Raw genomic sequence first — 136,961 nt, forward strand, 5'->3', positions numbered from 1 at the left:
AGTAGAGATCATTGTCCTCTGTGCCTGGCGTCGTTCTCAGCCAAGCGCACCCAGTTGACAAGGTGTATAAAAGGGGATTAACCCCATGATAAAATAAAGATTAAGCGTTTTCGGACATATATTCGTGGAATGACAATTGACACCGCAAGTGGAACTTGCCGTTATTGTAATCGTGTTTCTGTGTATTTATATTTCGCGTTCCTCATATCCCTGACTCCATTAATTTTCTGAGTTCTGTTTATTTGTATTCTACTGCATATCAACCCTATTCTTCTGAACCCTTTCTATCTTGCCCCCTTTTTTTATACTACCTTTTATCCTTTTCCAAACACCACACATGTCAGTTTTGACACATTGTGTGTGCGGTTTTCAGGCCTTTCCCCTTGACAGACACACTAGAGTTAAAACCTGATTTCAGAGTGCTTTCAGTGTGCTTTTAGTGAGAATTTTCTTTCAGAGCGCTTTCAGTGTACTTTCAGAGCTGTGATGCAGTAAATAGATAAAATTGGCTCCCCTACTTAAATCCTTCGGTTACTGCCTGATATAGGAACCCGGGGGTTTTCTAGTGTTCAAGTGACGTTACACAGATGCAATTTAGCACCATAGTAGCCAAGACGTTAGGCTATTTAGCGGTGAAATGTTTGTGGCTTAGTGGTAATTATTCGAGGAGCAATTGAAGTTTGAAGTAGGGTAAATGATTTTCTATACTTTTTACTGCTTATATGTCAATAGCTAATACAAAGAAAGAATCTATGCAGGCTATTCAATATTTTATTAATTTTCTTATTTTTAATTTATTTTATATATTTAGTTATTAAGTTTTATTTTTAAATAATAGATAATGATCAATATAATTAGGGGTGGTCAGAGAAAATCTTTGATTTTCGATGACGTGGGTAGCTGGTCATCGAGACAGTAGTCGAGACCCTAGAATAATGGTAGTTATTCCAAACATTTGTCTACAAATGCCTCATAAACAGTGTTCTTCTATGAAAGAAAACACAGCATGCACTATATATAGTATATAAGTAGTATATATATATATAAGGAAATCTGTGTAACGTGAAAATACCTGATATAGTAAAATTGATGTCACTGAATCCCATAAAAGGTACGTCGGAGTTTCAAACATATACTAAAAAAGGAGAAATGGGCTGAAAAACAACTTGAGCATAGAGAGTAACTGTTATTATTTGATGAAATTAAATGCTTTTATTTTTCGCATATAGAGTATTATTTTGGCTATCTACTGACTTTAGTTGCAAATCACAGTACCCAATAAGTGGCTTAAAATGATTTTTACAAACATTTTGCTCAATAGCTTTTTAAATTGGTAGTCTTACATAAGCTAATAAATTTATATTTAAGAATAGAAAATTCAGCATGTTATTTTCAAAACAAAGGTACAATGATACAGTAACATTGTTTTGGTTTAATTGGGCCATTTTTTATGAATTTCAAAGCAAACCAAACATGCTGGTAGCTCAAGGTGCAGAGCTTTGGACTGGTGCTGGGTATGGTAAGGGTTCAAATCCTGTAGTATACTGTTTTTGCTTGTTCAGCTTGACTTTTTTTTGAATGTTCAAAATCTCAAAAGGTCAAGGGTTCAATTCCAGCAGCAACTAACTTTTCTTTATATTAAAATTTTATAATATACTGAATGCAACTTTTTTTCATCAAAAATGAGAATATTTTATTTTTAAAAATCATTATTCTATTCCGATGGGATATTCTTTTTCCCTTCCTTTATGACTCATAGTCATTCCGTTCTGATGAATATCCTTTTTCCCTTCCTTTATGACTCATAATCATTCTGTTCTGATGGAATATTATTTTCCCTTCCTTTATGACTCATAATCATTCTGTTCCGATGGGATATCTTTTTTCCCTTCTAAATGCTTCCTGTTAAAAAAGTATATAAAGGGGAAACTTTTGGCAAACCTCTCTTTATTAGGGGTCGTCATTAATGGATTCGAAACGGATCGAGCAATTCCGAATCCGTTTCATATAAAACGGATCAGCTCTTTTGCAATCCAGAATGGATCCAGATTGTAAATATGGGATCCAAATCCGTTTCGTATAAATCTGGATCAAATCCGAAATCCGAGTATAGAGTTAAGTTTCGAATACAAATTACTGAAAAGTAAGCTTTAGATGGTACAAGGTGGCATTTATTAAATTTAGCAGTAGTGAACATCAGAAAAAAAGAAGAGGATAGGGAAGAAGAAAAAGCAACCAGGGCATGGCTACTGGAAGAAAGTAATAAAGAAGTTGAACGATCAATGGGGCAATGACACTAGCTGGGCTTTGAAATAATGAAAAAAAGGGAGGGAAGGGAAGTGGAATCATTTTTGTAGGTGACCATAGGTCAAGGGAAAGGGAAGTAAAAAAGGGAGGGTTAGTGCGAAGAATTGTAGAACTGCTGTTTGTTTTCTCTAACACAACGTAGAAACGGCGAACAGTAACTCCTTCTTAACTTTCACCAAAATACTTGGACCATGAGTCGAGCAGCACACTTGCTTCCAGTTTGCTATACCCAAGCTAATTCCGTTCACTTGGGATGTATTGCTTGGCACGGGAGAGAAGCCATTCAGATCCTGTTGATGAGGCTGGAATCGCCAAATATTGGCATGCCATTTGCCTCAACTCTTGGCCACTGTTGACGTCCCTCCGCCAAAACTCCAAAACGATCGAAGTATACTCACCGTCGGACTCGTCGATTACTGTATCTGTGGAAACATATCTTTCCAGCTGGTCTGTGTTCGATCTCCTCTTCTTGATCAACGCATCTGGGTTTGATGGGGAAGGTTCTTGCGTTCTTGATGGCTTGTATGTTTGCCATGTCTTCTGCACCATCTCAATAGCCTCCTCGCGATACTCTCCCCAGTTCTCGTCTTCCCACCACTCGTATTTTAATTGAGGGTCCATGGCAGTAGCAACAGCAAAAGAGTGGCCTTGAGCCTTGCAGTTGTACCCTTTGAGCTTTTCCTAACCGCATTGTGTTGCGTGCACCAGCCCAGGCCACGTCTAACATATAAAGAAGTAGTTGTGTAAGTATGTGATAAATAGTGTTCGATGGAAATACGCATAATAGAGTTATAACCTACATCCTCCCATTTATCTATGTATAGTTCGAGCTTTTCAAGCAAATGGTTGTAAGCAAGAATGACCAGATTCATAGTTGCGTAGCTAGCGCCAGACAGCAATAGGGTCATTCAGGCGAACTCATGGAGTAAATCGGCCACCTTCTCCAGACATGTCCATTCGTCATCTGTCAAGAAGTATCCTTGAAGGGCCTCGAGATTCCGGCACGTCGTATTGTATGCACGCTTGACTGTAAGAGCTCTTTGGAGCATGGCATATATGGAATTCCAACGAGTGCGAACGTCCAATATTAGCTCACGGCGATCTTCAATCTCGTCCTGATCTATGGCTTCGTCGTTATCGTCGGTAGTTGGATGCTGGTGGGCAACGACCTTGAACGAGCTATGATAATGATCCAGTCTTTGTGGAGACGCTCTGATGGCAACAATCCCTTTGCGAAGCTTACGCAACGTTTTGCCTAAGGTAAATTAAGCTTAATTATTATACACATGTTGATGGGTGGATATTGCTTTTTTTTGCTTATTTACCTGCATTGATGGTTGTAGTTATTTCTTGGTTGTCACTGTCCAAGGCTTGCTCTGCATTGTCGTACGCTTCCACTTCTAAACCTTTGTGGAGGATCGCTTGCACCGCCAAATTGATTATATGCGTGATGCAGGGGATACGATTCTCTTCGGCATCAAAGACATCGCGTCCAACAGCAAGTTCAATCTCTGTGGCCATTGTCGTTATATTGGATGTATTGTCGGTAGTCAGAAAGAGCGGCTTGGACACGAGGTTCCAATCGTTCAAAACTTTCAGGAACGCCCCCGCCATGTTGGCACCAGTGTGAGGGCCGGAGAGAAGCTGGAGACCTAAGGCAATGGATTGTTGGTTCCAGTTGTCATCGATCCAGTGGGCAGTGATACCAAGAAACAGAACCTTCCATTCACTTGTCCAAGCATCGACAGTGTATGAGAGGCACAGCTGAGCTTGCAGGATGACATCAATACGGCTTCGCTGAACCTGGTACATGGTAAGCAAATCACGGGAGGCAGTACTGTCGCTTGGAAGTTTGACGTGGGTGAGACTTGGGGCTGATTGCACGAGGTTCAACAATCGCTGGAAGTAGGGATTTTTGACAATCATAAATGGCAATGCAGCAGACACAATGAACAAACACAGCACCCTGTGGAAGACCTCTGGATCAAACTGTTGGAAACGCGGTGTGGTGCTGCCTCCCAAGTAAGTGTAGAGTGTATTATCTTTTGGTGGTGCATCGACAGGCGTGTCCTTAGTGATACCGTGCTTCAACAAATGTTTTATAAGGCCGGTGGTTGTTCCTTGTGGATCCTTGTACTTTTTATTGCAGAACTTGTCTCCCATGGGATAGCAGCAGTAGTAGTAGGTGATATTCTGGGCGTCGTTTACGCCTCGAACCATTTGTACAGCCAGCTCTTGCGTGCTTTAACCCCTTTTCCTTTCGGCTGGTGTTGCACGGAGGCTAATACACCGGTTTCGCTGTCACTGGTGTTGTCAATCGCCTCATTGTCATAGTCGGTGGACATCGCAGAAAACTGGCGGGCTGTGGAAGGCGAGCTACCCATACGGTCAGGCATTGACGAATCCTATTAAAAGTCAAATAATTGTGTTGGATCAGGTAAGTGAGGATATACTGATATTCTTATAGAATAAAGGGTCAACTTACTTCATCAGACCAGTCATTATCGAGAGCAGAGGAGTTTCGTTTACCAGGGATGGAAAAAGAAGACGGATTCATGGTGGAAGGTTAGAGTAGCTATTCCAAGGTATGTATAGTGAATAAACAGGTATGTGGTTATCGGTATGAAATAGAGAGCTAGCTATATGTGAGGAATATTGGGAATGCCTACCGTTATCTGGAACAATAATAAATAGAATTGTATGTCTTCAAACAACTTTTTTTTTGCCCCTTTTATATCTTTAATGTCTTGCTCTTTTTTTGCTTCTATTAAAAACTACATCATTCACGGATATCCATGTGTTTTCAAATCTTAGTGGCAATCATGACCCAGTTCGCAAAGGCAGATATCATCCTTCGGGAAATGTCGCCATGAAGACAATCATGAAAATTAAGATGACAGTTTCCTAAAACGTCAGATCGCTGCTAGCGGTGCTTGCTGGGTTGCGGTCTTTTCGTCCTTTCTCTGCTCAGCATGACAGAGCTTAGCACTAATTGACGGAAGAACGAGCTACTTCCGGATCTAAAGCATAGATGAATGCTTTTACGGATCCTCCCTAACCGGATGTATGCTATCACATGCGCATCACCAAAGACGACTTCGATTGATTGGTATAATTTTTTTTATACAACTATACCACTGATATACAGAGCGAAATAGATCAACAATATTTGAAGTTATCATATAATCAGCATTTGATAAGCTATGAGTATTTCTGCCTTAACAGGAACGGATGTAATGGCATTACGGATAATGCTTATGCATAGGAGAAACAGTAAAAGACGACCCAGCCTGATACCATTACTAAAGATGCTGTCCCTGGTTTGATATCTTCAGATGCACACTTAATGAGGGGGTGGATGACATCGGCGGGGTCAATTTATAGGAAGAATGCACAAAAGAAAAATTACTGGGAGAAAAAGCAAGTGCACACTTCTTGATATTTGACACTGCTACTTTTAAAAAACGATTTCTAACAAATCAGGTTGAACGGAATGTACGCGATCAAAGGTACAGCATCAAAAGCAGGGATAATTTTACTACAAGCGAATGAATGAGTGACAGAAAATTGCGGAAGTGAAGGGAAAGCTCAGAGTTATTTTTTCTTTCAATATAGTTGCCATTGCCTGTGCGCCATAATGTCTTGAACGATTTCCGACCTAAGCGATTGAAAGAGTGGACAATTTGCTGACACGACCCTTTCCAAGCAGCAGCGGAATAAGATAAAATAAAGCAGCTTTATAAGCTGTATAGCAGAAGAGATAGAGGAAAGTGCGGCTTTTACTCGGTTGGCTTTTTGCATACAGAACAACTGATAAAAGTGTTATGTCGTTTCCACAGAGATCGCAAAAGCATTGACGAACACAGTGTTGGGAACGTGGAAGGATGCACTTGTTAAACGCGACGGCATTAATAAAGCGAAAGGAAAAGCTAAAAACAAGCAGTTTACCATGTTGCTTTAAAGTATAGTATGATTTAAATCTCAAGGATGCCTATGGAGTACAATGCCACTGCCGGCGCCGCTCTATTTACTACGACCAATGCATGAGGGCAACGACGATTCGTGTTTTACTTCTTCATATGAAGAGCATAGGGAATGGAAAGAGGATTATCAACTATCAGCAAGTATTGAGTGTCTATCCTATGGAGTAAGTGAATGCACACAATTTTATACTGTATAATATATGTATGTGTTTGTATGTGTCTTTGTGTGTATAGTATTGCCTTCAGTTTGGCTAGTAGTGTGCGGTGTATTTGAAACGAGGCAGTTACAAGCAGCTGCTTCCCTTTTTTTCACCTATCCCTCAACAATAGGCATGTCGAGTTTATGAATCCCTCTACAGTTGCCATATATTGCATTCCTTTAGGCATTAGCTACAACGACTTTATAATAAACCAAGACTTTTGATTATAAACGACTACCTTTAAACCTTCTATTATATGTAGTATATAAAAATGCTTAAATTCTGTTCCCCCTATTCTTCCCTTCAGTTTCTCACTTTCTTTCGCATTCCTTAACAATCTACCAATTATAAAGCTAACCATGAGAATTGCAATAGAAATAAAACAGATCAAACAGATCAATCTAGAATGGCACCTTCCAATCCGTTTTGAATCTGGATCGCTCAAGCTCAATCTGAATCTGTTCTGATCCGTAAAAGCCCTCGCTCGAATCCGGTTTCTTCTCATTCGAAACGAAACGGATCGACGAATCCAGATTCAATGCCGATCCCTAATTATATGTTTTCTTTTATTAAATTAACCCTTTTTTAAAGATACTAAAGGTGTTTTGATATAATATTATGAATATATAATTGAATACAGAAAGAAAAACAATATCAAATCAGAGAATAAAATTTCAAAATTGTTTTTATTATAATTTAATATAAAATGTAAATTTTAAATTATGTATTATTTATTATAATAATTAAAAAATTATAATTTTCTAAAAAGTTACAATAAAATCTCAAACATGAGCATAATGATTAACCCTCGTAGTAGATTACTGCTGCTTGTCATAATTAGCTGAAAGATGACAGCAGGACTGAGTTGACACTTGCGTAGTTCTATATCATATTTTTCGCATCAGATCTACTTACTAAAAAAAAATAGTGAAAAGGTACGAATATTCTATTGTACATAAAATGGTGATCAGTTAAAATAGGATAATTATAGCAAAAAAAAGAAAAAGAGCAAAAATAAGAGTTAAGATGATGGAGGTAGAGAGGCGGTGGTTGTAGGAGAAGCAGGTGGTGAATTTACGGTTTATTGAGGAACAGCGGCCGGCGGGGCACAGCGGAAGTTCCTAGGCTTACATTTTGGCCAATCAGAGGGTCGTATAAGACCCTATTTTACAGCCAGTCACGGCTCTGTATAAGCTTTCGTGTGAAACGCCTATGATCCTTGTTAGGCACATGACATGCATGATACAATAAAAAAAGTTCACAGTGACTGGGAAGCTACACTTCTCTAACTGTTTTTTCTTACTTTAATGAGCAACAACCAAACGCCCAAGCTTAACTTTAAGAAAAGAGGACGCCCCCGAGGGATTCCAAATCCTAATGCCGGACGGCCTAAAAAGCTGGTTACGGGACAAATGCAACTTAACTTTTATGCTGCCGCATCGTCTTCCAGAGCAAATAATACAGCAACTGCTAATGACGAAACTTTAGAAACAAGTGATATAGTTTGTTCACGGTTGACTTGTGATGTATAGCTCAGTTGGATACAGTATCAGTAACACACTTTTGCTATAATTAGCCTGTTCAGTCTGATGGTGACTCCATTGTCAATGAGCCTAGTACTGAAACAGTAAAAAATTCAGCACATATATTGTTCTAATTACTATGCACTCACTAATGCGCTACTTAGCCCACCACTACTGCAATAAATGGAAGTGTTGCTGTTTCTCGTGACGATGACAGTTGTGGCCTTGGCAACTTAATGGATAACCTTGAAGTTGATGATATGGAGCCGACAGACCAGTTAGGGGATGACGATTTGCTTATATATGACGAAGACGATATTAATGTTGAAGATGACACAACATACAGCGAAGCGCCTGTTTTGAAAAAGTATTTTGAAGAAGTGCAGAAACGTCTTGTTGAGGAGGCAAACAGAAAGCAACGAATCCCCCCAAAAGAATATCGCCTCTTCAACAGCTTCTGGATCGAGCCGCCATCGCCGTTTTTCGCTCTACATACAGGTCCAGTAGATCCCAAGAAGCTCTATTTACCTCGCATTTTCCTCTGGCTTCCACATCATTTGGTATCAAAGCCATTGATATGTACTTGTAAAGCTAAAGCCGAGTTACAGTCCAAAGGATTTAACAAGGATCCTTATACTCGACGCGTTGTAGATATTGACAGGTAATAGTACAACATTTATATTGCTAAGAAAAAGCACTAATTTTATAGAAGATGCTTCTATTTAATGTCTGTGAGATACCGCTGCAGCAACAAGGTTTGCAATGTTACCTTGAACGCGCACGACGACCACATACTTCGTCAGCTATCCGAGCACTTGCTGGCAGAGTTTCCTGCTTATCTTACCTATCGTAGTGCGGTGTCAAAACTGGTTAGTGATCTACTTCGTACTGCCATACAAAGTGGAATGGACATCAACCGAGTTCAAGCAGCTCTTCGAGAGTTTCACACGCTACGCTATGCCAAGCTGCATCTCTAATACCTTAATTCACTTGTGCTTCGTCAAAAATTTCCAAACCAACACGACATGCTCGACAAATAGAACCCAGACTTTCACTACATACCTTTCTCTCCCTTCGATGATCCTAATGGATATGCGGGTTACGTACCGTCATCTGGATATCTAAGCACTGTCTACACTTCTCTATTGGATCAGCTGCGGCCACTGATGGATAAAGAGCTGATGATTCTTGGAGGAATTATACTCAAGGGAGACCATTCTTTCAAGGTACCCAAACACATGGCAAAACTTGGCGGATCAGCAGCTTTTACAGCATTGTACACAATATGCAACGAGTATGAAGAAATTCGCATGCAGCTACTGGTACCAACAAAAGCGCTTGCCCATATCAGAGGACTGTTAAAAGAAATGATAAAATCGTACGAATATTATGGTCATACACAACCAGAGCTTTTCTTCACCGATAATGTTAAGGGCGACCGTCGACTTTTAGAAAGTGTGATAACGTCCTTGCAGCGACCCTTTGGCGACGAAGCAATTAGCAGCCATGAAGCAGCGCCTAGCGAAAGCACTAACGAAATGAACTACCTTCAGCTACTAAGGGATGTGCTGGTACACCTTGTCAATGATTATTTACAAATCCCTCAAGCCGTACAGTCCATCCAAAATAGTTGGAACGATCCGGCAAAACCTGCTGTAGTAGGATTCGATTGTGAGTGGAATTTCAACCCAATTACACGTACTACTGGAAATGTGTCTTTAGTGCAAGTGGCCTATGTAGATGCAGTGTGGGTTTTCCAGATCAAGGTATCTGAGCCGTTTCCGCCTCCGTTGGCATCCTTAATTGATGACCCTTTGATACTGAAGGTTGGCCGTAATGTAAAAGGTGATCTCAAGAAACTACACTGCGACTACAACATTCCCTGGAAAGGAGCTATAGAACTTGGATCCTTTTGCAGACGTCGTGGTGCTATTGAGCGTGGTACTTTGGGACTGTCAGATATTTGTATTGCTGTCTTTGGGTGTTCCCTGCGCAAAGACAACGATGTGCGTTTGAGCGATTGGCAAGGCATGGAGCAACTGTCCCAAGCTCAAGTCGAATATGCTGCACTAGACGCGTGGGCGTCACTCGAGGTTTTCGAATCTGTCAAGAACTCTGCCATTTTCGGTGATCAAGTACAAGAGTCAGCACAGCCTGGTCTCCCATGTTCCTTGCAGTACGCGGGTGTTGCGGTTGCTTTCGGTCATTTTGGTGGATTATGTCAAGAGGAATATGAGAACGGGAATGCTTTGTTTGTTGTGAACAGAATAAGCGTACCAGGTGCTGTTGCTACCCCGATTGAAGGGTCCCCCAAAGCTCTGTGCGAGTTCGGAAGCCTCCCATTCGTTGTCAAGGTTCCTATTGTGCATTTACGCACAGAAAAGTTCAGTTTATGCGAGTTTAACGATGACAACGACCAAGCACAACAAATCAGCGACTCACATGGCACAAGCAACAGTATAGATACTTCTGGCAGTTCTCACATCAGCACAAGAAGCGAGGTTGATCTGGAGAACACCGCTTCATCGTCATCAGAAAGCGAATATGAGGACAACAACGACACCAGCAACATCCTTCAAAGCGCAACACCCGCAACTATTTCTAGACTACCCGAATTTGACGATATGCAAAATGTCAATTTAAACAACCCAAACCCAAGAATTTTAAAAGACATATTTCATTTGATGGACATGATCAAGGTTTCAAAGTGGCATGGCCTAGCAAAAGATTTCGTGCGTCGTCTTCGTGATGCAATTTTTACTGTTAACCAATAAGATCGAGAACGTATCGAAATGTACTTGCAATCGCGTGGGCTTACTTGGGACTGCATGCTGAAAAAAACCCTGCCTGGGTCTTAAAGAGATGCAGAAGATACGTTCCCCTGCCAGAAGCATTATATCCAAAAGTTCAAAATCTGTTTGCCGAATATGGAAAACTATGATGCGTACGATCTGGTCGGTCACTTTCTGATGATGAAGCTTGGCGTCAAGCTCGTAGAGTTTTGCGAGCAATCCGTGCAGGAGAAGTTTCCGATCCACCCGACATCTCTCTTTATTTCCAAACCGGTGTTGATTCCCTTGGTTTTCCTCTGTATCGGTGCAGTAGAGGCACAAACTCCCTTGAGGGTGGAGTACATCAAAACATCATCCGTAAATTCAGTACATTTGCTGCTGGACCTCATTTGACCGATTGTGCACTTACAGACTATCGATTACGCCACAACATTAATGTAGGAAAGATACTCATTTTCTCATATTTTCTCTATTATTGTACCAATTTAATAAGTAGCTTGTTCATTCATACATTTAATAGGTTGGAATGTTAAACAGATACAGCAGAGTCTATAAAAGTCATTACAGTCCATGGATTACTCAAACAATTTGTCGGCTACAATCAGAGCTCAACATTCCTGATAAGGCCGGGGCAGCAAATGCGCTTATTGCTAAAGATGCTTTGTACATGCGCATATCGGACGAGACTTTCGGTATTGCTGGTTTCCCAAGCAACGTTGCCAGTATATTAAATATCGACAAAGTTGACCACCAAGCAGTTGCACTTAATAATATAGCTGCCCGAAATCCATTATTGTCTCAGAAACTTAGCACGCAGCTGATATTTCCTGATGGGTCCACAAGTAAAAAAAAAGGACGACTGTATACTTTCATTGCTTCAAGGCTCGGCACAAAGTATGCTGTAACTCCCGTGCACACCCAAGAGGAGTTCACATTGTTTCAGAGATTCATGCAATCGTTAAATGGTGCTGAGCCAAAACCGTCCGATTGGATGCGTTTTAGCCAGTTATGGAATCAAAGCAACAATACAAACGGTGAAAATATTTTTTATAAAACGCCAGAAAGCCTCAAAACCCACTACAACGTATGGAAAGCAGCAAAGACAGCCAGAGATACTAAAAAGCAAAACAGCGCAGTAGTCGACACGATGACTGAAATTCTGCAATCACCAAGTCGAAATGTTGATGATCCACCACCAGCTATCTTGACCAATGAACCAGCACCAGCAGAAGTAACAGTATCTGATATCAACACGTTTTTATTGCCCCCACCAATACTCCCTCTATATGAGCAATCTATAGCAGCTGACAATCAAGCTCAACGAGTCTCGCTTTCCTCCAATGCAACAGCTACTACTTTTATCGCCACCAGTGATACACATGAACGCGTCTCTTCTCATCTTCCTCCTCCACAACAACAAACATATAGTACAAATACTATACAGGCACTCAACAATATGCGGCATTCTGCTACCCCTCGGCAACGTGGTCGTCCGCGAAGGCAACAAGTAAGCTCGAGACAGTGGCAGCAGCCTTATCTACAAGTACACCAAATCGCGCCAGTGCCAAATGCTTTACCATCTGCTTCACCTGATAGTATTTTGTGTGGATTACCCAAAGGAAGAACAAGAAACCGCAAGTAGATTATATACCTCTCTAGGCTCCCAGAATATATAAATAGCTGCCGGTTTTCTTTATCTTATAATTCAAAAGCAATTGATTTGTTATCATCTGTTAGCTACCACATCGGTCCATAGCCTTTCCTTAATCTCTCTCTGTCTGTCTCTATCTCTTTACAACAAAGTTCTACAAGCTCATATAAATATATATCCATTTATTAGCTTTTAAGGATACAGTATAGTCTACTCTTTATATATTCTTGATCAACGCGATGCTTATGTGCAGTAGATGCATAGGTATATATTTTTGTAGGTGACATCCAAATCAGTTCACATAGACAATCTATATAGTGAGCGCCGAAGGCGCTCACTATATATACTTCTCAAAAATAAAAGAATTAATTCGGCTAAGCCCAGACATGTCCATAGTGCCGCCGGCGGAGACAAAAGAATTTCATAGTAGACGATATTAGTAGTAAGTGGTGGGGATGTGGCGGCTGTTGACAGATCGACTGCAACCCTAAGGTTTTGAGGATTTGTTGCTCTGGATAATGCAACATATAGTTGTCCATGAGCAAAAACAGGTTCGTTGAGAAGGATGCCGACATCAGATCACGTCTGTCCCTGTGACTTATGCATAGTCATTGCAAAGGCAGCGCGAACAGGGAATTGCCAGCGGCAAAGGACGAAGGGATATTCACCCTCAGTAGTGCACATGTTGATACGGGGAAGGAAAAACTCTTCACCCGTGTAACCTTGGTCGATCCATCTTACAGAGATGCTGTTGTCGTAAAGGCCTGATACAAAGAGTTTTGTTCTATTGCAAAGACCGGCATCAGGATCCATATTGCATAAAAGCACCAATCACATACTGACCTTGAGACATAGCTCATGGTTAGGAATACTACCAGTAGTTATACTCCATAGAAATTCAACAGGATAGCTGGCTGCAGCTGCGTCAGGATCATCAGCATCAAGTATACGATCATTGGAAGCATATGTTCTGCCTATGCCGGGGGGGATGTCATATGCTGCATCATTGATGGCATCGACGTCAGCATTTTTGGCAGCCAAGATTGCGCGACCATGATAATGCTCTGGCTGTGGCTCAGTAGAGCGAATTGATGGATAGATGGCATCAATCAATCCCATGGTATCGCTTGTATCGATCTGCCATTCTTGCGGAATCTCCACGCTTTCTTGATACGGGGCACGTCCATCACCAATAGCCAAAAGAGTGTCAGCAAAAGCAGCAGCATTAGGGCCTGCATTCCTCACGCGTATGTTTTCAGTCAAATGGAGGACTTGAACATGTCGCCAAAAAGAGGCAGATTGGATGGACTCGGCAACGATTTGAGATCGATTCCCTTTTTTTACCACCGGAAGCATCTGACGAAAGTCCCCTCCAAAAACAACAACCTTGCCTCCGAAAGGTAGTTCACGCAACAGCGGATCCAGAGCACCCATAATGTCCCGAAGAGCACGGTCAACAGCATCAAAATTATATTTGCTGCACATGACAGCTTCGTCCCAGATGATAACTGATGCACTTGCAATAAGGTGTGCGTGAGGACCGCCAAGGCGAAGATTGCACGAAGTATAAGCATCCGCGTTCAACGGAATCTTGAAACGACCATGTGCTGTTCGGCCACCCGGGAGCAAGATAGCTGCAATGCCAGAGGAAGCGACAGGAAGTGCGATTTGATCACGGGACCGAACATGGCTCAATATAGCCTTAAACAGTTGAGATTTACCCGTACCACCTGGACCATTCACAAAGAAAAGGCGCGATGTGTGGTGATGAGTGGCTGCAGTAATAGAGTCGGTGATAGTGTCAAAAGCGTGGCGTTGTCCGTCGTTTAACGTAGGTAGCAATGTATTTAAGAGTTGCTGTTGACTCTCTACGTCATATTCACGTCGTTCGGCAATCTCCAAAGCTTCTAGGCAGGGTAGGGCATCGAGTTCTGTGACAAATTGTTGTGGCAGAGACGGGAATTCGGACAGATGATGGCCAGTGGTTTGCAGACGCGTTTCGATGTCACCAAGGGTGCGCTGATACATTTGATTGATCTGATCATTACTGAGCTCGTCTTGGCCAGCAGGAAGGCTTGCCTGTAAGGCGAAAAAGTAATTATCTGCCATTCTCTCTCGATACTTGGTCCAAAGTGAGAGCGGATCTGCTGGGGAGCAATTGATCAATATATACACAAAAAGTGCTCTAATCGCTGATGCTGATGGTGAATATAGGCACGCCTCTTCCATGCATCGGTCCCATTCTTGGTCAGATTCAAGAAGACCATGTACGAGAGCAGCTTCTTGGAATGTTTCGTAAACAGTGCCATTGATCGTTCGCAATGACTCAAAGCTTGTAGGGCCACGAACGGTAAGAAGAAGGAGGCGAAGATAGTAGAGGGGCATGTTGGACAGAGAGGCATTATAGATGTGTGTCACAACATTGGCAATTGGTGGGTTCGTACATTGTCTCCATTGGCGTGCTCGAGCATCCCATGTGCAATGAGCAGGGATATCATGGTACCAATATTGGCGTGCTCCGTTTTCTGTTTCATCACCGTCGCAAAGCTGAAAAAACGCATTTAGCTTGGTGTGAGTTGATGCTTCCCGGATGTTCGTCAGCTCATTTTGTGTTACGTCTTCACGAAAACGAACGACTTCCTCTCCAGGCAAGTGCAAATCTAGGCGCATAACAGTCGGACGGTGCATATGGACTGAAAACTGTAGAGTTCAATATGCTGCCTCGCAAGGGCCGATATACCGAGCGTTCTGGTATTGAACCACCTCGTCAATTGCTTCTTGCTCTACATCAGCAGGGGCAGGTTCGGCAGTGGTATTAGCTGTTGGTGGTGGTGGGTTACTGATTGCTGATTGCTGATTGCTGTGGTGGTGGTGGTTGTAGCAAGAGCATTGTTTGCAGGCGCGGCAGATCGCATTGCTTGCAATTGTGCTCTATCTGATCCCTTGGTGATATATTTACACAGATATTTGATCGCACGCAAGGATGTGCATACTTCCACATTGATGTGTGCGTCGTATTTGTGGCTCAGATGTGGGTTGTATGGAACAACATGGCTGTTGTTGGCTATAAAGCTACTGTGCACGAAGCGATGGCTTGCACCATTACGACGCCGTCTATATATAGGATATCCGTCACCATTGACCCTGGTCTCGTTGTAAAATGGCTTTGGATATCGTTGTTAGCACTGACTGTTCAAATACACACTGCATCAGGTTTATCACGACTACAGGGGCCATGGATCATGCAATTTGTCACTGTACGATATAATTGAGGCTGGGTCATAGGATCAGGCAGCTCCGCATATACAAATCGATCATAATCATTGGGTGTGTGTGGGCGCTCGCTTTCATCCAGGATCAAAAGAATGTAAACGTGTGCAACCCTCGTTTTTGGAATTCAATAGTCGCCATGTACCCAGCAACACGGCCGAAAATGCTCGAGTCGTTAATGTGACGAAGCAGCTCATCGAGTTTCATTTTAAAGACACGGGTGCACAAATCAGATCGATTATAAGCGTGCTGGCTCGGCTCCAGCTCGGAAGTAATCTCGGGCCATTTGGGGTTGCATGTGAAGGTGATGAAGAGAGTTGGATTACCCCATTGACGAATGATAGCAAGGCCGTCTTAAAGCATCTGCTTCATATAGCGTGGACCACCTGTAAAGGATGACGGCAAAATAATCGACCTTCCGATTTGACATGCGTTTACATTGTCGACAACACCGCTGTACACCTCAGCATGAATCTCGCGTTGGTGCGTCAGGATATACTGTAGGCGTGATGTCTCAATGCGTGCATAATTGTCGACTATGAGCTGCTGGAATAGTCGACCAATATGATGGTTGTAGGTCTGATGCTCTCCATCCCGAACCATTAGCATATATGCACAATAATCCAAAAGGGTAACTGAAACGTTGTTGCCGTCATGAGAGTCGCATCGCAATCCAAGGTACATCTGTTATCGCCGTGTGGGAACATGAGGACATAATGAAGGGCATATATGATGCGTGTAGAGAGCTAATTTGCTGCAGGCCGCGCTCACGATCATAGATGACGATATCATGAGGTTGTGCCGTGCCATCTACGCTGTCTTGACAACCATAGCTGCAACCTCCGGGTGAGCCTGCACATTATACGTCGACCCATTTCACGCGCAGCGTGGATAACCACCTGGATAGTGCCTATGGGCTGATTATGGTATGCATCTGCTGCAGCAATGAGTGTACATGCAAACGCGTTATGGCGCTACATAACTGCCTGAATCGTGTTGATGATATCATTGTTTAATCCCGTGAACATTGTGCTGCGTCGAGTTGTTTGCTCTTGGGTATCGCAAAAGTAAATTTGAGCGAAATTAGCGCGTGTTGGATTGTCGGCTCTAAGTGGCCCGAGACAGTGATACATGGTGCCATTGATCCGAAAAATTGAAACACCATTTCGTCCACTCGCCAAGTTGGGATCGTAATTGGCGCGAATGGATGCGAAAGCAAATATGCTGTTATAGGCTCAGATATTGGTGTAGAAATTGGTGGCAATAGGGTCGGATGAATCGTGATTAGTGATAAGTGATAACAGCTCTTGTGGTGGTGCGCGAGGGAGGGGTAAGCGTATCTTACCAGAAGTACAGCAAATACCAAAGCGAGGGTTGGATACAGACGATGCAACTAAGCGTTCATCAATCCACATTTTAGCGTGACAAAAAGAGCATTCGACATTCATAGACTCGAAGATATGACGACGATAGTAGTTGTTGTTAGGCGTGAAGCAAATTTTGGAGCCAAATACATTTTGAGGTACAAAAGGCACCCTGCATGCAGTCTGGTATTAGGCACCATGTTCAGAGGTGACATTGCGTGAATTGAATGGGCAATTAGCGTGCGAAGAACGTCTATGGTCCGGCGATCCACAGCTGGTACATTGGCGTGCAGGAACAGGAGGAACTTCAACAGCTGTTGGAACATTTACCACGCCGTCATCAGCATTGTCAGGCTCAAGTATATCATCTGACATTATCTCCTCTGCAGTAGAAGTGACAGTTAAAATGTCGTCATCAAACGTTTCCAAAGTTTCTAAATATGTCTCGTATTAATAGTAGATCTAAAAAACATGGACAGGTATAATAATAAGTATACCTTCCACCATGTTATCAAGACTATCTGGACATTCAGAATCAGAAGGGTTATTATGGGTAGTAGAGCCACAGCCAGAACAGCGGATAGGGTCAATATTCTAAACGAAAAGTGTTTGGCAACCACACAAAAGGTATAGCTCATAAGTACACAAAAAGCAGCTGAAGCTAAAGCAATTATACATCATTTTCAAAAGACAGTACGTTATTATCATCATTTTCCTCAATTCTGCGTCGAACATTATGGTACATTTCACCTGTAATCGCTGATAATTTAGACGGACTTTGAAAAGCTTCAGGGACTCACTATCTCAAGATATTACAAAACTATACTTTAAGAATGCTTTTTGGACCTATTATAAATAATTATTAAAGTGTAGAAGTTTGAAAAACCACTTGTAAAGAAAGTTGAAGCCTTTCAAAGTTGGTCGGTCAAGAGTAAATTTCAGGGATTTTAGCAGGTAGATGGTGAAAATTGAAATGGTAGCACAAGAGCCATTGGTGTTATTGGTAATCACATACAAATGAAATAGCCAATCAGATCTACTTTGCCTCTTTTACCCTTTTCTCTTAGAGAAACCAATACAAGAAGCATTCAAAATTGTTACAAGATACTCTTCCAAGATATTAACTTCCCATCGTCACGTTGGTCGGAATGATTAGAAGCACTATTACATGTATTACCAAAAAGAAGCAGAATATTAAATCAGAAATTTGAAAAAATTTAAGGTTTTGGTGATTATAGGTGAAATGTACTATACGCTCATTTAGTGGACAACTGTGGAAACTTCTTCGAGAATGGGTGGTAGACCCACAAATGCAAGCTCGAATGGGCATTTCCATCTGGTTTTACAGAAGTGAATTAGTACTTATACGACGAACATTTTTGCGATCTGCAGGTGAAGCCAATTATGCCTGAGATTTTTGCTCGTCTTGGTAAATGGCGGGTAATACAACGCAACACACCTCTTCCTGATGATCTCCTTGAGAACTCATAGCTTAGTAAAAAAATTGGAGATTGACAACAAATGTTTAAGTTCGAACGTGACAATAACGCGACAAAGAGAGCGGACCCATCAAAAGTTATGCTTAAAACGGCAACAATTTCCCAATTGGGTTGATTATCTTTTAGATTATCTAAGTATCAACTTATTTTTAATAGAAGATAATAATCAATATTTGAACTTTTATAATATCTTGATAATATTATTTATATTTACTCTCCTCTTCTTCTCCTTCCTTCCAGTCTCATCGAAGATGAAACAAAAAACGAAGTTTTTTCTATAAGCGAAGCGAATCCTTAATTAATTTATTTTAAAATAATATTATCAATAGTAAAATACCCCCTGGTATTTTTCATATCATTAGTAAATTATTATAATTATAATGTTTAGAAAAATAAAAAATACTAGTGGGTATTTTTATATTTTTAATTTAATTTTTTATTTTTATATTGGAAAAATACCAGGAGGTATTTTTCTTATAATTATTATTATAATCTTTTTGTCAGATCTAAAGATCCTAGAAGAACTTCGTTCTTAGGTTTAAATCAAAGATTTAAAGACTGAAACAAAGAAGAAGAAAGAGGTGTTAGTTAATATATAAGCTCTCATTTATAAGAATGAGATAGATGATTAATATTAAATATAGTATAACAATAATAAAAGGAATCATATATTCTTTTTATATATTTTTTCAATATTATAGCTTTGATTTTTAATTTTTAATAATATTTTCAACTTGATCATTATCTTTAGACCTTTTATTAATATATATAAAATGTAATTTCAAATTTGAAAAGATATCATTTTAAGAACTTTTTATAGTTATTACAAAAATTAAATCTTCTATATGCTAAATATTTAGATAAAATCCATTTGTTAAGAAGAGCTATTTTTATATTATGTAATAATAGTTTTTTTACTATTATAATATTAATAATATTTTTTGAAGTTATTTTATTTCTAATGTTAAAATTCTATTTTTTTATTTGTTTTAGATATTAAATTTTTCTGTCAACTATCTTGAGGTATATCCACATAATGGTTAGAGTGTGGTTGAAAATCGACTTCCCTATATGCCCCTAACCCTTTTCCTTTTTCCCTTTTCTTTTTACTTCTTTCTTCTTCCTTCGATTTTCTTTTCTCAATTTTTTTTCAGTCTTTGTCAAATCTCGTCTCTTACTGCCACCCTCTATTGTCCATTCTCATTGTACTGTTGCTGCTTCTTTACTCCTTTTACATATATCGCTTATAGCTTACTTATCCTTTACTCTTGAGTATAAAATATAATCCCACAATAAAAAGCATTTTATGTTATAGTTCTATAGCAGACATATTGATAACTGCATCCTATAATATAATGATGCTTCCCAACAAGAAGATTGACTACTTGAATACAAGTACTGTATTGGTTGACGTATCGTTGGATGGACCACATGGAGAGCCAGTTGATTGCAGTGGTGATTAAGGGCACCACCCAGATATAAAAGCAATGTGTACACATCATTGAGGTTTGCAAAGACACGCTCAACATGTTCGTGGGGAACGATCGGTAGTAGGATGTAACCAAGGATATCTAATGGGCGAAAAATAGCAGACAGTGAATATTGAAGGTTTCACAACATAGTATCCTCAGTAGATTAATTCTTGGAATACAAACGAGCGGCTTACGGCACAGCGGCTGGTGGTGTGTATTTGACTCCATAGATGGGTGGATAACGCTCAATTATTTGCTTGCACTCCTCACCAGCGAGCATGCTTGTGAAAAAGGATTTTTCTAAAGTGGGCATGAGTGTGGCCAAGGTAGGGGTAGGAGACCAGTTAAACGAACGTCTGAAGGTAGGTCATGTGTCACCGGTGCCGACGTAGAAGCTGGTCCCTGCATGGTGTTGCGTGAGCGATACAACACCTCGATAAGTTGTTGCTGTTGTGCTAACTGATCCATTAACTGTTGAAGCTGCGGGTCTGTACCCAAAGGTTGCTCAGACATGATGGATCTTATGAGTGAAAGCGGTAATGACCAGCTTAGCGAAAGAAAAATGATCAAGGATTATGTTTTCCAGAGAACAAAAAATTTATAGACAAAAATCTCTTATTATAACTCATTGTAATTCGTTATGTTTCTTTATATGTTTGGCAATAAAGCGAGAGATATGATCACAGCACTCTTCAGTTCAGGTTCAGGAAGTCCGATGGACTCCCTCAATTGTAAGATTGCCGAGCGAAGCGAAGGCTATCGTCCCACTGTCTGAGGGCGAGCAGAGTGAGTTGAGGTGTAACGGCCGCTCGAAGAGCGCTCACAAACTTTATTTTTGTATATATATATAATGATGAATAAAAGAATTTGTCTCTCTTTAGCCGTTTGAAAAGTGGCAAGAGACGTGCAAAAGATAATATGGAAGGGGGGTGTATAGTTGGAAAATGTCGATGTCAAAAGGAATGAATACAAGGAAACTAACTAAAAGAAATGAATGAAGGGGGGGACACCTCAAATCACTATCCTCGCCCTCGGACAGTGGGACGATAGCCTTCGCTTCGCTCGGCAATTTTACACGGTCCTTTGTGCTCGTAGAGCTCGTTTCGGTGATAGTTTGTATTTGTTTGGCAGTGATTATGTTCCTTGACCGGTCCAGCGCCTAGTGCGGTTGTTGAGGTGCAAGTAAGTAAATGTTCGTGCTCAGCTGTTGGAAGTCATGGCATCGCGATGCATCTGATGATAATGGCGTTCGAAAGTCGTATAGCTGCTTCAATTACCGGCGGCAAGCACTTCTTCGATAGAGGCGCCTGCTTCTAAAGCTGTGGTTGCTGATTCCGCTTGAATGCTGTGTACTGTAAACTGTGGATTGATACCTGCTTCGCGCATTGTATCCTGGAGCCAATTGCGGAGGCGATCCGCCGATAGAGCTTGATGCGGTGCTGTGGCGGCAACGAACAGACGTGTGGTGTTGTGGCGAAGCGGTTGTGTGCGTTGTAAATACTGATATGTCCACCAAACGGGGCAGATAGCTTGGTCTTCAGTGAGGCATGGAATGAAAGTTGAAATCTTGTCGCCACCCTCTTTGACATCAACTGCTGTCAGTTGCATTTCAGCTAGCTAGGCCGGATTCGAAGAAGGTCGAAAGAGGACTGAGCTGAGAATTTTTGACATGTCAGATCCTGGTCGCCAACTGGTCACGATGCATAATAAGGCATGAACTTTGCGACCGCAATCCTTGAGTGAAAGTTGATCGAGAGGTGCCATGCTTGCTAGATGAGCCACCAGAGACGAGATATCCCATCGTGCCGTGCGATCGCGAGGAGCAGGAGGATGGAGGTTGGAAGCACCTTTCATGAATTCTCGGACCTCCCTAAGCTCACTGAATGCGGTGCCTCGAATGTCCGATGTGCAAGCTGAAATAGCAGTATGGACGCTACGCAACGTGTTGATGCTGAGACCCTGCGTGCATAAATCCGCTAAACACGCAAGGCGTTGCTGCCATGTGCATTGTTCCGGGTTTAGGTCCTTGATGGCGCACCAGTTGAAGTAATGATTGAGAGCGTAAGCGTACTGTCTGATCGTGTGAGGTTTTTTTCACTTGACCCATAATATTGATTACTGCGTCTTCGAGTCCTTTATTTTGTTCGCGGCGCCGTTTAAGCGCCAAGCTACTGTCCCTTCCAGCAGGTAGAGCGGAGAGCTCGTCTTCAGTTCTTGTAGCAGAGGCCACCACGACTGGGTGCTCCAATGCGGTGTCACTAGAACGAGATCTTGTGGTTGTTCTGTTCGGCATTTGCAGAGGACATGGTTCAGCATTATCCATGGAGGATAAGCGTATGCATGAGCTGGCCACTGATGATGCATGGCATTGGTCTTCCACGCTCCTGGTTCCGGTTACCAACTCATGAAAAGTGGTAGCTTGCGGTTGTGGTAGGTTGCAAAGAGATCGACAGTCCACGGACCGAAGACTTGTTGAATCATCTGGAAGGACAGGGCAGATAAGCTGGCTGTTGCTTGGGGATATTGAGATGGTGCTGTCAATCTGCTGAGACGATCGGCTACTGTGTTCTGTTGACCCGGTAGGTATGTTGCAAAGAGACGCGTATGGTAGCGGTGACAGAGGTCGAAAATCTTCGAAGCGAGGAGCTGGTGCAAATGTTGGTGTCGATAGCTGCTTTGTTTGTTGATAATGGCGCAAGTGGTCATGTTGTCAGACCGTACCTCGATCACTTAATGCTGCCACTGGTGTACGTGTTGAGTGATAGCGTGTAGAACTGCCCGAAGTTCGCACCAATTGATTGATTGATTTTGGTCGGTAGGTGCCCAGGTACCAAATGCTGTTGCGTAATGTGTAGCAGAGTTTGTTTTTCTTGTGGCGACGCCCCAACCAGAATCGCTGGCGTCGGTGTCGATGACGACGTTTGGCTGAAGAGCGAGCATAGATCGGCCATTCCAAGCTTGTAGATTGTTGATCCACCACAGGGCATCTTGTTGGGTTGCTGCGGAGATTATTGCATGTTGTTCCCATTTTTTGCGCGACGGAAGATGAGCGTGACGGTGTAAGCTGGCCTAGAGGTCGCACGATAAGTTCCACATGTGATGACGTGCTGGGTATACCGCTGCTGTGGTCGATTGTAGATACCCCAAAATTGCTGCCAGCTTGCGGTTGGACAGGGTCTTATGGCAAAGAAGTTGATACATATCCTTGCGCACCCGGCGCAACTTGGTCTGTGGGAGCTGAAGCTCCATCATCTTGGTGTTGATTTGTAAGCTGAGAAATGTTTGTACTTGTGTCAGTTGCCAGCAGCACTTCGTGGGACTGAGGCTGAAACCCAGTTGGGTAAGATGAGCCTTGAGAAGCAAGCCTTGTTGTCGTGCCTGTTCCTTCGTAGATGCCAGGAGGAGGATGTCGTCCAGATAGAAGATTAATCAGATTTTCTGTTCGTGGAGCAGTTGCAGTACCCGTGACATGAGTTTTGTCCATAAGCGAGGAGCATGTGCGACCCCAAAGCAGAACGTCTTGAACTGGTAGAACTTGTCCCGCCACTTGAAGCAGAGAAAACGGCGATCCTCGGGGTGTAGTGGATAGTTCAGGTAAGCTTGTTCCAAATCGACCTTGATACACCAATCGTTCTGCTGTACCAGGGACCATAGTGTGCTGATGCCTTCCATCTTGAATTTTTGATATTGAATATACTTGTTGACCGCTGAACAATCTAATACAGCGCGAACCTTGTTCTTTTGATGAATGAGGAAAAGGTATGATTGGAATTGAACTGCTGATGACGGTATCTCGTTTATCGCGTTCAACTGCAAGTAATTGTCGACTGCCTGGTCCATGAGCAAGCTCTCCTTGTGCGACATTTGAAGGCAATGATCTTGCGAACCCATGCTGTACGGCAGAGTGGTGATGAAGGGGATGCGCCTTAACCCGTTCTTCTGAGCAAGTGTCCAAGGATCTGTAATCCCCCGGCGGATCCAAATGCTTGTGGGAAATCTGAGCGAGTCTGCCGCCTACCGGAGATTTGTGAATGATAGACAAAAGATGTTGTGTCGCAAAAACGCGTGCTTTGTGTATCCAACGCGCTCGGAGATTGTGCGACCAGTGCTTGGCTCGTAGTTGGCACCATTTGAGTAACATTACTTGGACTTGTTGATGGAGGTGTTGAAGGCGCCGGATCCACCTCCCCAACCATTTCCCTGGGGGCGGCCCGGACGTCTGCCGAAGGATCGGTTGCCCCGAGGGCATCCTCGCCCACGTCCATAGGAATTGTTGCGCTGAGAGAACGTAGCTGACGAAGTTTTTGTATGAGAGAGCTGTTGGTGATGCTTGCGATTTTTAGCCTCAGCATGGAACCTTTCGTGAAATTCGGGCCCAAAGAGTTCGCTGTCCAACTCGGCACTGCTGTCGATGGTTTCGCATGCTGAGAGCAAGGCGGCGCCCCATTTTGCCGATTTTGCAAGAGCTTGACGTCGTTCGATCCTGATGCGTTCCGCTGCATAGCTTTCCAAAATGATGGTTTCTTGGATTTTTTGGACAAATGCTTCCAAGAGTGGCGAGTTAGCTTCGGCGACAAGGTCCGGGTGCGCCTCCATAAAGTGGAGGATGAATATGAGTGGCCGCAGTCCAACATAGATGTCTCGTTGGACATTGGCGAGCAGTTTGTCTCGTTTGATAGCTTCGTGTGTGAAGCAAGAACGCAGTTCTGAATCGATCTCTTGGGTCTTAAGGATCCCATGATATGGTTCCGGATTTCTTTGTTTGATCTCTTTAAGTGTGGTCTTGGAGAGATAGTTGTCTAAACGTGAGAAATTGAATACTTCTTGCACACTGTCTGGAATGTTGTAGGTGCCGGACGAGCGACTTTGATGAGCTGGGACGAGTTGGTAGTCTTCAGAGTCCTTGGGTGGTTTGAGAAAGGCGCGGACGGCCGATTCGGCAGTATCGGTGGTGTTGTCCTCAGATGTATCTGCTGTGCGGTGCTGGGTTGGATCTAGAGACGCGTTGTTGATAGCAAGTTCGGCTCGCAGAAGTGGAAGAAGTTGTGCAATGAGTGCAGATGGGTTGTCGGTCTCACTCATGAAAATGCGTGCTAAGTCTGCAGCGCTTTTCAAACGGCTAAAGAGAGACAAATTCTTTTATTCATCATTATATATATATATATATATACAAAAATAAAGTTTGTGAGCGCTCTTCGAGCGGCCGTTACACCGAAACGAGCTCTACAAGCACGAAGGACAGTGTCTGGAGCTTCGCGATAGACAATCAGTTGAATACATAAAGAGTTGAATATCAGTTGAATATCAGCGTAACACAAACGTGGTTGAATATTAGTTGAATATCAGTTGAATACATGCTGATATTAAACGTGTAAAAATGGTTGAATATTAGTTGAGTACACGCCGTTTTTTCCAGTGCGAGGGATTTGGGTAAAGGATAGGTAGTGGGATGAAGCAGCTTCTCCACCATGTAATCAGTGCGAGGGCAGAATTAGGATGAGCCAATGATCTTGATTAGAATTGATAATAGATACTGACCTGAATCATCTATTCAATGGATAATTATATGTTTTACTATTGATAACTTCAATGATGATGGATAACTACATTAAGTAGACTGAAATGTGTTATGTTATGTGGATAAAGATATATGGAAGTAGAACGAGGAAGATTGAGAATGTAAATATGATAAGGAGGGAGAACGAGGTAGGGATTGAGCAATTCAACAAGCAAGCATGAGGTGGTTTGGTCGATGCTACATATACAGTGTTTTGTAAATGATTTTGCGCACTATTTTTTTCTATTTTGTGCCTTACTTTTTTTTTAGTTTGTGCACCTAATAAATTTTGCACTAAGGTTTGTGTACCCCCTATATTTTTTGCGTATAATGAAATAATTTTTGTGCCTTGAGATATCAATTTACGTACTGGAAGAAATATTTGCGTATCGAGTTTTTATTGATTTGTGAGTTAAAGATTTAGTTCATCAGCTAGACATCTGTCGAAGAAAGACATGGAGTGCCTGATATAACCCTGACAGTCTTCGATTGTAACTCGTTTTGCTGCCTCTGTGATCCTTTCACTGAGATTATCTTTGACTGTCAAGCAATCTCGTCTGACACCAGCTTTCACCTTAGCCCAGAATTCCTCGATAGGATTGAGGAACGGGGAATATAGGGGTAGGTATGCTGCTTTGTATCCTCTTTCTTGGATGTAATTTCGAATTCCATCCGTCTTGTGTATGGTTGCGTTGTGTATCACGATGTATCTGCCGGTCTAGCCATTCTGATCCAGGGATGTCAAGACGCCATCGAGGAGCTCTAGAAAGTGAATAGCTCTAGTGCCTACCCTTCCATTAACCTCCTCAACTGCTTCCTCTGCAGAATCGTCATTTCTCTTCCGTTTCTTCTTGCCCTTGGTGGACTTCTTTGTTACCGGCGTTGGTTTTCTTAACGTCAGATCGATAACACCAAGCTCGCATATGGCACCGATAATGGATATTGATACACCTCTGTTTGAAGGGACAACTTGCTTAGCAGAGGCTCCCTTGATTGACTGTCCAAAGTTTCTTCTAAGGTGCATGTTGAATCCAGCTTCGTCCACGAATACGCAATTGGTGGCATAATCCATCTCTAGATCAGCCATCCATTCGTTTATCCTAGCAACTCTTGTCTCGATCGTTGTGGGGGCATTTCTTGCGGCAAGATGTTTGTTCAATCTTTTCAGTGTCAAGCTGCAGTGTTTGACCAAATGTCTATGTAGGCTAGATATGTCGATCGACAATGCTGGGAAGTTCACATACAGGGCATCGCGAGCCTCCCAAAGCACGGCTGATCGATTGTTGTCAAAGAAATCCATCAAAAAAGTAGTGTGTTCCTCTTTCAGCTTGCGATTGTTGCCTCCAAGAGAATTCATCTTCATGCCTGGAAGCCAACCTGGATCCTCCTTGAGCCTGTATTGACGAACATAATGTTGGGCGGTTCTCACCACGATACCTGTCAAAATTCCTGCCTTTCTTGCTGAGAGACCACTGAAGATTGCCAAATCTAATAGTGCTTGGATTTGCTGTGGGGTATATGATCTATAATTTCCTCTAATCTGTCTAGCCACAGTCTTGGGTTTCTTTCCACTCTGTGCCTTCTTCTCTTCCCTCAGTTTCGAGACCTCTGCCTTTCGTATGCCAACAGTATCCACCTCCATTGATTGTATCTCTCGTCTTGCTTCTTTCCAGCTTGATAAGTCCATAATCCTCCTCACTGGTGGCTCTGGTGGAGCCCTTTCTTTTGGCAGATCTGTTACTCCAGGAATATACTGCTCCCACTCCATGTTGGTGATGCCGAAAAGATCTGGAGTTTCTTCAGGGTTCATTTCCTCGTTTTGGATGACGCCCATTTCATCATTGACGTTGAAGCAGTTCATATACTCCGGCGGCACTTCTGAAGGGTAGTCGTCATCGAAGTTGGCACCAGTTCTTGACTCGAAATTGTTGACCAAATGATTTGGGATGGCCATGTTAAAAAGGTACGCAAAATATTATTTGAAGGCGCAAATTATTATTCAAGTACGCAAATATTATTCCATCATACGCAAAAAATATGGGGGGTATGCAAACTAAAAAAAAGTAAGGCGCAAAATGTAAAAAAATAGTGCGCAAAATCATTTACAAAACACTGTATTCAACAAAATGGCTTTTTCCGCTATTCATCACTTTCTCCAATAGTGTGTAAAAGTTAAGCTATATCACCACTTCAATATTTCAGATATTTTAACAAAACCAAGAAACTACCACCCCTATACATCAGCCACCCGTCTGTCAACAGCAACGTCTCGAACGTCCTTGAAAAGACGACCGTAATATTGTCTGGCAACACGACCCAGTCCACACCAGTTACCATGTTAACAACAGAGGAACTGAAATCTCTCGACAAACTCTTCGACAAAAAGAAAAATCGATTAACTGCAACAATGGCCACTGCCAAAAATCCCAGATCCAGTGCCAAGGAACTGTAAAGAACACGACTCTACCACAAACGAAATTTCGTTGTCGCACCTATACCAAAACCTTTACCGCATCGGAAATGCAACAAGTCCTACGGCAGCTCGAGGACTACGGTAACAACACCCTACCCTACCCTAGTACACAAGAGCTAATGCAGCTTGAAGATACCCCCTCCCAAAATACAGATCTGATGACCCAAATCATGAATGAACTAACAACACAAAGAGAACGCTTGGATCGCCATGAGACCATGTACGAAGAGATACAGAGGTTGAAACACGAACTTAATGCAGCTAATGCACAAATAGCGCAGCTCGAATCAACAAACCAGCACCTCCGTCACCAGCTATCCCAACAATCACCCCAAGCGAACAACCAGGACTTCCCTCCACTCTCGAACAACAAACAGCAAACAGAAGCACCTACAAACAGCCTTGCAAGTGACTGGGCACATCCACTACGCGCCCACCCACGTCAACCCATTGTTTCCCCCCAAAGGCAACAACGCTGGCTTGCAGCAGCCGCACGCAGCTTTCAACTTCCATCGGAAACCCACGGCTTCCAATATATCTATGTCCCGTCGCGTGCCCGCCAACCAGCAGGACAAATCAGAGCCAATCTCCGTCGCTTTGGTGTTGACAACAGCCGAGTGCTCGACATCCAATATCCGGCCCGACAACTGGTCGGAATTCTAGTCCATAACGACTATGTACCAACGGTTAAAGAAAAACTACAGTCCATCAACATCAAAACAACTACCTTCGACCCCCTCGATCCTAAGAACATCCACGACCCAAAATACAAAGATGAATCAAGCGACACAAAAGCCCAAATAGCACTTGAACTACAGTATCAACGAGCTTTACGCTCGCTACAGTACATCCGAGAGCCCGTGAAATACGCAGTAGCTCGAGCCTTCTACGACTGCGGCTAGATAGCTACTGAAGATTTGAAAGAAATCCTAGCAAAGCGACGACCTCATTGTGATGATCCCGAAGAAGCCGCAGCAAATTATTGCTTCGAGGACCAGACAGACGACGACGACTTCATGGAGGACGCAGAAGTAGGTGACGACAACCGGAAGCGCAAACTTGGTGACTCTGACAGCGTGTCAGGAAGATCCAACTAAACCCACAACCCCTATATTAAAAAAAAAAAGAGAAGAAAAAAGAGAAAACCAACAAAAAAAAAGGATTAATTAATATGAGCAATAACAATATCATCCTAAACATATTTAACACAACTGGCCTGCGTCGCCAGGCAATTGATTCTATCTTACATCACATACCCGATACCCATCTTCTCTTCCTTGTAGAAACTTGGCTCTTATCCCGTAATCGCTACTATACTTCTTGGAAACAATACCATATTTGTGGTAACCGCCCCACACCAACGGCCACGCGTGGTCACCTAGGGTATTAATTCTTAACAGTAATTTAAAAAAGGTTTTATTAATTAAATATATATAATTGTTTAGAAATATATAGGAAAAAATAAAAAATTAGATTATAATTTTTTTATTTTTGAAACATTTGAGCTATTTTTTAATTTTTATTTAATTCATAAAATGTGTTTATGTTTTATATAAACATGTTTAAACTATTATGAACATAATCTTCTTTTATGTTTAAATTAAGTCTTAAGTAGCGGAATGGTAATGAGCAAGTCCCTCCTTTAGGCAAGGAATACTTGGACGCAGCCTAACTTGACAGTGAAATCCTTAATTAAAATTAATTTACTGTTTACAGTAATATTAATTGTTAAGGATTGATACTCCTAGGAATATCTCTACTCATTAACCCTACCTGCCCCTATCAAGTACACATCCTCCCAAATACAGCATCACCATATCCAGATTATCACCTCTCATGTATAGTGGCCAACACCCTGATCCATTGCGTATACCTCCCCCCAGCACCTTCTATGTCAAACGATACCGCATTAGCAATTTTAGACTCACTTCCCTTACATTACCCCAACACTGACAATACTATTATTTGTGGTGATTTCAATGCCAGATTTAGTACGATTACTGGAGACACAGCTTCCAATGCACGTGGCACCCAAATGCAGCACTGGCTTCAAGACCATCATCTTAAGCTCTGGAATGCGGAATTGGCACATGGGAAACCGACATTTATCCGCCACCCGGGTAGTAGTATGATCGATCTATTCATAAGTACCCAAAATTGCACAAATCCACAAATGACTATCTTCGACGATCTATCATTAGACTCGTACCACAAAATGATTCAGTTCAGCTATGAGACTGACCGCCTCACCACAAGGGATTCAACGCAACAAACTGCGAATCATCGCAGATTATGGCGACTCAGTAAACTTGCAGATGCTGATTTTCGACAAACTTACACCACAACATTTGCACAATAGCTACAACCACTCAACAACGACCTGCAAAACTGCATTGAACGCGCCACCCACCAAACCTCGCAACGTATAGAACTACCAACTATCATCGACGACATCTCGGATCGATTTTATGACACACTATACGAGACCCTAGATACGACCTTAGGTGCAACAACTGGAGGACAACAAGCGAGCACTGAATTATGGACTGTAGAACTCCAGCGCCTCGTCGAGCACCGAGAACTGTGTTACCGGAAGTGGAGACGTGCATATAGTATGAATAAACTGACATGGTGGCTCAAACACCAACAGGCAGCTGCAAGAGCACGCAGAGCTATGACAAAGCGAAGCAGGCAAACATGGCGCACTTTCTGCTCTCGACTAGAGACTGAGGAGTACAGCAAAACAACTGCAATAATCAAAAAAATCCGGCATCGCCGCATAGTACAACCGACATTCAGTCATCAAGACGGACCACAACAGGCAGCTAATCTTATGGCCCAACACCTTACATCAGTTTATGACGGTCACCTAATCATAAATGATCACACAAGGTCAACATCTAACAACCATACAACATCAACAGCGACAACAGTTGATTGTCCTGTCACGCCTGCCGTCGTCGCCCTTGCTATTGAACGACTACCGTCTAGGAAAGCCCTAGGAATCGACCATGTACGAAGTGAAATGCTAAAACCTATCGCCGCGACACTTGCACCTTTCTTATGTCATCTCTTCCAATTATGTTGGATGGGATCCTATACCCCGGAGGCATGGCGTGTAGCACAAGTACTACCCATCTACAAGAAGGGCACACCCGATGACCCGGTGAATTTCCGCCCAATAAGTCTTACATCTGTACTAAGGAAAATCCTGGAATATTGCCTCCAAGAGCCTCTACAGCAATATAGCCCCCGCCTTGATATAGCCCAAGGAGGATTCAGACAAGCACGCGGTGCACTCGACCAAGCATTCTGCCTCCAAGAACTTTGTCGAATCCATAAAGCTACCACTGGCGTAACACCTACATTAGCCTTCCTAGATATCAAATCGGCATATGATACCGTTGATCGCACGATTATCTGGGAAGTATTGAAAGACAATATCCCCCGACCCCTCCTTTTATTGATACAAAATCTATTCAACGATGTGCTTATCGAAGTTGTGATCTCCAATGCTGCGTCACCCCGTTTCTCACCTACTACTGCGGTCCTACAAGGATCCATTTTATCCCCTTTCCTATATTCCTTATACATCAATAGCCTACCAGCATTGCTTAGCGGCGGAGGAGTGAGCCAATTGACACCACCTACACCATCAATAAACCACCAAGATGACGATGCTTTCCAGACACCACCACCAGCACCAAGACGCCGAGGACGCCCTTCAACCCAGCAGCTCAACAGCTCATTACCAAATCTACCATGTTTACTATATGCTGACGACGTAGTACTTATCAGCTCAGACGACAACATGCAACACTTACTGAATCTTTGTGAGCAACACAGTCTCGATTCAGGATACCGTTGGAGCCCGACAAAATGTGTGATTGTACAACCAACAACACACTCAAGTACCACATTTCAACTATATGATACACCAATCCCGAATGAAACCTCTTTTAAATATCTCGGAGTCCCAATCAGCAACAGCGGTTCTCTTGATGGACAACAGCTTATCGAACACAATACCGCATCAGGAATCACCAGTATGCGAATCCTCAACAACATAGGCCTCAAACCGTCTGGCCTATCGCGTCTGTTAGCCAGCCGACTGTACGCTCAATTTATACGACCGAAATTGGAATACGGTCTAGCAATCACCCCTCTCACAAAAAAACAACAAGATACCCTAGAAAAGGCCCAGAATACATGCCTTCGTCTGATATATGGCGCACACCCCAACTCAGAAACGAAGATCATGCGTCACCTCGCCAACTTACCCAGTATGACAGAACGCATAGCAATCCTCCAAGCAAAATTCATACATCGGGCAACCTATCTACCAGAGGACGCACTTCGTCCAACACTCCTACCAGCACTGGAGGCACAAGCGAGTAGCTACTGGAGCAAATTAAAGCGATAATCACCAATCATCCCTCTATGCACTGAATCTTTCCCGGATCTCTCCCGTACGGCCCTGAAACAACTCATCCGACAATACCTCAGAAACAATCTTGATACACTCCGTTTGTCGCCAACGCGCACCAAACTCCTCAAATGTTGTCGTCCAACACTTGGCATCGATTCGGTTATGTGGCTACCCATGACTCGCAAGGAAAGAAGTCGCTGTATACGATGGCGGATTGGATGGCTGCCAGGTGGACGTAGGAAAGCCTGCAAAAGCTGTCACGCGCCAGATTACACCAAACAACATGCCATATACTGTTTGCGCATGCATCAGCGGCTAAATGTATCTGCACAACTACACCAGGATCCCATCAGCTGGATCTTCAACGAATTACCGAAATCAAAACCACGATCGTCCAACCGCATACAGTCTCTCACCAAAATTTGGCCAACACTCTGCCAAATTCTAGCGGAACTTGACGCACACCAACATCCAGATAGCAACCAACAACAATACGAAGATCCAACTCCTGGACAAGCATTGATAAATTGGCTCACTCCACCTCCTCCGCAAGCAATGTAGGTCAACATCTTATTTCTACTTTACCTCTTAGTATATTCGCCCTAGTATGTTTACTTCTAAAAAAGAGACAGACAAAAAAAGAAAAAAAAAACAAAAAGAAACAAAAAGAGAGCCCCATTCATATAACGTTATCCCTCGCACGTCTTCAACTATACATCTCCCACACCTATATCTTCTCATCCAGCTAAACTAAAGCAGATACTCAGTCTTCTCACTCACAACCTTTTCCCTGTGCCACACACAGGGTTTTTACCCCGTCATACCCCCTCAGTCCTGTCTCGAGCAAAATGTCCCCCCCAGACGCAGTGTTCAAAGAGACGTTAAATAAAACCAAAACTTTTAAACGTATTTAACAAAATAGCTGTAGAAAACAAGTGAAGGATAGATCATACATTCTTTTTTGAATGAAGCAGCAATCTCGAAGACCTCTAGTCTCTTTTTCATTGTTGAGCATTACAATTCTTTAAAATTGTCACAGCACCCTGTTTTATTTTTCCACCTCTCTTTTACCAGCTACAGATTTGTAGCAACCAAAAGTATGCATCAAGCTTATACCTTTCTGTATAAGAGACATCTTATTGACTGAAGACTAAAAACTACAGCTGTTCAGGCAAATAAATCGTCGCATATAACAGCAGGTTGAATAATGTGGAGTGAGCTCTTCGGTTGCACAAAACGGGTAATGACAACTTGGTCAGTGCAAAATACTGTAAAACTGAATGAATGATTGATCAAGTAATAATATAGGGAATGAAGAAGGTGCAGCTAAAGAGGTAGCGTATGCGTGCAAGACAAGAAGAAGGGAACGTGGTGTACAAAATGACGTGACCAGTAAAAACCTGAGAGCGTGTAGACATGCTGCAGTGACACCAGGACGACAGTAGTTCAGTAAAAGTTGACAGCAGCGGCGTCGGCATTGGCGCCAGGAAAGCCACGGCAGAACCAGAGTTAGTGGAAGACAGTCTTTCTTGTCCCTTGGATGAAATATCGGTCGGGAGCGGCAAGAGCAGAGGTGAATAAGAGAGCCACATAAGAGAGAAAAGTAAGGTGCTAACAAATCTGGCCCAACAGAAGAGGTAAACCAGTCAGTAGCACGATGCGCTCTGCTTATCTTTGACCGTCTTCACGCGAGAGAAGTCGCGATGACGACGAAAATTACTCTTTTCCATGCGTCATGGTGCATACTGTCGATGAATACAAGCTATAGAACTATCTCCTAACGATAACATTGAGTAACATGAAATAAAGAGCATACTAAGCAGGAGGCCAGAATATATATAACAATTAACAGCTGGAAATCCAGTATATAGTCGTACACGTAAAAATTATGCTTCCCTGCGGTGCATCACCCCCTCAGGGTTTTTTTTTAATTTTTTCGTGACCTCAAATTAAAGATTTTTACCCCCCCCACCTTTGTTCCCACCTTCTTTCTTCTTTTCCTTTCTCTCTGTCGTTGCAGGGATGGGCATACCATTGTGGAAGCCTCGAGATGAACCTAATGCAAAGAAGGACTCTATACCCGTACGAACACCTTTCAGCATTACGAATAGTCGAGGAGTACGCAACGGCGCCGGTAGTAACAGCAGCGGTATTCTGACGACAACGAGTAACAATACCAGCCGAAACAGCAGCAACAATAGTAATGCATCAGGGCATCGCCGAACAAGAGCTGTAGCACACATGCTTCGTAATCAAACCAGGAGGAACAGCAACAACAGTGTCACAGCCCGCAGTAATAGTAATAACGATTCAGCTCTAGATAATCTGGAACGTCTAGTGCAACGACGTTTTGAAGAAAAGGAAGATCTCCTTAAACAGCTGGAATTCACGGCCACATTATTGGATCAGTTTTTAACGGCTCGATCAGGGTTTGATTCTACAGTCTTGCCAACCCTTCTTACCGAAGGTAAAGTCACCAAAGTTTTTTATTTTGGGTATACCGTTTTGTTAATTTTTATTTTTTTTTTTTTTGCTTTTCAATTTTTTGGCAGAACTTCCTGCAGTGCTATCAACAGTAAGCCGAACGTACGAAGAACCACCTGAGACCCAGGTTATGCGACAGTTTGCCGAACATGTGATCCAGCAACCTCCACACGCTATGCGTCTTCAAATTTTAGATGGCGATATTGCAACTGTCCATCGACGCATCCGTGAGCAATTGAGCATGTTTGGCGCTACCACTGCTACTGCAACTACTGCTGCTACTACGAGCACCATCACCGGTGGTCGATCATCTGCCCAATCGCCACCACCACAGCCGCAATTATCTTCATCGTTGCCACAACAACAACAATCAACAACAGCTCTACGTTCTCAACAAGAACAGGACCGACTACAACAACGGATTCACCAACGTCGACTAGTATGGCGACAGCAACAACAGCTACAGCTACAGCTTCAACAACGACTTCAGCAACAACAACAACAGTCGTCGCAAAGCATAGAACGTAGAGAAACCACCGAATATGAGTTGAATGATGAAATATTACGATCATTATTGGAACGACGACCTTCATCCGCATCTTCTTCGTCTTCTTCCTCTTCCTAAAGTCCAATTACTCATTCTACTATTCATGATTCTATATAAGCCCTCTCTATCCCTTGTCGCTCTACCCACCCTTATTTTTCCTTTTTTTGGCCGATACCCCTTCTCGTTTTCCTTTTTTACATTTCTTTTCCGTTCTCTCAACAACAGCAACAGCACACTAACAACAGCAACAACGTCACGCTGAATAGCAGATTATAATACAATCATTGTTTTTTTTTTCACTCATCTTCACGACTTCACCATTCGTGTAGATCCAAGAAGGAGTGTTGTGTGGGTATGGAGGAAAAGTACGTGTACGTGTATGTGAGGTGAGTTGTTGAGTGATTGGGTGTAATGTGTATGTGTACGAAGGTAGGGAAACGAATGACTCGGATGATGTGTGAGTGTGTGTGCGAGCTATCTAGTTAATTAGCTCTTCTGCTGAGTACATAAGAACATTGTCATCCATATGTGGAGCAGGTGAAGCGGACTCTTCCTCTTGCCAGCCATCTGCAGCAACGTCAGGGTGTGTAGTGATCGACGATTCTTCTTGCCAGCCGTCTGCTGCTACATTGGGATGAGTCGTCGAAGACACTTCTTGCCAACCGTTCGCATCAGGGTGTGCAGATGTATCTTCTTGCCAGCCACCTGTGGCATCAGGGTGCGCGGATGTATCTTCCTGCCAACCACTTGCGGCAACATCAGGATGCGTTGATTCAGACTCAACCCAATCATTCTCATCCGCAACCTTGTCATTACCATGGCTGTATTGCGAAGAAAGATGATCATTATCAGAATCAATCTCTTCAGCTTGCCATTGACCGATATTCGAATGATCAGGAATGTCAGTAGATTCATTGCTATGTGCATCTTCTTCAGCGACCCATCCTTGAGGTGACGAGTCATCGACGTGCGGCGTGGTGGTGGTGGTCGGTTCAGGCGCATCGTCGATCTCTTGAGCAATCCATGTACCGACGTTCGAGTGATCGAAATCTGAAGATGCATAGTTGTTGTCGCTGGTGACCTCGGACCATCCTTCGCCATCTTGATTTGCATGGGCTGCTGCAAAAGTAGAAGGATCAACCTCTTCTTCGATCCAAGCACCTTCGTTCGAATGGTCTTTAACATCAGAGCTTTCGTCAACCCATTGGTTTACTGGTGCAGGCATTTCGTCCACAATCCAATCGCCGTCATCTGCCGTCGTTGAGGAACCTTGGTTGACGGTCTGTGCACCACCACTGCCCTGAAAGAATGGCGAATCCGCGTGCTCGCCGTTCAACTCGCTCATTTCCTCGTTCCAGACACCTTGGTTCTCATGACCTTTCTCCTTTGAGCTTTCATCGACCCACTGATTCACCGGAGCAGGCATTTCATCGGTTGCCCACTCACCGTCATCTGTTGTCGAAGAATCTGTGTTGACAGTCTGTGCACCACCGCTGCCTTGGAAGAATGGAGAATCCGCATGTTCGTTTCCGTTATCACTGGTCAGCTGGCCCAATTCTTCGTTCAAATGGGCATCAACATGAGTACGGTGGTCTTCATTGGTGAAATATTCGTCATTGGTTGATGCTGCCGCAGTAGGCGTGTCGTCTTCAACAGAATTTTTATGCGTTACGACGTCGGATTCGGTATCTTTATTGTTGTTGATGTAAGGACGATAATCCATGTCGAGACTCTGAACAAACAAACAAATTATTAACTATCTTTACACAGGACTCCTGTTGTAATAGCTTGTTCATTATGCCTACATACCTTGATGTACTGATCGAACGATTCTGTCTTTTCGTCTTTTGAAGCAGCGTTGCTATGCGACGACGACGATTTGCTCTTTTCTTTGCTATTGTCGTCGTCATTGTCCTTGTCAACGTACTGACCAAGTTGACTCAACATGGAATCCCAATCCTTGTTGTCGTGCTTCTGGTCACTCTTGGTTTGCTCCTCTTGTTGAACTGGAGCAGGTTCTGTACTGGCTTTAATCTCGAACGTGTCTGAATCAACTTCACAGGGTGCGCTGTTGCCACCAATTGTTGCAAGGCGAACATGATACTCGCCAGGTTGGGCACCATTTTTAAGTACAAAGGGAACGTTTGATGCAAACTTCTGCGCGGCTGCATACCAAATAAAAAAAATATAGAACAAAGAAAAACCAAGAAAGGTTAGAAGAAAAAGACTCACTCACTGACTGGTATAACAAAACAAAATCAGCACTCGATCTTACGGAAAGTGTTGAGATACGAAACGTAGTCTTGTCCAACCAAAGTCAAGTTGACCTGGGTGGTAGTGGAAGGAACGTCCCAAGTGACGACGTGGTTGGTGTTGTTGGCAAAGGATATTTCTATACAAAGGCATTAAAAAAAACTCGTTCAGGGTCACACCAGGTTATATTGGCTAATAACGAGTATTTTTTTACCTTTACCAGCTGGGTACGTGATGCGAACATCTATTCGATGGAAAAATGTTGTGAGTTTTTCACTGATGAACGAAAAACGGGCACTGAAGGAAAAAGAAAAGTATTACCCTTGCAAGTGGCATCAGAGGCATCATTGCCGTGGGACGCAGCAGGAGGAATCTCGACAAACATTGGATTGGCTTGAACGAAGCTGCCGAATTGCAACAAAACTGCTGCCGTGGCTGCCAGACTGGCCAATTGTGGAAACTTCATTATTTGAGTATGTCGTTACCTTATTTTAAGGCGCGTTCAGACCAAGAGAAGAGGGAAAGAGAAGATTGAGCTGCAAAAAGAAGGGAAAGGGGAACAAAAAAGAAACGTTATTTGGAGTAAAGGAAGGTGTGTGTATGCACCACAGTAAGCCTGTAGAACAGGAGAAAGAACTTGCGTTGAGCTAAAAAAAGAAAACTAATCTTTTTGTGCAACGTCGATGCTATTTTGACGTGAGAATACGACATTTGATAATGCTGTTGCTGTTACTGCTGTCCTTACCGTTTTATTCTAGAGCGCTTACATGCTTTATTCTGCAAATGGAAGAGCCATCCAAGGAAATACCGTACGGCAAAGCGGGTAAGGTGGATATAGAACTTGGCTTTTTGTTTCTACAGAAACCTCATTAATGTCGGACCACAGTGCTACATGTCATGTCGCAGAACGTGCTAGAGGTCTAGCCAAACACGGGACAGCTTGGTTTGGGTCCGACGCCCTTTCGGCAACGGAAATGATGCTTCTCTTGCAGCAATGACCACGACCGCAACTTCCACAAGTCGGATCTTGTTTTGCATGCTTTCTAATCAATTCCAATACGGTCTCTGTGTGTCCGCTACATTGTAGTAAAAAATGTTACGGTAACGAATGTACGTGCTACTACGAGAACCATCCCCCCCACCCAGCTTACTTGATGCTGCAGTTGAAAAAACAACAGCCGCAATAGCACCTGTGGATATAATTACTGCTGTACCGTGAACTTTTTGGGAAAAGAGTAGTGAACGATGTATACAGCTGCAAGCTTCTCTTATTAACCATCGTTAGCGAATCGGTCTACACATCACACCGCTTAATGACGTCGCGCGAAGCTAACGGACTGATACCTAAAAGACATGTAGACAATAACTGCAAAAGCAAGTTGTACATCGTGCTGTTGATAAGCGGTGAAATACTGACACTATGTGTACGCTCGTGGGTGTACGTTTTGTATGGAGCACCCATACGAGCTAATGGTAAGATATATGATACGTCATTGCTGTTGAGATTCTCTCCCTTACCACCCTTCCTCTCCGATTACCTCTTCCTCATCAACTACTACACTTTGATCGGCCTGGTTCTTATTGCAACTTGCTACCAAGAATATCTTGACGCTATCATCGGCACACATCTGAGGTGTATTGAAAGTCTTTAACACTAATTCCTTTAGCCAAAGCATATGAGCTCAAGGACCTCTTTTTGTTGCCGTTTGTTGCCGAGGAAACCACAGGGGATTGTGTCAAGTCAGCACTGCTACAAAATCTTCATCCGCTCGACCTTACGAACCTAGAATAATAAACTGTTCAAGAAAACCATTATACATTCTCATTTACCTCTTTACCGTTGGGTTGTGCTTTTGCAATGATTTCTGTGCACAGCGAGCCCATGGAAAGATAGTTCAACAAAGAATTTATTATTTCTCATACTTTAAAAGGAAAACCACTGCATATTAAGTCCTCACGTTACAAATAATCAAATTTTGGTTTTACCAACCAGGTTATTCATAAACAGTAAACGAACAAGAAGGTATAGGACAGACCCTTGTTTATTAGGTACTGAGGAAAGCACATGATTTTCTATTCTCAAAGTAGTTTACCCAGGTTCTTCTAACCCAATATTTTGGCTGTTTTAGTTGCAACCTTTCGCATATATATGAGAACCCTGCGGCTTGAGCTCTATATCGCCGGATGTCCATCCAGTTGGAGCTTCCCCTCTGGGTGCTGTCTTGTTGTGATACTTATGCAAGCACATGCGTGAATCCTCCGTCGATGCCAACGACAATGTTATTGTTGGGACAGTATAAGTATAATGCGTCAAATGTTTCATGGCAGCACCAGTAGCCTATGATGTTATATTGTATTCTTTGCATCAGTTCTTGTTCCTTAGTCACGGGGATCTTTTTTCGCCAAAAAGTCGTGAAAATACAACAAGGTGCGTAAAGACTGCTTGTGATCAATGATAATCGCCTTCATGAAGACGTGAGAAATCAGCCGAGTGAGAGAATTTGGGAAGCGCGAGGATAGGCCATTGATCTTTTTACTATGTGAGGTACGTATGACCAAATTCGGTACCACTTACAGTAAGCTCGACTATTACACAGACAATCCAGAAACCAGTATCGACCATCACGCCTCGCTGAAGAAAATGGCGCTTAAAAGATGAAGGCAGATGTGTACACTCTTTTGGTCTTTTTTGAGTACGCGAAGGTATGTGCCAATTCGCAGTCAGTCGACTGGGTTCACCACACGCCAGTCAATTCCTATAACCATTGTGCCTCGTCAGCAGTATAGCTAAGAAGGCTTTCTTCTTCTCGAATGAACTATGTTTTGCGTCTCTGTTTACAACGCATATTCTCTGTTGTTCGTATCACAACCGTAGCGCTGAGTCTTGCCACACATGTCGATCATAGAATCGACGAAGAAAAGACGAGTCGGTTAAGTTTAGCAATGGTCTGGTGAGCTGCTATTTTACTGATTTATGCAGGTGGGGGTGGGGGACGTTGCACCCTATTCTCTTTTTTATCGTCGAGTTTTATAAAGTTGTACCGTCGACACATTACACCAATTAATCATGCGCTCCATACAATTTCGAAGCCATGTGTTACCGTTACAAAGAAACTGTAAATCGTAATGACTGTGACTGACGTGTATACTAAAAACTTTTGGTTTCTCTTAATAATCTAATACTAGTGCGAGTGTACCAGGCTAAACGCTTTTAACTGAAACGATATTTCTTGGTGCATACATCCTCTTGATGGAAACGTTATTTGCAATTCGAGCCGAACATCCAATATTACGTCGACCGTAATTCAACGCTGGAAAGCGGGATTCCTTTAGTACAATAACATAGCACATACGCGAGGTTATCATGTATATGCACTCCTCAGCTCAGTGTACAGCTAACTTGTTAGTAGCATGCCACGGTTTTTTCATGTGGTTGTGATCCTGTATGATGAATCCGACCCAATGATGCAGCCTGTATTTGGGTAAGACGGTTCACTAAGCTTCCTAAAGCCAAAGTGTGTCTATCTAGCATGGCTGTCTATAATTCGCAGACCAATTCCCGAACGCAATCTGCTGGTAATTTCTAGCGTCGATGATGTATGTGTACACACCCAGGGGACCCATCCGAAAAAAGAATGAATTGGTGGCGTATACAAATTTTTATTATTTGAGTCTTTCTCGTGTTTTTCTCTCTCTGTCTGGACACTGGACATATATAAAAGGCTACCAAGGGTTTTTTTGGCCTTCCTTGTCTTTTCTCTCTCCCCTTTGAAGCGACTCTCTTTTCTTGTTCTTGTAACGGAAAAGATGATGACATAGATATAATCATGAATTATTATTACTCTTACTATTACATTGTTTATGACCCTCGTCGCTGCAACTCACAACAACCAGCACAACAGCAATCCATCACTCAATTATCACTGCATAAGCTCTGGCAGGGCGAAAAGCTCAATATTGGCTTACGCCGTCAAGTACTTGTTCGAAATACCTTGTTGACTTGTCTTTTGGCTGTCAATGATGACGACGAAAACAACAAGCAGGATCGCATTCAAGAAGAAACCTGGCTTGACGCCTGTTTTAATGACCTTGAACAAGACGAACAAGAAGTGGAGAGTGACCACCACTGGCAGTACGACGACGAAGACATAAAAAATATCGCTGACGATACTGGCCAAGAACGACGAATATCATTCATCCACCCTCAAGGTGACCATCATCAGAAACGACAACAAGAACAAAGGCTCGCGCTTCCTACTAATACAGCAGAACACCAACGCCGGCAAATCTTAAAAAGCGATGCTAGTTACTGGCGATGGCATTTGTAATTATACTCCTTATGCGACCCTCCCATTTTTCTTTTGTTTTTTTTTGGCATTCATTAATATATATTTTGTAACCGTTTCTGCTTTTTTTTTTGCATATATAAAGTTATGATGTATGTGTGTGTGTATATATTTAACCCTTATTCTTCTTATTCCTCCAAGTGCAGATATGTTATGTGTGTGTGTTGCCCCCGTGAAAAAAAAGGAATGTGCTGATAAGGCAAGGCAACATAAGAGTAAAACTCATGTGGTCCTTTCTTGATTAATGTGCGTGTTCCTATATGGATAAGCCCACCCACAACCATAGATATACATAGTTATTATAAAAGGCTATAAACACATGGCTTATATATATATATAAAACTCTTTCCATACCTGTTCCACAAAACCCAAGGCACTCTCCTTGGAGATCGCGTGGATCCTGGACACCTTTCCTTGGAAAGTGACGCCATAGAACTTGTCTGCATTTGCAAGCAGTTCAGGACGGAAGGTGGTCGTTATGAACTGGGCCGAGCTGGACATGTTGGCGTGGATCATCTCGGCGACAGCCGTACGGTACTGCACGTCGAGATTGGCATCGATTTCGTCAAACAAATAAAACGGAGCTGGGTCGCATTTCTGTATAGCGAAAATTAATGCCAGCGCAACCAGTGACTTTTGTCCGCCAGATAACTGTTGCATAATCGTGCCTTCATCCGATTTGCTGTTGAATGACACCTATTACAGCAAGAATCACCCGTTTCATCCTGAGTCAGTAAAGCAAAGTTGCACAGGATTCCTTCTTGCATGGGGAGGATGGACGATGACTAGTCGGAGACAAGGCAGGGTGGATAGCCATCTCCCCTCCCCCAAGTACACACTCACCTTGATTGCCACTCCACTGTAGCGTTCGATGCTCCGCTGGGTGCCATCCTCTTCTCCATCAACTTCCATGTCCTAAATCCATTAACAGTGAGCAACAGTATACTCATACATTGTCAGTACTAAATACACTTTTTACCTGATCAGATTTGCGCTGAATGACAAGCTCACCACGACCGGCAGGTACAAGGGTCTCAAAAATTTCAGCAAAGTTGCCTGCAACTTGTTGAAAGGTGCGTTCAATCGCTTCATCCTTTCGACGGTCCAAGGAGTCCACCAGACCACGGATAGACTAAATAGCACGATAACGCAAAAAGAAACATGTGTTACACACACACACACACGATCAACAACAACTTTCCTATTAAACTTACGCTTGCAGATTTGTCCAATTCAGTCTTTCGTGTTGTCAGCTGATCACGTTGCTTGGTGAATATGCCATACTGTTCAAATGCCTTTTTGTTGACATGGCCGTACTTCTGAAGTGACTCGTTGGCCCGATGCAGTTTGCGTAGCAACTAGAAAATACCATTCATTAAGTATTTTAGAAAGTTTGAAGGCAACATTTGATCCACCCATGAAGCATCATTTAAACAAACAAATATCTTATTTACCTTGCCTATATTAAGCTTTGCATATTTTTCTTGTGCATCGTCAGGCAGAATGCCCAGGTCGCGGATATTGACGCTACAATCTTCTTTGCGTTGTAAGAGCAGTGACCGTCGCAATAAGTACCGTTCTAGGTTCTTTTCATGCTTGCTAATAGTGCGCGTTACATCGGCTTGCTCAGTCTACATAACAATAAGGAAAAAGAATCACCCCTTTAATGATGAGCGTTGCGTTTCTTTTCCCCTTAAATTTCCACACTACCGTCAGCTGTTCCAAAGATTGCGTCAATCCCTGCAGATCTTGCTGATGCTTATCAATGAGCGTTTCCAGTTCTGTTTAAAAATGGAAAACCATCAGTCTCATTGTTACTATTATCCTTATTATCGATACAATAGTACTTATCCTTGCAGAACGGTCATTACCTGTAATTCTTTGTGTAAATCGATCCTGCTTCTTGCTTATCCACTTGATCTCCTTGCGCTTGCGCTCCAATTCTTTGCTACTACTATCCGCAGTTGCCCGCTCTGTCTTGGATTGCAATTCTTCCTGGCGTCGCTTCAAATCATGCTCCAGTCGATCATTGAGTGTGTTGATTTCGTTTTCCGCTTCCACTTTGGCAGCTGATACCTCAGCCATCCGCTGCTTCATTGATTCGATTTGTTTGCTGTTTTCTGAAAGTATCTGTTGTTCTTCAGCACTAAGTGTTTGGCTTGGCTCAGTTGATATTTCGGCCTGGTATGTTGCAATCTGTTGGTCAAGAGCTGCTGCGTTGGCTCGGATTTGGGTCAGCGTTTTTTCCTATACAAAGCAGAACATCAGTTTTAACGAGGATCCTCACTCCTTATCAGCATATTCCGAAAGTTATCAAGAAGACAAACTTACTTTAGCAAACACCAATTGTTTGATCGTCTCTTCCTCCTTGCGCAATTTAGCTTCATGGAAACTCGTGTCTCCTTGGATCTGCAATTGTTTTCTCTTGCTTTCAACCACCTGCAGATCACTCAGGATACGAGTGACCTCCTGGTCTAATTGTCCAATTTGTTGTTTCAGCTGAGCACCACGTTCACGTTCTTCTGCTAGTTTTGATTTCCACATCTTGTATGCTTTCGCCGCCTCGAGTCGAGAGTGACGCATATCCATGTAACCACCAAACAGTGTTCCACGACGATCTACACGGTCACCCTCAAGCGTCACAACATTGAGATTGTGGGTCTTGCTATAACTTGCTGCAACATCCAAGTTGGGGCACACAATCACTCCTCCAAACACATGTTCGAATACCGCTTGGAATTTTTCTGTATCGTAGCTTAGTCGTTGAATCAATGGAATCGCATCCGTGGCTGTAGGATAGGTCACAGCACTGCTGCGGATACGGTTGAGCGGCATAAATGTAACTCGACCCGCCTTTTCTTGGTTTATGATCGTCAATAGTTCGGTGGCGACCGTATCGTTTTCTACGACAATGTGGAACAAACTTGAACCAGCAGCCGTTTCGACGGCTGTGTTGAATCGTTCGTCAACCGTAAACAAATCAAAGACAGGACCATAAACCCCATGGATATTGTGCGCTTGAGCAATTCGCGAAACGGCTTCCAATCCACTGCTCGTAGCCTTATCAACCGAGGAAGCTAGCATCCGTTCGGCTTTTCTGGCTTCGTCAGTGCAGTTGTGTAACACCGAATCCAACTTGGCCTCTTGACGCCACAATTTCTTGCGTTGTTCTGTAGCATCATCCCGCTCTTGTTTCAATTTGAGCTCTTCTTCTGCGAGTTTTTGTAGAATATCTTGACGCTTGGCAAGCTTTTCACGGATTTTTTGGATATACTCAATCCGTTCAGCGACTTGTTTTTCAGCTTCTTGCTTTTCGGTCTCAAGGATGGTGATCTTTGTTTAAAACATGTATATTGGAAAGGTTAGATACACAAGATTGCACAAGGTATAGAAATACACACGATCACAGTAGTAATATTAGAGCGCGCATTTTACCTGGTTATTACGGATGGTCAAGTTGCCTTGGATTTCATTAATTTCACTCTGCAACCATTGATCTCGCTCTGCCTTGCTATTGAATCGTGTTAAGCGAGCTTGCTTGGCATGGATGTTTTGTTGCTTCACAAGTAACCGTTTAAGACCATGCCGAAGTTCACCGTCCTGACCGATCAGCTGTTCTACTCTGGGTGTTATATCGGCAATGGCTTGTTCGACTTGTTTCATTTCGTTTGCAACAGCTTCAAGTTGAGCATCCAATCTAGTCTATATTTTTAAAAGATCGGTATTATTCTCTTTTGTTCCCTGCTTGCAATGAATATTGTCCTTGGTATCATACCTTGTATTCTTGTTCAGATAGTTCACTGCTTTCTAAATCCATCACCAACATTTCAAGCTTTGCCTTGGCCTTGACATATTCCTCCTTATCCTCCAACAATTCATATTTTTCTGTCTCCAATCGATTCATTTCTTGGGACTTGTCACGAATTGAAACTTCGAGAGTCTATAAACAAATGTCGAAATTCATGTTCAGTACGAGCTTCCCACAGATACACACATGCCCTAAGATGCAACAATGAATTGAAAAAGCTTACATTGATTGCGACCTCATTGTCAGCTTGTTCTTTACGTTTGTTTTCACTGCTGATTACATCCACACGTCGACTTTCTTCCATTTCACCCAGCTTTTCGTTTGTTTCCATTTGTTCTCGCATATAAATGGTGTATTCGAGGGATCGGCGCTGTCGATCCAACGTTTGGAATTGGGATAACTCTTCTTTTTCTTTTTCTAGTTCTGCTAGACGTTCTTCGATATATTCTAACACTTCGGTGATCTTGGATCGTTTGGCATCTAGTTATCAATAACCCGTTTGTCGTTAGATTATATCAAAAGACGGTCGATTATGGAGCTTTCTCTTTCTCTGGTCGGGTAATAACTTTACCAGTCTCTTCAATAATTTTGTGACTTTCGCTTCGTTTTTGTTCGTACACACGAGTACCAGCAATTTCTTTGAGTAATTGTAGTCGGTCTTCATCTCGGGCTACCGTTAATGACGTGATCTATGTTGTACACACATTTATTTAGTCAGTACACTAAACCACAGGCCATCACTATTAGCCCCCAATATCAACTTGAGTAACTTACCCGTCCTTGAGGCACAATGTAGTAAGGATTAGAGCGTGAGAAACCAGCACTTTCCAATAAACTCATCACATCGGTTTTTCTATATGTGCCCAACATATAATATAATACAACGTTAAAGTCCCAGCTCTACAGCGTCGTCCTACCAAGATGATTTCTGAAGCTGAAAGATACGTACGTGACACTCTTTTTATCCAAAGAATACTCATCCAATGTCAATCCGATACTTCGTCGCAGCACTACTTCGTCTTTTCCGGTCTATAATCATCGTCCAACAGAATTGGTACATACTTTTCTATGAGTCGTTTTACCCTCATCCACTACTTCCTTTCAAGTAAATTATATTCTACATTAAATTGTGAGCGAGAAGAACAGAAAACTCACCGGAAATCTGTTGTCTGAATTGTCAAAGACAACTTCAACGTATGCGGAAATGGTAGCTGAGCCCGTGCCTTCCTAATATTGTTTAATGACACGAACAATATCAAGAGTGGTAAATAAGAGGGACTGAACGCGAGCGTGTCAAAAGCGCGTATGTTGTGGCCTGTTAGTTAAAAGAAACTTTACATGGAGTAGCGACTGTCGTTCTTCTTTGCTCAGGCTTTGATATGCATCGCCCAGTACAAATCGGATGGCTAACACATTTACAATATAATAGTTAGTTCATGTCCACAAGCTCCTTCTTATCTGCTGACGATTTTAAATATTTTAGGTTAAGGAAGTGCTAAATACCTGAAAAGAAATTACTCTTGCCCGATCCATTTCGACCAACTGTTATACAAAAAAATAAGACTATTAGAAGAACTCTTTTATGCCAAGTCAGCAATGTAGAAAAGAAGCTATGCTTAGTGGGCTTCCTCTTACCAATGACGTTATGCTTTGGACTAAAGGGATCAAAAGTTATTTGGTCCTTGTACGATTTGAACCCTTGAATCGTAATCTGTTACAATAGAAAATCAGTTATAAGTACAGAGCCCCAGGGCATTTTCGCTTTCACTCCAATTTATCAAAGATAGTTAAAGCCGAAATAAGTGGTTTTTTTGAGGTACCTGTTTAATGTACATTGCTGCGTAAAAAAAAGGTTGCGAGACGAAGAAAAAACGCGCCGAATTTGAGTTTTTTCGTTCTTACGCGAAATAATTTGACATCACGACGCGCCGTGACAAAAAAAGAAAATCGCGCTTTCTCGAGCCAATGCTGCGGAGCTGGATCCGATACTCGAAAGCTCGAAACCATTCCCTTTGAGGCACCACAGTAAAAATACCGCTCACACAGCTAGATGAAGCTGTTCGTCTCATTATAGCATACGGGATAACCTCATTACAAAATATTGCAGCATCAAGTTGAGCATGTATATGGAAAAGTATGTACTTGGCCTTTTTCTTTGGTTCTTTTTCTCACTTTTTAACCTCTATCCTGTAGAGCGCTATATGTAACAACCGATACTTTCTTTATGGAGAACCGTTTCTTCACCCTGATTATTTACTTTCTTAATCTCACTCTGCCATACCATCTGCGCCTTTACTTAATTTTTTTTACTATCAGCATAGTAGCCGTAAGTCTAAAGGCACAGCATGATGTTGTGAAAGCAATGAAGAAGGTTTTAGAAAATCAGCTGGAACTGATAGTAGTATTGTGAATGTACTGTATGTCACGTACAGCATTGGACAATGAAGAAGGAGACTATACGACTTCAAGGTCCTCAAAAAAAGCTTATTTGACTCCCATCATGATCGCCCAACGTTGAGAACTCCTAATCATCTACCGAGACCAGCATTTGCCACCACTTGGCTCGTTCACGCATCCAATATAACCGTGGTTACAGGTTCATCCGCAATGAGGGATACTGTGCGCTGTAGTATTCGTGGAATGAATTGATAAGTATGATTGTTGATGAAAATACAGGAAAAGACCAAGTGCATGAGAAGCACAGAATCATCTTTCCGGCCAAGACAGTTCCAAAAAAAATCAAATGGATGGAAACGCATCATCACAAGGTGTAATACGTCTAGTTTAAGTATATAATACAGCAGGTGTGCACGTATTTCAACATTGAATATGTCTGGTATGGCCAAAGCTGCATCCCCCAAAGTTATTTCGGGGCGAAGCAACGCGATGCACCATATGCATTAAATATACAGCAACGCCTACCGCACCGGCGTGGTAATGAATTAGGATATTACACCCACGGCGACCGTCATCTCAAATGACCTATTCGTACCACATAACATAGGCCTTAATGAGTGCAGCGCTTATAGATATTGGACGAGGTGTTCCTGTGTCGAAAACCGTTGATTATTGTGGGTTGACACATACGATTTTGGTAGTACGCTTAGCGTCTCGTTGCTTTATCGTTTGTAAGGCGGTAAGACTACCATTTTATGTAAACTTGAAATTGAGAAAGAATATACGAAAAAGTCAATGCAGTAGTGTGGTGTATTAAAGAGATATGGAAAGTTTTTAATGTATGTATTAACTCCTCAAGAGAGACAGCTGCGTCGCCGGCATCAGCACTGGTATATTCTCAGCATTTTTTCCAACAATACTATAACATAGTAGTTAAAATTAATAGTAAGGTTAAGGCCCTTATATCAAATTAAAACGTATTTTGAAGACGGATGGCCTTGGGAGCCTTGAGTGGATGCGCCTCGGTCGTAAAGACGAATTCGTCCAGGGACATGCACGATTCGTCAGTGAACATCAGATAAAGATACTTGAGCGTTTCGGTGAAGAAAAAGCTAATCATACAGCAGACACATCATCAGTTATCTCAGTAAATAACCGTTCTTTTAACTAGCATCATACATCCCTATTTTACCTTTCTTCGAAATCTAGCATGACACTGATCGCTGGATCATCGACGTTTGAAATGCTGCTGTACCCGGCCTTTACTTTCGTATACTTGTCGATGGCTTGGAACATGTCCCACCCGATGTTCTTATTGTATGCATAAGAAACACTCGTTTAAATATGACTCCTTCATTTTTTTGAAAAATAATAAATTTTACAAACGAAGACGAGCGGACAAAAAAAACTTACTTTGTAATAGTTGCTATTCTGTGTATCTACACGCGTAAAGTAAAAGACGCTTTCAATTGTTTCTATATACACACGAAATACCGCAACGTTTTGTATCAGTATACAAGAACACTATTGGTTCATCACCATCATATAATGCCCACTGCTGCATAAATATATGTTATACATTACCAGGACGCAAATTGTAAGCCGGGCTATCAATAGTATAAGGTTTCACGTCAAGATTTCCTGCTCGCTTGCCAAGGAGTGTACTTTCTTCCTCTCGCTTTTGTTCTTTATGGCTGTTGTCACCAAACACGTTCTTGATTGAACCCCGAATAGTAGGTGAACCCTTCTTTGTAGCAGCTTCCTCGGGCTTCCAAGTCCAGAATTCAGGTCCAAGACCTGTTGCAGTAGTGGTCCAAGTTTTGATGCACGAATCCATGAACGTTTTGGCGAATTTGAAATATTTGTTTTTGTCTCGACCGGAATCCATTTGACTTATTCCGAGAAGAACGTTGCCAGGCCAGAAGCAGATCTACTGACAATAGAAAGGATTTTAGTATAATTTTGCATTTTGATCTTGTGGGAAAGAGACGTGAGATAGAGTTTGTGAAAAAAAATTCGCTCCTACCAGCTCATCTGATCGGTAACCAACTGTTCCATTCGTACTAGTAGCGACAAATTGAATGCTAGGATCTTCTGCTGTAGGTGATAGCAGGTATTTTTGAATACTATCGACGGCTTCAATCCAGGAATTCAAAAGGTTTTCTTTGGATCCCCCAAGCAAAACATGGTTCTTGATCAAATATTCGTAGTAACTGTCACCACCCATACCAACATCCACGATGCCTTGTAGCAATAACAGACAATAAGAATATGTATATATCATAGACAATTGATATCTCTTAGTCTTCCTCTTCTCTCGGAATATAACTTACTATCATTGATAGGTTCAAATGGGTCCAATTTCCAGGAGTTGGGATACAAGCCAGGCATTCTGCTTGGTTTAGCAATGACTTTATCAACAACTGAGTTCGCCGTTTCCGCATATTTTTTATCGCCTGTGATTTGTGATAGCCGTGTGAACTCCATAGAATAGCTTCCAAATTCAGCGAGCAAGATGGTCGATGTTGGCTCTGGTTTGCCCGTATTGAAATCAAAGTTCGTGTATGGGGCGCCGGAAGGAGAATCAAAGAGCGGCATCAGGACATGGTCCGCCAGTTCAACGGCCTTGTTTATCAGGACACGGTCACCTCTTAAATCGTAAGCAGATAAAAGGCCACCTAAGTATCGAATGTTGGTTTCGAACCCTTTGGAAAGTTGATCAGATCGCGTAAAGTCGATGGTGTTTAGAAATTGCAAGGCTTCAAGGTAGAGATTATCCAATCCCATAATAATCATGGTATCAAGACTGTCAATAATCGTAGCTAAGATATTAAAAGCAGTCAGACCATTACTATTAGCAGCAAGGACAATATATGATCTTGTGGTATCATATGTCGATCTGATTGCTAAACTAGCAGCTACGTACCTCCCCAGCCGTTTCTAATACATAAGCCATAAACAAACAAGAATTTCATGTCGTTAACTTGTTAGCAGCTTGTTCTTTTTCTTTCTTACAGTATCTAAATTTTTTCAAAGGCTAATGACGGCGGTGTATTGGTCTTTACTTACCGAGAATCGGACGGTGTTTCTGATACAGGCCGAATTTCATCATGGCCATATATTCCTTTTTGAGCATATCCTTTATAAGCATGAAGAAATGCGTCTTTAACAGCCTTTGCACGTTCGTTTGTAGCAGCACACTCTGTAAACGTTGATGAGGTAGTGCGTTTAACGTGCAATTTATGACGACCAACAGTAGCAGCATCGGTGTTGCTGTTGCTGTTGTTGCTTGTGCTGTCTGTATCAGCAATAGCAGGAGCGGCATACGTTGTCGTTGTCATCGTCGTAGTGATAGCAATGACTGTTGCTACTAGCAATAAGCAGAAATTACGGGTAAACATGCTTGCTGTAATATATAACTATCACGATAAAGTATTGAGAAGCTAAGTGAGAAAGTAAAGAAAGGAAAATCGAACAATGTATGGGCAGGTCGTCAGGTGTGGCTCTTTTATATCGAGATAATCAGGAGTGCATGAACGACTCCTTTCTTCTGAAGTTTTTAAGCGCTATTCCAGAACTATGTAATATACTGCTAGCATATATCATCATCAGCTTTACCAAAATTTGAGAGGAGATGATGGGGGTTCGGGTTATTTACAGCTCATAGATCCATGCTTACGCAGTAAATTCTCTCCCCTAGAAAACTTGTTATTAAGTGGTCGGAACATGTTTTATTGTGTTCGTTAATAAAGCACATCTCGCAAGAAAAAGAAAAAAGGGGTAGTTGTTGATACTGGACTTTTGTCATAGCAGCTAGAGGACGGTATACATTCTCGTTTAAGGAAAACGACACTATCTTTTCTTTTTGCCACCTTTTTATCGAACGGCAATGGGATTCACCACGTTAATATCATATATGCATGCGCTTTCAGCGTTTAGATAAAATGCTTGCTGTCCAGTACTTGCTCAGAAGTAATGGAATATAACACCGAATGCTTGTATATATATATATCGATACGAACCTCTTCCAGAAGGAACAATCACTGACCAGAGCTAGATACATGCACATGATTTTATCATGTATTTAAAATCGACATATGTTGCTGTCAAACATTGACAGATTTCACCGAGTGTCTCGAAACGTTGTTGTATCCATTCCTGCTCAAAGTAAGAGAAAGGAACCTTAAATCTTCTGATAATAGGATGGTTCAATGTGATATATTCACGATCCAAATGCACGAACCGAAAAGACAGATTATGTACCGAAAGATTCTATATACTGGAGATGGTATTATATCCATGTGATATGAGTTTTGTAGATCCTTGAATTCTTTAATACTGGTACATACATAATGACTCGGTAGTATGCAAGCTCTAGAACAACGAAAAATACTGCATTATTGGTGTGCTCATGCAGCTGCCAGCGTAGACTCAACGTTAATTTTAAATGATCCAAGTTGCATTTTTAAAGGTGATTTATAGATGTGGTGGCTGCTACTACTGATACTACTTGACTGCATACTGTTGACATGATAAAGTTTCGATGTTTGACCCGTATATGTAGGAACATTGTCATTAGTGAAAGGTAGCTGATGCCGCCTTATTCATGGTAACAATTCATGTTTTGTAGAAACAGCAATAATATGCATGAATGTGACATGGGAATGTACGCTTTGCTTACAACGACGTCCATTTCTCATTTTTTTCCTTTCACGCTCTTTGCCAACGTGTATAGTATGACACTCTACAATATTTTACGCTCATGTTCTTTACAGCCAGCAGGAACAAGTTTTTATTACCCCACTCTCTCATGAAACAATGAAATTTGTCGCCGATCAGAATATGTCCCTGTGAAAACTCGAACTAGTATATATAAGCAAAAGAAAATGAAACAGGTGCTTATCCGACCTACCTATCCTGTCGCATAGATAACTGACAACCTGGGGCATAACGTCATGCAGATGAAAGTAGGCACAGCAGCAGCCACATTCCACTTGTCAGATGATACTACAGATCAACTTGCTGCCTTCTGCTGCTGCTGCATGTTATTCTGCACGTTGCTTATGGGTCATCTGATGTTGGCGATGATGGGGATCGCAGTTGTACAAAGTTGTTGTTTTTTGCCATATGAGCCAATTAGTTACCATGCTTGCCATTAGGTCCCCACCCAACCTAACGCGCACAGGGATATTATTACGATCAGACCTGGGCCTGAGTAGAAGAACACCGAGGGAACCCCATAAGCCATCATAGTAACTAAATAAGCTCACGACCATATTTATTCTCATTATCTCTCTCTCTCTCTCTTTTTTTTTTTCTCTCACCTTCTTTCTTTCCTTTACCTCCCTTTCATTTTATACATGTATATTTACTGGTGACTATGTTTGCAACAGTTTTACTCATTGCAGCATGGCTCAATTCAATGGCAGTTGCCTGTGGCATGTAAGTTCCCTTCCTTCTCCCACCTACACACTTTTTGCCAAGAAAAAGAGAGACTGACTGTTCTTCTTTCGGAAAAAGCTCTATACATACTGAAGTTACATACCGATCTTTAGCACTATTCGAACCAGTGACTGAAGTGCAATCGGCGTATAAATCAATCATGGAGCGATCTGACGGTTACGTTCAAGCCGGCTCTTTTTTTCCGGACTGGTAACACACAAAAAGAATGCCCCGCCAAAAAAACCTGATTGACATTTATACACTTCCTAGGGGATATCAATGCATGGGATATAATGAAGAAGCAGAGGATGGTACGTACATATATCACAGCAAACACACATACACATAAAGGAATCAAGCGATAAAACAAAGCTAACAAATTCCATTTAAAAATACGATGGTGATTTATCGTTCTATTGCGTAGCTCATTGGGCCCCTTTTATTCGAACGGCCATTGATTATGTTAAGGAAACCTATCCTGCCCCTCGTACAAGTGGCGATCCGCATGTTGAGGTATGCTACAAACTTTATCTTTTGTGGAAAATAAAATTTACTTAATCCTTTGAAATATAATGTATAGGGACTTGTATCATTTATCTTTGCCATCATGTCGCATGACGTAGCCGACGTCCGGTGGCACAGTTTGCAAGGACTCAAGGATTATTTCATCGAAGCCATGGCACACATGGATTTTGGTGGTGATTACTCAAAAGCTCACACAGCTGCAGATACAGGCGCAGAATTCACATTGCAACATTCTACAAGACTCAACTATATCAATGCAACGTGGCATGTTCCTGTGCGTGACATTGTCAATATTTATGCAAGGCTATATAAAAACGACGCAAATGGCAGCAGGCGGATACCTCATCAAGATCATCTTATTTATTGCATGACCACAGCGTTTGCTGCGTCGAGAATTGATTTAGAATTCGGTCGCTTTTTGTTTGGATACTATGGGTCCAAGAGTCCGTTTTTGATTGAAGAGCTGGTGGATCATTATAAAGGAGGTAAACCATAAACAAACATGATACATATACTGCTGTGGATAAGTGAAACGAGTAAGCAGAACTTACTAAATTATTTACATAATACAGGGCTACAAGATATGTCAGCCAGTATCGCAGAGTGCCATCCCGATATCATTGAGGCGCTTGAAAGAAACAATTCAGATCATAAAACATTATGCGGATCCTATTTTGATGAGGATACCACCAACAATCATGACAAGAAACCAATAAGAGGGGTTCATCACACGCCCAATGGAAGATCATCCGATGATGCTGGCATTCAGCGAATAATCAATAACGAACTGATCAAGAAACTGTTTGATGATAAACACGGGACCCTCAGCTTGTCGTTCACGCCTACCATGACATCAGCCAGTATCGACAAAATCGAACAAGAGCAGGAGCGGGATACATTACCTATCGTCCTTGACATTAACAACAACAAATACCATGGTGTATCAGCTAAATCATACGACAATCGTTCACCACGTGGCAATCGACAACAGAGTCTTTTATTCAACTATCAGCAATCAATACCGTCGTCGATACACGAATTTAGACGCGATAAGCCAGTTTGTGTGAATCTTCATCAAGGAGAAAATGGCAATAAGAACCAACGACGAGGACGACGAGACACGGAAGATATGTCATCTATAACATTGTCATTGCCTGAATCCTCAGCAGCCATTGGTCACGCAACTACGATCGGTGATCTTGACGGAGACGGCGAGCGCGAACTGATCATATCCGCGCCTTATCATGGCCAACAGCAACAACAACAAGAACTCATGTCTGGTGCTGTCTTTGTGCTGAATGGAACAAACACATTGCTCAACACTCATCAAACATCATCTTTAATTGATGATATCCGAAACGCATCCCGTGACGTCCTTATGGGAACTCATCGACGAGGTCGATTCGGATGGTCTATGGCAACAGTAGATCTCAATGGTGATGGTATTGATGATTTGGCTGTGGCTGCACCATTTGCCAACGACAATCAAGGTCATGTCGATATCTTTTACGGACGCAAGCATTTGGGGATTGCTTCTTCGCCCGATGTACGAATCGAGGTGCCAAATACGGAAGGATTTGGATTCGTAGTCGCCGGACTGGATATCGACGCTGATGGACATAAAGACTTGGTCGTTGGATGTCCTTATTGTGCTGTTGCTGGAAAACAACAGGTAAAAAGAACGTCATTTTCGCTCGTTTCGTAGAATTGGTGATAATGACTGATTTTTATTATATATCTTCATTATGGCTATTAATACTTGTACTACTACTTCTATATAGGCTGGAGCAGTTTATATCTTTCTCAGCAGCACCACCAGCAAAAATAACAAGACATATACTGGCAGGCCCGATATATCTATATACAACACTGCTCCAGAGCCGTACGAACATTTCGGCAGTGCTTTAGAATTTTCTTCTACTGCAAAAATTCTACTCGTTGGAGCTCCAGGGTGTAACAACAACGACAACAAGAAGAAAAAGAACGTTGAAGAACGTGCAGGTCGTGTTTATGCATTCCGAGTCTATAGCGAAAATTCTCTGTGGGTATCACTTGTGTGGACCATGGCTGGTACTCACAGGTTTCAACATTTTGGAAGCGTTATCACGTTGGATCGAACTCAGCGTTTGTTGGCCGTGTCAAGTCCGTCTGAAGAAACTAAAAAGGGTATCGTACGCAAATGGCAAGCAGGCACTGTTCGTGTGTACGATTGGACTCGATTACATTATGAAGGAGGAACGACGGTGGGTATGAACCACCATTTGGTTCATCAGATGAATGGCCAAGATTCAGCCGGTCATTTGGGTCATTCTCTGGCGTTTTTTGATGATGGGTTATGGGTAGGCGAGCCCATGGCCAACGGAGGTTTGTACTCTTTTATCTCTTCTCTATATTATAGTAGACTTTACTGAATCGCAATCTTGGGATTATGTAGAACGCGGCCGGGTTCACCGGTGGGTATTCAAAGATAATTCCGTGACATGCATGATAAACGCAGATACCATGGTACCTATACTTTTTTCCAGGATCTTTTCATAACATCCTTATCACTAAAGACACCCATCCAATTTTTTTTTCCTGGTTGTTCAGAGCCGATTCGGTTCCCATATCCAACTAATAGACGGTGCTATTCTCGGGATTACATCCCAATACTACAGCCAAGGTGCCAGGTAAGAAAAAAGAAACTTGTATATTTACATGCACACCTTGAAGTGAAGAGAGAGCCAAGAAAAAATGGGAAAATTAATGATATATATAGGTTTGCAGGCGCTGTCCATCTGATACAACAAAACGTCTAGTTAGAGTAATATCGAAAAAAAATAAAGGGAGAAAGAAACCTTTGTATATATTTACATATATACTGTCACTATATAGATCGTCCTCCATGATAATCGTCTTCTTCGTCGTCATCATCAGCCAACAAGTTCAAAGGTGAATGATCAAATTCTTGCTGTTGTAGTTCAAGGTATCGAGTAGAATAATTGACCACGGGCGTTTCATCGTCGTCCATCATGACATCATCGTCCAGAGGTTGAATCACGGAATCGTTCCGTGCTACTGGTGGTGTTGCATCTAGTCCCAAACTATCAGCACCACTCATGGGAACAACATCACTAGGAGATAGTGGTGACGAAGCTAATTGGTGTTGTTGCGGTTGTTGCTCTTCGTGATGATAAAGTTGATGTTGCTGGGATACACTATTATTATTCGTTGCTGCTTGCTCCACTGTGGCACTATTATTGTTATTGTTGGTATTGCCATCGTCATAGGGTACAGTGATTAATGACAGTTCGGTTTCTTGAGCATATCGTTCTTCTTCATAAGCAAGTTGATTCAAGTCTTCTTGAAGTGTTTTCTTTTTGATATACCATGGTTGTGGAATGGCTTTGGGCGCGAGTGTTGGAAGTAGCATAGCAACGACCTTTTTTTTTCAGGAGTCACGCGAAGCGCGCATAATGAAATTTCTACATGTAAGCGCTTCCACATTATTACACTGGCGCATGCACCTTTTTATATTGGCAGCTGGATCCTTTATGCTGCTGGCCTCTCTATTATTGATCCTGGCTCTCCGTAGCTTCATGATGACGGCCTATTGATCCACAACTACGTCCCCGCGTCCCACGGCGACGACTTCACTATCGGATGTTTGAATGCTTATAGTAAGCATATTCGGATATCGGTGCTCAGGATTGGTTGCATTATTCTCTTGCGCCAAGAAGCTCTTGACATAGTATTGTGAACTCGTATAAAAAGCGGCAGAGCCTTTGACTCTTGTTGAAGCACGCTTACTTTTATTATGTTTCTATGATGTAATCTACATACATTCCAATGCTGCGAGAAGATAAGACGTCCGAGGCGAGGGCAGAAGTCCAGTATGACGCAGCGCTACCATTTGATCACGCCGACAGCGGCGAAACAGTGGAGCAAGAAGCCGAGAAATCAGAGGATCTAGTGGATGGAGTGATTTATAACTGACGATCCTTACCGTGTTGTGGGCACAGAAATTTATAATAATGAAAACGGAAGTGATCTCCCTTGTATCAATGACCAAGACTGCAAATGACAGTGAAAAGATGCGTCGTAGCAATTTTAGTCGGACTAGCACGAAATATCACCGGGTAGTCCGGGAAAAGAAGGTGAAATAAGCAAAGTGCCGGAGGCAAGCATCTCACAAGAAACTACATCAAAGAAAAGAGGTAGAGGAAAGGCCTCAAAAGAACCACAAAAAAGAAGTCGAAAAGCCAAGAGGCATGTTGCTTATGTTCTGCGATATCTTTGCAAGGATAACTTTACGTATGTACTTTTCTATGACTATATTCGACTACTAAATGAAAAATACAGAAATTATACTGACGATTTCGTCATTAAACTCATCGAACACTTTCAAAATGTGACTTTAAGCTGTGCACAAGCTGCCCGTAACCTACGAATGCCGGAACGCACTGCTCTTAGATACTTTAAGTGTTTCAAAAGTGGAATGCCATTTTTGCCCAGCGAACTAGACAAAAGAAGAAAGAAAGGTCGAAAACCGGGGTTGACATCTGTACACACACAAGCTCTCCAAAGGCTTTACGACGAAAGTGCTGACGTGCACGGCAACTATTTCTTCGCCAAATGCCTCTTCATTGATTTTGCATTCTTGAAATGGTTTTAGCAGCAAGGACACGGAAATCCAGCAAAGCTCCCATGTTCAACATTCATATGCCCGTCCCGTTTAATTCTCGTGTTAAAATGAGTAACGCAAAGCTTGCAAATCACAGGCTTTGAAGCATTTACAGACATTGCAGTAAAGGATCCAAACAAATAAAAAAAACGGAGAGTGTAAAGAAAACAGTAAGAAAAAAAGGAAAGTAGAGATAAAAATCAAAATGGGCAGCTTGCAGCTTTTTTTGCAGCTTACGCTCACTTGTAAAGAATAAAGTCAGCAAATGGACTTGACTACAAGTGGAAGGTCGCTGGCGTCGTGTTAGCTTAGATAATAAAATCCATCTTGCTATTCCGTAATAGTCGTTGTGAGTGGATTTGATGAGGATTGCACACTTTTTACGATCGTCGTATGCTCATTATTTGCTTTATCGCTTAATAATCACACTACTCTTTGGACTTTACTGTGTAGAACTATGTAGTTGGTGGCAGCATCACTCTCCATACTTTTTCTCTTTTTGCTATATAGCTATACCAAAGGAATCTTAACTGTCTCTGCTTCGATTAGTCCGGTACAAGAAGGAAAAGTGGACCAAGTAATAGCAACACAAAATAGTTTGCTGTGGACGTCTGAATTGATGAAACTGTGCAACCGTTCATTCTCAGATATGGTGATTGTGGGGCGACGCGATTTTGGCATAACGCCCTTTTTCCTCTCCTTGACTCTTTTTTTTTTGATTAAGCCAAACAAAAAGAAAATACAATGGGCCGTTCAAATAAAGAGAGTGTGAAAAGTGATGGTACCAGCAGCAGTGGCGAAGAAGAAGACGAATATGAAGTTGAATGTCTCGTCAACCATCGCAAAATCAAAGATAATGGACGAGTAAGCGCTTAATGTCAATTCTTTTTTGACTCGATTCTTATACATGTACACACAGGGAAAGAAAAAGAGAGAAGAACATTCAAAGGTAGAATTGAAAATCGTTTCACTAAACTCTACTAGGACAAGCTCATGTACTTGATCAAGTGGAAGAATTACAGCGATGAAAACAACACGTGGGAAAAGGAGGAAGATATGTAAGCAATATGACAAGAGAGAGAGAGAGAGAGAGAGAGAAAGAAAGCGCGTACCTATAATAACTCTTCTGAGAGCTATCTTGCCTTTGTCAATACTAATGTCAAATAACTGGGTGGGTGTGTATAGCTACTCTCAAGAATTGATAGATGATTATTGGCGTCAACGTGGAGGCAAGAAGCCAGCCCGACAACAGCGTCAAAGACGATCCATCAGTGCAAATGCGAACGTCAACAAATCATCACCACCGAAAACAACCTCTTCGCAAACAACGCGAAAAAGACGATCCATTACATCACCCAAACAAGATATTCAAGGAGATGCAGAAGAATCCAGTAGTAGTAGTAGTAGTAGCAGTAGTAGTAGTGAAGAAGAAGAAGAAGAAGAAGAGGAAGAAGAGTTGAATGACAACAGCACTGAAGAAGAACAAGTAACAAAAAGAAGTAAAAATGATCCCAAGTCGGCAACAGCAACGACAAGAAAGAGACCAAGCACGGGTAGCGTTGTCACGCGCAATGTTTATGACAGGCCGTTGGAAGGATACAAGTGGTCAGATGCGACCAAAGTCACGCAAGTGTATGAGGATACCGTGGGCAACTATTTGGCCAGAATTGTATGGTAAGACAAAGAAACGCGTTACAGCTGCTATAAAAAGAGAATGCTTATAAAGAGTCTTACTTGATTAAAAAAGGCCGAACGGTAAAGAAACCTATCACAGTACGTTTCTGTTACGAACCACAGCGCCACATCTCGTAAGTATTCTACTTTTTTTTGCTGTAAAAAAGAAAGTCAAAGACTTGTCTAATAACGACTACATGTATATTTTGAAATGTTTAGCTCTTGGATTTCTATGAAAGTCATTTGAAGTTTGGAGAAATTGACAAGAACAGTTTGGAGCAAGAAGAGCAGCGGGGGAAGTGAATCAAGTAGCAGTTTGTAGTCGCCGTAGCATCCTTACATCCTTTTCTTCTTCTTTATCACACAACAATAGTATCTCTTTGTCTCAAATGAATCAGATTCATACAATATGCACAACGTACCCGTACCATAATCCAAGTATAAAACCTTTAAAAAGAAAAGGTACTGTCAGGCCTTTGCGCACGCGAATTCCAAACAACGCGCGTTGCTGCTGGGTAAAAATCATCGCGCTTTCGTGTGATAAAAAAAAAACTGCGCATACACAGACCCTGGGGCAACGCGAACGTTTTTCCTCTCCTTTTTTTTCACTCCTTAAAAAACCACGCAACATATGAAATGTCTGAACTCATAATTGCAGGAAGTGGTCCCTTGGCACGCGTATGGCTTGCTTCTCATTGGGAACGCAAAGTCTCCAAATCCCAATTTCTGCAAACCAATCTGGAAAAAACAATCGGTAAAACGAAGACTCACCAATCCGTCCCAAAGAGAGGGGAAAAGAAGGTGTTGGGTGGGGGGAACAAGAAGAACCATAATGGAAACCTCATCACTAACGCTTCATCGTTTCCAATATTTGTTGCCACACTCCCGTGTTTTATCAAAATCTGCAGATGCTATAACAACCAACGATCAAGAACCATTGACGCTGCGCATGTCAGGACAACTGTTGCTAGGTGTTGTTCGTATTTATTCCCGCAAGACCCGTTATTTGCTTGAAGACTGTAATGAAGCTCTCGTCAAGATTAAACTGGTAGCTACATATACAATTTTTTATTACACCTATATAAGTATACAATGCCTGACTGATTAGATCCTGCTATTGTTACAATAGTCATTCAAAAAGGGCAATGTCAACATGCCGGATATTCAACACACGGTTGCCAGCATCAAAAGCATCACTTTACCTGAACGATTGACCGAATTTGATATTCTTTTACCAGACGAGCCTCTTCTCGACTTGTAAATGTCTTTTTCTAATGCTAAAAGTCTCATATAAAGAGTATGTCAAACTGACGCTATTTACAACGAAATATTAGGGAAATGGATACGATTGATGCCGTACTCGACAGTTCATCACAACTCGCGTCTTCACAAGATATTACGCTCAGCGACATTTCATTCACTGGAGGCGATGATTATGGCTTTGGCTTCGACGAGGATTGGGGAATTAATCCCACGGCCGAAACCGAACGCGCACGTTTAGCAGAGAATGATGTGGATGGATTAGACGTTGGCAGTGTTGAAATGGGTCGTCGTGACAATGAAGAAACCTTTGGCCGCGAAGCATCGTTTACGGAAGACAACATTAACGAGCCTCTCAGCAAAATGAACCTTCAAGATCAAGACCAAGATCAATATCAAGACGATTATGTTGACTTTGATGATTTCGATTTTGGGGATGTTGATAACAATCAGTTTGCTACTGGTGGGGATGCTACTACTACCGCATTTGGGACTGCTGCACCTGGCGCCACTGCCGCAGACGAAGAGTTCAATCGTGTATTTGATGATTCACAATCATTGTCGGGTAATTCACTCATGCAATCTGGTAATTTCAAGTTTTTCTTCTTTTGGGCAAAGTGATGAGGCACTTTATATTCCCAAACGCTAATCAAATGGGTCATAACCAGGTCTGGTGCTGGATGACGATGATGATCAGCTCATGTTCGAGACACAACCGCTGGATACGCCTGCTGAATCTGTGGCTCAACAGCCACGCCGTCAACGTCGCCGTCGCTTGGTAGTCGATCGCGTCACCGAAATCCCACACGATCAACTGCGTGCCAATGTTACCGATACATCACACCTCATCAACCGGGACGTCAACCTGTCACAAAGCAACCGTAAAACAGGTGTCAAGCGTGATTGGAAGAAACCTGTTGCACTTTCAAACGATACCAAGCTTGGTCAATTGTACACTCAATTGAAGCGCAAGCGAAACAATGCGAATGATGACAACGCTTTGAATGAACAAGAGCTTGATATGGCTGCAGCAGCACAATCACCTTTGGCACAAGCACTAGATGTACCCAGCGACCAGCCGCAACAACAACAGGATCATGACGATGATTATATGGATTTCGATGACTTTGACTTTGGAGATACGCCAGCACCAGCAACAACTACCGAACAACAACCAGAAACTGTCGATTACGATAACGATGCCTATAACAATCAATACAATAACAACACACAAAGCAGCCAGTCTACATTCAGCCGAAGCACACACGAAACATTGGAAGGAATCCAGAACCGGATAACCGTCGAAAAGAGCGTAGTCAGTTTTGGTGAATTGGCACCAGCACACAGTGCGACCAAGTCCGAAGCTGCTCGACGATTCTATGATGTGTTGCTGTTGACGACCAAGGATAGGATTAAAGTACAGCAAGCCCAAGCATTTGGTGAAATCCAAATCCGTGCATAATCTTCTTTATTTCTATCTCTGTTGACCATTCCCGTCCCTCCCACCTTAACCCATTATTAGTTGTACACATCATGGACGATGACGAGCGTTGTAACAAGGAGGGAGGATAGTGTTTATTATTACTACATCAGCAACAACATTAGTAAAATAAACATGTTTTTCTCTTTTATTCCTGCATGATGTGAACTAAAAAAAGAAAACCGAGGAAATGTCAATCTAATTTTCTCTCTGTAAAGCACTTTGACGATAATCAATCGGCCCCCCTTCCCCCGGGTTGTAGGACCGGGCGCAGCAGCAGCAGCAGCAGCAGCACCCTCCACCCTTTTTTTACCTTCTTGGTCTTGTTCCATAAAGTCCACATAATTCTTGTTATCAAAGGTCGTGATTCGCTCATTGGGAAGACTGCATATAAGTGCATGCAAACCTGTCTTGATTTCATATGTCACCTCGCCTCCAGCTGACTCGACATCAGCTTTGGCTTGCTTGATGGTGGCATCACTGACAGGTTCTTTCAATGCCATGATGTAATCGGTATACCCAGCTAAATATAGTTCGTAGATGCATAAAATATGTTTAGAGTTTTCGCTTCTGCGCAATCCTGGAAGAGGGAAAAAAGCATATATCTGTTCAACTTACGCTTTGCAGCGGTGGCCATGAGTGCAAATAATGAGACGATGAATGCTGAAAGTAAACGCATAATGTTTGTCTCTTTCTGTCTGTGTGTGTGTGTGTGTGTTGTTATTTTAAGGGAAAAAATAGGCCGAGAGAAAAAACGTTGTACTGCTACGAGACGACCAAGAAAGTGAAACCTCTATACTCACCAAGTGTCACGAGGTTTGGAGCAGGATAGGCATAAGAACAATGCAAACCTTGGCAACATGTTCAGGCTCCACGTTTTTTCTTTCTTTCCTTGCACACATCAACCAGCAACAGCACAAGAAGAAAGACAATGGCTTCTTCCTCAGTCTCAACTGCTCTCTGCACCTTGTTGGTGCTGATACCCACAGTGCCGCTATTGACGTATGTGATTGGCCTACTTTTACCTGCAAGCCATATTGTATCCCGCAAACGGACCTTTGCTGGCATATCCCAGGCGGACCTTTGGCATATTCTTGTCGACGTTCAAAACTATCCCACCTGGCGTCCTCGCGTTACAGGCATCGACATTACCGAAAATACCACCACCAATGACACTGAAAACAACACCGAACAACAACACGGAGGAGACCGTATTGTGTTTCAAGAAAACAACACTCGAAACCGCACCATTGTCGTGATTCACGTCCACCAAATCCTTCATTCCCGTCTACTGCGTATTTTACAAGAAATACCCACGTTTTCTGGCTCATGGACGTTTGAACTTGACGAGCTATCTTTGGCATCGGTCGACGGCGAAGCTGTATCATTGAAAATTACTCAACAGGGCGTGATTAAAAAACCTATGCTCAGAGTCATGCATATGTTGATCTTGGGTCTCCATCGTCGGATCGATTTGTTTTTGAACGACCTGGAACGGAAACTTAAGCAGGACCAGCAGGGATCGTCAGCAGTTGAAGGACGTGGTCAAGTGACACAATCAACTATAACAAATATTGGGGCAAACGTGGCACCATCAGAGGTGATAGAGGATACAGATAAGAAACAATCCTCGACCTCGTTACTACCAGAAGTTAAGGATAAGCAGCCACCGATGGAAAAACCATCATCATTACAACAACACGACCTGGATGCATCTATCAACAATATTAATCACAATAACGGTTGGGACATGATCAGTGAAATATACGAACGAGCACCGCTATCGGCATCATCATCAACATCATCATTGAAGAAACAACAGTAGTGGTAATAGTAATCCTTATGTAAATAAAGGTTTTATATATCTATTTTGATAAACCGAGCTACAAAGAACCCACTCGTACGACTTACAAGTGGATCAAACCGTACACATTGTGATAAACCCTCTATTTTCAATGCTGCTCGAGGAATATGCAGACTATCGACAGGTTGTATTTGGGCATCTGGAAACCTTTTCAAAAACCATGCCACGTTTCCTTCGTTTTGTTCAATGGTTAAAGAACAGGTGCTGTACACCATGGTCTTGCCTGGTTTGAGCATTTGCCAGCCTTGTTTCATCAAGTTGCGCTAAATAGTCCATACACACGAGTGATCAATAGCAGTAATAGCAGGATGTCGAAAGACTTGTCTCTCTACCTGTAATTCACAAATAGTCGATAGCCGATCAGGGTTCATAAAGTTCTTTTCGAATGCATCCCAGCCCCACGTTTCGTACTATTCGCAAGAAGAGAAAAAATTAATGGATTAATCATACTGCTGCAACGATCGTAATTGGATCTTACCTTTAGTATATGACTGATGGATCCGTCATGTGTACATTCAGCATCGACTATAACCTTATACAAAAAAGAGGAAAGATTCCTCCTATAAGTCAGTACAGACAGATAGATACATTCATCACTCATTCTTCATACCTTATCATAAAGATGAGGCGAGTCTTGGGTATCGTTACGTAAAAACTTGGACGCCCAAAAGGGCTTCGTCGTACTAGTATTTTTCCGTCGTTTTTTGGTCACTGGTTCACTACCATCGTTATTGTTGCTGCTGCTGTCTGCTGCTGCTGCTGTTGTTGTTGTTGCATGATGATCATCCTCCTCCTTTGAGGTACTACTGCAGCCTCCGACAATCAATCGACCCCCCACGCGAGCCGGTGGTGGAATCTTAAAAGTCGTACCATCAGCATCAAATAACCGAACACGATTGCCGACACTATACTTCTTGACCATGGATCGACACGTTGCCAAACGATGTTTGGCAATATCCACACCTGTCACTGTGCCCACACCATCATTCCCGAGTTTATTTGCAATCATGCAAAGTTTGGCGCCAGGTGCACAGCAGAGATCAAGTACTTGGTCATCAGGTGTAAGATCAAGCGCTTCTACAGCCATGGCAGAACTCAAATCGATACCAAACACCGTGTGGTTTGTGTATCTAGTCGTATTTTTGTGAGCATACACGAGTCGCAAAGAGAGATAGGAATTACTTACGCCTTGATATCGACCAGTCGTTGTTTGGCATGTATGAACCCAAATATTCCATCCTTGACTTGCCATACTTGCTGCGTGTCAAGTTGGATTTTCAGATCGTTTAATGTTGGCAATGTGTTGGCAGGACAATGGGTGTTGAGTCGTATGTATCGTGGTAGATCCGTCACAGTGTACACTTTTGGATCGATCGCATTGTCTTGTAGGAACTTTTTAAAAGACGGAGGCAAATTGTCGATATTGAATGTTGGTGCTACCGATTCAGTCTCGTCAATGTCATTATTGTTGTTGTAGTCTTGCGTTTCTTCGGGATCGGAAGCAACGGACATGTATGTGTGTATATTCAAAAAGTAAAAAAGGCGCGGAAACCCAGAGATCATTTGTTGTCAAAGATTTTTTTACATGTTATTTTGCATAATCTAAAGCTTGACTTTTCTCCCCCTGTTTTTTAAAACCATGTTTCGTCCCTTTCATGTGGCAATTCCCCACCTCCCAATTCTACTACAACTACTGCTATTACTGCTGCTGCTGCATGTATATTGATTAAATCCATCGTAAGAAGAGAAAAGGGCTTCTTATTGTATTGGTGAATGCTAAATCTTTCTCTGGCAGCTTATCAATAATTCAGAAGAAGAAGCATATTGTGATCATCTGCTGTAACCTCTTTTTCATTGCGAGGTAGAGTGGTGGCATTGGCTTGATAAATGTGTAAACACGTGTGTGGTATGTAGTAGGTACCTAGTAGGCTTGTGCGCTATAGCAAACCTAGGAATTACTATAAGAGCTGCGCATATGATGTGCGCTTTTTCAGAAGCATTTTTAATACTACCAGAGATAGTATAGTAATTGTAGCTAGTGATAGATAGGATGGGGATGACCCTTAATAACTTTCCTTTGTCACACCAAAAGGAAGGAAACGCAGCAAAGAAAAATGACCCTGAGGTCTTTGTGCCCCTTTTTTTACAATGACTTTTGCCGCCGCCGACGACGATATATCTCCTCCTCCTGCTACTACCAGTGCAGCTTGTGATCAGCAACATGAATTCGTTCCTACTTCACCACCTCCACCACCATTTGAGCAACCACCGATAAAGCCAAGATTATCGCTCAACTTTAACCGTTTCGACAATTTGCCTTCAACTTATGTTTCAGATGCATCTTTTAACGTTGGCGCTGACGACGATGGTAACGACGATGACCAAGAAAAGGACGATCCCTTGATAATGGATCGAAATCAAATGGTTACGTCGCCATTTAATTTAGCAACAAAAGACGAAAGTTCGGAAGACGAATGGCTTATGCATGGCACTGGCAACATTCTGGAGGACGATAATGACGATAGCTTCGATGGTGTTGATAAGAGAAAGAGCGACGATTCACATCATGCAGTTTCACCTGCTACGCCAAAACCATCATCCATTAACGAGCCAATAACAGTAGATGATGCTGATGATGACGACTACTACTACGACAAAGAGCCATTATCGAACAATGACGCCAGCAACAACAACAACAATGATGGCAGTACAGAACATCCTGATGAATCTCTTGATGAACCATCATTGTCACCTCCTGCGCCTTCACCTCCTCCACCTGTACACCCTTCCTCTCCTTCTTCTTTAATAGTTCCATCCTCTACAGTAGCAACAGTAACAACAACAACGAAACATCTAACGTCTCCTTCTTCATTCCAACAACAACAAAAACAGCAGCACATTACCACAATTAACATCAACGGCAAAAGCACCAAGCAAAATATTCATTCTTCTTCATCACTCTCTGACGCCTCATCCTCGAGTTTTGAAATGATTAATCATGATGAAGAGGAACCACCAGCAGAAGAGGAGTGCTCATCATCACAGACTTACAAGACGGCAACAACAGCAACAGGATTGGCAAAAAATGGAGCAACAGGAACAGCAGATGATGAAGTAACCTGGAAATCAGTACGTGGCTTTGGTCCTTCCATTCCTTTCATGGCCGATAGCAGCCAAGGTAAAGTGAAAACAAAAGCAATCGCACCTTATCCAGCTATTTTCCTGTTTCTCTTTCGCGCCCTTCCTCAATCACGGAGACCATTAATAAATACTCTATGGTTGTCAATCAAACAGCAAAAGGAAAGGGACGTGCTACTACTTCCAACGATATTGTCAACAGAGTACTCCGCATTCGAATGCAACAAGAACAAAGATGTCGTAAAGAGGCTCGTAAACGTGCTGAAACAGAACGCCAACAGGCTCTTCTTGATCAACGATCGCAAAACCGCAATTTTCCTGAACGACGTGGCTATTATGGATCACCACCCCCACCTTCTTCTCAACGAGGACGAGGACGACGACAGACATCAGCATCGTCCTCGACATCTGACATTGATGACAACGACAATGGAGAAGAAGAAGAGGAAGAAGATGTGTGGGTTCAAGAACATAATAAAAGCCAGAACCAAAGCTACCACAAAGACCATCACGACGGCAAAGAAATACTAGACGGTGTCGCTGTTGGCGAGGACGATGATACAGAAGAGGCAACACGACTCTTACTCGACCAATTAGAAACGCAAGACCGAGAAAAACATGATTCTGAAGACGTGGTGTTTCGTGCCATCCATGATCGATTCAAGTTTCAAAGCGATGTTGATACGCGTCAGGCCATCCACAAAGTTGCGCATCACATGTTGGAACTCAAACCATTCGAGCAATGGAACACGATACGGGTTTTGGACTTGGCACATCACCACATCGCTTCTATTTCTAATCTCGGTACCTTGTTGCCTGCTTTGGAGACCTTACATGTGTATGTCTTTTCTTTCCCTAAATCTTTGAATATGTGTTTCTGTAGCTGACAGTTCAAATGTGTAAACGAGAGCGAAACTAACGTGTACTCGATAGATCTAATAATGCAATCACGGATATGCGAGGTCTTCCGGAATCATTGCAAGTTTTGAAAGCAAAGTCAAACAGGTAAAACCAGTCTCTTTCGTTTCATCCCGTGTTGTCTCTCCATTTACTTATACGAAGTGACGTGCTGTCTGTGATGGGTCAAGATTGACAAGTATAGCCGGACTCAAGGACCTTCGGAATTTACATTACCTCGACGTATGCAACAATGGCATTGCCAGTTTTGACGGTACGCATAAATCCGGTGGAACAAAATTAAAAAAAAATGCATAAAACTAAGGATACACAACAACAAACTGCGAACATGTAGACATTACATCCTTGTATCATTTACGAACGCTCCATGCAGAGTATAACAAAGTGTCCTCTTGTAGTCCATTGAAACGGATGAAAGGTCTGATTAATTTGAACTTGAGGAACAATTCCATCACACACCTCAATTTTGGAAAAACAAAAATGTAAGCTTTTTTTTATAAATCAAAATCCCCCTTTTTTTAGGAGCTAACTGACATCTGTGTAATCAGGAACTCGTTGGAAACGTTAGATCTTGCATATAACAGGATTGAGTGTCTAGAGTCGATTGAAGGCTTGCCAAGTTTACGATCACTTAATTTGGGTGCGTAAAATAGTAGCTTTCTCTCTCTTTGTGTGATTATGCAATCACGTTTCTTACTTACCACACACATGTGAAATAGATCACAACGATATCAAATGGATCTCAATCCGTGCACCGATCGCAAAGCTCAAAGTGTTGCGCATGAGCTACAACCGACTAAAAGCATTCGACGCAACATTTTTCCCAGATTTACGGACACTGTATCTCGACGACAACCAAATCTTACGGATTATTGGCCTATCATGCATTCCCCGCATATCGAGCTTCTCACTTCGCGACCAAGGCGGCCAAAAAGTCGATGTCAACATCCGGTACTTGCGCGGTGCACGCAAAATATATCTTTCAGGCAACATGCTCAAAGAACTGGTTCGGATGGAAGATTTCTACACGTTGGAATACTTGGAACTTTGTTCGATCCAACTGGAAAAACTACCCAAAGAATTCGCGCGTGATGTGCCCAACTTGGGCGTGCTGTACCTGAGCCACAACTATTTGCAAGACATTCGACCTCTGAGGAAACTACGGCATTTGCAAAAGCTGGTGCTGGTGGATAATAAGTTGGACAGTGAGTCGAATGTCATTGATACAGTGAGGACGTTGGACCGGTTGCATTATTTGGATTTACGGCAAAACCCGCTGTCGGCCAAACTCTACCCGCCCATCAAGACGATCGAACAATCCAAGATCGCAAGTGGCGATATCTCATGTTATTTGGCAAACGAGTATGACGACACTTGGGCGTCTCGTGACGCTTACTTTAATCAGAACATGGATCCTCAGTGGCATCAGCGGAGGAAGTGCCATCGTGCCTTGTTCATAAAATGCCGTCCGTTGCTTCAGACCCTAGATAATTTGCGCATCACGGACGAAGAGAGAAACACGGCTGATAACATTGCTGCAGAACTTAAACAAAAACAAAGCTTGTTACATTAAGTGAATAAATAAATAGGATGGGTTCTGCTGGTGTAACCGATTTTGATTTTCTTCTTGTTGACCGTCTTCCTTTCTCTCCTCGGCACAGAATGACGGGTTGTACGGCTAATATTTGGCGACGTCTAGTACGGTCAACGACACGACGACCTCGATCGCTTCACACTGATACTGCATCCACGCTAGTATCAACTACCAACAACAGTAACAGTCTTGAAAAGACAAAGCGATTCAACTCTACCACTGCAACAACGTCGAATGAACCGGCTCCTCCACCAGAAGCGCTCGATTTCATTCAGTTTTTAAATGCTTCGCCGTCCCCTTTTCACGCTGTAAATGAAGCAGCTTTACGGCTCGAACGTGCCGGATTTGAGAAAATCAGCGAACGGTCGTCATGGAACTTGAAACGTAAGGGGAAATATTATTTCACACGGAACGGGTCGTCGATTGTCGCGTTTGTCATCGGAGGACAGTATCGTCCTGGAAACGGATTTTCGATTATCGGCGCGCATACCGATTCTCCTTGTCTAAAGGTGATTTTTCCCACCCTACTATACCTTGCCATTACTAGAGGGAGAAAGCTAATACAAAGCGCTTGATGATAGGTCAAACCTATCTCAAAGAAAGATAAAGCTGGATATTTAGAAGTGGGTGTGCAGTTGTATGGTGGTGGTATTTGGCATACATGGTTTGATCGGGATCTCAGTGTAGCTGGACGCGTCATGGTCGAAAAACCAGATGGTACGTTTCAACATACTCTGGCCAGAATAGAAAAGTAAGTTAAAAGTACTAGGTTTTGGCTAGTGAATAGATAGCTCAAGTATGTGGGGCGTGTGGGATTGATCTGGGTGTTTGTTCATGAAGGAACTGTATTGACAGTAAACCCTTTTTTTAACACTTTAAAGGCCATTGTTACGTGTTCCCACCTTGGCAATCCATTTAGATGGTTCAGTCAACGAGGCTTTTCGGTTCAACAAGGAAAATCGTATGGTACCTGTCCTTGCTACTGCCGTTAAATCGTAAGTATATTTTGCTACTAACTATCTCCCATATTAGTGTTATGAGGAGGAGAAAAATGACACATAAGATTAAACATACTTGGTATATGAATTGTTGAACAACACTATCATAGATCATTGAGCGCTTCGTCGTCGTCGGATCAAGAAGCAAAGCATCATCGGGCCTTAATGGATATCCTTTCCGAAGAACTCAAAGTTGGACGTAAGCTTGTTGATATGCAAAGCATTTGTATTGGCTTAAAAAAATATACAATGGTAGAAACAACACACAAAACAAAACTGACTGGAAACGCGAATTCTGTTTAGTGGACAAGATACACGATTTTGAGCTTTGTTTGTACGATACACAGCCAGCAACAATTGGCGGTGCCTATGACGAATTTATCTTTTCCGCACGCTTGGACAACCTCGGGATGTCCTATTGTTCTCTCATGGTATGTTACCATGAAACACTATGTCACATAAAGGGATAAAAAAAGAACCGACTTGACTTGTTGACTGCATATGTATTGTAACAAAACAAAAGGCAATGCTTAACACTGCCGATAAAGCAAGTGACGACACCAACATTCGCGTTATCTCGTTATTCGACAATGAAGAAGTTGGAAGCACAACAGCACATGGCGCCAATTCCAACTTGCTACCATCCACTTTACAACGACTTGTGGCGGCTAAAATCGATGGTAAAGAACCAGCTAGTGGCAAGGTAAAGCACCACGTTTGGCTTTCACACACACACACTCTCTCTCTATCTCTGCGTTTGTCTGCTAACAACAACATTATATAATAGTCAAACTTTGAGCTTGCTATGCGTAATAGTATGCTCGTGAGCGCAGATATGGCACATGCTGTCCATCCTAATTATACGTAAGTTTCTATGCCAACTAGTTTTCTTTACAAACCTAATAGAGGGTGATAATATACTAACCTTTTTTTAATCAAAGTGAAAAATACGAAGAAAATCATCGTCCTGCGATGCATAAAGGAACAGTAATAAAGATTAATGCATATCAACGTTATGCTACCACTGCACCTACAGCCTTGATCCTTCGCGAAATTGCCCGTCGTCGCAGCGTTCCAATTCAGGTACAGGAAACAAACACCAAAAGAATGCTTCCTGGATACGTGTGATTTACAAATGTCTAATGATACAGTATATTATCTGGTATTGCTAACTCATTGATTAGGAATTCGTTGTACGAAATGACTCGCCTTGTGGAAGTACGATCGGTCCTATGTTGAGCGCTAAACTGGGTCTTCGAACGATTGGTAAAGATAGGCTGTTAATTAAATACTCTTTATTCTAACGGAAGATTAAGCGTACATATGATGAAGGTACTAACTCAAACCATCTCCTGTTGCTCAACGCTACTATCTACACTTTTCTTCAGATGTCGGTAACCCTCAGTTGAGCATGCATTCTATTCGTGAAATTAGTGGTGTTGATGATGTACCTAACGGTATCCGATTGCTTGCGGTAAAAAGAGAAAGCCAAGAAGCATTTTCGTACATAGTGTGTTGAACCGTTCGTTGACTGCTGATCTTTCTATTTAATTGTTTGTTACTCTATAGGCTTTCTTTGAACTGTTCCCATCCGTAGATAAACAAGTGGTTGTTGATTAATTGCTGATGAATAATATATAAAGCATTAGCCGCTACATTGTCGATTATAACAACAACAGGATAAATTCATTTACAACTGATATGAGGTTTAATTGGAAAAGGTGTCGATCGTTTTGATAGCGTTCGATCATCAATGTCTTGTATGCAACAACAATTACAGTAAAGCAACACATGATGAAGATGTCGTTATATAATAGCAGTAGCAGTAGTACGCTGTATATACGTATTATTGTTAAGGCTACAGCTAGCAGTATGTGTGACGCAGCTTTATACAAGCTAATGCTTAGACGAGTAGCTACCTCCACACTATGATATGATATAAAAATATGAAACGCACAGAGTAGCCAGACAATCTAAACGCAGAAAACGAGTCGCGAGAATGATGCGATGATGACATGATCGTTGAGAAGACGAAACAACATGAAGAAACTGCAAACTGGGATAATAGCAACAACGATGAAATGTATGGAGTATACCAGAAGGTACAACAACAGTTAGAAAGCGTAACAGGCTCCAGAAGACTATTGCTCACTGCAAACACTTGTATGTATGCCTCATCACATCTCTTTTAGTTGCCTGAGCATGTTGGCTCTTGTTATCAACTAGTATGTGAGAAACATTTCACGTCACTTCCAGCAGAACAATGTTTTTGTGCTATTTTTACCAAGTATGCTCTACTAAATACTATACCCCAGAAATGATATTATACTAAGAGGTTATCGACTTTGAAGGCACATTGTCATAACACCGTGCTATTCCAAACTAGTAGCAAATATGTATGCACTCAAATGCATGCACATAAACAGCTTTAGAGATGTTTAGGGTAGGGTACCTTTCTTCAAGTACATACGGCGTTGCTCCCCTTACATCACCGTAAACGCCGAAATTCCATTTGGTTTGGGGATGTAAGTATTTTTTTCTATAAAGTGACATCATTTATTATGCAGAATAATCAGCAGGGATGCTTATCACATGTACTATATAACTCGACCCGCTATAGTCCAAACATTTTTTATTATCTAGTGTGTGTCAGCATTTATCCCTTTAGGGCATGGCTGCTGATTAGTTGCGATTCATTATTTGTGAAGTATCAAGAGGAAAGCATACGAATAGAGTGGAGTACAAGAGAAATGACGACTAAGCTAGAATCTGGCTGGTTAAGATTTTTTCGATTTAAAGCCTTTTTAACCCATAGGAGGAGAAACGGGGAGAGAGAATCTAGATAGGGAATCTAGAGACTCAGGCAAACGTAGTGAGTGTGTTGAACGTTACTTTTGTATATACGGGCTATAAAAAATATCACTGGATAACGTACATTGTTGGATATTCAGGTACTCGAGCCGAGGAAACGCGTTATCTAATATGACACGAGCAACTTTCTCAATTAAACCATGTTCTTCAAGCCGTAATTGCAGATATCTTGTATGGTTGCTGGCGATAGACAAAATACCAAAGAAAGGAACATAGCAGGTCTTGTTCACTGAAGAGTAAATTGCGCCAGACACCATTTACCGTGGTAATTGGTGTCTATGCCATCACCGGCAGCTTGTTCGTGATTATACAAACTAGATTGTTAGGCAGCCGGGCCATGAAATCTATGAAATCGCGTGAGTTAGCATTGTCTGGGTCTATGTTTAGAAGGAAGAAGAGAGTATACGAAATAGAAAGAGAGAATTATGCTCTACGCACATAAAACATGAAGTAAAACTATCGGGATGGCTTACCTGCGCATTAATTTTAGTTTGCTAATCCTTTCTAGGGACCTCGTGGCCTCTGCCATCCGGCATGCATACTCATCCTCTCATTGCTGGTTTCGCTGTCCGTGCTATGTTTGAGTCTCATATTGAGTATTCCTTGCTTTTTGTCTCTGCACTGCTTTTTTTATTGTCTGGCCATTGCTGGCATTGCCGTTCAGTCCCTGCCTCAACTGACTACTATTCTAAATATTACAGCCATTGCACCTCGAACAATCGATTGTTCTACTAACCTAGCCTATGTTAAGTTGAATACGTAGTGGTGGTACACAAGAGCGAGAGCTTTATGAAGTAAAACTCCTGCTCTTGCTAGTACTCATTAATGAAAGCATCTCAAGCTATTAGCTAGATAACTTAACAAAAAGGCAAGAGGAGGGGCTTTTAATACGCAATACCTTTACTTGACACTTTTGTGAATGCACGGGCCTTGCCTCGTGTTCCTAAAATGAAACAAAACCGTCACTCGAATTTTTTTTGCTGGGGATTTTGCCGACGTAATTTGTGTAAAAGGCAGCTTTTCTCGTCTCTTTGTTTTACGCAACACAACACAAAAGAAAAAAAAAACTACAAAAATGGCTGACGATTTCGATGATGAACTATACAATGTGTATAATACCGTCAAGGAAGACTCTTATGGAAACTCTGATATCTATGGCGACGATTACAAGGATGCATTGACGGGAGAAGAGGCACAAGAAGGGTCATCAACGGCTGCAGCAGCAGCAACAGCAGGAGCAGCTGGTACTAGTGGTGGTGGTGGTGGTGGTGGTGGCAATACTACTACAACGACCACTGGTACTACAGAACCGTCAGCAGGAACAGGAACAGGAGCAGCAGCAGCAGCAGCAGGGAGTGCTATTGAAGCTTACGATCCTTCTGGTACCAATGATCCAGCTCATGCACAACCTCAGCAGCAGCAACAACCTACTGATGATGTACATCAACAACAGCAGTACATGAATTATTCTCCACAGCGTCATCAACAACAACAAGGTTTATTACCTCAGCAGCAGCAACAACAGCAGCAGCAAATGATGTGGGGTGGATTTCCTCCCAACATGTATCAACAATATGCTGCGTACCAAAGAACATTGCAGCAAATGTCTACTCCTTACCAAATGCAACAAATGTTTCAACGGCATTTCCGCCAGCCGCAATCTCAAGGAGGAGGTCCTCAATTACCTGCAGGAGCCGCAGCAGCAGGACAACATGGTGGTGATGACGAAGAGGGAGGTGATCGAAAGCCACCTTCTGTAGCTAGTGCTGCAAATCAAGACGAAGGGTAAGTTTATTTCTCATGTTCTAGCTTTTCTTTTGCTCGTAAGAGGTTATAGCATTGCCATCACGAGGAACAAAAGTGGAAAGAGGAGGGGAGATGTCTTTCTTTTGCTCTTTCTTGCTTGGTCGGTCTCTGTCATCTGTTGGTCGCGTTCGATTATGATTTCTTTGCTCGTGCTCTGTCGCTCCGACAACTGCTTTACCTGTGAACAAGTTCCCACGCATCCCAAGTCGCGTGAAAGTCTGATATTCTTCGCCAAGGAAGAAGAACCATAGAAAAAAAAAGAAAGTTAGTAGTCAAATGAAGATCAGATTTATATCCCACTTTAAAAGAGAATTAAACTTAGGCTATAGAACTATCTTATTCTAGATCATTTGTAGTATAAGAGAAATAACAGATGTAGAGAGACTTAAAAGAAGAAGAAGAGAACAGTATACTGTAGTCTCCCTCCTCTTCCTCCTCCTCCAAAACCTCTTAAGTAAAAGCATAGGTATTTTTGAACAAAAAGATGGAACAATGAATATTAATTTTCTACATCATTCTACTCTTTTGCTTTTTGCAAACAAATATTGTATTATATGAAACTATATAGAAAGATGTTTATCGGAGGGCTTAATTGGGAAACAACGGATGGTAAGAACATTGTTCATTATTTTTTGTTATACATTTCATGCCATGCAGCCACACTTCGTATACGGATTCTTCCTACTGCTGTGTGGCTGTGTGAGAAAGAGAGGATGAAATGTTTCTATGATTTGATGAGGTTTGCTGATCTAGGGTGCTTAATACATTTACGAATCACACTATATAGAATCATTACAACAGTATTTTGCACAGTTTGGCGAGGTGGCGGATTGTGTGGTTATGCGCGATCCTGCCACGAATCGGTCACGTGGATTTGGTTTCTTGACTATGGCTGATTCTAACACCCTTGATGCGATTGTAAACCAGGACCATTATCTTGATGGCAAACGCGTAAGCAGTAGCATAAGTACCACGCATGTGTATGATGGTGAGATGTGTCTAAAAAACATGTTTTATGCAGATTGATCCTAAACGAGCCATCCCACGCGAAGAACAAGACAAGACCGAAAAGATTTTTGTGGGTGGCATATCAGCCGAAGTCGACGAAGAAGAGTTCCAAAACTTCTTTACGCAATTTGGCACTGTGATTGATGCCACTTTAATGACGGATCGGGACACGGGCAGGCCACGTGGATTCGGTTTCATTACCTTTGAAAACAGCAACGGTGTTGACGAAGCTTTGCGACAACCCGATTTGGCTATCAAGGGCAAGCCTATTGAAGTCAAGAAAGCCATGCCGAAATCCAGACAACTGCGTAACCAAGGTGGTCGAGGTGGTTATGGTGGTGGACAAGGAGGAGGTTATATGCCAAACACACGTTATGCCGGTGCTGCTTCCTATGGTGGTGCTAATGGATCAAGACAAGGAGGATACGGTGCATTTGGGGGTGGCGCTGCTGCTGCATCTAGCATGTACCCCAATATGTATGGCTATGGAAACTATGGCATGGCCGCATACTATGGTGGCGGTGGTGCTGCTGGTCGTGGAGGAGCACCAGCCGCTGCTGGTGGTTATATGGGTGCCGGCGCTAACAACTATTACGGTGGTCGTGGCTATGGTGGCGAGGAAGCAGGCGGTGAATATCGTGATGATGGTGGCTATCATGATGATCAAGACGGTAGACGTGACGATCGACGAAAAGACAGAAGTTCGGACCGTGGTGCTAACTCTGGTGGCGGTGCTCTCCATGCTTCCCAAGCTAGAAGTCAACACCATTACCGCCCTTACTAAACAATCCACACTCCCCTTTTTCATTGTTCTTCTATTTGTTATCAAGATTTTCAGCGCGCGCAGACACACTTACACAAACACGAAACGCTACATTAGCAAAATAAAATGCCATGAAAGCCTCTCGCTCATACATGCTTTCTAACAACAATGCTCATCATTTTATTTGCTAATATATTAGAAATGGAAAGAAATTTACAGACTATGCTACAGTATATAAACTATGCTACTTATATTTTGCGCATAAATATGATATCTAATTTACACAAGGATTGAGTCCTCTTTTATTATTTCAGTTGGAGCAACGATTTGTCCACCACTGATACACATCGAACAGCAGATGCATTGAAATGAATAAGACCATGGCTGCCACTTTCAAGCTATTCTTTTGCAATCCTTCCAGCAACAACAGTAGCAAACGTGATAGCTGCTGCTGCTCTTCCTCCTTTTGCTGTTGTTGTTTTTGCTGCTTGTTGGCTGTTGCTGTTGCTGCTGCTAATGGTGACGCTGAACCCTTGATAACACCATCGAAATCCCCGAGCGAGCCTTGTTGAAACAACGCATTGAGTTCAGTCAACAGCAATTCTGCACGCTTGCGACGTTCGACGGACGCCAGTTCCTGCCTAAGCGCACGTTCCCGTTCAAACATGTCCCGTTCCATTAACTTGCGCTTCTCACTGACATAGCGCGAGATAAACAAGTTCATATTCTGGGCATGTCGAGCTCGGAGGGCATGGATTCTATCCACGGTTTCTGCTGTCGTCAGTGTCGATGCTGATAAGGTTGTTGACAGATCATCTTCGTCCTGTTGTTCCATGACTATATGTTGTGATGCCCGCCATGTGACGAACTTTTCGGCAGTGTTTTGACGAATCTGGCGTAATCGACTTGGGCAGAAGAGAACTCGATCACAGAACATTGGTACTACCGAATTGATATCATTGAGTGGATACAATAAATCAAAGGGTTCAATGCCTTGTTCTTCAAATTCGAGTTGAATTAATGATATGGGTGGTGATGCTTTTGATGACGACGATCGGTGTTGTTGCTGTTGTGTGGTATGCGTGAGAATAATGGGAATCAGGTTGCATAGAGGTTGCAGTGCACGCATGTATTCAATATCCACGCGCTTAAGTCTGTCAAGAACGATGTAAACGCAGGCGTCAATATGGGTATGCGCGCCATGAGTATTGTGGACAAGCCTTGTGAGTTCTGGTGTGTTGGCATGCAAAGGATTCAACATTGCATTGGTGCGTTGAAACTGGCGCTCAATGTAATGGGTCACTGATGCTATAACCGATTCAGCCTAAGGTTTCATTTATATCACATCCCTCCAATTATCAATAATGCTGCGCATAATAATATATTGTTAATATGATCGCATGAAAAGAGATAAGAAAAGAAAAATTACATCAAGGCATGCACCATATCCAGGAGTATCCACGAAGCAGATTGTCTTCTGTTGACGCTGCTGTTCATCATTATTGTCGTCGATTGAAACACGTGTTTCTTGGATAGCATAGTCATCGAATAGCACATCTTCTGTTGTTCCTGCAGTGGTCATTTCCGGCATAGCCGTAGCGAGTGCCTGGACCAACTGTGTCTTGCCAATACCTTATTTGTGTGTATATAGTTGCATGGGTATTATATTGTAATGGCAATACACACAAGCTCATATGCTTCATTATATCATCAATGCAGATCACTCCACCCCCTTCACCCCTCTCTTTCTTTTTTGGGCATGTAATAATATTCAATAGAAAAAAGAACGCACCCGAATCGCCACACACCATGATGCAGAGATGGCCAATGTCGGTCGTGGTGCTATTGGTATTACTATTGTTGCGTCGTTGTAGCTGTTGTCGTCGTCGTAATTGCTCATCGTCAAGGTCAAAAGTGACTCGAGGTACGATCAGTTCTGCGTTGCTGTCTGCTGCAGTGACTGACCACGTTGCGGCTCCTGACGAGGTTGGATGATCGCTTGAATCGCTCCAACGATCGGACGCTTCTGAGGAGTATACAAAGACTTTACTGTCACTCATTCTGAGCGAAAACGCTTAAGTGGGGAATTAAAGAAAAAAAAGAGAGAGAGAGAGAAAGAGACGACAAACCGATTTTTCCCTATTTTTTATAAATGTCTTTATATATAGAAGACAATGCATGTAAACTCTAGTTTTTCTTTCCATTAAAGCTAGGTGCTACATTTTCATCCCACAGCTTCTTTGTATACGAGGGGATATCTGTGCGAATGATTGTTTGTGCTGCGCCAGCGATATGATCGTTCCATTGATGCTTGACTAGATAATTAGATTAAGTTCAGTACGCTACCCAACTGGTTTCTCTCTCGTATGACCCCCGCCACCACTACCACCACGCACGCACAAAGAAGGTCTCCCTCCTCCACTCTCTCTTATTTTTTTGTTCTTTAGAATTTACCACTAGGCACCAGACGTTTAGACACATATTGCTGGGATTCGCCAATAAATGAACGCGCAGGAGCAGGTTGGGATCGTAGGTGAGATTGACTTGCGGTGCCGGCCGCGACGTGATCAAGCGTAGTCTTTGCATCGTCCAGACGTCGACGAATGTCGTTCGTGTTGGCCGTTAAGTCATCGCGAAATTTATATGTAATTGTTGCAACAGCCAAAAGACCTGCCAAGAGAGAGACTGTCCGAGGCATGGTTTCGCGTGTATTTGTTTGGAATGTAAAAAAAAAGAAGGAATTAAAGATACACCCTATGCTCTGTTTCTTTTCCCCGGGCCCCATTACAAGGTTGACCGATGCTCGGTTAATTTGAATCGCCGAATAAGAAATTCGCTGTCAATTTGTAATAGTGAAGCAAACTGTGATCTCGACACGAGCGTTTAGTCAGTTCGAGCACAAATGACAGCAGAAGCTTTTTGGCTCTTTTTACAAGAAACTTTTAACAGATTACACAGAGGAACACGTTCGAAACTTATTGGAACTAGCGCCCGAGAATACTACTAGCACCTGAGATAGGGGACGTCATTACAAGATTTTTGACATACAACAACAAAAAAAATATGTGTGAAGAGCTCAGTCAGTAGTTTCTGTGTACATGTAAAATGTATACTGAGTTCGTGCAGCTAGATATCATCGATTCATTGCCTCTACCGCAAATATTTTAGTACTCGGTCTCGCCGCGCTCTGAAACGTTCAGAAAGTTGATGGCTATGACACCAGCCAAAAATGAAAGGTTCAAGTGCTTCATATTGTCTTAAAGCTTCTTGCTTATGCTGTGTTGTAGTTGACTCCGGCAGCTGACGGGATCTTTCAAATTTGGAGACCATTCCACAAAAGCAGTATAAAGCAGAGCAACAACACCATATATTTCTTGATACGAACATAACATCAGGCACTCAACAGTTGATTTCAGACTGTAATAATAGTATTAGGCTACTATCGTTGACAACGAGCTCTCAGAATGTATATGTAACTTGGAGGAAGAGATGGATAGTTTACTCCTCGAAGCTGACAATGCACATATTATAGGCCACCACTATTTTGCGTCTACCGAAATTTAGAGCATTGATCGCGCTCGGCCATTCTTCAAGGTTAGTAACGGAACATTGTAAGCTTTCGGCTAGCTCCATCGAAGGCTGTACACCAGCGCCAGCGCTGCACATCACGGGGTATATATGCAGTGTGGCCTCTCTTCTTGTTCTCCACTATTTACTTTCAACCTTAAAATCGGAAGATAGTTCTACTTTATAAAGAGCATTCCTTACTCCAATGATCTCATGTACTAGCTCGCTCTTTGATATAACCTTGGGTTTTTTGCATTAATCTTCAGCTATCACCGTAATACATGTAAGTTTTTGAGGGACAAGAGAAGCCGGATTTAAAATATACTTTTGTATTTAGGATATGTATATCACATACAAGACTAGACAATGGAGAGTAGAAACTAGTGTATACCACAACAGAGATGAGACCCTTGTGATCCCTCAAGCAGCGCTTACTGGTCCCTGTGATTTACCCCAGAACAATTCTTCCACCAGCTATGTACCAAATCCATAATTTACTCCTACTCGGCTCGTTCGCACATCCGATATGACCGTGGTTCCATGGTTCTCCGCTAGTGAAGGATATTGTACGTTGTGATACTTATGGAACCAATCGGGTGGTATGATTGTTGTGGATGAAAAATAATTGCATGGGAGCCTAGACAGTCGGATCAGTTGTAAAGTTAAATTTATCAAGTTGAAGGGATCATTTAGCAAGTGCGGGATAGTTTAGAGTCAAATGTATTAGTATGATCAACTGTGTATAAATCAATACGGTTCAAAAACTATGCAACGCGAAATACAACAAATAATGCATCAGATCTACAGTAACGCCTATTGCAACGTGGTAGTAGAACGTTAGCAAGACCCTTCATCAAGCACATAAATGCACCAGCAGCTCATACTGTAATTGTGTAATTGCATTTGCAATCTGTTCCCAAAAATTATTGAGGCATTGACCATCGATTACGAGCAACCTCCAAGTTAATTTGATGACTCAATTTGGGAAGAAGGATCTATCCGTCCTGTGCTTTCAAACACGGTTCAAAGAAAATCGGACTGAGAAGTATCATGGACTGGTGCTGCCGGGGAACATCTGACCGATTATACTTTCGTTTCCGACGAAACCTCGCTGTCGACATTGAGACAAATTTCATGCATGTAACTTGCACGGGTATTGTTATTAGCAAGTAGGCAGCCACCATATCAGGCGGTGGGGGCCCAAGGTCATGGACGCTCAACGATATATCGCCCAAGCTCGAGGATCCTACTACAAACAAGCATCGTTACTGACACCTTGAAATGTATACTAAGTTGCTTGGCTACAACAAGAAAATGATCTTTTCATGGTTCGCTACACTATGGGAAAAACCGTCGATCCAATCTCCAGTTTATTATCACTTTTTATACCACTCAGAACGGAACATATGTCTTGGTGGTGCGGTGACCCATATTACACCATCAAGTTTATTCGATTTCACGGAAGATGGAAATAGCCAAGATATTAATGGAGATGGAGAGGATATGTGATACTTTTCGGAGCCTCCTGGTCTCAATCGTCGTTTTCCAGTTATCGAGAATGAAGGAGAGCTCTACAAGTCGATTGGCATATGTAGAATGAAAAATATGCATACTTTTATAAAGATTACAATACACCATCTAGAACTTTTACTATTGAATAAGTAGTGTGATGGTTTACCATAAATATCTCTTAAACTCGCCATTGCTGCTCTTGATACTACTAAATTACCAGTACTGTAGCTGGGAGTTTTTAAATAGTGGAAGGTCTGACATAACTTGAGACCAAGGACTAGGTATTGTTTTAAATCTCGCTTAGTAGAAATGATTTTGAGTTTCACCGTTTGCTTCTGTAGAATCCTTTGCTTATTGCCCATCTCTCTGGCGCTTGTTTTTTGTTGACGACTGTCACCACCAAAAAGCCTTGATTGGAAACAAATTTTGTCGGTTAGAGTAACTGCATCCTAAAAAAAACAGTAAGATACATTGTAAGATCTTTATATCTCTATCTTGTGATATTCGAATTAATCTTACTATTATAAATAGGGTTGGATGGAATTGATTTCCAGAAGTTAGTAGCTTAACACATGTTTGCAGCGCTTATCACAGCTCGGCAAGCTGGCGCAAAGGCTTATAAAGTTGACAAAAAGCTAGACAATTTGAAATATAGGACGTACGGTATCTTCTATAATATTAAAATCTTTAAAAGTTAGCTGAAAAATCCAAAAAAGGAAACTCTCATCCATGTAAATTCACAGACAGAAAAAGAGAAAGTAAATACTTACGCAAAGCATTCCCCAAATTCATGGGGGACCTCGGCCGCACTTTTTATCCGTGGGCACGGGGAATTTTGAAAGAAGCAGGACTTACGCCCGGAGGCTGCCTGAGTAAAAAAAACAGCCGTTCGCGTGAAACGATGCAACATCCGAAGATGGGTCGAGACAGAGGCTACTAGGAACTGTGAAAGAAAGCAAAGGGGGAGGGGAGGGGGATAAACTATATTAAGAACGCAATAGACGCTTTTAATGACTTCCTGCGTCAGAGCAAGGGGAGGAGGGGAGGGGGGGATAAAATATATAAAGAACGCAAAGAAGAAGATGAGGCTTTTAAGGACTTCCTCAGGTCCAAGTCAAAGCAAAAAGCACACGCCACCGTCCAGATGGATGGATAGATCTTGACCACTGCCGATGGACTACTTGACAGGTCGGCTTCTATTAGCGGGATGACAGTGGAGCATCAATCTTGACTAGCATGGAGGTGTCTGTGCACTACCGCCATTCCGAGAAACAAAAGAGACGAATAGTTAATGGGAAACTGTCAAACCACACACACAAGATTCTATCGTGCTATACTTACCCATACTTCTACGATGAGACACAGGATAACCGAACACCCGGCCAGTGTAGAAGCAGAGAATCGCAGCCAAGACGAAAACACCTCTTATAGCTGACAAAAAAAAAGAACATTAGAGGGTTTCACACACTGTGCTATCTTTATTTTTGACACGGCATTACCATCCTTCTCCATCCCAAGCTGACTTACATTTGTTTTGTCGTTTTACAGCAAAGTTATAGACAGAGAGAGATGGGGTCTAAGCCAATCCAAGTCCAAACAGATCACCGCAGAGCCATCCTCTATTTAGAAAAAAAAACATCTATGAGCAGCTGCATACACTTTTTGACATGTCACGGCAGACATCTTCCTGGTTCTCCAAAGACGCAAAAACAAACACAAGCACAAAATCCTTTCCAGGTATACTTACTATCATGACATCCTTGGCTTGGAGGAAGAGAGCCTTGAGTTAGAGAAAGAAAAAGCAAGAAGGGCACGACGACCAATTCTGAAGAACAAGAGAAGAAAGGCGAGAGAGAAAGAATTTTTTTTTGAGAGACTGCCATACTGCATACGTCATGATCAGGAACCCTTTCCTGTCACGCTGCTGTACATACTGCACACCTTTGACGCGTCATCCCCAACACCCATGCCATCCTACTCACCTATCATGCCAATGTTCAAGTCCCCTTTTGCTTATACTTACTATCTGTTATTTGTCCGCAGGACACAATTAACCCAACCAGCATAAAGCGAAACCTGAAGTAGAATGAAAAGAAGAAAGATCATGAGCAGGCTGTTCTTAATATGCAACTATTCCTGACACGTCATGGCATCAGCACCTCCAAGAAACACTCGACTTCTCTCCAACTCATCCTCACATTTCATTCCCTACCGTACTTACAGTTGTTGCTTATGTTTAAGGGTGGGATGCAAACAACAAACCGAACCAACCATTTCAAAAAGTCAGAATCCTATAGTAGTAGCAGAGAAGAAAGGAGGATAACATTAGCGACTGTATGCTGTACACACACTTCTTTAGACACGTCGAAATTCATATCTTCTTTCGTATATCACATCCACATGCAAAACCTCAAAGTACACTTCACACTTTCCATATTGTACTTACTCTTGCATCTGCGCTTTGAGAGCCAACGTGAGGGGGAGATGGACCAGGTTAAGACGAGAAGAAGGTTTGTGTCAAAAAGAAAGAATGTGAGATAAACGGATTTTGAGATACTCACAACCGGTTTCATACGCTCTTCTCACTCACCAACATAAGCATACACTCTTCGATCCTCTAATCCATTCCAATGACACTCACATTGAATAGCTTTGGTTTAGAAAAGTTGACGAAGAGGAAGAAGAGCCCCATGATTGCTGCGGCCGCACGGTTATATAGTAGTAATGAACACGGCATTTGAGCCAGTTCAATCTATCCAATCAAATTGCTCTCTCACGTTTATGACGCTCCTCCAGATCAGGAAATTTGTTCTACATGAATGTATGACTATGTGAGTAGACGGGTATCGCATCGAGGAAAGACTTAAGGGGATAACCTTCATTAACACGAGATGAAGCTCACTTCACGTCCTTCATCATATGAGAAGTGTCATCGCTTTAAACACGCTGGACACAAGTATCAATACAAGTATCAACGTATACGTACAAGCGTATCCAAATCTCATGAGACATGACGATCCCGCGCTTGCCGATGTTCCATTTGGTGGAAAAATTATGGTCCTTGGTGTTGACTTTTGCCAGGTACTCAACATTGTATCCTCTCTTCTACTTTGCATGTTTTTGCTATTGAGCGGTAATACTTACGTTAAAGTATCTACATCAAACCTGGTAATAGGTCCTTCCTGTGATACCAAATGCGTCGCGCTCGCAGATCGTACAACAGTGCTTAAATCGCTCATCGAAGCCATTTACGGCAGCCTTGACGCACCACACGTGGATCGCGATTACCTCATCAGTCGCTCCATTCTAACTCCAAAAAATGTCGACGTTTCAGCAATCAACGATCTAATACTCGACCATTTCCCAGGCACTATCCACGAATTCCAGAGCGTAGATACCGTGGATGATCCTGAAGAGCTTATAACGTACCCACCAGAGCTGCTCAATTCCATGAATCCATCCGACCTCCCTCCGCATTTGCTAAAACTCAAAGTCGGTTGCCCAGTCATGCTTTTGAGAAACTTGCACACCCAAAGTGGTCTCTGCAACGGAACACGGCTGATTGTACGCTCTTTTCAAAGATATGTACTTGAAGCTGAAATAGCCACTGGACCTCATGCTGGCAACATTGTCTTAATCCCTCGCATAACACTCACACCATCGCAAACACGCTCGCCCATTCTCTTCAAACGCACCCAATTCCCTGTTCGCCTGGCATTCGCTATGACCATACATAAAGCACAAGGACAGACATTAACCCATGTTGGCATCCGTTTGCAAGAGCCTGTGTTTGCTCATGGTCAATTGTATGTTGCTCTTTCACGAGCAACCAACCCAGATAATTTGCGTATTTCTGTCGATATGTCAGAATTATCCACTACAGATGTCCCTGCTACGACAAACATCGTTTACCACGAAGTGCTCTTACACCCACCACAACAATCACCACCTCAAACCCAAACACACACAGACAACGATGCTACTGCTGCTACATCTTAGACCTCGCCCTTTCTCCCTACTCTTTTTCCTGCTCTTATACTTTCACTTTTGTATACATATCATTTTAGATTTCTTATTTCTTTCGCACAATGCCTGCCATTAGTAAACTTGTAGTCCGCTATCTTTAACTTCTGTAGGGTTTAGTGTAGTAGCAGTTGTAGCAGTGAGCGAGGCGAACGAGTTTCGGGTTGTAGGTAGGCGTAGCAGTAAGTAAGCTCGCGAAGCGAGCTTTGGTTAGGGTTTAGAAGGGGGTGTGGGGGGGAACCCCCCACCTTGGGGGTGTGGGGGGAACCCCCAGGAAACATCCAATCCGTTGAATGACCCGGAGCGCAGCGAAGGGGCTCATTTAGCCGAGCGAAGCGAGGCAGGTGGATGTTGATATAGCATAAAAATCGAGTTTGATACACATCCAGAGGGTTACCGGAAAAAGGTTTGTAGTGCGGCATTAAGCAAAATTTGGTTCTTCAGATCAGCGCTTGAATTCGGACACGATACACGCGTTACTATGAGTGGTCACCGATAGACTCTGTCTCTCTTTTTCTTCATAGTCAATGCCTGCAGGTAACTGATTTATTCAACGGTAAATCCTCTTCAATAGTAGTGGCCTGTAGAATGACAAGATTGAATTTTTAGCACACACCATTACAGTCGATTCATTAGCACCTGATCAATATGGCATCGACATTGCTGTTAAAGTCGTAAATGCTATTGTTTCAGTCGAGCTTAATGGTAAGAAACAAACACAATTTATAAATACCCGCGCCACCCTCTTTTACTAATATTGCTTTTATATTACCCCCTTCAACTCATATATAACTACTCTTATAGATGGCGCCAAAACTGTTCGAGTATATGAACACCTGGTAGGTGATGCTACTGGTTGCATCATTTTGAAATCGCAACAAGGTGAGTTGACAGATTGACTTGTTACAATGAAGTACATATGCTGTTACTTCAATGCGACAAAGCATTCATTCACTAACTCACGATTCCAATAATTCATCAACTTCAACAATACCTGGTATATAAAATAGATTTGGCAGGCGTAATACGGATTACAGGGGGCTATACGCAAGTAGTTGATGGTTATCTTCGACTTGTCGCAGCAGAAGGGGACAAAAGTATCGAATCTATTCCAGACAATAGTGTTTCTGTGCTTACACAGAATAATCTATCATTGACTAAATTAGTACGCAGGGTGTGAGTGGTTACTAATATAACGTGTACAGTAGTAGCTTTTCCACTTTACTTTGTCTCCTTCGCCTATACCACCGACCACTCCCATCCCTTTTCTTCTATCTTTTTTCTCTGCTACTAATTTCTGTATATCAGCTCACAAATGCACCTGCATATGTTTATGACGATGAAGGATTAAAACTCTTTGCTTGTTTTGTGAGAGAAAATCTGCATGATGGTTTTCACAATACAATCATTATTATTACCACTAAACATGTAGAACACAGTATACGCAGCCACCAGGCGACGTTGGAAAGACACCGTACCGCGTACAACGTTATGTAAAACGATCAGTGGCTCTATGATACTGCTGCCAACCGAAATAGTCGCCACGTATATACACATCTAACCAGTAGAAGTGCCTGCCTGGCTGGCATTTTCCGGTAGTATAGTAGTACACAACGATGTTTTAAGACTGAGATCAAGAATTAGTTTGGAAATCTTTACTCTATTCAAGTGTCACAAAGTGGCTGAGGACGTATATCTTGCCGCTATTTGATATGTGATATCTCTTTATGAGATCATGCGTTTGGAGTGTATATTGTTGAATAAAAGCGTGGTTGATAAAGTTGTTCTTAGATTTGCTGATATGACAGCTCTCTAAACAGAATGTCTGAAGAAAGACCAAGATTTATTTACGATCATACATCGAGAAGAAAAAAGCTGATCGAATTGTTTATGTTTTGTTCAAACGTAGACATTTTCAATACGATTATATTCGTAACAGCTAAAACTTTTTTTACAAAAAGCGCGCGCGCGTGAGTAAGTGTGTATGAAATATCCATTTTCCGTGTAAAGCAAAAACAAGCCCTATCGCCCTACATGGCTATATATATACTACTTTGTACACCGTTACTAAGTCCAGTAGTGACAATTTATAACCGTAGTCTTCAACATCATGATTATGAGATTATTGGCTCCAAGTATTTTAATCTATAAGAAACGCTTTATATAAAACCGAGAGCCATCCTAGTCACCTTCTTGTTTCAGTACAATTGTGTTTTTAATTCAAAAGAAGTATGTGTGCATATATATCCGCGTGACGCAGAAATAAAAAGTAGCACAACAGGGAACTGTTCTCAGTAGCACTGGATACAATGTGCACCGGCGATAGATACACCCATTCTTTCGGTTTTCCGTTTATTTGATACATTTGTATCAGGTTACTGGTATAGCTGATTTCGTTACCGCGGTTGTCGTTTTATAAAACATAGCACATCATACGCATTTACAAAGCAGCAATTGAGATTGTTACTGTTGTTGCAAGTATCATTCATAATTCAGGTCAATAAAATCTGTGTGAAATAAGTCACAAAAAAACGTCGTTAGCATGTATGTCTACAAGGATTATTACCAGTATAACACCTGTATGAAGCATTCATGTATGCAGTGTTGTTCAGACAAAACGCCGTTTTATTTTTTTCTTTGTTCTTTGATCGATACACAATTTCTTTGTACCTATCCCACGTAATTTTGCACCTAGATATGACGTGAGCCTCATATGTACTAGTAAGTTGCTAGCCTTGGATTTTCCGCAGTTATCGGTAGTGCATGCTGATCTTCAATACTCTGACCATTGCAAACTACGAGCAAGCCTCAGGTGAGCGGGAAAACACGACATAACACAAAGAAATAGAGAGAGAAAAAAAGATCAGCTAAACTCTTTTCGCTGCAAAAGTGATTATAATAGGTATGATACCAGATTGTTTTTAGCTCGCCCGCCGCTTTGTGAAGTATATATAAAGGAAGATCCCGCTTTCGTTATTTTTTTTTTCATTCATCAACTTTCTTTATACTGACAACAGCAGCAGTAATGTCTGAAATCGAGCTCGTTACGCCAAAAGGCTACAAAATCACTTGTAAGTCGTCTCGATCACTATGCACATCATCCATATTCATAGCAATGAAACCGAGAGGAAAACTAACATTGTTCTGTTAAACTCTTGTCCCTTCTTTAAGTGAACACTGGCTTGTTCATTAACAACGAATTTGTCAAGGGTGCAGGTACCATCGATACGATAAATCCATCTACTGGCCAAGTTATCGCATCAGTCGAAGCTGGTAAACATTCGAGATTTATTTTAGCGTTGCGCTAGACACTTTAACCTTTAATCTCTTGTCAACAACTTAAGCACGGAATGGTCTCGTTAAGTAACAACAACACAATATGTATTATTTTTAGCTGAAGCCGAACAAATCAATTTGGCAGTGGATGCGGCCGAAAAGGCATTTTATGGCGGTGGTTGGAAAACAAGCAACCCGAGAGAACGATCACGTCTTATGAATAAACTCGCTGATCTCGTGGAACGGGACGCTGAAGATCTGGCTCAAATTGAGGCTTTGGATAACGGAAAACCGTTTGGATTTTCAAATGCTGTTGAAATTCCATTAATCATTTCGCAATTGTAAGTACAGTGTGGGTATTTCGGGGGTTAAAGTATCCTCCCCAAGGGATCGCATAATAATCGTTTATCATACTGTTTAAAAAATAGACGTTATTTTGCAGGTCTTTGTGACAAATTGCATGGCAAGGTCATTGAGACACAAGGCAAACTGTCATATACCGTGCATGAACCCATTGGTGTCTGTGGCGGTATCATTCCTTGGAATGTGGGAGTAAGTTTCGAAAAAAAAAAAAGTTTAATTCAGCTCAAATTCATTTTAATTGCTACTGCAGGCACTCATGCTTGCCTGGAAAATTGCCCCTGCCATATGCTGTGGAAACACAATTGTTGTCAAGACATCCGAACTGACCCCTCTGTCTGCACTGAAAATAGCTACACTTATCAAGGAAGTTGGCTTCCCACCTGGTGTGATTAACATTGTTACTGGCTATGGCCAATTGGCAGGCGATGCATTGGCTCGTCACATGAGAGTACGCAAGCTGGCGTTCACCGGCTCGACGGCTACAGGTCGTGCTGTCCTCAAAGCGGCTGCAGAAACGAACCTGAAAAAGGTCACACTAGAGTTGGGTGGCAAGTCTCCCAATATCATTTTTGATGATGTGGAGGATTTGGATCAGGCCGTTTGGTGGTCGTTGAATGGCGTTTATGTATTGGGTGGTCAAGTATGTTTTGCTGGATCTCGAATTTACGTAAGTCTTACAAACTCTGTTGAATATCTTATTTGTATGTGCTACTACCTCTCAGATTAAAAGTTGGATGCAACAACTCTTAGGTTCAAGAAGGCATTTATGATGCCTTCCTTGAAAAATTCAGAGCCATGGCATCAAAAAGAGTGGTTGGTAGTCCGTTTGGCGACGAAGACTCTGAACAAGGACCCCAAGTGTCTGAGGATCAGCTCAAGCGTGTCTTAAACTATATCGATATCGGCAAGAAAGAAGGCGCTACATGTTATCATGGTGGCAACCGCATTGGAGATTCTGGTTATTTTATTGAGCCCACCATCTTCACAGGTATCATACATCAAATCGTCGTCCAAACACGAGAACCTGTCTGAACAGGAACTGTTTGTTTTGTTTAGATGTCGAACCCAGTTCGAGAATCATGCGCGAAGAGATATTTGGCCCTGTGGTGGTTATCAGCAAGTTCAAGAACCAGGATGAAGTGATTGCTCAGGCAAATGATACGAGCTATGGACTTGCAGCGGCAGTGTTTACGTCCAATGTCACACGAGCAGTGGCAGCCTCTAATGCATTGGAAGCAGGCACTGTATGGGTGAACTGGTACATGCAAGTAGATTCAGAAAGTCCGTTTGGTGGATACAAGCAAAGGTACAGTATGCTTCGTTACCTGTGAACACTGTTTATTTCTCTATCAAGTCTAACTCGACGTCGCAATCTATGTTATAATGATAGTGGATTGGGTCGTGAGTGTGGTGAATACGCTTTGTCTGATTATACCCAAGTGAAAGCGATTAAGATCAACATTGGTTTGTAGCAAGCATGCTGCTTTGTATCAAAACTGGACATTAAACAAAGCGTAGATAAACGTCAACAATTGTTAGACACATATATTTTTGTTGTTGCTGCTACTGTTGTATATAAGAAAGGGGACTATCTTCAATGGTGAATGTGTGGTATACAGGGAAGGAGAAAAAATGTATAGAAAACAAACAGATATGCATATAAAAGACAAACAAGAAGAGAGATCAAAAGAGAAGGGGGGAATAGTGTAAGTTGTGAAAAAAAATGAGAGACAAATAATATCTATAAGAAATCGAGGGAGGGGTGGGGACTTTTGTGTTGTTATTTAAGATGTTCTGTTTCTCTATGTGGCAGAAGCTCTAATGTAATCTCTACTGCTACTAGGCAGTAAATCCATCAAAGTACTTTTTCACAGCACCCACGAGCTCGTCTGGCGTTGAGCCACCCGCAATGGCTCCAATGTATCCATCCGGTCTTACGATCACTGCCTGCACGTCCTCCTCGTTGTTGTTGCTATGATACGCAGCATGTACTTGAGCACGGTTCAGCTTGTCCAACATGATACGATCCTTCATATCCGCCAAGATACCTTCAGACTCAATCTTGTCTGCCGGTGTAGTGGTGATCACAATTTGTGTTGACAAGGCCGGGTGCTTCCATTGCAACAAGGACTCGACAGCAGCATGGGACTTTACCAAATCATCCGCTAAAACAAGCATATTGAATGCGAGCCAGTCGCCATGTACTTTTTCGAAAAGACGGGTCTTGCGGCCAGTGGCATAGTGGAACACTTTGAAGTTGGGTGCACGCATGCCTGTCTGTACTAGTGCTTGGTTTTTACTGTTATTGCTACCGAGCAGCAATGGGTTCTTGTTCGTTTCGCTGTTGCTGTTGCTGTTTCGATATTGGATACCGAAACCAGTGGTGAATGCACGATGTTCTTGTACGATGCTACAGTATTCCTTAGAGGATTGATGGCCTGCTGCTGCTTTGGCAGCCACCTTGTCTACAGCCAACACCTGTTGTGCCACAGGTTTACGCTCGGCTGTGTACGTCGACAAAATGTCACGCTTGATCACGCCTCGTTCCACCATGCACAATTTCCAAACCTTGTTTAATTTTTTTGAATGTCAGTTTTTCTGTTACACACACACGCATGGATGCATCATCACTACATTTACCAAGTTGAATACATCGCCAAAGCCAGTGTTGACGCCCTGACCCAAGGTAGGACTTTGACAATGAGCAGCATCACCACAAAGAAAGACCCGTTGGCGCATAGCATCCATTTGAGTAGCCAACCGTTGACCGACGACATAGACGGACCAATATAGAATGCCCAAAAACTCGAGTCGGTTTGGAAGCAGAGCCCTTTTTGCCTCACGTTGAATGTCCTCCAGTTGTATCTTGTTACGGTTGTATTGTTCCTTTCTCATTTCCAGCTCGTTTTCGTCGAAATGCACAAATATCCGCGTCAATCCGTTCTCGCGGGGAAACAAGCTGATGGTTTTCGCCACATCGTTTTGCAGCATGCTAATACAAATATACAAAAATGAAAAGAGAGAAGGGACTTAATTGGGCTTTTCATCATAGTCTTCGGCAATAGTAAGAAGCAGTAGTAGTGTGAACAGCGACAAATATTTACCACACATCTTTTCGTCCCGCATTAAAGTTAGTTCTAACCAGAGCATCAATCACGCCTGCATGCGTCTCTGTGGTCTCGCCCTCGGTCTGGATCCCGAGCTGTTGGCGAATGTCACTGTGTGCTCCATCACAGCCCAACAAATACTTGCAGTCTACCTGCTCCGTCCGGGCTTCATCGCGCAGATGCATCACTGTGGTTCGAACAGGGTAGTTGGCATCCGGTCCGTCAATGATATTGATCACTGTCGCAGGTCGTTCTACCTCAACGTCTTGGTTTGTCAAGCTTGATTGGAGGCTGGTTTCTGTGATATGCTGACCAACGCATAAAAGGTATCTGCAAAATTGATGTTGGTGTTTAGTTCCCTCCCTTCATCATTCTTGTTTGTTTTTATCAATAACCTCTCCTCCTTTCTTCCCCGGGTCTACAAAAGTACGAGAGATAGAAAAACCTACTGATGCTTTGATTCAACCTCGTCTGGTACAAAAGGAATGCTTGACTGTAGCTCACCATTCATGTACGATGCAATCTGGTCTACCTTGACACCAGTGCTTAGGAGCTCCTCGGCCAATCCTGCACGTTCTAAAAGTTCCAACGTACGACCATGGATCCAGTCACCCCGTCCCCAATGGTTTGGTTCATATTCGACGTCAAGAATACGCACCGAAAAACCAGCTTGTATAATGAGATTGGCAGCCAAGAGACCGACAGGACCAGCGCCCACGATCAAGAAATCGATTTGTTGCGTGGTGGGTTCAGTATTAGTAGCAGTAGTAGTAGGCGTACTTCCAGACATTTATTGTGTGTTGTGTGTAAATCTGAAAAAAGAAGAGAGAATAGAAAAGAAAGAGAAAGAGGAGAATGCGCTAACGATGTCTTGTTTTTGTGTGTTTACGAAAATGACGGGGATCGTCTATTACACGCGTAGGTGTGCTTGTGTGTTTGTGGTTATGGTGTTCCGGCCTTCTAATTGTGTCATGCAGCGAAAACCGTTTTCCGGTTGTCGGATACCTAAAATGTTCTGTGCAAACATAAAAATCGGGTGATTTTCTTTTCTCAAGGAGCCGACAGGACCCCGTTTTGTGCGACATGAATAGGTGGAGCATGGGCTGATCTAAACCGTACCTGAGCAAGTAGTCGCTACTAATAGTAGTAGTGCGTCACCAACAAACGGCGAGAGCGTGCACTGGAATCATACTATAACCCGTGGAAATAAAAACACACCATGGTATCTATCACCACATGCGGGGATGAAGGAGTATAAGTACTACTTTAGTATTGCATCAAGAGCCCTGTATCGTACCATACTGCTCGCTTTCTCCAACTATGCACAATACATAATATAGACTGCCCCATGTAAGACTTGATGATGTCTATACTGTAAAGCCTAAACCTTGAATGCCCATATCTAGAATGCTGCAATTCGCTGCAAGTAGAGATCTGTCAGTCATATGTATATCCTACTGCTACGGCTGATCCCGGATCAAACACGTCATACACACATATATACAGGAGAGAGAACCCTAGGGAGTTAGTGACAGCAGCACCAGCAATGATGAAAATGCAGTCTCTCTTTCTCTTGTTTTCTTTTTGATTATAAAAACAATACAATATACAAATAAAGAACAGATGGAAACCATTTCCGAAATGCAAGATGCATCGACGGAAAAAAAAAAAGAAAAAACTATACAATAGACAAATGTATATAGGGTGTAATATAGGGAGATGTATATACGTGCAGGTAGTGTGCGTTGTGGAGGGCAGGAAAAAAAAAGCTTTTAGGTGTGCGAGTTTCAAACGACTAAAGAAGGATCAGACTGCTGTTGTGATGGATGCTGAGTAGCAGTAATGGTAGTGGTAGTAGTAGATGGAGATGCTTTTGATAAAAATGACTTTTGTTGTTGGTGAGGAAAAGGAAACGTTGACGATGCTACTAGTGACGGTGGTGATGGTGATGCCTTGCTTGGTGGTATTGATGATGGTGATGATGTTGGCTTTTTTACAATCATAAACAATCCGCCAACGTCAGATAACACTGACTCAACGCAGAGAAAGAATATCCGCCAGATACCAAACATGTAGCGCGTAAATTGCCGGATTGATATTGGCTTGTTCTTTTGTTGTTGCTCCAATGTTAGCGTGTCAGCTGCTTCGAGCACGAGCCAAGCTGTGTCCGCAATTCGGGTGGATGCGTAATATGTGTCAAAATAGTTTCGTATTACCCTACGATTCTCGTCGTCGTCGTTGTCGTCGTTGTCTCCGCCGTTCTCTTCTTCTGTGACCGCCATTATTTGTACTGCCCTGCTACTGTTGCTGCTGCTGTTGTTGTTTCTCGGCGTTCTTGTTGATGATGATGATGGAACCGCAACAGTGGTTGCTCCATACTTTGTTCGTTGGTGTTGCTCGTTCTTGTTATTATCATCTGCAACTGCCTCTAATAAAGTTGTTGTTGGTATCGTGATGACTGTTTCTTGTTGTTGTCGTAGCTGGTTTTGTTGCTGGGTAGGTAACGGTGGCGATGGAATGATATCAGCCATGGATTGGTATTCTTCTTCTGTACTATCCGCAGTAACACTAGCATTTGTTGTCGCTTGTTGCTTTTGATCTTCCCCTTCCCCTTCCTCTTCCTCTTCCATGATAGTAGATGGCCGTCGTAACCGTTGATTAAACGGTGCTGATCGATACCAATGCACGACTTCGGGCGATAGAGCTGTGTATTCTCCTTCCAATGCCTCTTCTTGCCTTTCTTCTTCCATCGTCGCTCCGTCATTGATTGTTTCCTCAATATTGGTATTATGATTCCGGTCCTCTCCGTTGACATGCTCAGTATGATGATGATGTTGTTGTTGTTGATGTCGACTACTACCCATCCACATGTTTTCATCCATAATCACCCTGCTCTTTGCCGTTGCAGCAACCGCTGTCGTCGTATCGGTCGTTATTTCTGTTGCTACAGTAGATGCGGACAACGATGGTGCAGTTGGTGTGACACTGCCACCACTTGTTTGGACATAAAAAATATGATCCTCGTCGTCATCGTCATCGTCATCGTCATCATCATCATCATCTACTCGTCGTCGTCTTCCTCCTCCGTCAATATCGTCATCGTCATCGTCGTCGTCATACGCATAATCATCCTCATCTTGCTGCCAATAATCAAACTGTTGTTGTTGCATCCGATCAAAATGTTGCTGCTGAACCAGCTGTGGCGTAAACATGAAATCGTCTCCAGATAATAGTACGACGGCCGTTGCTTGTGAAATGCCAAGTAGGATTTGCTGAGATTTGCTGTACATGCTATGCAGATACCAGTTTTCGAGGAAAGAATACGCTTGACGTCGTCGAAACTCTGGATAGCTTTGACGTGCAAACTTTTTGCATGTCAACATGAATGCTCGGTTGGCGATATCCACTAGGTTATTGTCTTGTCCTTCTTCATTGTTGTTGTTGTTGTTATTGTGGCCTATTAGATTTGAGTCGTCGTCGTCGTTATCGCCACGTACACTAGCAGGACCTTCCTCCTCTTCTTCTTCTTCCTCTTCTTCTTCGATGATCATCATCATTCTCCTATGTTGTTGCTGCTGCTCGCCATGGTCGTCGACCTCTTCTTCTTCCTCTTCTTCGGGTATCGTTGACGTCGCTAGTACTTGTTGAGGAAGCATAAACGGAATATCATGACGCAGGGTATATGTTTCTTGGAACGGTAAATGACTGTCCAATGTCGACGATGCCTCACCCTCCCCATTCATGAGGTCTTTTGTAGTAAAAGTGAGAAAGAGAGAGAAGAAGAAGGAAAGAGTTTAGGGGTTGAGCCCGCCCGAGAGCAACCAAAAAAAAAAAAGAAAAAAAAAAGGCTGCAGTGCCTGCTGTTGTGTACACCTACGCTCAACTCAACTGATGTCGGGTGCAAAAATCGAGGGAACACAAAAAGTCAAAAAACACTTGTGGTAGTGTTATCAGCTTTGGAAAACTTTATTCCTTGGTAGTGTACCAGCAAACAGATACAGCGTTTCTCTTTCCCTTAGGCAAGCAAGGTATAGCACTGCTATCCCTTGAAAATGAAAAATCATTGTTGTCAATAAGCAAAAGAGGAGGACGCACAAGATGAGGAGGATGCAGAAGGAGATGCATTAGCACCACCAGCAGAATTGATAGCACCGCCGCTACTTCCACTGCTGCTGCTACCAGAACTAATACGGCTGCTTTTACGACGACGACCGTTACCACTACGGGTTACAATGGCATCAGATGCACTACGACTGCCCCTGTTCCTGTTGTCGTTACCGCCAAGTGACAAAATCTCCAATTCTGGGATAGCACGGGCATGTTCCTCCAAGGGTGGATTGACCCTGGCGAGTCTGCACAGAATTTCATGCGCCACCCATGGAAAGCTCAACATCCGTTGTGCTTGCTGCTGCTTGTTCCTGCTATTCTTTTTCTTTTGCTGCCCGCCGCCGTAGTCTTCGTCTAGATAGCCTTGGTAAAGTCGACTGTCTTCATTTACTGCTGCGGCTGCCGAAGCTTTCAAGTTCTGGAACTCTGTGGGATGATAGGTCACATAATACCATGCCGCAGCCTTGCACATATCTTGATGTTTTTGTTCTCCTGTATAATAGCCACCATGCTCCTTCTTTAGTGTAGGAAAATGGGCTCGTCGCCAATCGTCGCGCAGCCGTGTTACTTGGAGTTGCGCTTGATGCCTTGTTTCATGAAACTTCTCGGGTCCATCCATGCGTTTGAGCCACTTTACAATCGAACCCGAGACGATTTCGGACTCGGTAGCCACGCCAAACTGGTCCATCAATTCTTGCAGCTGCTGATCATACTTTTCTTTGAGTTCACGCGCCGCCAGGATGTATTTTTGCATTCCGTCTACAAACAGCCTCGTATCGTATTTCATCTCCATTATCTTTTTGCCGTCTTTCTGAAGATAGAATGACTCGTGTAAATCTTGTTTGTAGTACTGGAACGTTTCTGCGTCGACTTCTCGGTAGAGCTTGCCCAAAATTTTGGTCGATTTGTAAACAGGTTTGTCGATTTTCTCCATAAAGTCAGGGTACCATTTCGCTCTGAGGGTGTCGCTTAGCTCAGCAATTACGCCTGTTTTCGGAAAATCTGTGGTTGTTGTAGTACAGTGTCATGTATAGGATAAACCATGCATGCATGTATCATGTATGCGTGTAATATAACATGTTGTATGCACAATTAATCACAAGAAATGCAATCCCGGAGTGTTATTAATGGAAGCTTCTTCTGGAGTTGCCGCTTTCTGGTGGATCGCCCCCTCTCCCTCTGTCCCTCGCTTATCACACCCCACACACACTAACACATGCTACTTACCAACAGCAACTGAATGTAGATAGGCTAACTCGATGCATTCATTTGCACATGCACCATCCGGGGAGCTGTCGGCAAGCGCCATATGAGCATTGGCAATCATGCCCAAATTGTCGTTGATGATATAATCCAGGAAAAACTTCTTGACGTCGTCGATCTCTACATTGCGGCCTTGAATTTGACGCATCGGGACAGGCATGTGATGCATCGGCTTTGTGTCTTTGGTTGCTGGAAACAACCGCTCGTCCCAAATAACGCTACCATCATGTTTAGATATGAGTTCCACAGAACACTAAAGTGAAACTACAAAGGTATACCTGTAGATATCTCCATCCAGATCACCTCCTGAGCACATGCTGGGAATATCGCGTTCTCCTTGAGCCGAAAACACAATCACATCATGCAGACCATGGAGCGCTGGACAATCGACTGCTTCAACCATACGGATATCGCCTGGATGCAAGCTTGGACAACGATACACCACACATGGTCCTTGAAGGATATTCTTGTTGTTCTTTTTGTTCTTCTTGTTCTTCTTCTTGCTCTTGCCGCCGCTGCCATTTTTTTCACCATCGTTGATGCCACCCGACAACTGAACAAAAATCTGTCCCGGCTTCAACGTTTTGGTTTCGTCCAACACACCAATCGCCGAAGCCGCCTGAGGCACGTAGATCTTGGCACGTTTCTTGGCCTCTTTAAACTTGCTAGAGCGAAACACCTTGATCAGATTCGTAATGTAGGGATCGCCTTCCTCCAAGAAGCCAGCATTGACCAATTTGGCCATCTCCATGTGAATCCCAAACTCATCTGAATGATGGCTGCGCAACATCAACGTACACTGGATTGGGTCTGCCAAGATCTTGTCGAACTGTCCGAGCATGACTTGTAACAGTTCCATGAAAATGTCATCGGGTACACCCAGCGAGGATAATAACAAGATGATTTGACGGTTCAAGTATGTGAATGACGCGTGTGCAGGCCGATTGATTTCCAACATTTTGTGTGTCGAAGTAAACTTGATTTGACTCGGTCGTAACGCGATATCCTTTCCGTCCGCTAGGTGGTTAAACGAGTCGACGGTCAACACGCCCTTTGCGCCACCCAAACGAAACTGGAATGCGCTTGGCAATAAAAAGTGTTTATTCGCCATTGCTACTTTTCCTGCGGATTGATAGGAACGAGCGGCAATGGTGCGTGCAAGGTTGACAGAAATCAAGCCTACGCCATCAGAAAACGTGAACCCGTTTTGCTCAATGTCGTCCACCTGGTCGACCTGTTTCGTATGAAGTTTTTGAATGGCTTGTGTGGATGAAAAACATTGTCCCATGCGGGCAGCATACTTGGCCACGACTTTGTCGCCTGAGAAATCACCCATCCACTTTCTGATCTCATCTGCTGTCGATGCCCCGTCCTTGTCTGCAAAAAACCAGCATCCATGTTCGCGCAACTGGGACTGAGAAAAGGCCAAAAACCTATAGTGGCGACCAAACACGATCAGGCCATGTTGTATCACATACGCGATGCGTCGGTAGATGGCTTCGCTGTCGTGCAATGCTTTGGGCGAGATGTGCACGCGTGCCCCGTTCTCATCGGCAAACTGGATACGTATGAACCGATCCAACTTGTCTATAAATTGACGCAACACGCGGTTCGGCGGTTCAATCTGTGGCCGTTCGATCCGGATCGTTGTAGGAGTGATGGTGATCTTGTTGACCTTGATCAGTCGTGGTGGTTCCTCGTTCTTTTTCTTCTTTTTCGTCGTCGTCGTCATTGCTTGTTTTCCCGTGTCTGCTTCTTCGTTATCTTGAGGCGTTGCTGCTGATGGTTGCTGCTGTTGTTGTTGTGAAGACGACTTTGGCTTCAGATTAAAGTATCGGTCAGTAATCTGCTTGAGTAACTGCCCAGGCGTCTTGCGATGCCCATGCTCCATGGTCATTGTGTTCAGCATAAGCTGTAGTGCCGAGTTAGCATTGTCTGGAGACAGCTTTGCATACTCTGAATAGAACAGACCATCCAACTCGTGCTTGTTGAGTTGATATCGTGAAATATACCCGTGGAGAACGTAATACTTGCTGAACGCTGCTTTTTCATCATTCATATCTTCATGGACTTGTCGGTTCGATTGTCGCTGCTGTGACGTCGCGCTTTCAGTGGTGGGTATGAGTCGTCTTCTCGGATACAGTTCTCGAACCAGTCGATAATTCTTGCCACGTTGTATGACTTCATCGTACGCCTTGCGCACTGGCGAGTTGGTGCTAAAGGACATTCGGAGTACAATCCAGGTGCCGAGCTGCATATATTTGATCCTCCTTCCATCGCCAGGTAACAGTTGTTGATGTTGATCAGCCGCGCCGTCGTCGTCAGCGCCAACGGTGAGAGGCTCACATGATGTGACAATATCGCCGTCACTACCAGCAGCGTCGACAGGGATTTGTGCTACACGCGCCCATTGGTTTTGCTGCATGGTAGAACCACGGTGTGTCAAACGCCAATACTCGGGTGGGTACTTTAGATGAAACGTGAAAAACAAGACTTGGCTGGCTTTGTCCTTTGACGGTTGCTGCTTCTTGTTCTTTTTCTTTCCCGCCTTGCGGGCGCCACTTTCTCCTTCTTCTCCTTTCTTGTTGGCACCGCTACTACTACGAGCTCTGTTGATGGACAAGTCATCAGCAAGTATTTCCCCGTTGACCATGTCTTTAAACTCAAACTCGGCCTTGTAGTCTTGTTGATTGAATTTGAAATACAAGCTGATGCGGCGCAGCGGATAGTTGACAACACATTTGACAGAGTCATAGGTCATCCATTCTTGAAAAAAATTGCGCTTGTCGACCAACACACCCATTGAAAGTGCGAGTCCGTGTACCACCGTAAGGAATTTGTCGCCAAGCTGCTGCTGCCGGTGAGTCGTTGCTGCTTTCTCTTGCTTGGTAGGAGGAGCATGAGCAAAGACGATAGGACCAACAGTGTCATCAACAATGGATTTTTTTGTTGCTGCTACTGCTGCTGCTGGTTCGATAACATCCACCATCATCGCAGCACTACGAAGTTGTTAGAAAGAGAGAGAGAGAGAGAGAGAGAAAAGAAAGCGAAAGAGAAAGAGGGGGGGAAAGGTTGATTGATTTTGATTGTTTGTTTATATGTAATTTTTTTTCTTTTATGTATGACAATCAAATAAGGTAGAAGAAGAAGAAGCGTATGTGTATTTTTATACGATAAATTGTGAATCCTGTTCTACCAAATGCTTTGCAGACTTTTTCGCGTCAAAGAACAAATCATCCACTTCCCGGACATCATCCAACGCTATGCTTTCATGACCATTGATTTGTGACAGTACGCTAGCAGGTGTCAAGAGTTGTACCGCATATCTAGAGTAATCCCGTTTGGGTTAGAGAGAGAGAGCGCGCAAGAGGCTTGTTTTGCTGCACGAGCAAGAGAGCCAAGTTTTTTTCTTGTTTCTCGAATATAAATACCTCAATGACGTGTTGACGCCAGTTTCAGCAATGTGATCTACAGCAGATTCCTCTACTGTCAAACCTTCCGTTCGTGCTCGAATCTCAACAATCGTCTTGATTTCGTCAATGGTGTATGGAAGTGTGCGGACGATCAGGAGGCGGTCGAGTAAGTCGATAGGAATACCATGAGGAGCTATGATATCCTCGGTGCCACTACATACATATGGTTTACTATTACTCTCCTGCCCGACACATCTAACAAGAGATGTTTTACCACTTTACTGCAACTTACCGGATCGTGCACATGCCTCTGTTGGTGGCAAAAATGACAATAGGTGATAAAGGCGATTCAAGGGCTCGGTTGAGATAGGTAAAGCATTCAATATCCAGCATGTGAACCTCATCAATGAACAGCACACCCGGAACCAGCTCAGCGATGCCTTGATCGATGTACTTGTTGACCACCTTGTTGATTTCTCGTCGTAACTTATCCGTGATTTCCGTCTTTTTTGGCTTCAACAGCTGTCCCATCATCGACATGATATCTTGGCCACCCTATTGACATTTCATCGAATTCCATCTTAGCAAGCCTTTTCGTTCACGCAATATATTAAACCCGTTTGTTTACCTGAGGTTTAGCATTTGCAACATCCAAATCATGCAACGTCACGTCTTGAATGACTTCCTTCTTTTTATGCACATCGCCCTTTGGCAAGGGAACATACTCTTCTGCCTCCAGATCGAATTCTGTCGCAAACGCATCCGACCGACCAACACGTTTGACTGCACCAGTATTGGCTTCAATATAAATGACATCACCGACCATAACGCGTTCTTTCTGAATCGACTCAAAGATACTCGGGTCCAGTTTGAGCTGTTTTGTGCCCTTGACGGTCTTTAATCCAATAATGACATGCGAAATCGTCTTGCCATAACCACCCAATGGATTTTCGGTCTCTTCGGGCGTCAATTCCGTCACCTCACCCTCATACACTTCTTTGGTTTCCTTGATACGCAACCCAATCGCGCGTCGGAAATTCTCCATCAACACCTCGGTCTTTTTGATTTCGGAAGAGTAGACTTCGGATCCAACAATGGGTCGGAATGGCACCTTGGGTCCGAGTTCTTGTGAAATGGCTAACGCAATGGCGGTCTTACCCGTGCCAGGCGCGCCAGCGAACAATAGTGCTCGACCTGCCATTTTTTTGGACTTGATTAATTCTACAATGATGCCGCTGGCCTAGTAACATGTTAGTCGTTTTTAATATTGTACCAGAGAGCAGACATGAATCTAGACGTTTGTCAAATCGGGGATTTCAAAATGCAGTGTTAATTTTTACCTCGCGTGCTTGCTCTTGACCAACAAAGCCGCCAAGTGTGTGTACAGCAGATCCGTCTTCATTTAGACCCAATCCTTTAATGTGTGAATGAGCAGCAACACGTTGTTCGCGTGGTGCGCTTTTGACTTGTTCAATTCGCATGCTGTTGTTTGTTGATGTCATTTTTAAAAAATGTATATGTCGTTGGGAACGAAAAAGATCGTGAAAATAAAAGAAAAATGCGTGTCGTATAAAAGCGCCAAAATTATTTTTTTTTTCGTGCCGGAAGCAGCAGCAACACAGGCGGAGCAGAAAATGCTTAGACACATGGACAAGCTCGATAAGTGCAATCTACTAAAGTAAGGTATAATGCGACCGCCTCCCCAGAACAACAGTCGATATAGCACATAAGCTTTTAAAAAGGTTTTGCTATCGATGCGCTCTATTCTGTGTACTAGTAGCACCATATTCTTCTCGATTTTTGCTGGAGCAGGTAGTCTGCTGTTAGTAGGAGAAGACGGCGAAAATATATTCTCATTGTCGAGCTTTTTTTATTGTGCCTTGATGCGCTTTCTGACTCTTCGAGACTCCTGTGACCAGCTGAATTCCAGCAGAATATACAAGGACTGGATCAAGGTGCAAATAAGATAATTGATTGACTGACCAACTCATAGACCAATGAGACCGTCTTGTAGCGTGAAAGCAAACACGTAGCACAAGGGGATGGTGACTACAAAGTACGAAGTGAGCGATGTTATGGCCGTAACGTTTTAACGTCCAAGTCCTTGCAATACGCCTGTGCTCAGGAAACGAATCATATTGACCTTTTGGGACAAGACAAAAATTAAAATCGCTGCAACCACAGCTTCTACCACGGCCTTATCCGAAGTAAATAAGTACGGATAAGTATGTCTGCGGGCCAATGCGTTTGGAAACTCTCTTCCCAAGGAAAAAAGCGTCGAACTCGTTCGTACATAAAAGAAGCGATTGCGCTGCAAGCTGACCTGTGCCCAGATACGATACACTGAACGTAGTCACTGCTTGTGCTCCACTCGTTCATACGGCACCAAAACAGCATAGCCAAAAAGGATGCATGATGGAATTGAGGTTTTGAAAACATGCCGTAAAAAAAGATCATCCACTCCAGCCTTGAGAACCTTCGATTTTGGTCGTGTACAGAACCAATAATGCAAATGTGATGGCGTTATTGAACAAAAATGAGGCGAAGATGCCGGCAACGCCTAACCTGAGACAGTTGACAAATACGTAGCAATTCAATAGAACGATGGGTGCTGCTATGGTTAGAATGTATGCGGTGGCGCCAATGATGCCCTGGGCTTCGAAACGGCAATCAGTAACGCAAATAATACGTGTGTCACGAAATTTGGAAATTGGAGGAGCATCAAGTAGATCTGTACGCGAAAAACGTGTTAGATGTGTCTCTCTTTCAAAGTGACCTATAAAGTATAAGTAATTCTTAGGAGTGGCATGAGCAACGTCTGGATCTTGAATTGAGCCATCCAGAAACTAATCCAGATTCCATTCAAAGAACAGCAAGAGGAAAACACATCAGTAAGAAAAGTACGTAGCCACGCTGAAAATAGATGTCGACCAACGTCTTGTCTTGGCGCCTGTCTATGCTTTTGAACACAATTTTATCATAGGTAAGCTTTTACGAAAGAAACATATGACATGTTCCGTATGTGAGGTGAGATTCATATCATTTCTTATCATTATTGTTGTCGAAGACGGTGACGATGATGGTGTATGATAAGCAAGACTGACCTTTCGTCGTCCTCAGTAATCATCTACTCGATATGAGCCGTTTTTTTTTGGACAATCGGCAAGGAAGTGGTGAAAATCGTCAATCCCATGGACGCACGCAGGACATTTGTTCGAGTCAAATTCGACTGGAAAAAGTCGACGTAGCGTACCACGGCAAGATAGTTTTTGGTAAAGTGCCCGAAACCAGAGGTTGCGCACAGGTACAGCCATAGAAATTGACCAAAAGCGCCCCCATTCTTGTTTGGACGAAAATCTGGAAGTACTGAGACTGGGTATTTAACCGGATTATTGCTTTTGTCCGGAAACCTTTCGTAGTAGCTTCACGAGAACCAAGATCATCAAATTTGCACCAGCGGACAAGAAGCTGGACAATATGAGGTGCTATTGCTGTCTCAAATCCGTCTGCCACAAATTAAAACTGAAGCAGGCGCGATAGAAGAAAGCATGGTGTAAAAGTTGTCCCAAGTCAAGCAAGGAGTAGAGGCTGGAGATGATCCAAGGAAAACGATCTAGTTCATCCCTTGTTTTCCAATGTTTTTCGTCTCAGGTATCCGATTCGAAGGTCGAGGATATAGATATCTGACACTAGGATCCGATGGCTTACTGTGCCATGAGTGACTTATGGACAGCCAGAGTATGCTTTCAGTATAGGGCGACACAAGCCAGGGGTCTCGAGAACAAAACCATCAAGAGAGATGGCAAACAAACATTTAGTTTCCACATCAACAAAAACACGTCTCGCTTCCCAACACATTTGGCTTACCCTATTCGTAATCAACACAGTTGAAAAGAGCAAATAAGAAGGGGACAACAATCGGGCCACGCAGAGACCACGATTGGGTCATTGTGTGGGCGGACGTGTGCGCTTCCTGTCTTATGCGGACGTTGCATGGAGGGCCACTAAGTGGAGCCCCATACCAGGTACACGCACAGGCTCGATTCAGCCAGCAAATAAGAAGGGGACAACAATCGGGCCACATTGCGTGGGCGGACGTGTGCGCTTCCTGTCTTATGCGGACGTTGCATGGAGGGCCAATAAATGGAGCCCCATACCGGGTACGCGCATAGGCTGACACTGTGTTTTTGGTTTTTCCGTTTTTTAAATAAGAAGATACTTTTTTTGGGTATGAGAAATGGATGGGCAGGTCTATTTGCACACCCCCTCATGCACACCCCCAGTCACACCCAGATAGGATTTCTGTTACACACACCCCGCTGACATTTCTTTCGTGCACACCCCCTCACACCCTTTTGACTGAAAAGAATTGGCAGAATGCATAAAGAAAATTGATACAGGATTCGTCTATTAGTCTAAGTATAAGGTGTTGGCAAAAAGAATTAAAAAAGAGAAAGTGACAGGGAAAGTAAGAAAGGTAGCGAAAAAGTAAGAGGATCAAGTGTCAAATAGCTGATTAATTATTTCGGTTACAGGTGGTTAAGTCTTCGCCCTCAGAATCAGATGCGTGAATGGGATGCACTTCTTCGTCATTGGGAATCGCGGGAAACGGTCGAATAGACCGTTCAAAAGAATCTTCAAAAAGGGGATACCAAGGATCATCGCGAATGCTTTTGTGTGGTCCACGACCCTCAGGGAATATTTCAGGCCACTGGATAGCTGCGTCGTTTTTGGTCATAACGAGTATGAAGTGGTTCCAATAAGCTGTAGGACGATTGGGTGGGTGCGCTTGGCGTGTACTGGGTTGGTTGTTAAAGGGAAGAAAATGTGCGATTGTGCGCCATCTATAACAATTGGCATTTCGAACGTATCAGCGGCAATTTGACTGCTTTCAGGCGAGACGAACCATTCACTTGAATATGGATCGAGTACTTTTAGTAAACGACCCTTGTCATAGTATTGGTAAAGCGTATTGGCGTTGGAGAGGTACTGATCGAGCATCTTGGTCTTGACATCGACGTATCGCTCCTCTGTGTTATACAGCTCAACAGCTAAGGCCCGAAAGCCACAGTTACTGTCTGGCATGGGATTATGCACCAATTCAACAGCTGGTGGAGGAATCCATTTGCAAACAAGGTTGAGGTTAGGTACAAAGCGAATTTTTGGAGGAGGAGGGATGGTGAGCGCCATGTTGTTTGCTTCATTTGCTATTGTTGGCTCCATCTTTCCGTTCCTATAGATATTAAAAATTTAAGTAAAGAATTGGCTATACATCTTAATGCATAAAACTTTACCATATTGCTGCAGCATCACGACCAATGTCGGTGTTTGCTTTCTTTCGGCTTTAAGAGTCTTGATGCTCTAAAGCGATCAGCTCACGCTTGTTGCTGCTGTTTTGTGGTTTTTGAGTGCTTTTGGGGATTGATTTTGGCTGCTGAAGCTGCTCAACGTCAATGAACATATCATCATTGATAGATTGTAGGTGCGCGAGGAGAGTTGCACGTTGTTGATTATCTGGAAAGCGGTGTACAAGATTGTTGAGGCGTGTGAGCTCTCCTTCGATTTGCGATTCCAGGCTTGGGGCTGTAAATGAACCAGTCATCGCCAAACTGTTGCTATTGCTATTGCTCGTTGTGTTTGGTTCTCCTAATAACAACAAAAATCAGATACTGTACGTTACAAATATAACAGCTTTTACATAACAGCCATGGCTACCTTGAGATGCCGTTTTCTCAGGATAAAGGTGCCAGCGTCTGGGAATTAAGCTTAAGGGGATTTCACCCTGTGATGGAAGCACATGGCAGCACGGAATATCATAATGATACTTGATTGCACATCGGCAGTGATCAGTCTTTAACGGATTATTGACTGTTAGCTCGTCGCGGATGGTGTAGAAAGCGAACTTGGAAATTTTACGTTCCAAAGCTGCCAAACGCTGCTTTTGCTGTGGTGGGATGTGCGAGTTTCCGCCAAAACTTTCCTTGTCGATCTGGCGCTTCCAATTCAAGTTCTAATATAAGGAAGAAAGCATGTAAGAGCCTCGTCACTAATGGATCAATATAATTACTATAAGAGATAAACCTTCAATCGATAAAACTCGTCAATTTGCGTAAAGGCAGTTAGGAGATTGCCACTTGAGGACATGATTGCCTTTTTCATGTTGGCATGCGTTCCTTCGACTCTATTTGTGCTGTCATTTCCGAAATGCTTTACATGAGTGAGGCAATTGCCTACCCACTTGTCTTTTGAAGCAAGCTTTCTGTATAACGCAGAAACGTGTTTAAGTCCAAGTAGCATGTAGTCAAAAAATCCATGCTTATTCAATTGTACACACCTTTGCAAATAGTCCATGACAACGTCGGGTCTTTTTGCTTTTTGAGCAGCCTCCTCATACATCTTCATTGCCTATTCTTCGAGCCTCTCGTTCGAAATCGTGGTTGATACTCACTAGCCATTAAAAAATTGATAGCTTTCTCGAGTTCCTCGTAATAGTCCTTGACATCAAAAAGCTTGCGTAGGTTGACCCTGAAGTTGCGTCGTATATGCATCTTGCATAGGATCTTCTTCGCCGTTGGAAAAACGCGGTCGAGAGCACCGGTCAAAGCAGATTCGCTGTCTGTTACAAACACACCAGGGGACGAAACCTGAGCAAGTGGCCAAACGACAGTTTGAAGCTTGCGAATCACCCAATCGTAGCTGTCGTTGTTTTCCTCTGATACCCAGCAGCCAGCAATGCAGAAAGTCATCAATTGGGGATATCCAATATTGCCAGTTCCAACAATGTTGATAAATGGCAACCGGTGCTTGTTTGTCTTGTAAGTGGCGTCCAAGGTAACAACTTCCGGGAATTGGCGAGCGAGTGCGATTGCCGATCTGTGCGCAAAGAAGAGAGACTGCAAAAAGCGTTTGTCGCCTTCTTGTTTTGCTTTCCATTGGACTTCGTACTCGTTTTCTTGAAGCTTTTTGATCAGCTGGAACATTGCATGATCTGGGTCGTTGTTGAAGATGCGCTGACGAAGATTGGTGATGTCCTTAGGATGAGCAATCTTGTTCTTGCTGGCAAGATAAGACAATACAGCTTTGTTGGTTGCATGCGCTTGTACCATCTACATAACGACCTCCTCATCGTGATCGAGTCTACGGAGCATTGGGTACGACGAAAGCTCGTTTGCCAACTCATGGTTATGACCGCCATCATAGAAAGAGACTATGTGCCATTGGTTGCTGGTCTGGTTCAAAGGACGAAGGATCATTTCGAATTTGCAACCAAACCGCTGAGAGTCCCTTTGACGAGTGTCGATCTTTTTATCCTTGGATGATGCAATGGCTGTGCCCTCGTCATCTACAATAACCATTTGTCTTGTCGTGGTCTTCTGCTCTTCACATACGCCCTTGTTGACTGGCTCACCATAATGCTTGCAAGCAATCTGGAGCTTCCTCTTATTTCCCGTCTTATTACTTCTAATAATACGCAACGAGACACCATTTTCTTTGCCCCATGCATAGCAGGCACTCTTTGCGGCATCGAATCCATCCCATGCGGTGTTAAGTTCTTCTGGAATGGAGGTCATTGTTTTTGACATTGCGTTTAATGAGCAGTAATGAGGTAGGTAGAAATTTTAATAAATAAAAGCGCGTTTGTATCACTTCAAGTGTTCCTGGATTTTTAAATAATATAACTGTCCGTCCTATGTATACCCATATACAATGATGATAGGTAAAGAGGTGTTTCATATATATTTCTATTTAAGCATATACTTTATGCTGGATCATTTCTTTATTGCAAGCTCGCATAGCTTCAGGAATAAGCTGCATTACTGTAACTTTAATAAAGGATGTGCATGACTAAAATATTTTGCACAATTTTCAGTCAAAAGGGTGTGAGGGGGTGTGCACGAAAGAAATGTCAGCGGGGTGTGTGTAACAGAAATCCTACCTAGGTGTGACTGGGGGTGTGTATGAGGGCGTGTGCAAATAGACCTGCCCAAATGGATAGCCTCTGAAGTTTATAAAAATACAAGTCACATGTTCAAAGGTATGTTGCCGGTAGCGGAGTCAGGAGTGGGATGGGCATGGGGATGTGCCGCTCTGCTCCCAACGAAGCTATGGCTACCCCTCAACGGGAACAACTATCCACTCTATAGATCCCCTATTATATGACACTGTCTGAGGGTGTAGCATGGGTTGAGCAGTGGGTGTGGGCGTGGTTGTTTCAGTGCGCATCCGTCGCATGTGCGTGTCTTCCTTTCGTAGCACTGCTCGGACTTGTGCAATTTTAAGCACCTTGTCCCACCCAAAGTCTGTTTCGTCGATTGCTGTGATAGAATCCCATATCGCTAAACAGCCGTTCACAGGAAGCTGAGTGGACGCCATTCGAATGCACGCGGCGAGCCACGAACACCAGATCCTTGCACTCATGGTTGGCTTGCTCCATCATAGCCCAATATCGCTCCATTGACGGGAATTGCTTAGCCATATTTGCACTGAATGGGTAATCTTGCTCATGGTATCTTTGTATTAACGCCATCATACTCTGGGATTTCTGTCCAATCCACATAGAAAAGTACCGCGCAGCCCACAAGCCAAGCTCGAGAACAGATATGTCTCAGTTTTCGGTGTCTCTGTGAAAAGGATCCAGGAAAGTGTTAATATTGTTGAGACGATAGTTCGGGTTCAGGTACAATGCCAGAAGCAAAAGTGGCTGCTCCCACTGATACCAGCGTCGTTCCAATCGACTGATAAAGGCACTCAACTGTTCTTGCGGCAACGTCTTAACATGATCGTTTGCAACGATGTGCGGGATGATACTCGCAAACTGATGAACAATATGATACAGCCTTGCTTGGTCGCTTTGCAAACAATCGAGGCTGGTGGCAAAAGGCTGGACCATTGATTGCAATCCTTGTACGTGTGCCCAGAGAGTTTCATCCTTAATAATGTTTGCAACCTCAGGTGGCAAGCGAGTATCCATCGTTTCTTCCAAGGACAATACGGTATGCTTTTCAGAAGATATTTATGAATTAATGACTTGTTGCATTAAGTTCGAGTTGACCGTGAATTACTACGAATTAAAATGGGTACATACCTTCAATGCAATCTGTGTATCACATAAGCTTCTGAAAGCGTTGAGATGGCTGTTCCATCGGGTACTTGCAGGTTGTTGCAAGGTAACCCTACGTCGTTGTCGTGCACTGGTCTGGTTGATCTTTAAGTTTTCGGGTCAAATATGGGGAACAGTTGAACGCTTCAATTACCTTGACGGCTTGGGCAACGTAGTCCTTTAGCGAAGTAAAGGCCTTAAACATGTCTGCGATACAAAGATTCATTTGATAGGCAAAACACGGAAGCCAAGCGATATGTTGGTTGACGCGGCGCAATTGTGAACGAGGAGCAGTATATGCACTTGCCGAATCTGTTATGACTGCAATCACCTGGATATTGTTTTCAGGAATCTTTTCGGCGGCATCAATTCTTGTCTTACTTTCCGTTATATTTATACTTTGAAGCTTTTAACATCTTGCCATCAAGGCTCCGCTTTATTATTGCGCAGCTTGCTGCTAGAATATTTTGATCCTTGGAGTATTTATTGCGGTTTGCTTCTTCAACCATCTTGGCTCATGGTATAGGCGAGCAATAAAACTATTGAAGTTGACAGAGGCAAGATGATAATACTGCGCAATACATCATTTATCTCCGCATATGGACTTCATGCTGCCGTCTTTATAAGCTGCGGCCAAGATACACTATGCATAAAAATTGCTGACTGTTTTTAACGATTTCTATACAGATATCATACAAATAACATTATTTATTTAACGTCAAAGAATGTCCTAAGTATAGAATTACTCTTTGACGCCGGAAATCATTTACGACCCGTTTCCGACACCGTCGGAAAAGGGAGCAATCAGAAATGCCAACACTGATCGAGGGTGATACACAACGTATCACCATCACCTCCCTCAACTGCAGAAGGGGGAAGAAAATCCTCTCCTAACCTCGCCATCCTCTAATTTATCATATTCGCTCACTTAGAATCAACCTGATCGCCAAGCTAGAAACACATACCGACTATTCCATCGACCACGAACCTCTTTCATTTCGTCTTCGCGCCTGCTCCAGCACTTTCACTCAGCACTGTGTCCTCGTATCATGCAACTCGACCTACTCAACAATGCCGACTGGTCCCCTCAGGATGGTTGTCTTTTGGTGGCGTGTGTCTCACACCAACAACAACTCTGCTCTGACTTTCATGATCACTTTCTATACGCCCCAGCTGTCGCGACCTCTTGTCCATCTTTTTTCGATTCTTTACATCATTTACTCAACTTTGACCAAGCTCCTCCTCGTCGCAGCATCTTTCTCGGCGACTTCAATTACGATACGATTCATTGGCTTAATTGGATCCATCAACACTAGTACGACCTACAAAAAAGTTAATAGTGTCTACGGGATCCGTGGTACCCTCCTCAGCACCAGCGCCCGAATAGTAAATCACGCACTGGACAATGAAGCTCTCCAGGTCCGCGTAAGCTTGCAATTCTGCTACGGTATCTATGTAAATGAAGCTACACTAGGCATATAAGACAAGACTTTTGTCGGTTCCGGCGTCTCGGGTGCTGCTGCTGGTCGCATGGGTGATATTCCTTGTCCTGTGGCAGACGAGGCGGTCTCGTCTAGGCCCTCCAAAGCAGTGTACTATTGCTGTTACTGTTGTTCAATTGAGATGTTCTCTCCTTGTTATGTGGCACTCATAGTGAGAGTAGCACCTTTTTCCAGTGCAAGTTGACGGTCTGGGTCATGTTTCGCGTTGAAACTGAAGATGACTCATTTGCCTCCACGGTGGATAATGATGCCATAATTATCAGGGACTCGGCCATCTGTGTGCCAACAGCATCAGTGGAGCCAGGAATAGCTAACATCAAATAGAACGCTGCCTTCACTGCGACCAATACGCCAAGTACGAGAGTAGTAAATGGTCCTGACTAGTCAGAAGAGGTTAAGTCCCGATGAGCGTGAATCACAGACACCATCTCGTCTTGAGCGACCTTGGCCCATATCAGGGCAATAAGGAAGAAGGTCTAGATAGAAGGTTTGCGGTGGAGCCATGACTGGGGACTTTTTATGAAATACTAAACCCGCTTCTTTTGTGGGCCACTTCTTAATTCTTTCCCTTTATTCCGCACTTACCCTAATGACTTGGATCGACGAACTTGTGAATGCCTACTTTGACGCAAATCCCATTAATCGCATCAGTTACTCGCATTTTTTATGGCGAAACATTAATACAATAATCGACAAGACTACTGATTTACAATCTTTTGATACCCTTGATGGTCAACTATATCGACGATTCAAAACATCAGCAAGAAGTGGCAAATGGTAAATTTAAAAGAGCGATGATATTTAAATTTTATCTAAATTTGCATAATATTTTTTTTAAAAATTGAATTTTTATAATATATATAAAACTAATATCAAAATGGAAGAGACACATAAAAAATTTACATCAAAAATAAAAAGATCAATTATAATTAATTTTATGATTGAAAACAATATTAAAAATGTTATTATTCTATATGATGAAAAAAATAAACAAATTGATTTTGAAATATCATATAATAATGAAAATGGTCAACAAGAAGAGAAATATCAAGAATATTATAAAATAACAAAAAGAAGAGGAAGTAAAAGAAAAATATACAATAACAATAAAACAAAAAATTTATCAACACCATCTGTTACAGATGATAGTTCATTAGAAGGTAATGCTGTATTAGTAAGTAATGAAAATTATAATAGAGAAAAAAATATTTTGATGAGCTATTAACAGATAATAGTGAAATAGAAGATGATAACAATGATAGTAATAAACGAAGTCTTTCAAATCTTAGTACTCCTGATATTAGTAATACTAAAAAGAAAAGATATAATAATAATAATAAATATAGAAATTTTGAATACAATGGATGCTATGTAAAAGAAGATAGTAATAGAACATATTGTGAATATTGTTTAGAAGATGGTTATTATACAGATGATGGTAATTCAGATGATAATACAGTGAACCCCCGCTTTTTGCAACAGCGGGAATACCGTCAAAAAAGCTGCAAAATCTGAGGATCTGTAAAATGTGAATATGTTACACAAATGGGATCGATAAGCTGGCAAAGTGTAATTAGTATACACCAATTAAAAGAGTGCGGTCCATCATTATAGCTCAGTGATAATATCTACGTATAGCCTAGCTTCTTTTTGCAATCATTACTTCTTCTCTTCTATTCAACTTCTTTTTCATCATGGGCAAAGCCAAATATGAGAAGCTCACTGACGAGCAAAATGACATCATCTACAACTATTACATCCAAAAGGAGAAAGCTAAAGTCAAGATCAGTTTCAAGGATCTAGTTGCTTAGGCTAAAATTGAGTTGAACCTCGAAAATATGCCTCATGTGACGACGATTACAAGAATGATCCAGGGTCGAAAGCAAGACGAACAAAATGGCATCGATCGTCACAGAAAAAAGAAAGACCGAGCAAAGTTTCCAGTATGTGTTCCTATTTGCTTCCAAGTGTATTTTACGACAGAAATAGTAATAAAACAAACTATAATAGCAACTTGAACATGCATTGTACATGTGGATCGAGCAGCGCTACCATGAGCGCTCTCCAATTAACTGGAGATTGATCATTCATGCCGGAAAAGAATTTGCACAGGACATGGGCATTTCTGAGGAACAATTTTGCTTTTCCAATGGATGGGAGAACAGATTCTAGCGTCGTTACCAGCTGAAGGTGCATAAGGTACACGGTGAGGCTTCATCTGCAGATGTTAGCCTAGCTGCTGCCAAACTTCCAGAAGTCCAAGCAAAATGTGCACAGTATGCTCTCAAGGACATTTACAACATGGATGAAACAGCAGTATTCTACTCAAGTGCCCCAACTACTACCATTGCTCCTGCATCCTTCAAGGGCGTTAAGTTGGATAAAACGCGGTTGATACTTGTGTTAACGACCAATGCAGACGGCTCTGACAAATGGTATAACTATCAAGGGGCATATTGGATAATAGAATTTGAGAATCATCCTTTGATCTAGTAGAGTGTTAACCACGATAGTTAAATGATATAATATGCAAGCAGCTAATAATATTACTTACTACAGGTTTCCTTGGTTTATCAGCAAATCCCAAAATCCAGCATGCTTTAAGAAGGTACTTCATCATTATATCCAATAGGTGCATATTTGCTTACATAGTGTTTGTTTGTCTGGTAGAGAGGAAAGGATGGTTATCCAAACATTAGCGTGATGAATTATCGAGCAAATGCCAACGCATGGATGACGCGTGAGATTTTCTATAATTATCTCAAAAAACTAGATAACTCAATGAGGCATCAAAAACGCAAGATCCTTTTGCTGCTGGATAACTTTTCTAGGCACTTTTGTGATTACGAGCCAACCAACGTTGAGCTTTTATATTTGCCACCCAACACGACGTCGATAATGCAGCCATTGGATGCTGGTATAATCAGTAGCTTCAAGGTGCATTTCAAGTATATACAAGAATAAGATCTCATGCATATCATGTAAGGAGGGGTGATTATTTGTATACTAAAGCAGTTAACTTCAGGAATAAGCAATATGAAAAGGCTTACGAGAAAATTAAGTACCGTTTGGAGCAAGGTCTACCAGCAAATGATGGCAATGTTTTCCGTGTGGAAATCATTTTTGGTATGGCTTGGTGTCTTGAGGCTTGGTATAAAGACGTTAAGCCTTCTACAATCGCAAATTGCTTTAAGAAGACAAAGGTGGTAGAGGGTGCAACTAACAGCATTAGCAATGGATCCGTTTGTGAAGATGAAGTAGCCCTAGGTCAGATCAATGATCATTTGAGCCATATATATGGGAGCCATGATCTTCAAAACTTCACTTTTGATGCCGATCCACCTGAGGAAGTAGCAGCTGTTCATCCAGTGCTAACCAATGATGAAATTCTTAAAGCTATGCTTGATAAAGCAGTTGTAGATGCAAATTCGATTGCTGAAGCTGCTAATGATTCTGGAGAGCCTTCTAATGATGCTCCATGTCAATCTCCAAAGTACACAATCAGGAGAAGGCTCGGATGGTGGAAAAAGTCATCGAGATTTTGATTGATCCAGAACATCAAGAGATCAAAGATCAGCTTCGAAAAATTCGTGACAATTTTCGTAGAAAAAGTCAGTCAAAGCAATCAGCAATCACAACTTTCTTTATTTAGTTTAAAACCTCTTATATAATAGAATATATTAGTGTATCTCTTTTGTCACTGGTTTGGGTCTCACCGTCTCCGAAGTTTGAGGCTAATAAGGCCGAAGCAGGAAATTGCAGGTCCCGATTTCTGAGTTGCAATCTACAAAAACTGAGGAATCTGCAATTTTACTAAGTGTTGAGCGGGAATCTGCTCCAAAAAGTTGCAAAAAGCAGGGATCTGCAATAATCGGGGGTGCAAAAAGCGGGGGTTCACTGTAATTCAGATGATAGCAATTCAGATGATGATAAAGAAGATAATGATAGCAATAACATTAATAAAAATTTTCAAAGAGATGAATATTGTTTACAATTATTATACAATATATTAATGTATGAAAAGAAATTATTAAGTGAAAATAATACCAATAAATTAAAAAATGTGGATATAATATTTGATAGAATAAAGAGTATTTTTATTGATCTTGGATTTTCGTTTGATTTTCATTATAATACATAATAACTGTTTTTAACATTTCAAACAAATTATGATGATATCTTTTTCTAAAAGCATAATCTAAAAAATACAATGTATATAGCTCAGAATCTTTTTTTATATTGGGCATATGTTTTCTTAAATACATCCAAAAACCTTCCATACTGTTAGTATGTATTGTTGAATCATTTGGATCCATAAAATATTTTGAATGATCAACTGCTTTATGAATATATCCCATCTTGTTTAAGCTTGTATAAGATCGTAAACCATCAGTGATTATAGTTGTTCCTTGATAAACTTGATCCTTGATTATTGGTAATAATGTTGACATTTTTCGATTTTGAACAGGCACCAAAAAGAACAGATTTGAATTTCTTTGATAACCGCCTAATATCCACATATGTTTTCTGTATCGTTTATGCTTTGCAGTAGTAATTTTTGTTTCGCCAAAACAGCATTCGTCGATTTCAACAATTTCATCTTGTCCACCAATTACATTTTTCTATAACTCTTGATTATTAAGGATCTATATGTTTATCGCAAAGCGTATTTTTGAATATAATCATGTAACTGTTTCATCATCGATTCCCATTTGTAGAGACACTTTTATAGGAGAAGGATCTATATAAAAAACAAATTAATATTATATATGTTATATTATAAAAGATACATACCAATCATTCATTGACGTGATAGTTCTACTATTTGTATTGGTCGTAGATTTGTTTTTTCAAATAATGTTTCGGCAAATACACCTTTTCTAATATTATCTGGATAACAATAAAATCGATATCTTTGATAATATTTTCCAATGGATAATGGTTTTTTGCATTTTCTACAAATAAAAGGTTTTATAAGTCCTTGCTTTTATAAATAGATTATAGCTTGTTCTTCGTCATAAAGTGTTCAAAATAGTGTTTCATTTGATTTAAACATTTTGATAAAGAAAAAGAAAAGAAGTGTTTTATGAAAAATCAAAAAAAAAATTTATATAACTTTATATATTTTGTGTAACTTACCAAAGAACGCCTGTAACCAAAATATCCCTACCAACAAAAGCATCTAATACAGCATTAAGACGCGTAGGAAACAAGTCTTTTTGCGATGACGCACAAGTGGAATTCCAAAAAAAAACGTTTGGAGGCAGAGCAAGCTTCAGTGGCTAATGAATTTGTGGATATGGCAACTAATCTTATAAAGGATGCTGGTCAAACAGCTGCAACTGCAATTCAAGGGAACATCAATAAACGCAAACGTCGTGGAATCTCAAGCAATATTGGTATGCCACTACAACGACAACGAACACAGTAAATTCAACAACAAACTCAATAAGGAGATCAGCAGGATCAGGGCGTTATTGATTCAACAGAGGATCCGTTCATCGATTTGACGCTGGGGGATCACATTCGATCGGCAATTATAAAGTTCAAGTTGTCATATATCTATATCCACGATTTACACAAGCAAAAGTAAGTTGGATATACATTAGATTAATACATTTGTTTGTTTATTACATAATATACAAACAAAAAGTCTATTGTATTACGGCATAGTTGACTTGATTCCAATGTCATCAACCAAGCTATATCAAACAGTTGACGAAAGCGACGTTGAAGATATCAAGGCTGTCAATAGGAGAAGTAATCGTCGTATGGAAGCAGCAACGGATGTAGACCTAGAAAAAGCGAAAGAGTTCGTCGAAAAGATAATGCGAGAAGTGGTAAGGATAAAAAAAATTAGATGATGGGTGTGAGGTAGTAGCGTTGTATACGAGCTGTGTTATTTATGATGATGGAATTGAACGTATGGGTTTCCAAACGACATGTTCTAATGCTCAGCTATTGTGAGAGTTAAACATAAATCTGATGATTACAAAAAATTCTTAATTTTTTTATCATCTATAATATTTATATAGTTAATATAAATAATTTTTATTATATGATTATAAGAAAAATAAAACAAATTGTTTTCTATTTCTGTTCCTTCTCCTCCTCCTCCTCCTCCTCAAAATAATAACAATAACAATAATAACAACAAACCCTTAACAGGCTTTTTATGTTCTTATTTATATATAGTAAAAAACAACTTAAATCGTTGATTTTTATGTTTTTAAAATTTATTTTTTAAATTTTATTTTAATCACATAATATAAATGATTATATAATCATTTATAATTATCATGTGAATATTTAAAATAAATAAAAAATTACAATTTTTAAAATTAACTAGCGGTCCTTCCTCGCTTCGCTCGGATGAATGAGCCCCTCTGCTTCGCTCCGTGTCATTCAACAGAAATGCATCGCAAGGGGGTTCCCCCCTTGACCCCCAAGTGGGGGGCAAGCCCCCCAAACCCCCCTGTCAAGCGAGGTTGGATCAATGTTTTGGTATAGATGCTTATTATCTGTTTTCAAAAACAAAAGCAAGATCATTGTGCAGTGCGAAGTAGTCTATCATAGAAAGTCGTCAAAGTTGGATACTTAACTATCTCCAGTTTAGAATGCAATGTGAAAAGAAGTGTTGACAAAGATGATGTAGTGATATTGATAGAAAGAGAATAGGCGAGAAAAAAAGAGAATAGGCAATATAAAAAAAGAGAATGGGCGATGTAAAAATAGAGTAGGTGACAAAAAGAATTATAGAAGAACTTTGTGAAAAACAACATTTCTTGTGCTTTGGCCTTGCTGACCCACGATACGTGAGTTCTCAGGATCTAACATGATTCTGATGGATGAAGGGGTGCGGACGCGCGACATGGCTACATAGAGTAGACCATGCGTGAACGGAGGTTCAGGCAAGTAGAGGCCGACAGTGTTGAAAGTTTGACCCTGTGCCTTATTGAGGGTCATAGTGAATGCCAGGCGAACAGTGAATTGGATGCGTTTGAAGAGAATGGGTGAGCGTGTTTGCGATGGTGTGAGTGTTATGTGAGGGATTAAGACAATGTTGCCAGCATGAGGTCCAGTGGCTATTTCAGCTTCAAGTACATATCTTTGAAAAGAGCGTACAATCAGCCATGTCCTGTTGCAGAGACCACTTTGGGTGTGTAAGTTTCTCAAAAGCATAATTGGGCAACCGACTTTGAGTTTTAGCAAGTGTGGTGGGAGGTCGGATGGATTCATGGAATTGAGCAGCTCTGGTAGGTATATGATTTGATCCTCTGGTGATAAAGAGAGAGAGAAAAAGTTTTATGCAGCATTTAATATTTACACACTCTGTTGTGCTTACAGCTTTATTCTACGTCGGAGGTAAACAGTGGAGCCACATTTTGATTGCTTGAATGCTAGAAGACAATGCTGTAATGGTTACACGGTCGCCATGGCGACGAAAAAGCGTTATGGACAGATGGACATATCGAACACGTAAAGAGACTGTGAAGGAAAGAAAGGAGGAGGAGATTGAAAAGATTTCCTTTTTTATGAGTTATAAATCGTAAAACTGAAGGATTTTAATAAATAGATAATGTTAATTTTTGAAAGATTAAAAATATTATATATTTTTTTCTTTCTGAAAAACATAATTTGTGTTACAAATAATTGTTTTTTAATATATATAAATAAGAACATAAAAAGCCTATTAAGGATTTGTTATTATTATTGTTATTGTTATTTATTTTGAGGAGGAGGAGGAGGAGGAACAGAAATAGAAAACAATTTGTTTTATTTTTCTTATAATCATATAATAAAAATTATTTATATTAACTATATAAATATTATAGATGATAAAAAAATTAAGAATTTTTTGTAATCATCAGATTTATGTTTAACTCTCTAGATGAATATTATAAATATTCATCAATACTTTATGCTAATTTATATAGAAAAGGTATTCCTTTTCTATAAGAGGTTTAATCAATAATTTAGTGATTACAAAAAATTCTTAAATTTTTATCAATCACTAGATTATTAAAATTGTATATATTTCTTTATATTTATTTAAATATTAATTATGTTATAAATCTATTATGCCATAACACACTTCTACTTCTGCCATAATGTTCATTAGAAAGGTAAAGTAACACTTAACCCTTTCTAAATGAACAACAACAACAACAAACAACAACATTGACATGTTCTTGTTTTTTCCTAATGGTAGAAAATACTCAAAATTATTATTTTGATGTATTTTCACAATATTAGAAAATAAAAACTTTATTTCTTAGATATTCAAAGAAAAGGATAAATACAGATATTTATCTCTTTTTTTAAAAAATAGTTTATTGATAGAAATTACCCGGAAAGGGTTAAAAGCTTGCAGTGGCGAGCTAATTTCTATCTAATAAATCTATTTTTAGAAATAAAAATAATAAGGATAACAAAATTATCTCTTATTATTTTAATTTAAACTCAGAACATAAAATATTCTAAAAAGAATATTCTATTCTTTTTGAGTTTAAATCTAAAAATAGAAAAAACAAATTGTTTTTCTATTTTTAAGAAAAGAGATAAATATTTGTATTTATCCTTTTCTTTGAATATCTAAAAAATAAAGTTTTTATTTTTTGATATTCTGAAAATACATCAAAATAATAATTTTGAGTATTTTCTACCATTAGGAAAAAACAAGAACATGTCAATGTTGTTGTTTATTGTTTGTTGTTTGTTGTTGTTGTTGTTGTTCATTTAGAAAGGGTTAAGTATTACTTTACCTTTCTAATGAACATTATGGCAGAAGTAGAAGTGTGTTATGGCATAATAGATTTATAACATAATTAATATTTAAATAAATATAAAGAAATATATACAATTTTAATAATCTAGTAATTGATAAAAATTTAAGAATTTTTTGTAATCACCAAATTATTGATTAAACCTCTTTAAATACAGACCGATATTCAGTCGTTGCGGTTGTCAATCAAATCAGCAAATCATCACGTCAAGGAAAATGAGGGTACATCAAGATCTTGGCAAAAGAAAGTGATCAAAGTGCTGAAAGAATAGTAAGTACTTTTAGCAGTACTATTATTCCTTTTTGTATTGATGTACAGTGGACCCCGTTTAATGTCAACCCCTTTAATGTCAACCCCTGATATGGTCAACCTTTTTCTGAGAACCTCACATTTTAGCAGAGATAAATTTCAACTTCTACATAAGGTCAGTGTCAACACCTTGGCCAGGGTTGACTTCTTATTGAGGTCAAACATATCTAATCAAAAGAGTTTATTTCATTGTTGGTTGAAAATATATTGTTCAGGAACGACTCTGTTGCATACATACACTGTGTCAGGGTGTGCTGGTTTTATATTTTATTATACGGTTAAACTTTGTGCCACCCCCTTGAACGTCAACCCCTGTTAGCGTCAACACTTTCAGCTGTACTTGAGGGTTGATATTAAAGGGGGTCCACTGTAATACTAATGGGCTACAACTTAACAACAGCCGAGATGTATATAATGAAAAGGGATCTTCATCCATGTTAAAAAATCAAGGGGAAATGAACTATATCTCGACTTTCCTTGCACCTATGATCAAGCAGCTTTTAAAGGATATGATAACATTGGTTTCATGTGGTATGTAACTATCCGATTATTCCATTCTTTATTGATACTTAGAATTCATATTTTGACATAATCATTACTTTTCATTATTTGTTATAGGGGTGATGCAGCTCTTGCTGCATCGAAAGAAGAAGAACATGCTGCACAAACGGATGACGAAACCAGATTGAGAGGAAAAATTCCTGATGGAGTGTTTACATTGAAAGATTATTACATGGATTTTTCACTTGTCGAGATCAGTGGACCTCCCAACGCCAACAACCATTCGCATCATATTGGGGACAGGAATAAGCTGGCAAAGGCTTTAAAACAACAGTTGAAGAAGATTCGAAGAACAATCACTGACGGAGATGTTGAACTATATGAAGCAATCAAACTCTTTGAAGTTCAAGTGTATGGTAAATATCAGAGTGATATGTATGTTCAAGGTAATTCGAATGCCCCTGAGATAATACTGATCGTGTAATGATACACATAACTCTATGTTTACTCATTAGCAGAACCGGTACGAGGTGTTTATGTATTTGATCAAGTGATGGTAATCCAATTGCTATGTCCTATTGGCATGATAACAACGTTCATGCCCAAGTTAGTAAAAGATCTATGGAAACTGAAGGTATCATATAAAGGAAAAATTCTCTCATTATTCTGCGTCTATTTTGTGCTCATTTTTTACTAAACACAAATGAACAGCAATTTATCATTAGTAGCTCTCTTACCGTTACGGATTATTTGAATAGTGATGGAGGGAACAACAGCAGCGACTGTTCGACTGATTCAAGAGATATAGTCTATATTTCACCTACCAAGAGATCCAGGAAGAAACGGGTTGAAACTTCGTCATGAATACGTGGTTTATTAAGGATTGATAGGATATGGCAGCAAAGATTAGGAGAATGTATAATTTTAGCGCTCCAATTATATGTCACATTCATCAATAATATAGTTTCTTTCGTTGCGTTTATATACCGCTCTTACATGTAACTATCCATCGTCGTCACTGTTTTTAAATGTTCCAAGCGTGCCACAGCCTATGTTTGTATACTGAGTATGGTAATACTTTTGTTTTAAAGAAATTTCCTGTCTCTGTGTCTCTTTACAGTAGCCGTGGCAGTCCGTCGACGTAAATAGCATGGCTATTTGAGAAACCAGTGGGGGAAGCTACTCTGGAGATGGAGCGGGCGCCAGCAATATTTTCGACAAATAAACAATTCGCACGGACGTTGATACACTGCCGAGTCTGAATCCAGCATTATTAGCATGTGTTTATCCCACAACAGGCAGTCCCACTGACGCCCTCATATCTAGTAGGGCCTCGCCTCCAAGCAGTCTAAAAACAAACCTGGATGCAGCATTTGCATCAACGATCTATGGACGCTGAGGCAAATATCAGGCCAAGTTCGGATTCTTTTCAGAGACTTTCCTCGAAAACGGACTGACTTATGGTGCATACTGACTTGAATCGTTAATATATTTGAAATACCGACCCAAAAAAAGAAAGTGTATCAGAGTTGTCCAAAGTGAATTTTCTGAGATTCTGACCAGCAAGATGTGTTTAATAGCATATTATTATGAAAAAAGGTGTTTTGGAGAGCTCTGATAGCCATCAAAGTTTTATTGGAATATGAAAATTTACTATGTAGACCCAAGATTTCGATAAGGTGGGAGGGGTAGATCAGTGAGGTGATGTAGGCTAGTACAGTCTGTGTAACATTGCATTAGTCATGGTTACACAAACACGTTATCCTCATTATCATACTGCTTTTTCACAAGGGTTGTGTTTCCTTCATTGATACTCACTCATCGTAGTGAAGCTACACTACTTTGAGATTGATCCAAATAACTCAACCCACTCCGCCATCTTCGTAACCATTAAAATGCAGTAGAGAGAACACCACACACATGGATGAATCAAATATTACATAATTAGCACCATATTGATAATCTCTCAAACATGGATCACAATTGAGAATGACTCAGGACCAACTATTATCAATACTTCGTTGAAATATAATATCGATAATCTCTCAAACATGAATCAGAATCGAGGATAACTCAGTACCAACCATTGTCAGTACTTCGTTTCAATCTACAGACACTGTTCATAAGGACACTTGTAGGCAAGTGTTTGGAATAACTACCGTTATTCTAGGGTTTCGACTACCGTCTCAATGACCAGCTACACCTTCAAAAAAATCAAAGATTTTTTCTCGGACCACCCCCATCATATAATGATCATTATCTTTTATTTAAAAATAAAATTTAAAAATTAAATTATATTTTAAAAATAAAAAATATTATAATCAACAAATTATTAAACAGTCTTCTACATTATCTGAGTTGAGCGAAGTGTACCTATCAAAGAGCGGATATCATACGTCGATACTACAACCGTTGCTTTCGTTATATCCAAGCATACAAGGATATGAAAGACGATCGTGAAGCTGCCAAGATCGTAGAGAAATTTACTTCTAGAAGTTACAAATCCCACCGCAGAATTATTGTAAGTGATTAGTTTGTATTTTTACCTCCGTTATTTCTGACTTTCATAAGTAAATGAGTATAGCTATCGATTATGTAATTCCCTGACTAGTGCAAACATAGAGTATGATATATGAAGAAACATATCGGGTGTTTTGGGTGTTAATCTAGCCGCGGTGTTTCAAAAATTCTCAATTTTCGACAGCTCATGGTTTAAGTCAGTATGCACCATAACAATGTCTTACTTATTTTCTTCGTTTAAGACTATTGAAGCCTAAATTAATAAAGCATCTTCTTAGATGTTCTCAAACTAATCTGTAGGCTATTATAAAACAAGGTAAGAATGCTTAGTTGCTTGTTTGAAATTTGAAAAAAGCTCTCTTTAGTGACTAATCTCTTTTTAAATTAATAGTCATGATGGTGCTATAAGTGCTTTTATTGGAGACTGTCTGTAAGTATACGTTTATTCCTTTAGGGTATGGGCTGTTAAACGACATGGAAATCGCTGATATATGTTTCTGTTAAACCATAGGCTATATGAAGTACGCGCCGATTTATACTGCTCATATCTTTGGTAAGTTGAAAATGATGACGCGTTGACAAAACCTATATAAGCTATTAAGGCTAATCATCATCTTTTTAAAAGCAATACTAAAATGGCATAACCTCAGGTAACAGATTCACTACTGTTTTTTAAAATCCTTTTTGCAAGCTTGAAAGCGTCATCGATTATTTTATTAGCGTGTTTAGTTATGTAGTATCCATAAAATTTAGCCCATAATTATTTTCAATAAAGGTTTTTTTTACACTAATCCTATTCCAAAATGCAAAGCCTCATCATCTGCATCTCATCGTAAATGAATGGGGGGTGGGGGGACCTGGTTCTTTTTCTGCTGTCCCAATATAGTATCTGCATGCGATAACTCAAAAAGGCAACTGGTTTCCTCTTTTTTTTTTGCATGGGTGTGTATGGTTGGACTACAATTCTGTATTTTCTTAACTTTTGTTTTTGTGATACTAGGTAACGCCTTTTGTTCACCTCTGCTGGTATCATCTGGGTTTCAAATAACTCCTTATTCTTTGCTTTGATACCAGGTAATGCTTCTTTTTCACCTCTACTGGTATCAGCGTGTTACTCGCAATGGCTGCTCCGGTTCATTCTCAAGAGCTTCATTCTTTTCTCCTGCCACACAAACACCGACCTGGAACAGATCTTATGTCTAAACATGTCTTACTGGATCCTACTGTCATGGGCATAGTGATCGATACAGTAGTCAGTCCTGAAGCAAAAAAACAATACTCACCTTGGCCAACCGAATGGGTAGATGGAAATAGATCAGACGTCTTGTATATTCCCAACACCCACAATGACGAGCTCCATCCCATTATCGTTGAAGTACAACACACGGTGAATAACGATTTTATCCTCAGGCTCATGTCGTATGCGATCTCAGCTTATCGAGAACATAACAAGCGGCCTCTAATCGTAATAACTTTTGCTGTCTCATCCATCAAATATGAAGTCACTAAGAAAACAATACGCAACAAAAGGCACCCGTTTCTGCTACAATATCCTAGTCAACCTTGGGCTCATAGGTGCTACCTTATAGATAATCATTCGATATAACCAAACGAATTTTATTCTCAGTTTTCTATATAAGCCAAATAAGCTCCAAATACTCAGGTCACCTGGTTCACTTCTTGTGCCCAATAAAGAGAAACAATGGTATTAGGGGGTAATGGGATTAATATGAAACAGTTATTTATATATCCTCCTTTAGAAGGAAAGAATACAAACATACTTCTTTCCTTCTAGATAGGGTCTTATTCAGACATACCTTTTTGAGGTGGATTCTATAAGTATCATATTTAATGAGAAACTAAATGTCTTTATTTTTTGAAAAAAAAATTTTGTTATTTAATTGATGCTATCTAATTTTATTAATTATTAAAAAAAATGTTTACAAAAATGTCTTTTAAGATTTTAGCGATCGCCCCATTCCCCCTTCATATCCTGCGATTAACTTTAAACTTAGTTTGGGTTATTTCTAGTTATTGGTTTAAAATACTTATTTATGGATGTAATAGATTATTACAAACTTATAATTCTTTATTACAGAATAATATTCTATCCATTATTAAGTTTATTAAACATAAGTATTACTATTCTACAGATAAAAATCATTTTAGATTTGCATCTATATTTTTAATTCCTAATATTCTAGTTGATTCTATTCATCTTTATTTTTTTAGAATTTATTCACTTCTTAAATGATAATCTTTCTAACATTTTTACAGGCTCTTTAGGTTTAGTATTACTAGGTTTATTAATTTATATAAGTTCTGCCCCTAATTCATCTAATACAAATCCTTCATCAAAAAATACTTTTAATGTTAATTTTGGAGATGGAGGTGTAGGGTCAAATAATCATCCATCAAATAGTAATTCTAATAATAATAAACCAATTACTTCTCCTGGAGTTGCTGCAGGAATTATTTCTGGAACAACAATAACTGCTGCAGTTAAAATTGCAAAAACAAATCCTAGAAATAGATTGTTTTTAGGTGTTGTTGGTACTATTAGTGATTTTGCTACTTATGGATTAGGTGAAATGATGAATCATAACTATGAAGAAAGAAGAAAATGAGAGAAATGTGTGAAAGAATGTATTATCACTCTATTGAAAGATCTAGTAGTCCTCCACCAGATGGAAACTTCAAAATTAATTCTCCAAATGAAAATAGTAATAATTTTGTAGAATTGATTTCAAAATTCATTGAAAATCCACAAGATGTATTTAATTTATTAAATGGATATTTTAGAGGTAGTGATAGAAATCCTACTCCTATTTTAATTTTATGTATTTGTCTATTTACATTTATTGGAATTCTTGGTTGTTTCTTTTTAATTATAGGTATGTTAAGTAAACTAATTAAAATTGAAGAACGAGAATTTATTAAGAATAGACCTTTATTACATAAATTAGTTTGCCTTATTATTTCCTTAAGAGATTGGAATAATTTTGTATTATTAATAATTATGTTATTATGTCATATTGGAATTTTAGTTATTTGCTATTATTTAAACGAATCATTCTGGGTTGATGATTCATATAAAAGATTATTATTATTATTTTATAATAATAATAAATAATCTCCCATGATATCAATATTTATAATTATTATTTTATAAAATTCTCCCCCGTACAGGATTTTTCATCTCCTAGCAGACGTTTGAACTTTTATTTAGGCAGAAGGGATTCAATTTTAGGCAGAGTAGATATGAATATTAATCTGAGTAGACATGAATAAAAGTTAATCTGGATATGAATAATAATTGATCTGGACATGAATGAAAATCGAGCTGGACATGAATGAAAATCGAGCTGGACATGAATGAAAATTGATCTAGACATAAATGAAAATCGAGCTGGACATGAATATAAATTGACCTGGACATGAATGAAAATCGATCTAGACATGAATGAAAATCGAGCTGGACATAAATATAAATTGACCTGGACATGAATAAAGATCGATCTGGACATGGATATAAAACGATCTGGACATGAATATAAATTGACCTGGACATGAATATAAATCGATCTGGACATGAGTAAAATCAATCTGGACAAAATATAAATCAATCTATACATGAATGAAATTCGTTCTGGACAAGAATAATAATCAATCTAAACATGAATAATAGACAACTTGAACATAATAACAGTCAAACTGGACATTGTTTTAGTCAACTAAGACATAATAAAAGTTGAAGTAGATAATATATTAAGTGTAGCAGAGCAGAATATTTGAGTACTTAAGATTTTCAATTCAAGTCAAGACATAATAGAAGTTAAGCAGTACAAAGCCAATGTCAAGATATAGTAGTATGGCTGGTTCACTTGTGACAAAAAGCTTGTAGGCTAATATACAGGAAATGGCAAGGGTGCGTCAGAGACTCACTACTGTACGCATAAACCTATTTTGCTGCTGTGGGAACAGGGCCTGAGCGTTTCCCCTCCATTCGATTTACCCGGGTTGAGTTTAACACAGACTGGAGGCTGGAGGCTGAGGTAGGTGGAAAGTGTGGGGTTTGTTAGCAGTAGCAGGGAGGAAAAACACAACAACCAAAGATCTCATTACCATTCGCCACAGCAAATCAACAGCTTCGACGCACACTTGTAAATGGCTCCTACTCTCTTCACGATGAATAAAAAACAAAGAAAACAAAACGGCACAATCCACGGATTTATTGAAAAACGAAATGAAGGTAACTGTTTTCTTAAAAAAAGCATGTGCTCATGATTTATAAGGAGTAGACCGCCGTTACTGCTGCTTAAAAAAACGCTGGGTAAGTGAACAAGGGAAGGAAAAGGTTATCAGTTATGCTTGAGGTATAGCTTTAGTGGAGATATGCCCATTTAGAATTACTGCTTCTTTCTCTTTTTCTCTGTATATACGTGATGCACCATCTTGCACCAATCCAACGTCAAACTTACGTGCGTAATACAACATCGTCCTCTACCTGCACAAACGATTCGTACTCACAATAAGAACGACGCAACAATCTTCTTCTCTATTACTCAAACACAATCATATACAACATGGCTCTGATCCGCCATTGACTTGTAAAATATACAGCCTGACGTACTCACCTTTCACTATCATGTACGCCCATATTACACGATGACGACTATGACGCCGGTCTTTTGTTTTAATACTTGTATGCTCAAGCACATCATCATCGTAATGACAGTCGTCTCTTTCTTTGCTGTTTGTATACACATCAACGCAATGATAATTATATTTCTATGATGAATACACACCACCACAACTATAACCCTCCTCTGCAATTCGCTGTACTCGCACATATACGATGGCAACGACGATTACCTTTTTCTTTTTGCATATGCCAACACGAACATTGCCGGTCTTGATGGATAAGGTATATGCTGATGGGTGGTATGTAGGGTTTTATTATTGTTACTGTAGATATTATGGTTGGGATGAAAAAAATAAAAGTAAAAGATCATACATTATGTAGTCATTATGTTTCAGTTGTCTGCATAAACGGGTGTGAGATGGTATTTCATATTATTACAAGTGCTTCTATAAAAACTATAAATATAGCTCTGAGCGGTGATGATAATATGGCAGGGACAAAGAAGAAAACGCGTTTGTTGTTATGAAGGAGGAAGTTTTTTGCTATTACAACAGCAACTTTATTTGTTGTTATTAACAACAACTAGGGATCCGTATCAGAACCGTAGAACCGGAACCGAACCGAACCGAAACCGAGAAAATACGGTTTGGTTCCTGTCAAGAACCGAACTGGAACCGAACCGGTTCTGTATAAGTAGAACCGAAGAACCGAGAGGCAGAAGATTGCATTTAGCGATTTTGGTAATTAGTATTAAGTAGGCTATAATGGAAGTTACGAACAATGTTATTCCGAAAAGACCACGAAGTAGTGTATTTGCAAGCCATACTTTATTGAAAAACTTAACAAAACCTGCAAAAGCAGAAGGGAGTGAAAAATAGTAAAGAAGAGAAGGAAACAACACTTCTTCTGATGGCAGCTTGCTTTCTCTGTCCATGACGCACATCATTACTTGTTCCTCTACTTTGCTACCCACAATGCATTTTTCTCCATGACGTACTACTTTACTAGATTTATCATGGCTTCTTGATCAGTTTTATCAAGTTTGTGCATTCCGTTTGAGATTGCGCATTCTGGGGCTCATAACAGAATTATCTTACCCATTCACCCTTTGCCTTTTATGAGACACTATACACTATACACACGTAGAGACACAGCAGCTGTATGTACTGGCGGTTGTGGTTCAATTCCTCCAATGTTACAATAACATATTGTACTAGTAATACTAAGTCGCTCTAAGTAAGTACTATAAGCTCTACTTTTTTTTGTAAAAACTGTGCTTTCATCTTTTAACCTTGCAATGACCCACATCGTATAAAAAATGTTTACATTCTGTTTCTCTTATTCAATTTGAAATCGCTGTTCAATGTATAACAGTAAACTATTCTTTTTTACTGCAGTATTCAAATATACCGCGACATTTGAACACACACATCAGCTTTCATTTAAAGATACCGAATCTTGCCTTTTTTATATATATGATGGGTTCGGTTCTTCGGTTCAATTCTTCGGTTCTACGGTTCTCGTCGGTTCTAGTCGGTTCGGTTCTTGCTTTAGATGGTTCGGTTCGGTTCCCTTCAAGAACCGAACCGAACCGGACCGTGCGGATCCCTAACAACAACTATGAACAACCGACAAGTTAGTACCCTTGACGTCATTCGCTACGCTCTCTCTCACTCGACTGTACGTGGAGTTCTTGCACTCATTCCTAATAAAATCGTGTGCGTTCCTCCTGCTGGATGTCAGATCTTCAAGGATCGCATCTCGGAATTGTGTGGCTACAAATAGGTTCACAAACGCGAGACTGTGCATGGCACCAGACGCTCTGCCACGCAATATCAATAATTACAATAACCATCCTTCACCACGAAACAACATCCTTCGCACTTGTATAACTCTTATAGAACCTTTTTTTGTCTTTCTTATATATCGGCCATCATACTTTATTCTCATCCAATCCACATCAACACAAACGGAAAGAAACCCGTCAGTTATCCTTCTTGCTATCTACAGCTCATTCATCCATAAAGACCGGCGATGTTAACATTGTTATATGCAAAAGGAAAAAAGTAATCGCGCCAGGCTGTATGTTTTGCAAGCCAATGGCGGATCAGCGCCATGTTGTATATGATTGTGTATGAGTAATGGAGAAGAAGATTGTTGCGTCGTTCTTATTGTGAGTACGAATCGTTTGTGCAGGTAGAGGACGATGTTGTATTACGCACGCAAGTCTGACGTTAGATTGGTGCAAGATGGTGCATCAAGTATATACAGAGAAAAAGAGAAAGAAGCAGTAATTCTAAATGGGCATATCTCCACTAAAGCTACACCTCAAGCACAACTGATAACCTTTTCCTTCCCTTGTTCACTTACCCAGCGTTTTTTTAAGCAGCAGTAACGGCGGTCTACTCCTTATAAATCATGAGCACATGCTTTTTTTAAGAAAACAGTTACCTTCATTTCGTTTTTCAATAAATCCGTGGATTGTGCCGTTTTGTTTTCCTTGTTTTTTATTCATCGTGAAGAGAGTAGGAGCCATTTACAAGTGTGCGTCGAAGCTGTTGATTTGCTGTGGCGAATGGTAATGAGATCTTTGGTTGTTGTTTTTTTCCTCCCTGCTACTGCTAACAAACCCCACACTTTCCACCTACCTCAGCCTCCAGCCTCCAGTCTGTGTTAAACTCAACCCGGGTAAATCGAATGGAGGGGAAACGCTCAGGCCCTGTTCCCACAGCAGCAAAATAGGTTTATGCGTACAGTAGTGAGTCTCTGACGCACCCTTGCCATTTCCTGTATATTAGCCTACAAGCTTTTTGTCACAAGTGAACCAGCCATACTACTATATCTTGACATTGGCTTTGTACTGCTTAACTTCTATTATGTCTTGACTTGAATTGAAAATCTTAAGTACTCAAATATTCTGCTCTGCTACACTTAATATATTATCTACTTCAACTTTTATTATGTCTTAGTTGACTAAAACAATGTCCAGTTTGACTGTTATTATGTTCAAGTTGTCTATTATTCATGTTTAGATTGATTATTATTCTTGTCCAGAACGAATTTCATTCATGTATAGATTGATTTATATTTTGTCCAGATTGATTTTACTCATGTCCAGATCGATTTATATTCATGTCCAGGTCAATTTATATTCATGTCCAGATCGTTTTATATCCATGTCCAGATCGATCTTTATTCATGTCCAGGTCAATTTATATTTATGTCCAGCTCGATTTTCATTCATGTCTAGATCGATTTTCATTCATGTCCAGGTCAATTTATATTCATGTCCAGCTCAATTTTCATTTATGTCTAGATCAATTTTCATTCATATCCAGCTCGATTTTCATTCATGTCCAGCTCGATTTTCATTCATGTCTAGATCGATTTTCATTCATGTCTAGCTCGATTTTCATTTATGTCTAGATCAATTATTATTCATGTCCAGATTAACTTCTATTCATGTCCACTCAGATTAACATTTATGTCCACTCTGCCTAAAATTAAATCCCTTCTGCCTAAATAAAAGTTCAAACATCCGCTAAGAGATGAAAAATCCTGTACTTGTTTAATTTTACTACTTTTTTCTTTAATAGGACTTTTTACAAGAATTTTCTTAGTATTACCTAAAACTTTAGTAGATAATGTTACAGATGTGGATTTCACATATTTTTGACTAGTTAATAATCCTGAAGGAGTAATCCAAACAATAGGAAGGTTTAAATTAAAATTAATAAAACCATATTATTAAAATAGTTAGATAATTCATTTAATTTAGGATGTACAACATATAATGATTTAGGAATAATTTTAGCTAATAACATTAATTCTTTACTTATTATTAAAGTTAATTTATTCTTATCTTAAAGTTTATAAAACATTTTCCCATCAATTTTTTTATATATAGAAAAATGATCTTGAATTAATTGATCATAAATTCCTTTAATCCTAACTCTATATGAAATAGTTATTAAACTTCTTTTTACATTCTTTCTATTTAATACTAAACCCTTTAATCTGGCATACTCTAAATCACATTCCTCTATTTTCTTGATTTCTTCATTAATAGGATTTAACATTAAACTATAAAGATCAATAGGATCATCTTTCATATCAGATTCAACTAAATTAACTTTACTAGCTAGATCAAAATCAGAAATCATTGCAGCTAAATGTTGTACACTATTACATGTTGCATCTAAATAAATTGGTAATCTAGAAATAAAGTTTAATGGATCCTTATTATAACCTTGTAACTCAAAACAAAAAGCTAAAAATAACATAGGTTCATCAGCTTTTCTCCATAATCCTGAATTTAAATCTAAGATTTCTAAAAAATGTTGATCAACCCATTCCAATCTTTTAGTAATAGATAATTTATTTAATCCAAAAGCATTTGCTCCATAAACCTTTAATGAATTTAATCCATTTTCAGATAATACATTACCTTTTTTGAATCATAATAATGATCTTGCTAATTCACCACCTTGGAAATTTAATTCACCCCCTTGGCAATAAACGCTTCCTCTCCAGTCTAAAAAGAAAGTAAAATAAAATTGTTCAACATCTCTATAAAGTTTAGCAATAGTTAAAATTGAATTATTATATAAGAATTTACTATTATGAGATGTAATTTCAAATTCTTTTTCTTTATTATTCTTTTTAATAATCTCACTCATTTCATCTGCCTCCTTATGTAATGTTCTAATAATTAAATCATCATTAAGTAGCAGATTCATTAGAAAAACTAATACTTTAAGATTATTATTGAAACTAATAGATGACATATAATTAACCATTTTAATTGTCATTTTATTTATAAATTTAATATTTAATTCAGTAAATCTTTTACTTCTAATTAAAGGATTAATTTTTAGTATTATTAGTAATATATCCACCATATGTCTTAAATTCTTTGCTATCATTTAATTCCCAATAAATAGGTGGATATACTATAGGTAATTCATGACTATCAATCATACCTAAATATTTAATATAGTTTTTCAATTGGTACAGTAACTAGGAATAATTTCTCTATGAGTTTTTTTACTTTTAACATCATATCGTTCTAAGATATTAAAAAGATCACTTTTCATATCCAAATAACTAATAATAGTACCACTAATATTAATAAAATTCTCTTCATTCATTGTAAAATTCTTCAAATATAAATTAAAAGTTACAATATCCTTAGATTTATCATCAACTTCTTTAATATATTTTTGATATAAACATTCTTTATATAAAGTTTCTCCTAATCTATGAAATAAAGTAGTAACTGATTGTTCTTTATTATCTTCATATTTCATAATAAAGGGGATTAACAAACTTAAAATCAAGAACAGCATCAAGCATTAATCTATTTCTTTAAACATAAAAAGATATTTTTTGTTTCTAATATATTTTTCATTTTCAAAATACATTTTTAAGTCATCTTCTAACAACTTATAGTTATTTAAAAATATTCTAAACCTAGGATTTGTATTTAAGAAATCCTTAGACTTACTCATTTTTTCTAGTTTTTTCAACCATAAAGAATGTAATTTTTCTTCTAAATTTAATTGTTTTTCTTTAAGAGATAAAGTATCGTTTGATAAAATTTCTTTAATACTAATATAACCACTAGACTTTTCATTTGTAAGAGAAAAATCTTTAAAATCATTAAAAGTTGAATTTAAAATATTATTTTCTGAAGGGTTTTTATTTATACATACCACTGAAGGTAATAAAGTTAAAAGTAAATTATCCGGAGTATTAATCTAGATATTACTAGTAATTAAACCATCAGGTGTTTTAATCCTAATGTAACTTGAAATAAGCTCTGTAAAAGAGTTTAAATCACAGGTATTCGAAGGGAAAATAGGGCAATTGCTAAAAATATACAGTTGTACCCTGGTTTTTGCAACCGAGGGTTTTCCGATTTTTTTTTGCAAAAAGTGAGGATTTGCAAGTAACGGGGCAAACAATTCTGCTTTAAGTATACACTGGATAAGTCATCCTATTAACACTAGCCTATTGTTTATCTATCAGAGATGATGTACGATATGTTCTTTGGGAATATTCATACAGCTCTAAATGTTACTACTTGCATATATAAGACCGTTCTTTGATTGAAGCTGTCTAGTGGTTTGATAATTATTAGCTCTTTTAAGCATAACAAAATCGTTCCACAAGTTCACATCCAAGCAAGAGGATCGAACGTACGACGAGCACTTGAGCGGGCGGTGGACCAAAGCGCTGATTCGCCTATTCTAGGGCCAACGTCGAAGGAAAAACAGGTTGCAATTGCAGGAGTTTTGAGCTTTTTGGATAATATCGATAACTACGACTTAAAGAAGTCTTTGCGTAGGATTCCAGAGAGTCTCAGGCAGCAATCATTCTCCCGACAATCATCCCTTGATGACTTCTTCGATATGTAGTTAAAAGCTCCTTTGAGCAAACATTTTATTTCTATATCTATATGTAGTGTGTTCCCTTTTTCTTATATCTTCATCATTTCTTTTGTGGATTCAATCCAATCAGTGCTATATATGTGTCCTGATTCTACTGGCTCAACTACCAAATAATAATTTTTATGTATTTCGATAATAAATACATCTTCATATTTA

The 136,961-nt window shown here is 41.2% G+C and overlaps 36 protein-coding genes across 36 annotated transcripts; 16 read left to right on the top strand and 20 right to left on the bottom strand.

Moving 5' to 3' along the window:
- Positions 1-22,133: 22,133 nt before the first annotated feature.
- BDB00DRAFT_838477 (uncharacterized protein) lies at positions 22,134-22,465 on the bottom strand. The gene has a single exon (XM_053124638.1). The coding sequence runs from the start codon at positions 22,423-22,425 to the stop codon at positions 22,177-22,179; it is 249 nt and encodes an 82-aa protein (XP_052976538.1). The 5' UTR covers positions 22,426-22,465; the 3' UTR covers positions 22,134-22,176.
- On the bottom strand, positions 22,456-22,957 carry BDB00DRAFT_917781 (uncharacterized protein; the record flags this gene model as incomplete). The annotated part of the gene is made up of 1 exon (XM_053128714.1): positions 22,456-22,957. The coding sequence occupies exon 1, from the start codon at positions 22,765-22,767 to the stop codon at positions 22,456-22,458; it is 312 nt and encodes a 103-aa protein (XP_052976539.1). The 5' UTR covers positions 22,768-22,957.
- Positions 22,958-22,998: 41 nt separating this feature from the next.
- Positions 22,999-23,695, bottom strand: BDB00DRAFT_917795 (uncharacterized protein; the record flags this gene model as incomplete). The annotated part of the gene is made up of 1 exon (XM_053128715.1): positions 22,999-23,695. A coding segment is annotated over one exon (456 nt), but the record flags the coding sequence as incomplete, so codon positions are not given.
- Positions 23,696-26,336: 2,641 nt separating this feature from the next.
- Positions 26,337-27,572, bottom strand: BDB00DRAFT_790433 (uncharacterized protein; the record flags this gene model as incomplete). Its single annotated transcript, XM_053120957.1, has 2 exons — positions 26,337-26,508; positions 26,863-27,572. The coding sequence occupies 2 exons, from the start codon at positions 27,570-27,572 to the stop codon at positions 26,337-26,339; spliced, it is 882 nt and encodes a 293-aa protein (XP_052976541.1).
- Positions 27,573-28,303: 731 nt separating this feature from the next.
- Positions 28,304-28,993, top strand: BDB00DRAFT_744781 (uncharacterized protein; the record flags this gene model as incomplete). The annotated part of the gene is made up of 1 exon (XM_053118519.1): positions 28,304-28,993. A coding segment is annotated over one exon (690 nt), but the record flags the coding sequence as incomplete, so codon positions are not given.
- A 284-nt stretch (positions 28,994-29,277) lies between these two features.
- Positions 29,278-30,195, top strand: BDB00DRAFT_743283 (uncharacterized protein; the record flags this gene model as incomplete). The annotated part of the gene is made up of 2 exons (XM_053118493.1): positions 29,278-29,464; positions 29,825-30,195. Coding segments are annotated over 2 exons (558 nt in total), but the record flags the coding sequence as incomplete, so codon positions are not given.
- A 4,347-nt stretch (positions 30,196-34,542) lies between these two features.
- On the top strand, positions 34,543-35,629 carry BDB00DRAFT_875475 (uncharacterized protein; the record flags this gene model as incomplete). The annotated part of the gene is made up of 2 exons (XM_053127356.1): positions 34,543-34,987; positions 35,073-35,629. The coding sequence occupies 2 exons, from the start codon at positions 34,543-34,545 to the stop codon at positions 35,627-35,629; spliced, it is 1,002 nt and encodes a 333-aa protein (XP_052976544.1).
- Positions 35,630-35,829: 200 nt separating this feature from the next.
- Positions 35,830-37,768, bottom strand: BDB00DRAFT_560627 (uncharacterized protein). Its single transcript, XM_053117852.1, has 2 exons — positions 37,361-37,768; positions 35,830-37,283 (listed from the first exon to the last, which is right to left on the bottom strand). The coding sequence occupies exons 1-2, from the start codon at positions 37,496-37,498 to the stop codon at positions 36,030-36,032; spliced, it is 1,392 nt and encodes a 463-aa protein (XP_052976545.1). The 5' UTR covers positions 37,499-37,768; the 3' UTR covers positions 35,830-36,029.
- BDB00DRAFT_560620 (uncharacterized protein) lies at positions 37,588-38,464 on the bottom strand. The gene is made up of 4 exons (XM_053117851.1): positions 38,126-38,464; positions 38,019-38,027; positions 37,827-37,943; positions 37,588-37,705 (listed from the first exon to the last, which is right to left on the bottom strand). Exons 1-4 carry the CDS (start codon positions 38,268-38,270, stop codon positions 37,677-37,679), a joined length of 300 nt encoding a protein of 99 aa, XP_052976546.1. The 5' UTR covers positions 38,271-38,464; the 3' UTR covers positions 37,588-37,676.
- Positions 38,465-41,631: 3,167 nt separating this feature from the next.
- BDB00DRAFT_875477 (uncharacterized protein) lies at positions 41,632-42,132 on the top strand (the record flags this gene model as incomplete). Its single annotated transcript, XM_053127357.1, has 1 exon — positions 41,632-42,132. The coding sequence occupies one exon, from the start codon at positions 41,632-41,634 to the stop codon at positions 42,130-42,132; it is 501 nt and encodes a 166-aa protein (XP_052976547.1).
- A 129-nt stretch (positions 42,133-42,261) lies between these two features.
- BDB00DRAFT_560765 (chromosome segregation protein sudA) lies at positions 42,262-47,872 on the bottom strand. The gene is made up of 20 exons (XM_053117853.1): positions 47,779-47,872; positions 47,594-47,669; positions 47,462-47,500; positions 47,297-47,364; positions 47,114-47,185; positions 46,908-46,987; positions 46,733-46,811; positions 46,530-46,647; positions 46,182-46,438; positions 45,926-46,090; positions 45,586-45,852; positions 44,482-45,483; positions 44,022-44,397; positions 43,861-43,931; positions 43,605-43,781; positions 43,365-43,508; positions 43,130-43,282; positions 42,994-43,065; positions 42,505-42,846; positions 42,262-42,406 (listed from the first exon to the last, which is right to left on the bottom strand). The coding sequence occupies exons 1-20, from the start codon at positions 47,791-47,793 to the stop codon at positions 42,392-42,394; spliced, it is 3,588 nt and encodes a 1,195-aa protein (XP_052976548.1). The 5' UTR covers positions 47,794-47,872; the 3' UTR covers positions 42,262-42,391.
- Positions 47,873-49,325: 1,453 nt separating this feature from the next.
- On the bottom strand, positions 49,326-51,151 carry BDB00DRAFT_769128 (glycoside hydrolase; the record flags this gene model as incomplete). The annotated part of the gene is made up of 6 exons (XM_053119790.1): positions 49,326-49,467; positions 49,548-49,666; positions 49,769-49,830; positions 49,940-50,285; positions 50,382-50,599; positions 50,689-51,151. The coding sequence occupies 6 exons, from the start codon at positions 51,149-51,151 to the stop codon at positions 49,326-49,328; spliced, it is 1,350 nt and encodes a 449-aa protein (XP_052976549.1).
- Positions 51,152-53,653: 2,502 nt separating this feature from the next.
- BDB00DRAFT_560866 (uncharacterized protein) lies at positions 53,654-56,980 on the top strand. Its single transcript, XM_053117854.1, has 8 exons — positions 53,654-53,797; positions 53,876-54,007; positions 54,068-54,108; positions 54,222-54,310; positions 54,378-54,807; positions 54,895-55,994; positions 56,104-56,686; positions 56,757-56,980. The coding sequence occupies exons 1-8, from the start codon at positions 53,736-53,738 to the stop codon at positions 56,858-56,860; spliced, it is 2,541 nt and encodes an 846-aa protein (XP_052976550.1). The 5' UTR covers positions 53,654-53,735; the 3' UTR covers positions 56,861-56,980.
- A 172-nt stretch (positions 56,981-57,152) lies between these two features.
- On the bottom strand, positions 57,153-57,792 carry BDB00DRAFT_838493 (uncharacterized protein). The gene has a single exon (XM_053124639.1). It carries the CDS (start codon positions 57,732-57,734, stop codon positions 57,189-57,191), a length of 546 nt encoding a protein of 181 aa, XP_052976551.1. The 5' UTR covers positions 57,735-57,792; the 3' UTR covers positions 57,153-57,188.
- Positions 57,793-59,672: 1,880 nt separating this feature from the next.
- Positions 59,673-61,098, top strand: BDB00DRAFT_838497 (uncharacterized protein). Its single transcript, XM_053124640.1, has 4 exons — positions 59,673-60,043; positions 60,171-60,659; positions 60,733-60,793; positions 60,879-61,098. The coding sequence occupies exons 1-4, from the start codon at positions 59,979-59,981 to the stop codon at positions 60,960-60,962; spliced, it is 699 nt and encodes a 232-aa protein (XP_052976552.1). The 5' UTR covers positions 59,673-59,978; the 3' UTR covers positions 60,963-61,098.
- A 197-nt stretch (positions 61,099-61,295) lies between these two features.
- On the top strand, positions 61,296-63,381 carry BDB00DRAFT_875483 (Rec8 like protein-domain-containing protein; the record flags this gene model as incomplete). The annotated part of the gene is made up of 5 exons (XM_053127358.1): positions 61,296-61,413; positions 61,568-61,707; positions 61,789-61,916; positions 61,994-62,505; positions 62,588-63,381. The coding sequence occupies 5 exons, from the start codon at positions 61,296-61,298 to the stop codon at positions 63,379-63,381; spliced, it is 1,692 nt and encodes a 563-aa protein (XP_052976553.1).
- Positions 63,382-63,547: 166 nt separating this feature from the next.
- Positions 63,548-64,036, bottom strand: BDB00DRAFT_875484 (uncharacterized protein; the record flags this gene model as incomplete). Its single annotated transcript, XM_053127359.1, has 3 exons — positions 63,548-63,567; positions 63,713-63,922; positions 64,018-64,036. 3 exons carry the CDS (start codon positions 64,034-64,036, stop codon positions 63,548-63,550), a joined length of 249 nt encoding a protein of 82 aa, XP_052976554.1.
- An 80-nt stretch (positions 64,037-64,116) lies between these two features.
- BDB00DRAFT_561022 (uncharacterized protein) lies at positions 64,117-65,621 on the top strand. The gene is made up of 2 exons (XM_053117855.1): positions 64,117-65,226; positions 65,377-65,621. Exon 1 carries the CDS (start codon positions 64,331-64,333, stop codon positions 65,222-65,224), a length of 894 nt encoding a protein of 297 aa, XP_052976555.1. The 5' UTR covers positions 64,117-64,330; the 3' UTR covers positions 65,225-65,226; positions 65,377-65,621.
- BDB00DRAFT_838504 (S-adenosyl-L-methionine-dependent methyltransferase) lies at positions 65,308-66,954 on the bottom strand. The gene is made up of 4 exons (XM_053124641.1): positions 66,450-66,954; positions 65,874-66,393; positions 65,742-65,795; positions 65,308-65,673 (listed from the first exon to the last, which is right to left on the bottom strand). The coding sequence occupies exons 1-4, from the start codon at positions 66,824-66,826 to the stop codon at positions 65,527-65,529; spliced, it is 1,098 nt and encodes a 365-aa protein (XP_052976556.1). The 5' UTR covers positions 66,827-66,954; the 3' UTR covers positions 65,308-65,526.
- Positions 66,955-67,313: 359 nt separating this feature from the next.
- BDB00DRAFT_561101 (uncharacterized protein) lies at positions 67,314-71,101 on the top strand. Its single transcript, XM_053117856.1, has 7 exons — positions 67,314-68,441; positions 68,558-69,239; positions 69,335-69,406; positions 69,490-69,572; positions 69,654-69,737; positions 69,888-69,959; positions 70,039-71,101. The coding sequence occupies exons 1-7, from the start codon at positions 67,412-67,414 to the stop codon at positions 70,890-70,892; spliced, it is 2,877 nt and encodes a 958-aa protein (XP_052976557.1). The 5' UTR covers positions 67,314-67,411; the 3' UTR covers positions 70,893-71,101.
- BDB00DRAFT_769077 (peptidase M18) lies at positions 70,982-73,531 on the top strand (the record flags this gene model as incomplete). The annotated part of the gene is made up of 11 exons (XM_053119789.1): positions 70,982-71,422; positions 71,495-71,664; positions 71,795-71,908; positions 72,022-72,110; positions 72,215-72,342; positions 72,435-72,614; positions 72,699-72,775; positions 72,853-72,994; positions 73,096-73,177; positions 73,300-73,385; positions 73,481-73,531. 11 exons carry the CDS (start codon positions 70,982-70,984, stop codon positions 73,529-73,531), a joined length of 1,560 nt encoding a protein of 519 aa, XP_052976558.1.
- A 3,626-nt stretch (positions 73,532-77,157) lies between these two features.
- On the top strand, positions 77,158-77,891 carry BDB00DRAFT_725549 (uncharacterized protein; the record flags this gene model as incomplete). The annotated part of the gene is made up of 3 exons (XM_053118234.1): positions 77,158-77,197; positions 77,376-77,539; positions 77,610-77,891. Coding segments are annotated over 3 exons (486 nt in total), but the record flags the coding sequence as incomplete, so codon positions are not given.
- Positions 77,892-78,669: 778 nt separating this feature from the next.
- Positions 78,670-80,419, bottom strand: BDB00DRAFT_875490 (Septin-domain-containing protein; the record flags this gene model as incomplete). The annotated part of the gene is made up of 3 exons (XM_053127360.1): positions 78,670-79,683; positions 79,789-79,991; positions 80,152-80,419. 3 exons carry the CDS (start codon positions 80,417-80,419, stop codon positions 78,670-78,672), a joined length of 1,485 nt encoding a protein of 494 aa, XP_052976560.1.
- Positions 80,420-80,501: 82 nt separating this feature from the next.
- On the bottom strand, positions 80,502-81,125 carry BDB00DRAFT_561200 (uncharacterized protein). Its single transcript, XM_053117857.1, has 2 exons — positions 80,814-81,125; positions 80,502-80,669 (listed from the first exon to the last, which is right to left on the bottom strand). Exons 1-2 carry the CDS (start codon positions 81,055-81,057, stop codon positions 80,584-80,586), a joined length of 330 nt encoding a protein of 109 aa, XP_052976561.1. The 5' UTR covers positions 81,058-81,125; the 3' UTR covers positions 80,502-80,583.
- A 6,671-nt stretch (positions 81,126-87,796) lies between these two features.
- On the top strand, positions 87,797-88,878 carry BDB00DRAFT_838566 (uncharacterized protein). Its single transcript, XM_053124642.1, has 4 exons — positions 87,797-87,998; positions 88,071-88,166; positions 88,266-88,343; positions 88,472-88,878. The coding sequence occupies exons 1-4, from the start codon at positions 87,989-87,991 to the stop codon at positions 88,639-88,641; spliced, it is 354 nt and encodes a 117-aa protein (XP_052976562.1). The 5' UTR covers positions 87,797-87,988; the 3' UTR covers positions 88,642-88,878.
- A 1,378-nt stretch (positions 88,879-90,256) lies between these two features.
- Positions 90,257-92,626, top strand: BDB00DRAFT_961204 (NAD-dependent aldehyde dehydrogenase). Its single transcript, XM_053129727.1, has 9 exons — positions 90,257-90,273; positions 90,352-90,532; positions 90,633-90,734; positions 90,856-91,078; positions 91,166-91,289; positions 91,351-91,767; positions 91,851-92,088; positions 92,157-92,406; positions 92,491-92,626. Exons 2-9 carry the CDS (start codon positions 90,487-90,489, stop codon positions 92,570-92,572), a joined length of 1,482 nt encoding a protein of 493 aa, XP_052976563.1. The 5' UTR covers positions 90,257-90,273; positions 90,352-90,486; the 3' UTR covers positions 92,573-92,626.
- A 313-nt stretch (positions 92,627-92,939) lies between these two features.
- Positions 92,940-94,997, bottom strand: BDB00DRAFT_769048 (FAD binding domain-containing protein; the record flags this gene model as incomplete). The annotated part of the gene is made up of 4 exons (XM_053119788.1): positions 92,940-93,668; positions 93,741-94,092; positions 94,205-94,537; positions 94,657-94,997. The coding sequence occupies 4 exons, from the start codon at positions 94,995-94,997 to the stop codon at positions 92,940-92,942; spliced, it is 1,755 nt and encodes a 584-aa protein (XP_052976564.1).
- Positions 94,998-95,724: 727 nt separating this feature from the next.
- Positions 95,725-96,504, bottom strand: BDB00DRAFT_838577 (uncharacterized protein). Its single transcript, XM_053124643.1, has one exon. It carries the CDS (start codon positions 96,487-96,489, stop codon positions 95,995-95,997), a length of 495 nt encoding a protein of 164 aa, XP_052976565.1. The 5' UTR covers positions 96,490-96,504; the 3' UTR covers positions 95,725-95,994.
- A 1,642-nt stretch (positions 96,505-98,146) lies between these two features.
- Positions 98,147-102,653, bottom strand: BDB00DRAFT_838580 (RNA dependent RNA polymerase-domain-containing protein). The gene is made up of 3 exons (XM_053124644.1): positions 99,856-102,653; positions 99,542-99,795; positions 98,147-99,316 (listed from the first exon to the last, which is right to left on the bottom strand). The coding sequence occupies exons 1-3, from the start codon at positions 102,567-102,569 to the stop codon at positions 98,277-98,279; spliced, it is 4,008 nt and encodes a 1,335-aa protein (XP_052976566.1). The 5' UTR covers positions 102,570-102,653; the 3' UTR covers positions 98,147-98,276.
- On the bottom strand, positions 102,587-104,685 carry BDB00DRAFT_838582 (RuvB-like 1). The gene is made up of 5 exons (XM_053124645.1): positions 104,331-104,685; positions 103,619-104,230; positions 103,283-103,545; positions 103,009-103,203; positions 102,587-102,903 (listed from the first exon to the last, which is right to left on the bottom strand). Exons 1-5 carry the CDS (start codon positions 104,490-104,492, stop codon positions 102,744-102,746), a joined length of 1,392 nt encoding a protein of 463 aa, XP_052976567.1. The 5' UTR covers positions 104,493-104,685; the 3' UTR covers positions 102,587-102,743.
- A 758-nt stretch (positions 104,686-105,443) lies between these two features.
- On the bottom strand, positions 105,444-106,304 carry BDB00DRAFT_790456 (uncharacterized protein; the record flags this gene model as incomplete). The annotated part of the gene is made up of 2 exons (XM_053120958.1): positions 105,444-105,721; positions 106,244-106,304. The coding sequence occupies 2 exons, from the start codon at positions 106,302-106,304 to the stop codon at positions 105,444-105,446; spliced, it is 339 nt and encodes a 112-aa protein (XP_052976568.1).
- A 1,651-nt stretch (positions 106,305-107,955) lies between these two features.
- Positions 107,956-108,206, top strand: BDB00DRAFT_838595 (uncharacterized protein; the record flags this gene model as incomplete). Its single annotated transcript, XM_053124646.1, has 1 exon — positions 107,956-108,206. A coding segment is annotated over one exon (199 nt), but the record flags the coding sequence as incomplete, so codon positions are not given.
- Positions 108,207-123,420: 15,214 nt separating this feature from the next.
- Positions 123,421-124,449, top strand: BDB00DRAFT_941095 (uncharacterized protein; the record flags this gene model as incomplete). The annotated part of the gene is made up of 3 exons (XM_053129359.1): positions 123,421-123,634; positions 123,707-123,834; positions 123,900-124,449. 3 exons carry the CDS (start codon positions 123,421-123,423, stop codon positions 124,050-124,052), a joined length of 495 nt encoding a protein of 164 aa, XP_052976570.1. The 3' UTR covers positions 124,053-124,449.
- A 2,379-nt stretch (positions 124,450-126,828) lies between these two features.
- Positions 126,829-127,314, top strand: BDB00DRAFT_769137 (uncharacterized protein; the record flags this gene model as incomplete). The annotated part of the gene is made up of 1 exon (XM_053119791.1): positions 126,829-127,314. One exon carries the CDS (start codon positions 126,829-126,831, stop codon positions 127,312-127,314), a length of 486 nt encoding a protein of 161 aa, XP_052976571.1.
- A 3,621-nt stretch (positions 127,315-130,935) lies between these two features.
- On the bottom strand, positions 130,936-131,288 carry BDB00DRAFT_838628 (uncharacterized protein; the record flags this gene model as incomplete). Its single annotated transcript, XM_053124647.1, has 2 exons — positions 130,936-131,038; positions 131,133-131,288. Coding segments are annotated over 2 exons (259 nt in total), but the record flags the coding sequence as incomplete, so codon positions are not given.
- Positions 131,289-134,480: 3,192 nt separating this feature from the next.
- BDB00DRAFT_917860 (uncharacterized protein) lies at positions 134,481-135,030 on the bottom strand (the record flags this gene model as incomplete). The annotated part of the gene is made up of 1 exon (XM_053128716.1): positions 134,481-135,030. A coding segment is annotated over exon 1 (156 nt), but the record flags the coding sequence as incomplete, so codon positions are not given.
- Positions 135,031-136,961: the final 1,931 nt, after the last annotated feature.

This window comes from Zychaea mexicana (genome assembly GCF_025766255.1).
Source record: "Zychaea mexicana strain RSA 1403 chromosome Unknown BDB00scaffold_73, whole genome shotgun sequence".
In the NCBI taxonomy this organism is placed as follows: domain Eukaryota; kingdom Fungi; phylum Mucoromycota; class Mucoromycetes; order Mucorales; family Lichtheimiaceae; genus Zychaea; species Zychaea mexicana.

Bases quoted from the DNA above. Each gene is read 5' to 3' on its own strand.
- BDB00DRAFT_838477 (XM_053124638.1), bottom strand. From the start codon at position 22,425: ATGCATCATCAGTGGCCAGCTCATGCATACGCTTATCCTCCATGGATA.
- BDB00DRAFT_561200 (XM_053117857.1), bottom strand. From the start codon at position 81,057: ATGCCTCGGACAGTCTCTCTCTTGGCAGGTCTTTTGGCTGTTGCAACA. The intron at 80,670-80,813 runs GTAAATTCTAAA...TATCTAGTCAAG, and splicing joins TAAACGTCTGGTGCCTAGTG to CATCAATGGAACGATCATAT.
- BDB00DRAFT_560620 (XM_053117851.1), bottom strand. From the start codon at position 38,270: ATGAAGTTTCCACAATTGGCCAGTCTGGCAGCCACGGCAGCAGTTTTG. The intron at 37,706-37,826 runs GTAAGATCGAGT...GCCGCGCAGAAG, and splicing joins TTCGTATCTCAACACTTTCC to TTTGCATCAAACGTTCCCTT.
- BDB00DRAFT_838580 (XM_053124644.1), bottom strand. From the start codon at position 102,569: ATGATGGTGGATGTTATCGAACCAGCAGCAGCAGTAGCAGCAACAAAA. The intron at 99,796-99,855 runs GTATACCTTTGT...ACATGATGGTAG, and splicing joins CTGGATGGAGATATCTACAG to CGTTATTTGGGACGAGCGGT. The intron at 99,317-99,541 runs GTAAGTAGCATG...CAACAACCACAG, and splicing joins TCTACATTCAGTTGCTGTTG to ATTTTCCGAAAACAGGCGTA.
- BDB00DRAFT_838577 (XM_053124643.1), bottom strand. From the start codon at position 96,489: ATGGCGGTCACAGAAGAAGAGAACGGCGGAGACAACGACGACAACGAC.
- BDB00DRAFT_838582 (XM_053124645.1), bottom strand. From the start codon at position 104,492: ATGACATCAACAAACAACAGCATGCGAATTGAACAAGTCAAAAGCGCA. The intron at 104,231-104,330 runs GTAAAAATTAAC...ACATGTTACTAG, and splicing joins GTCAAGAGCAAGCACGCGAG to GCCAGCGGCATCATTGTAGA. The intron at 103,204-103,282 runs GTAAGTTGCAGT...ATATGTATGTAG, and splicing joins AGAGGCATGTGCACGATCCG to TGGCACCGAGGATATCATAG.
- BDB00DRAFT_838566 (XM_053124642.1), top strand. The intron at 88,167-88,265 runs GTAAGAAACAAA...CTACTCTTATAG, and splicing joins TGTTTCAGTCGAGCTTAATG to ATGGCGCCAAAACTGTTCGA. The intron at 88,344-88,471 runs GTGAGTTGACAG...TATATAAAATAG, and splicing joins CATTTTGAAATCGCAACAAG to ATTTGGCAGGCGTAATACGG.
- BDB00DRAFT_838497 (XM_053124640.1), top strand. From the start codon at position 59,979: ATGTACTTGATCAAGTGGAAGAATTACAGCGATGAAAACAACACGTGG. The intron at 60,044-60,170 runs GTAAGCAATATG...GGGTGTGTATAG, and splicing joins TGGGAAAAGGAGGAAGATAT to CTACTCTCAAGAATTGATAG. The intron at 60,660-60,732 runs GTAAGACAAAGA...TGATTAAAAAAG, and splicing joins TATTTGGCCAGAATTGTATG to GCCGAACGGTAAAGAAACCT.
- BDB00DRAFT_838504 (XM_053124641.1), bottom strand. From the start codon at position 66,826: ATGATCTCTGGGTTTCCGCGCCTTTTTTACTTTTTGAATATACACACA. The intron at 66,394-66,449 runs GTAAGTAATTCC...AAATACGACTAG, and splicing joins CGACTGGTCGATATCAAGGC to ATACACAAACCACACGGTGT. The intron at 65,796-65,873 runs GTATGAAGAATG...TTTTTGTATAAG, and splicing joins CGCCTCATCTTTATGATAAG to GTTATAGTCGATGCTGAATG.
- BDB00DRAFT_560866 (XM_053117854.1), top strand. From the start codon at position 53,736: ATGTTTGCAACAGTTTTACTCATTGCAGCATGGCTCAATTCAATGGCA. The intron at 55,995-56,103 runs GTAAAAAGAACG...ACTTCTATATAG, and splicing joins CTGTTGCTGGAAAACAACAG to GCTGGAGCAGTTTATATCTT. The intron at 56,687-56,756 runs GTTTGTACTCTT...GGGATTATGTAG, and splicing joins CGAGCCCATGGCCAACGGAG to AACGCGGCCGGGTTCACCGG.
- BDB00DRAFT_560627 (XM_053117852.1), bottom strand. From the start codon at position 37,498: ATGTTGAGTCAACTTGGTCAGTACGTTGACAAGGACAATGACGACGAC. The intron at 37,284-37,360 runs GTATGTAGGCAT...TTGTTTGTTCAG, and splicing joins CGTTCGATCAGTACATCAAG to AGTCTCGACATGGATTATCG.
- BDB00DRAFT_560765 (XM_053117853.1), bottom strand. The intron at 46,091-46,181 runs GTAAGCTTTTTC...ATTTGTTTATAG, and splicing joins ACAATGAGGTCGCAATCAAT to ACTCTCGAAGTTTCAATTCG. The intron at 44,398-44,481 runs GTAAGTTTGTCT...TGCTTTGTATAG, and splicing joins AACAATTGGTGTTTGCTAAA to GAAAAAACGCTGACCCAAAT.
- BDB00DRAFT_961204 (XM_053129727.1), top strand. From the start codon at position 90,487: ATGTCTGAAATCGAGCTCGTTACGCCAAAAGGCTACAAAATCACTT. The intron at 91,768-91,850 runs GTAAGTCTTACA...AACAACTCTTAG, and splicing joins TTGCTGGATCTCGAATTTAC to GTTCAAGAAGGCATTTATGA. The intron at 92,407-92,490 runs GTACAGTATGCT...TTATAATGATAG, and splicing joins TTTGGTGGATACAAGCAAAG to TGGATTGGGTCGTGAGTGTG.
- BDB00DRAFT_561101 (XM_053117856.1), top strand. From the start codon at position 67,412: ATGACTTTTGCCGCCGCCGACGACGATATATCTCCTCCTCCTGCTACT. The intron at 69,240-69,334 runs GTATGTCTTTTC...TGTACTCGATAG, and splicing joins GCTTTGGAGACCTTACATGT to ATCTAATAATGCAATCACGG. The intron at 69,407-69,489 runs GTAAAACCAGTC...TGATGGGTCAAG, and splicing joins TTGAAAGCAAAGTCAAACAG to ATTGACAAGTATAGCCGGAC.
- BDB00DRAFT_561022 (XM_053117855.1), top strand. From the start codon at position 64,331: ATGGCTTCTTCCTCAGTCTCAACTGCTCTCTGCACCTTGTTGGTGCTG.
- BDB00DRAFT_838493 (XM_053124639.1), bottom strand. From the start codon at position 57,734: ATGCTACTTCCAACACTCGCGCCCAAAGCCATTCCACAACCATGGTAT.